The following is a 144,179-nucleotide window of genomic DNA, read 5'->3' as shown; positions in this document are numbered from 1 at the left end:
GCAAGAGAAGGCAAAAAATATTTTAGGAAAAGTTGGACTAAATTTATTAAATCAATATTCCTTTAATAAACTTTGGAAACATATGCAACACTCAGCTAAGGTTAATAGAGGAAAATACTATAATGTCTAGTGAAGAACTGTTGGTTTTCCAATTTACAAGTAGTACTGTATTATCTCCAAACTCCACTCTTACCAAGACAAGAGGTCCCTCAGTACATTGGTGCATGAACTGGTCATCTTCTGAATCAACTACTGCAATACAGTCTACATGCATTTTCCCTTGAGGCTGACCCAGAAACTACAGTGTGTCCAGAACATGATGGCTAGACTGGTGGCTAGTGTGAGTGACTTTGATCATATCACTCCAGTTCTAGCTCATCTCCACTGTTACCCGTAGTGTTCCAGATCAAGTTCTTGTTTTTTATGCTCATGTATAAAGCTCTTCATGATTTGAGAGCATGCTATTTTTCAGAGCATTTCTCCACAATCATCAGCCCAATCCACCAGCTACCCCCAGGCCATGTTCCTCTGGGTAGCCACCTCAAAGGAGACCCAGAAGTCATCCATGGGAGGTCAGGCCTTCTTCTTGGTGGCATTCACTTGGCAGAACCAGCTCCTAGTGGAGCTATGCCTGGTCCCCTCCTGATTATCATTTGAGAGGGAACTTAAAATGTTGCTTTTTAGAGAGGCCTTCCACATTGACCCAGCTTGATTTTATGTTTCTTATCCTGCTATCATATAGAGAATTTGCCTTTGGCATATTGTTAAATATTTTAAATGTTTTATTATTTATTCGTCATTTACTACCTCATGATTTATTTATTGTTGTAAACTGCCCAGAATAGTGCATCACACTAATGGGGTGGTATATAAATCAAACAAATAAATAATTTCACTGGGTTCCATTTGTGCAGCCAGGACTTCAACGAGTCATGCAACCAAGTGCACAACCGGTTGTAAAACTGGAAATGCATTGAATTCTCCTGCATGCACAATCAGAAATGAGGCATCATAAACACAATGTCATTTGCACTAATGAATGATGCCATTGGATAACTGGTCACAATCCACAACTCAGTAGATACTTCTAGACTGTTCTGGCAGGAAACCTGTCTCCCCAAATTTTATCAGCAATTTTTCAGGCTGAGCAATCAGTGCTGTGCCAGTCTTTCTCAAAGCATCACTTGCAGTTCAGAAATGCAGTGCTACCAAAACATTGCAGATTTCAGGACCAGATTTTACAACAACATGAGATATGAAATATGGTATTGGGGAAAAAAAAAGAAAAGAAATCTGGATCCTTAATGGCCTTCATTTGAACATCCAAATGGTAGGAATGGACATTACATTACATGATATAATTTAACAATCACATAATTGATCCAGCAATTCTAATGTTTATTGTTAGGGAACTGTTTGAAATCCTATTGGTGTAGCTTTATGCCAGGCATGTATGATTATGTCATCAGCCTGCAGTGATAATATTTGATTTAATTGAAAGGATCCTATCCTCATTATCCTCCCTGGGATTCCTTTGTGGCCTGGGGAATTTCTTGGGTGCTTCAGGAGGTGGGGAGGGAGGCTTTAGCAGACAAACAGTGCTGCTGGTCCCACCAGTGGAATCAGCATCATCAGCAGGGTTTGTAACTTTTAAAAGCTTCTCTGCATTGCTCCAAGGCTCCCAAAGGCTTCCCCAGGTTGAAAGTGAGCCTCATAACTTGAAAGGTGGTTCTAGGAAGCTTTTAAAATTAAATTAAATATTACTGTTGTGAGCTGATGACATCATCTGACGTGTGTGGAATAGTTACATCATAGGATTTCAGCCTCTATTTGTGTCACTCAATCAGAAGATTCTGAAATATTCTATAAAGTAAATGACAAAGTCAAAGTCGTGGTAAACTTGTTACCAGTCAAGCAGAGAAGCGTCAGATTTAAGTGCAGCAAGTGGAGGAGATGAATTGCAAATACATCTTGGAAAACACATTTTCAGCGCTTTCCCACAAACATTCCAGCTCTTATGTACACAGCATTTATTCTGAAGTATAAATACATCATCTGCAGTGAAGCAAAAAGCAACACATGGTAAGGCAGGGCAGCGTCTTTCCCAATGCGATGTAATGGAATTATTTTAAACAAGTAATCTGAAATGATTATGCAGATAGAATTCTGAACATAGCTCTAGTGTGATATTTCTAGTCCTTGTGCAAATGCTGAAATGCTGGGAAAAAAATAGCTAAGCCACCTGGGAACATAAAGAGAGCATTTATTTGGTATAATTTCCTGTACAGAAACACATTCTATAGAATAATGTGCTTGCTGCTGAACAGAATGGATAGCACTACATTCCAAATTTCATTTTTAATGTCATTATTTTTGAGAAGTGTCAGCATTTCAGTTTCAGTTTTAAGGATCTGTTTTGAGGAAGCATCAGCTTGATTCTGTAGTTTAAAATGTGAGAAATGTATTTCCAGTGTCAAATATAATACAGATATGGGAACAGATTTCCTAGAGAAAAAGGAGCGTTTTTACATTTAGTAATATAAACCTGCAGTCCAGGAGTATATACACTGAAATTCTATAGGCACAACTTTTACAGGCTATGTTATAGACTGCAATGTTATGAGACTTAAATCTCTACTAGTAGACAATGTCTACTTAGAATTGGAGTGTATAGGTGAATGCAGAATGGAGATCGACTCTCCTATGAGGGCACTCATCGGATAGGTCTTTCCCCCTCTTAACTTATATAAAAATTGCCTTTAATACATTTTTAGCTAAATAATTTAGATGAATTAGAATATTATTACTGTGAGGGGATCACTGTCGACTCCCCGGACAGGTCATTTGCCTAGGCACCCAGTGATCGAGACAACTTGCGGTCCCAGGAGGTATAGTGGAAGGAGAGCTAACAGCTAACAAGAAACAGCTGGGAGAACAGGCGGAGAAGGAGGAGAGGAAGTGACTGGGGGAAATAGAGGGGGAACTAAGACCAAAGTCAGGGCCAGTGATCAAGAAGCATGGGGAACTACCTCTGGGGTGTGTGCAGACAATGGTGGCACTAACTCAAAAGGCAAGTATATCTGAGAGGAAGCTGCTGAGGAACTGGAGCTGTGGGTAATGTGGAGTATCAGCTGGAAGAAGACCCCTGAAAATGTGTGCTTGTGGTGAAGAGGGGGTAGGGACAAGGTGTACTGCCTATATTTGCTCCATCATTGTCCACACCCCAGCCAGTGCCTACCTGCCTTCTAAGAAGGCTGACTGGCCTAACAACCCTGACCTTGATGCAGTACCAGCATCAGGAATGACAGAAAGAGAGACAACAACAGCTTCAGGAACAGTCAGGGAGATCTTACAGCTATTGTCCAGTCATCTATACCAACCATCTATGAGAAGAGTGGGACAGAGTGCACCCCATCTGTCTGGAGTGGGTAACCAAGGGTTTTAATTCATCTAAGTGAACATAACTAGGGGGAAGACTAAAGGGACATTTTCTTATGGACTAGTGCTAGAAACTAAGCCTATCAGAGAGCTGTTTACCCTGGAGGAAGGTGGCACAACATTTGCACAGGTCAGCAGTCAATATATCTGAATCCTGTTTGCACCAGTAGTCTAGAGTCCATGGAGTTGGTTACTGGGGACACTGTGAACCCAGCCTCACCACAGGTGGCTGAGGTCCTCACAATTACCTATAATTCATAACTCATTTTCTAAGCCTGTATCTTAAACTCATGCTCATTCTATGATTAGCTTTGCCTGTGCTTTGACCTTATATTAACTGGACATGACTTTGAGGGACACATCACATCAATCCAAGGATGTGAGAAAGATGTGCAAAAATTCTTGTTCTTGCTGTTTTTTCTCTATTTTGCTATGCTAAGATTTCCACCGAGACCTTCCCTCTGAATGAGTCAGATTTCCCAGCTTCCCCTGAAAACCAGGCCCCAGTCTCTCTCATTCTTTTATTTTTCTGTCACTTTGACCCATTGTTCTGCACAGGAATTGCCAAATTTTGGTCTGTTCCATATGTTTCATGCACAATAAAGTTGGAGTTCTGTGCAGGAATTGTAATAAACCTGCACAGAGTTTCCTTTCCAGTTGAATCTTGAGCAGGAAAAAAAATGATGTTCTGCATATAAATTGTAATGATCTTGTGAAACTTGCCACTTATTCCATAAAAAAATGACCACTAAACTTCTGACAAATCCCGTGAGATTTACCAGGAAGCAGAAAACTCACAGAGAGGAATCCCTCTGCAAGCAGAAAAGACTTATTATTTCTTGGTTTCTCTCTAAGAGCAAATGGCTACAAGATTCACATCCCTAATATAATCTGCACTTATCTATACTTATCCTAAGCATGCAGCTTATGAATGATAACTCCTAGGTATGCCTCTGTAAGCATATGTCTAAAACCACAAAGCTTCTTATACTCTAGGTAAAAAAGAAGAAGAAGTGGAGTTTCAACTTTCCACATGAGAAACTAGAAAAATATCTTAACAGCAACAAACCTACTTGGTGAGAAAGGCCTGACTGAGAAGGCAGATGTGTTCACTGATTTGAGCATGGAAAGTTACTTTTACAAAGAATGAATATAATATGATGCAGAAACTATTAATACCTGAGCAATGACAGGATCATGCTACATGCATGGGTGTGATGGAACACTCACCAGTTCTATCTAATTACAGCAGAAATAAAGTGATTGGCTGGAAGAATTCAGAAAGAGAGCCAATCAAGAAGAGCCTGCAGGAGATGAAGAGAAGAAAAGTGGAAGATATCAGGGGAGAGTTAAATTATATCTTGAGGAGAGAGGTTGTATTTTAAGAGTGGGCTAGAACTTGAGAGAAATACTTTGTACTGTATCTGGGAAAGTGAAGCTGTATGTTTGAGAGCTAGCATGTAACTCAATGTAAACTTTAGCTGAACTCTGTTAATGTTTACCAGTTGTTATGTTACGATGTGAATCTTGTAGCCATTTGCTCTCAGAGAACATTTTATAGATTTCATTCTTAAAACTGCTTGGGCTCATATATTTCAGGCTGAAGGCAGGCCTATTAAAAGTAAGGGCATTTTAAATGTGATTAGCCTAGGTGAAGGCTGGTCATAATGAGCTTTATGTAGCAGAAGACCAAAAGGAAGAGGTTACAGACCTCTTTGTTTGTTCTGTTTGTTCTGTTCATAATGAAAAGAAATGCATTTATGTCTACATGTTATCTTTCAGTAAGATTCACTGGCTTTCAGGTAAAGGGCTAGAAGAGGATAACACATTACATATGAGAGTATAATGTAATGTTTCTCATTTATTGTAGGAACACAGGGCAATGGGAAGCTACCTTATACTGAGTTAATATTATGATCCATTTAGTCCAGTATTGTCAATTCTGACTTTTTTTTACCCAGCTCCACCTGTAAACACTTGCTAGCCTATGTGGTGTGTCATCCAAGCAATATCCAGACTTAACTCTGCTTAGCTTTTGCAATCATATGATGGTATGTCAGTAATTTCCAGCTGACCACAGTATTGCCTGGATGTTCTGATTGTGTTAGCCGGGCACTCATGCCTAAGAGTTTCCATATTTTCATCTATTGAATGTAGTAGAATATGTAACCCATAGAAATGTAGCTACAAAATCCAAAATGGAAATAGGAGCACAGCTATATGAAGAATATATATATTGGCATAATCTGTGCAGCATGCTGTGGATTGGACACACCTCTCGCTGCTAGAATCTGTGAAGAGAAGTTGGATATTGTTTTCCCCTGCATGCTTAACTTGTAATAGAAATCGAAGAGTTTAGTTTCCGGTGTAAGAGGAAATCAAATATGGGAATGGGAAAGTATATTATAAATATGGTATAAAAAGAAGAAGCAACTGTGTGCCTAGAGATTACAAGATTACAGGAATTGCTATTGGACAGAAGTGTAATTTGTATAGACATTTTAAAACTCAGGATGTCTCTCTCTCTAACTCTGTCTCTGTTTGAGATGAGGAGGATTTTCTTGATTCAGGCCCTGCCCACTCATCAGCTCATTCCAAATACTGTGTTTCAACGGAACTCTGTTTAGTTCATTCTAGCCTGGCACATTTACAGTAGCTATCTAGTTACATCCTTACTTGCTTCTGAGGTATGATATAAGTATTCACATGTTGGGCTATAATCTGCAGTGCTGTATAGCTACAATTGGCAGCAAACTGTATAGAACAGAATGAGAGTTCTGAGTGGAAATGCAGTCTATTGAATGGTAAACCTAGACATCAGTTATACTAAAATCCACAGCCCTAATTAGCAATTGTCCCACACTTCGCTGTTCCGTTGGTTAAGCCTGGGGTATGAGATAGGCATATATAGAGAGATGATAGGAATGGGGAGGAACACCTGAGTTTGAGCACATGACAATTAGATTAGTTCCACAACAGCCCTGCCTGTTTTGTTGCCGGTGTGCTCAGGAAGCATGCTTTTCCACAGCAAATATGCGTGTACCCTTCCAGTAGCGCATGTTTCCACTATCTAAATTGCAGACCACTGTAGTTATGGTTGATACTGAAGAATCTGGTTATAGAATCCAAATTCTAGTTTATTTGAGCAGAGTGATTTCTGTAACAGATACTTCACCAGCATGATGTACTTAAGTGTAATTGGCTTACTATTAGTGCAAAATTCATTTCTACTAGCCAGTTAAAAACCAGGATTCAACACAGATATCAATGTGAGACTAACTTGTGTGGCCTTAGTTTCCCTCTATCCATTCTTGGAAAATGTGAAAGGAAATTTCTGAAGAGAGTTAGCATCATACCATTTTTATGTGGGGTGTGGGTGTATCTTATACACTTTCAGAAAAGATGGTGATGCTAGTTTTCTTAAGTAAAAATGATACAATTTAGAATTGTTTCATTGTTATTTTTATCTACAAAACTGATTTCTGTGTTTAATGGGCTCTAATAGTTAAGATTTGTTTTGATCCAAATGTAAATGGCATATCAACACATCCTTTTGGATGTGGAAATGGTAGTTTGTAACTGACATTGTGAACTATGTTGCATACAGTTTTGAAATTTAGAGCAGTGCCTGACACATCTGTATTACTTTCATTACTGTTGAACTAGGCTCGTATTTTGGAGATAGGAATATTTCTGCCTGTGACAAAGATGCTAATGGAAAGGACTGGGGAGGATGTGCCTTAACTGGGACATGGAGGCATTCTATGGAAAACTGGGTTTACATAAACCTATTGGCTTGGATTTTACTTTCTTGGGCTCCATGATCACAGCAGATGCTGACAGCAGCCACAAAATTAAAAGATGCCTGCTTCTTGGGAGGAAAGCAATGACAAACCTAGACAGCATCTTACAAAGCAGGGACATCACCTTGCCAACAAAGATCTGGATAGTCAAAGCTATGGTTTTTCCATTGGCGTATGGAAGTGACAGCTGGATCACAAAGAAGGCTGACCACTGAAGAATTGATGCTTTTGAATTGTGGTTCTGGAGGAGGATCTTGAGAGTCCCCTGGACTGCAAGGAGAACAAACCTATCAGTTCTAAAGGAAATCAACCCTGAGTGCTCAGTGGAAGGACGGATCCTGAAGTTGAGACTCCAATACTTTGGCCATCTCATGAGAAGAGAAGACTCCTTGGAAAAGACCTTGATGTTGGGAAAGTGTGAAGGCAAGAGGAGAAGGGATTGACAGAGGATAAGATGGTTGGACAGTGTCACCGAAGCGACTAACATGAATCTGACCAAACTCTGGGAGGCAGTGGAAGACAGGAGGGCCTGACATGCTCTGGTCCATGGGCTCATGAAGAGTCAGACATGACTTAACGACTAAACAAGAACAACATTGGCTTGAATCTTATTATAAGGCACTTCTGTTCACACAAGGGAGACTAGCCTTGATCTTTACCAACTTTGCTCCCTCCATGGTTCACCTTTTCACTCCATTCCATTCTATTCCATTCCATGGAACATTCCAATTTATAAGAACAGGTTTTCAGTAGTACAAGGGACTGCAGCACTTCAAGTCATGTTTCTCTACCTCCAACACATAAATCAATAACCTGAATCTACTCTTGCTGAGGTTATACATACCTTCCTTAATACCACATTTTGTTGAGTAATGGCAAGACTAACTCATAATAGTTAGTTGAATATTTAAAACAAGACAATCCACAGAAAAGAGGGACACGGCCTCTGACCCAATTCATTTTTACTGGAGAGTATGTCTCACTGAACTCATCATGATTTACTTCTGGGTAGGTATGTATTCTGAAGCTGAGACGCGGTGGTTAAACTGCAGAAGCCTCTGTGCTGCAAGGTCAGAAGACCTGCAGTTGTAAGATCAAATCCATGCAACCGAGTGAGCTCCCATCGCTTGTCCCAGCTCCTGACAACCTAGCCATTCGAAAGCATGTAAAAATGCAAGTAGATAAATAGGTACCACCTCGGTGGGAAAATAATGGTGTTCTGTGTCTATTTGCACTGGCCACGTGACCATGGAAACTGTCTTTGGACAAAATGCTGGCTCTATGGCTTGGAAATGGGGATGGGCACTGCACCCTAGAGTCAGACACGACTGGATTAAATGTCAAGGTGAACCTTTACCTAGGTATGTATAGGACTGTGCTGTGTGGAATTGTACAAGGGTAAACATAAAGCATTCAGTACACATTTCATTCTCATTTGTTGAAATAATTGCTAGAATGTTGCTCACTCAGAAACCAAGCCTGGAAGGAATACTTTGTAAAGTTATGTAGTCTGTGAGGCTTATATAGCAGGAAAGCAGATAGATACCTGATTTATGGACTGTGGTTACTATGGTAACACAAGTGCTAAGTTCAACAAGCATCAATATTGCAGTGATATATCAGAATGCAGGCAAAACATGTGTAGTTCATGGGAAGTATTTGAGCAGGAAATTCATGACAGGCAAAGATTCAGGAACAGACAGAATATCTCAAGTATTTTTCTTTTCCTTTCTTTTCCTTTCTGCGAAGATCTCTTCTGTATGCTACGAGGTGCATCTTAATAGTGCCTCAATGGTGGATAAAAATGAAATATTATATATATTCCAAAAAGATAAAGCCCATTTCCACACTTGTTTATTTTTTTCTGTCCATATGTGGAAATATGAAGAAGAAATTGGAATACAAGGAGAGCTTACAGAGAATTGTAATCTGAAAGGAATTTAGAAATAGCAACTTCATGTACTATTTAAATACCTAAACGACTGGTTGAATAGCTTGGCAGTTTAGGTCTCTAGCCAGTGGTTTAGATACTGTTGAGAGTTCTATTCCCCAGTGGACCTCCTGTGTATAGGGCAAACCTGTGTAGTCATGGGCAAAGCTGCAAAGTCCCAGGACACACCCAGAAGAAGGGAATGGGAAACTACTACTGAGTATTCTCTATCTGAAAGACCCTGAAAAGGGTTTACATAAGCCAGAATTGACTTGATAACACATTATTATTATTATTAGCTTCATGAAAAAATTAGTTCCAGACTAATCACATCAATAACTAAATAACTAAATAACTAAACAACTAACTATAGTAAAGGTAAAGGTTCCCCTTGACAATTTTTGTCCAGTCGTGTCCGACTCTAGGGGGCGGCGCTCATCCCGCTCTTCAAGCCATAGAGCCAGCGTTTGTCTGAAGACAATCTTTCCGTGGTCACATGGCCAGTGTGATTTAGACACGGAATGCTGTTTACCTTCCCACTGAGGTGGTCCCTATTTATCTACTCGCATTTGCATGCTTTCGAACCGCTAGGTTGGCGGGAGCTGGGACAAGCAACGGGCGCTCACTCCGTTGCGTGGATTCGATCTTATGACTGCTTGTTCTTCTGACCCTGCAGCACAGGCTACTAACTAACTAACTAAATGAATAAGTGTGCCCCCCAAGATGTGTTCTGGGTGTGTGCTACCCCAAGAATTCTGGAGATTGGCTACCCTCAACCTGAGAAGCAGACACTGGTAGCTCTAGTTGTTTGAGGGCGTGAGCCGACAAGCATATAATTTGCTATTTGATTTGCTTTTGATTTGACTTAGTTTGGTTCACCCTATTTGCCAGCAACCACATGTGTTTCAAGTAAAAGAGATCCATGCTGTCCCTTTTGTAAGCCATTCCACTCCTTTTTGGCATAGCACTAGGGCAGCAGTTTATTTGGCGTAATGGAGAGTGCTCCTGATTATCATGTTCTGCAGTGTGTGGTTGCTTAATTTGGTCCCAATTAGAACTGTGGGTGGCATTCTCTTTGGTGACAACCCTGTTATGACAATAAAAAGGATGGTGGGGAAACCCTCTCTTCTATATTCTCACAGTTTTTTAAAATAGTCTCCTAAGTGATATAACACTATTTCAGATATAAGGGAGTATCCATGCTAGGCTGATATATTGCTGTAGTACTGTGTCATTTTCTAAACTGAACAAAAAAAAAATCATTAGTAGTCACTGTGTCCCATGGAATGACAACCACAGCAAAAGGCAAGGGAAGTGATAGGAGCGGGGACGTCAGTAATCAAAAGGGAGAGAAATTGGAGTAATGTGAGGCGTTGTCTGGATCCTTCTCACAAGAACAAAAATCTCTCATGTGAATGGAAGGATCACTCAAGTGTGGGATCAAATACATTGAAGATAGAAACCTTTAAAACATTACCTGGATCACTCCAAATTCTCCCATCTAATTGTACCCTAGGATTAGCAAGGAGCCTAAGGTCAAATCTTAAAACTCATAGGATTTTGCAACTGATTTCTACAGAACAACAGCATATCCAAAAAGTTGGAATAAACATAAAAATGTTAAAGGCTGAACATGAGCCAACAGTTGGATGTGACTGCAAAAATGGTCAATGCTATTTTACGATACATTAACAGAAGTTTAGTGTCCAAATCACATAATGCAGTAGCTCCCCTCTATTTGGCACTAGTTAGGTGTTGTCTTCATGGATTACTGCCTTCTCGTGGTGAAGTGGCTTGAGTAACTCAGAGAAGCTATGGGCTATGCCATGCAGGAACACCCAAGACGGACAGGACATAGTGGAGAGTTCCGACTAAACGCAATTCACCTGGAGTAGGAAATGGCAATGCCACTCCAGTATCTTTGCCAAGAACGCCCCATGATCAGAAACAAAAGGCTTAACTGATTAAAATAGTATGGCAATTGAACCAGTTACATTGGGAGGTGGTGAGTGCTCCAACACTGGAGGCATTCAAGAGAAAATTAGGCAACTGTCTGTCAGATATACTTTTATTTCGATTCTTGCATTGGGCAGGAGGTTGAATTTGATGGCTTTACAGGCCATTCGAATGGCATTGTTCTATGACTCTACAATTCTCTGAAAAGAACTAAATATACTGTATTGATGCTTGTCTAACTACTTCTATCTGCTGGTTTTCCACAGATTTTTAAATGATCACGGTTGAACAGCTGAGGCATCCTTATCTAGTAAAGAACTGTTTGCATGTTTAAAATATGGAATATAAAAGGAAAGAGGCATACCTTTTCATCAGTTATTCACACAACATAATGTACCCAATGAGTGATTATCCAGAAGCCACATGGCAGTCATGTTTGAAGTGTTCAGAAATTTTGCCTGTGTGTGTAATTAATTACCTGGCTCACAGTATGAGTTTGTTTAGGTTTGGCTGTATTATGACATGCAAAATATTTCTGCCATTGCTATTTTTATCCAGCATAGATTGAAAAGATGCCCAAGTGCCTATGGCTTCCTCTTTCTTTGTCTCTTCACTGTTAGAACATGTAATATTAGAAGTGGAACTTTCCCACCAAACCCACATCTTTACTAGAAATTACATTCTCCAGGGCTCTTTGCATATGGAGTCTGGCAGTTTCCCTGAGCCCTTGGCAACTGAGATGTCGTTATGTCAGAATTCAGAACCTACTGAAGCACTTGGAGTGGAAACCTCCTCTGTTCCTGCCAAGCTCAGTGGGAAAGGAAGAAAGGGTCAACATGTAGATATATTGATTGGAGACATTCAGTGCCTGTCACGCAAACAAAAATGTCACTGGGAGAATGACAGAGTCTGATTTCCAAAAATGTCTTCTAAAAATGCTTTTCCATCAATAGAAGTAAAGAAATTGAGTCCAAAGGTAGCAAGCTGCAAAATGGGTATAGGAGATGACATCTGCTCATTATACAAGCATGCTTCCATGAAACTTTCCATATTTTTGTGGTCATAGACTATATTATGATCCATTTATGATGGCCCCAATGAGCTATTATATCTGTGCATCCTACAGCAATAGTAAACAGATATCACAGCTGAGAGAAGTAGAATCTTTGCTCTGAAATATGAAATATCACCTCTATTTTTTTTTTTGGAAGAGGATGCCTTCTAGATCTTATTTTCAAGCAGACCACTTTTATATTTTAAAAGTGATACACTTTATTTCTCCTTCTCAAGGTTACATTCCATTCTGTAGAAGGCAAACTGTTACAGCTAAACTGGTGTACACCTAGCAACCTCTAGAGAATGGATCCCCTGCCGATTCAGAGATTAATGCTTGTTTCTAAAGAGTACAATAAAGGTGAAAGGGACTCAGAAGATGTTCCTGATTCAAAATGATACCTATATATAAAGATACGAGAACTCTTCAGCAATCCATATGAAAACATTCTCTTAGGTACATCGACAAGACATCTTGAATGGTCTCTTTGATATTTCCATTGGACTGATTGCTGGACAGAATACATGTAGTATTATGCTTCAGTGCAAATATAAGTTATAACATAATTGGTACTAAAGAAAGAAGAGGAATACTATGGGGCAATATACATATTAAACATTTTGATTATCATCACAATGTCCCTCCAGGTATTGAGGACAAATAAAGGTAAAGCTGTTTCAAGGAGTTCATGTTCAAGGAAGCAGGTCTTAACCCTTTCTCCTTCAAGTCATTTTCCATTCTTAACTGACTCCTCCCCTACTACTTTTGCCTGCATGAACTTGCAGGTATACCCCAGGCCTAATAAGCACATGGAATGGATAATAAGTAGGCTGGCATGTCATGGTCATTTTGACCAGTCCAATGGGGAAAGATAAAACAGCTGTTCCCACTGCTCTTTCTACTCATACTTCCAGTCCACAAAAGTTGATTTCCATTTACAAGAATGAAGGTTTCTCACAAATTTTTAACATCATGTGAAGTTTGTCTGTATTTAAGTCCATAGTTTTACAAGTATGTATAAGCAGAGAGGTATGAAATTTCCATGGTGAGTATGAAAATTTCTGTGATAGTCAAGAACCTCCTGCTTGGGTTTTCCTTTTGTTGAATAATTGGGGGGGGGGGAATGGAAAGTACTCAAGAGAGGAAACACTCTCCACAAGCAAAGATAGTTGAGAGAAGTGTCAGAAAGAGTGGACTGCAGCATAGTGAAGAGGCTGTAGGTAGAAAGTTATGAGGGGAAAGTATTTCCAGTGAGCTTAGAAAGAAGACAATGTAGCTTACTAGGATGCTCTGTCTCCAGACAGATCTGCTTCAGAGTTCTGATCTAACAATCAGTCAAACTCTGGTTTGAAAAATATATGTGTGTGCCTATGGGGGACAGAGGACTAATCCAGTTCTTTTTGATGCCTCAGGCAGAGGTGCTGCCTTGTGGGAATGCTCCTTGTGGCAGCAAATGATGCTGCCCCTATTCAAGTCCAGGAGCACAGTAGCCAAAGTCTTCCAAGTTATTTTGGCAGGAAATCTCATATATATTTAAAAACCCAGCAAAAAACTGCAGCCTCAGGCAGCCAGCTACCTCTGCCTCATGCAATGGAAGTCTTGCAAGAGATTGCCTTCCTTGACAATTTCTTTCTGTGATTCACTATTTCCTGTGTATTTCTAGGTCCATATGAAACTGATGTAGGCACATGTAGTGATTTTGCACTGTACATATGATTTGTGTATAGGCTTCTATTTGCTTGAATAGTATGTGGCTGGGGTTGATTGACATAAATATAGGAGGATGTCTGGCAGGAGTAGCAGTTACGGGAATTGAGAAGAGTGAATTTGTGTTTATGAGTAAAATTGCAAGCTCATTGGTCTATATGGTTCCTGGCTGAAGAGGCTGAAGAGGAACGGTTTTGTACAGTATTTAGGGGTGTGTGTGTGTGTGTGTGTGTGTGTGTGTGTGTGTGTGTGTGTGTGTGTGTGTGTGTGTAATTGCTGTTAATAAGTGCCATATGTTAGAGTCTAGGAGCATGAGAGCGGTCTCTTTGTGAAAGGTTTGTGAATAATGTTTTGATCTCTTTAGTACCAAGTTAACTCTCTCCCTACATAAGGAATAAAGCAATGATCAAAGTTATGAAGAAGAAAACTAAAGATTTAGGATCATGTGTTGTAGAAGAGTGAACTGCAGCATGGTGAAGAGGCTGTAGGTAGAAAGTTATGACAGTTATGAAACTGTCATCTGGAAAGATTTTAGTTTGTTTTTATACTTATTCACTGACCCTTTTTATTTCTTTGGATTATTTAAACTCCTTTGTTTATACATTCTACCTATTATTTTATAAACAGCAGTGCTGTGACACTATACTCAGGTATGTTGCTGGTTACTATGTTTCCCTGAAAATAAGACAGGGTCTTATATTAATTTTTGCTCAAAAAAAAGCATTAGGGCTTATTTTCATGGGATGTTTTATTTTTTTCCCATGTACAACTATCTACATTTATTCAAATACAGTCATGTCATCTTCTGGTTGCTGCACAACGGTAGAGGTTAGGGTTTCACTTAACTAGGGCTTATTTTTGGGGTAGGGCTTATATTGCGAGCATCCTGAAAAATCATACTAGGGCTTATTTTCAGGTTAGGTCTTATTTTGGGGAAAACAGGGTAGTAGTATGCTACATAGGTTATGTAGTGTCATGCCACCAAAGTAAACAGAATTTTGTTTGTATTCTTGAAGGCTTTCATGGCTGGGATCTGAAGGTAGTTGTGGGTTTTTCGGGCTCTTTGTTTTGAAGGTTGTTCTTCCTAATGTTTCACCAGTCTCTCTGGCTGGCATCTTCAGAGGACAGGAGTCAGAACTCTGTCTGTGCTCTGGTGCAGTTTTGTGGGATAGTTGAGTATTTATAACTGTGGGATCAGCTTTTGTCCTTTTCAGGAGATGGGTGATTGTGGTCATCAGTGTGTTTTTGTTGTGGGTGTATTGTTGTGGTAAGGGGGAGAGATGATCTGTCACTGTGATTGATGGGTGTCATTTTGTGTGCAGTGATCACCAGTCCTCGTGGCTGGGTAGAGCTCGTTGACCTATTGCAGGCTGTATTTTTCAGTGCTGGGAGCCAGGCTTTGTTGAGTTTTAGACTTTCTTCTTCTTTGATGAAGCTCTGCCAGTGTTTGTGGATTTCAATGGCTTCCCTGTGCAGTCTGACATAATGATTGTTGGTATTTTCCAGTACTTCTGTGTTTTGAAATAGAATTTCATGTCCATCTTGTTTTAGGGCATGTTCAGCTTCCTCTGGGGTGGTTCCCCTGCACTAATTCTCCATGCAGGAGATCTTTTGGAATCCGATTGTCAGCCATTCTCACAACATGCCCAAGTCAACATAGATGTCACTGTTTCAGTAATGTATACATGCTAAAAATTCCAGTTCATTCAACGACTACTCTATTTGGAACTTTGTCTTGCTAGGTGATACCAAAAACGCATCAGAGATAACACATATGGAACATGTTCAGCTTCCTCTCCTGCTGTGCACAAAGGGTCCAGGACTCACTGCAGTACAGGAGTATACTCAGGACGCAGCCTCTATAGACCTGGATCTTGGTATATGCTGTCAGCTTCTTATTAGGCCATACTCTCTTTGTGAGTCTAGAGAACATGGTAGCTGCTTTGCCAATGCCTTTATCCAGCTCAACATCTAGGGAGAGAGTGTCAGAGATTGTTGGACCATGGTACACAAAGTCATGAACAACCTCCAATTCTTGTGCAGAGATGGTAACAGAGGGAGGTGAGTCCACACCCTGGACCATGACTCATGTTTCCTTCAGGCTGATTGTTAATCCAAAGTCTTGGCACTAAAATGATTCATGAGTTGTTGGAGGTCTTCAGCAGAATGAGTGACAATAGCTGCATCATCGACAAAGAGGAAGTCCCACATGGATTTCAGTTGGACTTTGGTCTTTGCTCTCAATCTAAAGAGATTAAAGAGCTTTCCATCTAATCTAGTCTGGAGATAGACACCTTCCATTGCAGTTCCAAAGGCGTGCTTCAACATAACAGCAAAAAAGATCCCAAACAGGGTCGGTGTGAAGACAATGCCCTATTTCACTCAGCTTCGGATGTAAAAGGGATCTGATGTTGAGCCATCAAAAACTACGGTGCCCTTCATTTCCTCATGAAAGGACCTGATGATGTTAAGGAGTGAAGGTGTACATCCAATCTTAGAAAGTATTTTAAAAAGGCCATCCCTGCTAACCAAATGAAAGGCCTTTGTAAGATTTATGAAGGTCACAAAGAGTGGCTGTCATTGTTCCCTACATTTCTATTGGAAATGTCTGAGGGAAAATACCATGTTAGTGGTGGATCTATTGGCTTGAAGTCCACACTGGGATTCTGGATAGACTCTGTCTGCAACTACCTGGAGCCTCTTCAGCACAACATGGGCAGCAGAATAAAAGGAAATGGTGTCTGCTTGAGCTTTTGATATAGATAATGCAACATAAGGAGTCCTTCTAGTTTAAATTTAGTGCCGGGATTTGGGGGTGATGGTTGTTTCAGTAGTGGCACACGTTAATAAAGAAGATGTTTGAGCATCTTCGCACACATATGTGTAATGTGCAGTTTGGTCTTCAGAGTAGCTTTCATTTTAAGAGCAAATTAAAATGAACAATTTCATTTTAAGACAAATGTAAAATGTCAATGATTGAGAAAATAAGTGGAGTTTTATTCCTTTGCTTTCTTCCATTTCCACTTTCATTCTCAATTCCTGTGTATAGCACATCTGGGATGCAAGGTGCAACTGACCAAAAAGTTTCAGGAAACAATGAAATTTGAAAGCACTGAATCTAGCAAACAGGGAAAACAAAGAGGGAGGAATATATGAAGTGATGTGTTTGAAGCTCTATTCAGTGTACAGAGAATTTTAGTTCTTTGACCATCTTTTAAAAATTGGCAGGTTAAATTGGCAGGCATCACCTTCGGGGGGATGCATTAAAATGCATTAAAAGTCCATGCAAATAGAGCATTGTACACTTGTATAAATCTCCTATTAAAAGCAATGGAAATGTATATGCTATTTTAATTGCCTCTTTAATGGTGACACATTATCCAATCTGACCAAAATCATCAAGGTGCTATGCCTTGAATGAGGAGTAAAAATGGTGGAAATTTCATGCCATTAGAATTAAAACACCAAAGGAATATTGAGCAGGACACTATTTGAATCCGCAGTCAAAATCAGTGGGGAAAAATCCAAACCAAACTGAGTGAACCAACAGCGGAAAAAAAAAGCCAAGCAAATGTAGTTCAAATGCCTGAAAAATGAATTAAAGAAAACTTTACTGAATATAAATGAATGGAGGAAAAATCTTTTTTCCCTTTGATCTTCTCTACCTGCAGGGAATATATTTAGATATCTGTCATCCATGAACATCTTTAATCTTTAATTCACACAAGAGAATGACAAAAAACTAAAGAAGGATGTGTTGCTTGTATTTTACTCATGTTCATCTTTGGTGTTGCATGTAGGAACATTTCAGTCTAGTCAGAATCTAAAAAAAATTATGTACAGTGAGGTCACAGGGAACACAGAAGTACTGTAATAGAAAATTGGGATTTTAGAGCAATTATGCATATTTTATTGGAAAACCTAAACTGGAACCCAAAATATTCTCCTGAAATTTTCTTAATTTAATATATTTAGATTTAATATAATATATTTAATTTAATATATTTATATTTAATATAATATATTTAATTTATTTAGCATCCTAAATAGGTTAGAAACAGACATCAGCTGTTCAATAATTGCAATGAGAAGATCACAGGGCCATGTTAAATAGCCCTCCCACCCACTTGATGGATGTTCATGACATGTCCCATTGATGTCAGTGTGTCTACTCCCAGTATGGCTGGTATGGTTTTGTTGTGGTTTGGATTTTTTTTTGAAGGGGGTAGTATATATCTAATTTGCAGTGGAACATGGGTAATGAATGTTTAAAGGGTTTTTTAAAAAGGAGAAATAAGAGGGGACTAGAAGTCATTTTTCTTACAAACGGTGGACAAGACATTTCTAAGACCAGATGGGCGGGGTATACAGTAAATCAAATAATAAATAAATAAATAAATAATAAATATTTTAGATATTTTGTAGCATGAAGAAATACTATAGAAACATTTACATTGCTATCTCCTTGCTCTGTTTTTTCAGCCTCTTTAGTGCATACTGATATAGTGGATGTTCTACAAATGCTTCTTTATGTTTGTCTCCTTAATCTAAATAGCAATTTAGGAATGATAGTGAAAAATCCATTTTCTCAGAACATACTGCAAAATATGTGCTTTATTTTTCCCATTTTCTATTTATTCATCCTTTATGATTTTGGCTTCAAATTGGTTCCATCTAAAATGTTGCTTATATGCAATGCTATGATCAAGACAAACCAGATACTCACAGTATATTTGATTCCATTAAATGGCATGAAGGTTTTTTCTTTCTAAAGAAAGGTGGGAAAATGTGATATATTAAAATGAGAATTTCTTTGTTTATTGATTTTACTGCCACAACCTGTGGTGATGACTTTAGTTCAGGTAGATTTATGGAGCTAAAGATGTCTATCTATGAATACTAGTGATGATGGCTATATATTATTGTCTTCAACAAGTAAAAAGGGAAGGATAATGCCACTCTATAAAGGATTGTAAGGAATCTCCCAGGAGCTCCGAGGACCTGGCAAAAGTAGTATTTAAAGTGAAGTTGTGGGGAGGGGGCAATAAAACACACAGAGAGAGAGAGAGAGAGAGAGAGAGAGATCAGCAAAACCCAATGGTCTGAGTCTGCCAGCAGAACAGACATGACTTGTAAAATAAATTTTCCTTCCTCCTGAATCAGTATAGCCCAGTTCACTCCTTCTCTCTTCTGTCCTTGTATTCAACACATGAAGAAGACATTCTGAAGAGATATATCAATATAGCCCCTGCCCCATGTGAGCCAGAAATTGGGGTTCTGCTGTTGAGAAAAAGCCACTCAACTATCCCAGCATTCCTCAGACCTTGCTTTCACATTTTGAAAGTGATGATGGAGGGAGAAGACATAGAATGCTCCCCTCAATGCACGTGAGCTCTATTCACTTTGGTAATACTGTAACTGAATAAGGCTTGTGCATCTCCATAATCATCTCTGACATTATGTAAGGGATGAGAGGTGAAAAGGAAGTTTCTTTTCTTGACAAAAATCTGCTTGTGTGGCACTGGACATGGCTCATAGATTGTAAGTGCCTTGCCCAGCTTCATAAACCGGGAAAGATTTGCATAGTTATTCTGTTAGAAGGGGGATGAAACATCTGTTCTTTTGTTATTAAGTGCATGTGTTTTTCTTGGAGTTTTATTTACAACCTGCCATATTGTCTATAATTTGAGTGACTTTTCTGGGCTAGAGATTTATCTAGCCGTCCTGCATTAACCAATTGTTCCTTCCAGTGTCTGAAATTCAAAGAGTGCCCCACCTCTCTGCTGAGTGTTCGATCCCTCTCTTTTGTCAGTTGGTGTCAGTTTTTTGCTGTTAATCACGTCTGTTGGTTGCTAAGTATGTGTGCAGTGAAGAAAGTACACACAAGCCTGTTGTTTCAAACAACCATAAGTAAAGACATTATTTTGGTTCTTTGGACTGTCTTAGAGTGAGTTACTACGATTTTAAATGCCAGTTAATGAGAAAGGGCTGGACTCTGGGGAACTTGTACTGTAGCTATTTCCCTCTGTGAGTCTGTGTATTTTTATTGCATAGCAAAATAAGAATTTTACCAGAAATTCAAAACTCTGCAACAGTTTTGTTGGTAAATTACATGAATGGTTCTGTCTAGCCAGAATGCAAAGAATTAGTTTCTTAAATGGGTACTCTAAGAAGCTGATTATGTGTGAAAAGCTGAAGAATACAAATGTTCCTTTCAGTGTCAGTAATTCAAATGTTAACTACAAATGTGATCTTCAGAGAATGGGTGGACAACATTCAGAAATCTGACCTAATGAAATTGAATAGTACAATGCAAAATAATTTATTAAAACTGCATACTGTAAAAAATAATCTGTTGTATACAGGTACTTAATGATTTTTCAATGTTTTGAATAATTTTCCTTTCATTTATAAATTAACTTTTAATTAGATAAAAATCATAGAATCTTCGCTTTTTTCAAAAATTATTTTTAATAAACTTGTATTCCAATAGAATTTTGTTTCATTTACTGTCTCTCTGTACTCATCTATGTAAGTTAGGATATATTACAAATAGCTACATGTTTTCTTTACCTTAGTACTTGTATTTTTTTTTTTTTGTGAAAATAGAAAGCTATAAGAAGCAAGACAAGTACTGCTTGTCTTGTACTGATGACTACCATGTCTCAAACAACTAGAAAATCTGGTTTATTGATTAGAGGCACAAAAGGGCAGTGAGACCCAATTGCAGCATTGCGGGGAAGACACTCTGAAAATGTAAAAATAGACATCACCCACTTGCCACTCTGCTTTTCAAGAACAGTTTACCTGATACATTTTTTTGACATTTGAGTACTTCTCATCTTTCTGGAGAAGTATTTGCTTTTATCTCCTAAGCTATGAAATGGACCATAGATAAGGCCAGCAGCAGTTTTGATAATTACAATAGAATTCATTTGAGAAATAGCAGAAATTATTGCTGGACATATACACACACCTCTGTACAGGGGACACAAAGGTTAGAAATTCAAATGGCAATTTGTTATTAATGTCAATTAAGTCATAGTTTACACAATTACACTTAAGTGAGCATAAATCTACAATAGGATTGTGGCCCATAATTTTGGTCATATCCAAATCTGACACACAAGAAAGTATTCAGTCAGCACACACACACACACACACACACACAAAAACACTGTTTTACGTTAAAATTAATTACATTTTAAAGCCAAACAGTAGAAAATGATTTTTTGTAGCAATCACAAATTATAATTTCATGTCTACTTAAGCTGTTCAGGCTAAGTTGCAATGTTGAATTGACAGTGTCTTTTGAATCTCAAGTTATACATGATTATTGAAGAGCAGTGTTCAAAGCACTAAGCCTAGTGGGAAGATGTGCATATTATTTAGGCATCTGATGAAGTGGGTTGGAATCTGTGAAAAGAAATGGGACTTTCAGAACTATTGACTTCTACTCCCATAATTTGGCCAGAAAACCAAGGTTGAATCATGAGTTTCGGGCAAATCAAAGGTTAGGGCAGCCTTCTTTACCACCATGCTGTACCCATGCTGCCTTCTTTGATCAGTAAGAAAAACACCCTACTGTGCTGTGAGATTATCCTGTAACTCACAAAGGTGTATGAGAGGGTGAGTTCCTACACAGGCTGCCCCAATTTCAGTGTATGAAGACTGCAACTCACCCTCCAATGTACTTTGTGAGTTGCAGGAAATCTTATGGCCATATTAGGATGTGTTTCTTACTAATCAAAGAAGAAGGTGCAAGAACACCATGGAAGTAGAGGAGGCCTGGGATTTGGGAGTTTTTATTCCCATTATTCTGCCTGGGAATGGGTGAGGCTTTGGCCGAATTATGGAAGTGGAATGCCTTAATTCTGAAAGCTCCATCCCTATATATGAAAAGCTGAAGCCAATTAAAATGATAAAATCTTAGAATAATGGAAGGCCATCGTCCAACCCCCTGCCCAGTTGCAGGAATTCAAATAGAAATATATCTGACAGATTGTTGTCTAACTTTCTCTTGAATGCCTCCAAGTGCTGGAGCACTCACTACCTCCTGAGGCAACGAGTTCCATTGTCACACTGCTCTAACAATTAGGATGTTTTTCTGATATTCAACAGAAATCTGGCTTCTTGTAACTTCAGTGCATTGATACATGTCCTGTACTCTGAGAGGACTGAGGACAAATTCTGCCTCTCCTCTGTATGACAACTTGCAATCCAAATCTCTGAATGTTTTCCCCATCATTTGATGTGCATGTGACATAAGTTATTAATTAATTTAGTAGGCAGAGGGTATTTAAAAAAGGCCAAACTGGATTTCAATCTAACTTGACAATACATATGATATTGGATGAGAGATGCCTTGCCAAATAGACCACTATGAAATAATAGAAGATTACTGTGGGTTAAGAAAGAAATTAAATGAATTTACATTTAATTATGATGCAGTTTCTTTCCTCCAGTGTAAAATTCTTTTCTGGAGAAAGAATGAGGCTTCAGATAGAAAGAAATCATGCAAATTTTATTAAATAAATGATTTTGCCACAAAGAGGAAAGCCTGCAGGAAGGCTACTAGCATCTCAGTGGTTTGCCCATTACACTAATATGTGCATTATTCAAGAAGCTGAAATAAAGGACAAAATTACTTTTCATAGATGGGGCAGCAGTGCTACACATGGAGCAGGTAATTAATACAATAATTGAAGCTTGTGTTTATAAAACTTTTTTCTATTTTAGTGACCAGATTTGTCTTGCTTACAAAGGAAGAAAGAATTCTACTTCTAAATCACATATAATCCTGCCACTAAAAATATGTTTACAGCTGTGCACTTCTCTAGAACACTGGGACAAGCTTTGTGCCTTGAAGAGAGATGAGACAAATATATATAACAGCTTTCGACAATACCATCCAAAATAGCCTAACCTTAGTTCTTCATCCCTTCTTTCTTGTCTGTGCTGTCTTAATTTGGACTATAAGGGTTGATACTTTGATGGTTCATTTTTTCTATTTATGATGTTCTGTGAATACAATCATAGGGATGGTTCTCTAGAAATAATAAACAAATAATACGATTACTGTGTGTGGATAATAAGCAACAAGCCAGAGCTGGCCACTATTAGATGCCACTGATTTTAATGGGACATATTAGAACATATGGTTGAATGAATTAGTCTCTTGGAGCTGGCTGAGAGCTGGTTTGTACCACCAGACAAAGAACTTCTCTTTGATTTCATGTAGGGATTCTACTTCGCATCATTTGAGCTATCTCCTTCTGTGGGCGTCTTTTAAATATGGAACCATATGTGACTTTGACTGCAAAGATATGTAGGAAAGTAGGACGAGCAGAATGAGTATTCTATCTCAGTGATAAGGTAAATTCGAAAACACTGTCAAAAGAACTGCTAGAGTCATTTGAAAGCACTCCAGAATGAGGAAGCATCTCTCCCAATTGGTGGGCAGATTTTGGACAGAGTTGCAAATCTCTGCTTGTGTTGTCCTCAGAGGTGAGGACGAAGCATTCCAACATTTTTCGCCTTCTCTGTGACTTCTGCAAAATGTTTCCTCTTGGTTTTAAACCACATGTGCCTTGAAGAGGCATTTTTAGCAAAAAATCAAAGAATCTTTCTCTCCCTTTTAGCTCTTTTTGAGGACCGGAGAGTCAGAGTCTACAGGTTCATCCTGTGTCTTGGGTTGTTTTGACTGAAAGTTAAGCTTGTGTCAGAAAGAAAAGAAAGTAAAGGGGAGTAACATTTCTCCCTAGCCTGAGAGCTTAAAAGTCAAGAGAAGCTGAAACATGTGGTGTCTCCATGTTCCTGATTCCCTTTGCCAACCCTGTGCCACTGATGAAATCCTATTTTTAGCTGCACACTACCCTAGTTGTGACTAAAGAGTCTGTCGTAAAGGTATCGTTGGGAGCTTGTGTGCACCCAAGGCTGGGGCTTCCTATGCTGAAGTCTGCCAGTTGGCTTGTGCAACAGCGGAACAACTGTCACTCACAGGGTTAATTCAAGAAATGTGGGTGCTGGGCAGGAATTTTTAGTCTGATGAGGCTTTTAGCAAGGCCAGGGTTTTACTGTCAATCTTTACCTCTCCCACTTTTCTCCTTTTAGCCTGGCTATAACACTATGCTGTTAAAAGGTTTTTTTCTTTTTCTTTTTTCTTTATCCAGCACAATAGAAAGCAATTTTTTGCAGAGATCTTTGGCCTTGGAAGTGAGGCACGAGTCTTAACTCTAGGCAGCTGGGAAACCTCTTTAGTTTCATGGACACCCACCCATCTCAAGCCTTGAATGGTTCCACAAGTGCTTTGCTTCTCAAGGAGAATGACACTGATTTTGTGGAGATAATTTTTAAACATTTAACAGGCCTTTTATTTCATGGGTTGTGCCATCAGTTTCACAGCAGTTGCCAGTCCTATAACTTGTGTGCATCCATTTGCACAAATATGTTGGGTTCCCCCTCACACATAGTCCAGGATTTGGCATCAACAAGCATAATATCATTTGAGTTATCAGAATGACACTACTGAATAATGGCCCCAATCTTGGCAACTGGATAGGGGAGGGGTTTAAAATGAGGCAAACTAGAGGTATCTATATATTACTGGAACAGAAACTGAACAGTTCAGGAAGCCACTAGTCATACTTGGGGGCTTATTATTTGTTTATTTCACTTTTATGCTGCCTTTCTTCTGGCAAAAGGTGTCCTGACAGATCCTTGAAGCTTGCTTTGTTATTAGGAGGCAGGTTAAAATGCTGAAATTTTAGCAAAAATACTTGACAGCAGTTGGTGTAACAAAATAAGAAAGTGATAAATTAAAAGGAGATGGACAGCCACAGCTCCAGTGAAAGACAAAGCCTCTCCTAGAAACTTCACTCACTGAGGCCTAGAGGAGGCTCAGCATGACTTCTCTGAACTCTATTTATTCTCTAGCCACCCAACAGAGCAACTGTTAAATATCCAGTCATTGGAAGGGGAGATAGGCACAGTACTTCTTTGACTGGCCACATTCTAGAATTTTCCTGTAGTAGCTGCACTGAGTTTTCATTACACTTAAGATTGTGTGTATAAATGTGGAATGGGTAACTTACTCTGCTGTACAGGCATTGACTGGGTCAGTTAAAGTATCACAAGGGGCATTTTTTCTCTTCCCCTAACCACTACCATTTTCTACTTTCTTTCATTTTTCTAATGCTTTCTGCTTTATTTGTCGGTCTTTCTTCTTGCTGCAGAAATCTCTGTTCTGGAGTGGGTAGATGCCAAATATGCAGCAATCTAATTCGGGCCAGGCATTGATCAGGCATACTTATTGGGAACCCTAAGGGGACAGCTTCCACACCAATTTCCCTTGAGTTTGATTTCTGGTAAAGCAGAGGAAAGGAAGGAAGAAGCTTTGCCTATAAACTGAAGGTCCACCACATTTCTAATGGAAAGCTTCATGCCCCACCCACAACCCAGGTCACTGCCCTTTATTTTCCACTGTTTTAGGGGTTTGTTTTTCCTTCTGAACTGGAAATATATAAAAATATCCACAAGTACTTTCAGAAGCCAGAGAATAAATTGGTTCAGGCCACCTCCAAACAGCTCAGGTTAGGTCAGGCCTGATTTGTGTAGAAAATATTTGGACACAATTTGGATTGGACAGTTTTCACACACCCCTAGTAACTATTTATGTTTGAACCTCTTTTACATTTTGTTGTAAGAATGCATACTACTCTGGGATGACCAGAAACTTAAATCCTGTTGAAGCTGACTTTCTCTTTTAAGATGGCGCCGGTGGCGGGCAGGTAGCGATTTCGCCGCCGCGGCCCCGGCTTGCTTCCCCCTTTTTTCTTTCACTTTCCTACTTTTCTCAGTTATTTTTGTTTTCTATTTGTTTTACTTTATTTCCCCCCCCTCTGGATTGCCTCTCTCCCTACCTGATTTGTGGCGCTGTGTGTGTGCATGGGAGAGCTTTATGTTCCTGGCTGTTTCTGAGTTGGAGCAAACGGAGGTGCAGGAGTGGAAGGAACCAACTGAGCTCGAAACACGGGGGTTGACTGAAGGCTGCTCGGTGGAGCTCAGAGGTTCCGGCTTGATCTGGAGGGTACCTAGGCAGACAATCCTGGGGAGGAGACCGGTGGAACTAACCCGGACGGAGCGCCTGGAGCAGAGATCGCTGGAAGAACGCCGGAGCTGGGTCTACCGTGGCTGCCCGAGGGTGCCTGCGAGGAGCGCTGAAATGCTGCACCATGTTGGTCACCCGGAGGGTAATCCTTTCCCCAGATCTTCCTCCTTTCATCTGCTTTTGGTACTCTAATAACAATGCCCCCCTAACTGACTCTCAAGGGGGAGAAATGGCAGTGACTGTGTTTTCTCTAGCCCAGACTGCGATACTTCAGATGCCGCTTATGCTTTTTATTACGATCTTTGCATCCACCATTGAGATCTGTGAGCCTAGCCCCCCTACTAAGATCCACACAACAGCGCCACCATCAATATCATCAAGGCTCTTAACATCAAAAAGGACAAGACTACGTGTCAGTGAAAGACAGTCCAGAACTATATGTGGGGGATAATCACTGTGGGGTTTTTCTTAAAATAGGTTGTTTACTTTTAGTATATAATTTATTTTATAATTTGGTTTTTTGTTATTATATGATATTTGGGTTATGTATGTTTACTTTATGTAATTTATATACTGCTATTGCACTGTAGTTTATTAGTTTCTTCCCTTCCTTTCTCCTTTCCCTCTCTTTCCACTTTCTCTTTTCTTCTAATTTAATTCCCCCTTCCCTCCCTCTCTGCTTGATATGGATTGGAAGGCCTGCCCTCCCAGCGAGAGGCCCCAAAACATCTCTGTGATCACGGGTACAGGGTGTTATAGCGTTGGCACGGTCCCTACTCGTGTCAGAAGAATGATGAACAGATGTCTGACTGCTGTTCGTTGTTCTGAGACTGTGTCCAACCCCCAATATCGAGGTAGCCAGCTCAGCCAGCCTTCCACTCTATCCCTGTTGCTGTTGAACGCCAGGTCTGTGTCCAATAAGACCCAGGTAATTCACTACCTTATCCTGGAGGAGGATGCAGACCTGGCATGCGTAACCGAGACGTGGATTGGTGGAGAGGGGGGTCCTCCTCTCGCTCTCATCTGTCCGCCCGGTTATGCCATCCAGCACCAGGGTAGACTGGAGGGGTGGGGATGGGGAGTAGCCATTTTTTATAAATCCAGCTTACAGGTTACTAGGCGCTCTTCTGTGGTAAAGCTGGGTCTAGAGGCACTCCACGTGTCAATTGGGGCCAGGGATGGAATTGGGATTTTGCTGTGCTATTGCGCTCCCTGTAGTCCAGCGACTACATAGCTATGAATTAACATATGCTAAATGTACTGGTGTGCAGCCACTTCTCCACTTCTGTTCATTACCCCTGTATATGAATTCAATGCATGTCTTAGTCCTGAGATACAGTTATGAGAATTCTTATGCATTGTTATTGGGTGGTTGGTGAAAGAAATAGATCCTTAGGGTTTTAGATGACAAGAATCCAAAGTTTCATCTTATAAAAGCATACTGTACAGGATAAGATCAAATGGAAAATATCTCCTAGTAGATTATAACTAGACATGGGGGTATTTGTATTCGTATACAAATACCTTCCCACAGGTGGACATAATGAGGGCCCGGCCCCCTGTGGCTGGACTGTCCACTCACCATCCTCTGCTGCCACGGGCTCCACACTTACTTCCTATCACTCCAGAGTGCCCGGTCAATTAGTCACTCCTGGCAGGAGGCAGGATGACAAGCCTCTCTGCCAGGTCGAAGAGTAGTGCACTGACCGGCCACTCCAGAGCAATAGGAAGGGAGCATGGAGCCCATGGCAGCAGGGGATGGTGAGTGGACAGTCTAGCCCCAGGGAGCCAGACCATCATTATGACCACCTGCGGGGGTGTATTTGTGTTCATATACAAATACCCCATCTCTATAACATTTTAGATAATATTAAGTATAATATTAATTAAAGAGTCTCAATTAGACATGGGCATGAACCAGAAAACCAGTGGTTTGTGATGGTTCATGGCTACCCATGTTTTGCTTCATGGTTGAAGCAAGATGAAACACCAAGGGGAAAAACGTTTGGTACTTTTTTTTCTTTTTGGCAAAACAGGATCCCCAAACGAAACCATGAACCAGCTTGGTTTGTGTTTTTTTCTGGTTCATGGTTTGGATTGTGCCCTCTCTAGACTCAATATACTAAGCAATAGTCTTAAATAGAACATCTGTCCATTTCTGGCACTTATCTTCATTAAAATCTATACCTTTATTCTGATTGGAAGAACACATCTTGCACAACAAAACAAATCCTTCTGCATTTGTTTTCTTTGAAGAAATATATCCAGTTCATAAGTTAATCTAAAAGTCCCATTATTTATGAGAGTTTCAGCTGCATGAACATATTGCCCACCTCTCTCTTTGTGTTTAAATACATTAAGATAACTTATTTAGATTCAAGTTGAAAATATTTTGTATATAATCAGTGAGGATTTTTTTTTGTTCCTCCCGTTAAATGAGTCAGTGAAAACAAACTTTACTAACATATTGACTGCCAAAGCTGGAAAAAAGCTTGTTCTAATACAAAAAGGAATATTATGATCACTATTTCTATTCATACTTAAATATGCTCTTCACATCTTGGGGTGGGAGGGGGATGCTCAGATTTTGAATATTTCTGATGGAATACTTCATAAGTGAAGCACACTATCCCTGAGGGTATTACAACACTATTTCATTTAATTAAATTGATTAAATTAAAGCAAATGGTGGTCTAACCCAAGGGAAGAATATATTTAATTTATGAAACAGGCCACCATTCATATTGCCATAGTGCATGCATATCACATTATTTCTTAAACAGAATGTTCTGGTTTCTATAACAACTCATTTTTAATGCCAAATTCAAACTGAGTTTGAGTATCATACGTATTTCCATTATATTTTTCAGAAATGTACCTCAGATATATTCAACCAATTACCAAGAGAGAAAAAAAGTAGCAATGAACTGTGCTTTTGAAAAAAATAATGCTTCAAAAACATTAATGCTGCTTATCGTATTTCTATGAATATGTTAAAATATCTTAGCTATAAAAACCTATAAGGGTCCAAATGTGCCTTGACCTACCTGAAAAGATGAGCCTTTTAAAGGATTTATTTTTGACAGGGGAACAGTTATGAGTTTAGATTAATTCCCCTCTAAAGTTAAAACAAAGTGGGGTTTTACAGACTCCATCTTCCTGCTCATGTGACCAGTGCATTTAGTGTGCACTGACAATGCACCAATTGGCTATAAAACTGAGAGCTGTGCATTTGTCACATATAGGAGGATCTTACATACATGTTAACGTGTAGAGACAGTGCCTCTCTATGAAAAGGGAAATGTTGGCCACCTTTTCACCTTTACATATATACACTACACTTCCTTCTTGAATTGCACAGTTTTGGTTATAAATGTTTTTCCCAATAAGTAAATAAATAGATACAGTATTCAATAAACAATGTGCTGCTATTCATCTCTTAGGACGTGGCCTAAGAAAGGTCGGTTTCAAACTCACTGAAGCCCCTGTGGTTGGCGTTGCTGCAATCCCTGGTCCAATGTCAGTGGTCTGACTGCCCCCCTCTCCTGGCCTGGTGGCTCCACAGGCAGGGTGCTGGGGCATGCTGGAAAGCTGATGCTGGTTGGAGGAGGCTATATGTGTGTGTACGTCTGTGTTAATTAACAATTTGTGCATTGTAGTTACATTTTAGGGGGCATAACAGTTATATATAGATTTGGAACTCCAGCACCCCTAACCCCAGTATTGTTGAAGGAAGTAGTATGACCCCCCACCTTCTCACACATATCGAATTGGGGGCATGATACTGCTGGGCTGTTAGTCTGATCCTGTTACCCTCATTAATGATGATCCTGACTGAGCTTTCACAATTGCCATGTGACTGACTGGAGCTCAGAAACATGTTACAAATGTGCTCCTTATTCCAGATTCTCACTACAGTTCAAGCAATCTGGGACCAAACCACCTACTAGATATTGCCTCTTCCTTCTCCTCTTCCTCCCACCCCATATTTCCTTTCCTCTGCATCAAAGGCATGTAGATCTTCTTGGTTTTTGTTAGTCAACGATTTGGTCAACCATGCTCTTGATCTTCTATACTAATTCCAAACCTAATCACAGTTAAGGATAGGCATCTCTAATCATTGGCAGGTGGGGGGGGCAGTAAACCATCTTTTGAACCATCTCTGTATGCTGGGGTGCAGATACAGCCAATGCAGGCTTTTACAATTCCCCTGGCCTAACCTCTTCCAGCTATCTTTGAAATCTTTGTGCAGCACTTTGTGCTCCTTCACTTCTCTCCTCCACTAGAATGTCTGCCATGACCATATGATGGCAGTTCATTTGAGGAAGTTAGGCCAGGACTAACACAGAGAGCTAATGCTCCACATATAGCAAATGAGGGCATCAGTGTAATTCTAGAGCATGCAGAGGCCCAGCTTCTTTTTGCTCTTGGTCTCCCATGCCCTTTGTGAAGCTGACACACCTATTACCCTGACTGCTAATGTCATTGCAAGCTACAGGCTTTTTTCATGGTGACCTTAAAGTGGAGGCTTGCTGTTGGCAGCATCAGATTCTTTTCTCCCTTCTTGCATGAAAAGTGTGAGGGGAAGTTAACTAGCTACACATTAGTCATAATAAAAGCAAACAGCTGCCATGTTGAACTGTGTTGAGAAAGCTGGAGAATAACTAGAGTATGAATGAATATTTACAAAATTTGAAAGAGGCAGCTGGGACTTCAAGCTCTCCAACTACAAATGGTCCTAGATTGAAGAGGTGTTAAATATATCTCTTCAGTATTCTACTGTGTAATAAAATGTATGTGGTTTGATTGCATTCTCTCATTTACTTCAGATTCCACAGTGGTGCTTCCACTGCAACTGTGAAAGGACTGGAAGAATTCGTTTTCTTGCACCATCCATTCGGAGTACCATTTCTTTGACTACTTTTTCACCAGTACTTCCCTAATTGTAAAAACTGTGTGTACTTCTGACTAAAAAAATCTCCAAAAACATTTTTTAAAAATTAAATATAGTATGACTTTTCACACTGCTGCTTACAATAAACACGCTAGTGATGTTGTTTGTTATGTACAAACACCCACCTTAAGTAGCACTCATCATACAGCAAGAGTTTTCAAAGTATGTGAGATACATAAGGGATAGTTTTATCACTGTCGCCCCCAGTGAGTTTCCATGACTGGGCAGAAATTTGAACCATGATCTCTTAAGTCCTAATCTTTTAGCTCTGCCTACTACATCACACTGTGATGTTAGCTGCAATAACTGTACAAAAGCAAGGTGTAATGAATATACAACGTTGTTCAGAGGAAAATTCCTTCTGGTCTCTTAGAAATTTTCCATTTTTGTTCTTTTCCTTTATTGGATATTCCAAATGAAATTGCTGCTAAATAATTGCAATCCAGCCTTTTCCATGTTGCTCTCTGGTGTTTTCCAAACCTATTTCTAGCATTACAGCAATAAAAAGCAATTGATTATTCATGATTTTGAGGGCTCTTGGGCCTTTAATTAAAAGTATCCAGTTTTAATTGCTTTGTCAAGAGTCCATCATTATGACAAATTATTAATGTCATTGAAATAACTTTTGAGGCATCTTTATGCTGCTTCAGTGTCAGTTTGTAGACCAACAAAAAGAAGCTTTACAAGGTCCATTCCATAATGTTTTTATTTTCATTTTGTATTTCATCTCATAGAGAAGAAAACAATGATGATGATACCTACTAGAGTTGTCTCTTTTTGAACCACAACTCTTAGGATTTCCCAGGAAGCATACTCACCGACCATGTCGCCTAGAGCAGTGGTCCCCAACCTTGGGCCTCTAGATGTTCTTGGACTTCAACTCCCAGAAATCCTGGCCATTAGAGGTGGTGGTGAAGGCTTCTGGGAGTTGCAGTCCTAGAACATCTGGAGGCCCTAGAGAATTCTGAGAGATGTTGTCAGAAAATGCAAACATGTGTGTTCATATCTATCTGTAGGTTCAATCTTAACTAGCCAAGATGGTCGAGGTCTGGCTGAGCTGAAGAGTAAGCCAGATGATGTGCTGAATTCAGCACATGCACACAGCCTAGAGAAATTCTTAATTACTCAGAACTAGTCTGATTTTGGCCTACTTGTGTGCCTGCATAGTAGCTGAGAGAGATTTGACTCTCACATAACTCAGATCCTCCCCTTCTCTGGCTGTTTATTGGCTTTAGGGTTTGCTCATCTCAGCTAGCACAGCAGTCATTCTGGCAGATCCCATTGTGCTAGGAGATCTGAGATTAACCAACACCCAGGGTTCTACTGCCTTGGGGCCATATTTCCTGCAACAGAGGTTTCTGCCCATTCCAAACACACTACAGCCAGTGTGTCATTGTGTTTAGATTGTACTGCCTCTCAATTAAACCCATTTTCCACCTCTCCTTTTTCTTTTCAGTAGAGAAACTGATACTGTAGTTTTAAAAGAGGCCATTCAAGGGAAAAAATCAATTGAATCAGCAATGGCCACAACAAACCAGTGTTTGACTTAAACATGTTAAGAGGTTTAAATATTCATTCAAATACCAAAAGGGCAGGATATCATAGAATTTTTGTAGGGTTGGAAGGGACCTTGGAGGTCTTCTAGTCCAACCCCATGCCCAAGGCAGGAGACCTCATACCATCCCGGACAGTTCTGTCCAATTTTTTCTTGAAAACCTCCAGTGATGGGGAACCTACTACATCCGGGGGCAAGCTGCTCCACTGCTTAATGGAGCTCACAGTCAGGAAATCCCTCCTTATTTCCAAGTTGGATCTCCCTCTGATGAGTTTCCACCCATTGGTTCTTGTCCTATCCTCAGGTGCAGTGGAGAATTAATTGATGCCTTCTTCCCTGTGGCAACCCTTCAGATAGTGGAAGACTGCTATCATGTCTCCCTTCAGTCTTCTATCTGTTAAGCTAAACATACCTAGTTCTTTTAGTCGCTCTTCATAGGATTCAGCCTCCAGTCCCCTTATCATCTTTGTTGCTCCTCTCTGCACCCCTTCCATGGCCTCAGCATCTTTTTTGTATTGTGGTGACCAGAACTGGACACAGAACTCCAAGCGCGGCCTCACCAGCACTGTATCGAGTGGTACTAGCACTTCCTGTGATCTTGATGCTATCCCTCTAATGCAGCCCAGAACTGTGTTGGCTTTCTTGGCAGTTACAGCACACTGCTGACTCATCCTTAGGCAGTGGTCCACCAGGGCACCTAAATCCCTCTCACAGGTACTACTGTTGAGCCAGGTACTACCTATCGTGTGCCTGTGCATCTGCTTTCTCCTGCCTAAGTGCAGGGCCTTACTTTTCCCGTCACTGAACTTCATCTTATTGGATAGGGCCCAATGTTCAAGTCTGTCTAGATCCTTCTGAATGGTGAGTCTATCTTCCAAAGTATTAGCAAATTCCCCCAGCTTTGTATCATTAGCAAATTTGATAGGTGTTCCTTCAATCCCCTCATCCAGGTCATTTATGAAGATGTTGAAGAGCACTGGTCTTCCAGCTGAATATTACAAAGAATTGGAAAATGTATTGCTTAAACCGTATAAGAAATTCTCGGAATTTGTTGAAGAAAAGGGAGAATTGCCACCAACGTGGTCCAAAGCGATAATCTCTCTCATACATAAGGAAAATACGGAGGGTAAAGAAATCAAAAACTATAGACCAATCTCATTACTAAATATGGATTACAAAGTATATGCAATCATCTTGGCAACTAGATTGAAATGAATCTTAATACAGATAATACACCAAGACCAATTGGGCTTCCTTCCAAAAAGGCAGATGAGAAATAATATAAGGGTAATCTTAAATACTTTGGGATACTATGAAACTCACCTGGAAAAGCCAATGGTTATGCTATTCTTGGATGCAAAGAACACTTTTGATAATCTGAATTGGAATTTTATGCCACAACAATTGGAAGTGCTACAAGTTGAAGAAACATTTTTGAAATTAATTAAAGCAATCTATACCCAGCAAAAGGCAAAATAGAGAGCTGACGAAAGAAATTCAGATACAGAAAGGTAGAAGACAGGGGTTCCCATTCTTCCCATTATTATTCATTCTTACTCTAGAAATATTAATGGAGCAAATTAGAGATAAAAAGGAAATAAAAGGACTGAAAGTAAGAGGTCATACTTTTAAGCTCCAAGCTTTTGCAGATGACCTAGTTATTATATTGAAGAATCCAGTGGACTCAATTAAAGACTTGATGGAGATGCTGATGAATTTTGGTGATATGGGAGAAATGAAAATAAAACAAAATAAAACAAAAATACTTGTTAAAATATGAGAGATCAAGAATAACAAAAATCAATAGAAAGGACTAACTTCTTGAAAAGAGTCAGATACTTAGGGATTCAAATCACAAAGAAAACTAGTACATTATTTAAAGGCAATTATATGAAGTTGATTAAAGAGATACAGATTAGCTTGGAGAGATGGGACAAATTACAGCTATCGTTGATGGGAAGAATAGCAACCATCAAAATGAATTTTCTACCTAAAATTATTTATTTCAGACAATTCCTATAATATTAACACAGTCATTTTTCCAATATCTTAATAAGATAATCATGAGATTCATCTAGCAAGGTAAAAAACCAAGAATTTTAAAATCAAAGCAATACAAGATGCCAAACAAAGAACAGGTTTTGGTCTCCCAGATTGGGCATTGTATTATAGAGACTGTCTATTAGTTTGGATAAAGGAATGGATAACTTTAGATAATGAAGTTAGAAAGACATGATTTACAATTAGGATGGTGTGCTTTTGGTTCAATAAGAAGCATATGCCAAGATCCAGGTCTATAGAGTCTGATTTCAGCACACTCCTGTACAGTGGGTCTTGGACCCTTTGTGCACGGCATGAGAGGAAGCTGAACACATTCCATATGCTTTTCTCTGACACATTTTTGGTATCACCTGTCAGGACAAAGTTCCAAATAGAGTAGTCCTAGAACGAGCTGGAATTTTAAGCATGTATACATTACTAAAACAGCGACGTCTACATTGGCTTGGGCATGTTGTGAGAATGGCTGATGGTCGGATTCCAAAAGATCTCCTGTATGGAGAATTAGTGCAGGGAAATTGCCCCAGAGGGAGACCACAGCTGTGATACAAGGATATTTGCAAGCAGGATCTGTACGCCTTAGGAATGGACCTCAACAGATGGGACACCTTGATATCTGAGCGTTCAGCCTAGAGGCAGGCAGTGCATCACAGCCTCTTCCAATTTGAAGAGGCCCTTGTCCAGCAGGCCGAGGCAAAGAGGCAGTCCCAAAAGCAGCAAAATCAGGGAATTGGACTGGGAACAGATTGTATTTGTCTTCACTGTGGAAGGGATTGTCACACTCGAATTGGCCTTTTCAGCCACATGAGACACTATTTCAAGTCCTCCATACAGAGCATGTTAACATAATATCTCGAGACTGAAGGGTGCCTAATCTGGCATGCTTTTCTATGGTACAAAAGAGATAAAGAGCAGAATAGTTTCAACTCGCATATGATAAGAGGAGCCCTACTAGGGACTTGGAAAAAGACCATGCAGCAGATTTACCAAAAAACACCGGACTGGGTATCACCAATAGAGGCCTTTACACAACCTAACCTCAGGACAGAAGCAAACATTTTAAGCTAACAGGATCTATTTAAAAAGGACTGTGAGTTAAGGTCCAAAGAAGAGTTAGAAACAAAAAAACATACATCTAGACTGGTGGTCTAGAACACCAATGGAATCTAGGTATATAAAAGATAAAATAGAGGGATTTTGCACAGAACAAACGGTATTTGATAAACTTTTGCTGGCTTCAAATGATAAATTAATTAAGAAAATGTATGATTATTTGCTTGAAACTAAAATGCAAGATGAGATGGTAAAAGAATGTATGATTAGGTGGGCACAAAATATAGGACATAATATTGATATTGATCAATGGTTGCAAATATGGAAAAATAACATAAAGCTCACAAAATCGGTAAATTTTAAGGAGAACATACAGAAGATGTTTTATAGGTGGCATATGACTCTGAAAAAATTGTGAAAGATTTATGCAGAGGTGTCAAATGTCTATTGGAAGTGTGAAGCACATGAGGGAAGCTTTTATCATATGTGGTGGACTCCTAGAGTTAGTGAAACAGTATCGGATAAGCAGTACATATACCCTGTTACAAAAAATACTGCTTTGTAATGTTCCACTAATCCCAGAATTGTTTCTACTGAGCATTATACCAGATAATATAGGTAAAACAAAGAACTAGCTAGTTATATATATATATATATAGTCACATCCAGAATTCTTTATGCTAAGAACTGAAAGAAATAGGAGATATCAAAACAAGAGGAAGTCATTGAGAAAATATGGGAAGCGGCAGAAATAGATATACTATGAGAAGTGTTGAAAGACTGTCCAATACAAAAAGCAACTGAATGATGGGATTTATTATATAAATGGCTTGAGTCACCAGCTAGAGTTTGAATAACATAAAATTAAACTAAGATGTAACTTTAAGTTGAAACTTGCAAGGCAATCAAAGTGTAGAAGGGCAAAAAGTGGACTTGATATTGCAACGTGAACAAACAGATTGGATGACAGTGCATTTTATATTAAAAAATAAAAAATAAATTAAAAGAAAAAAGAAGAAGAAGAAGAGCACTGGGCCCAAGACAGGGCCTTGAGGAACCCCACTACATACTTCCCTTCACGTAGATGTGGTTCTGTTTAGGACCACACATTCAGTGCAGTTCGTAAGCCAGCTGCAAATTGATCTGGTAATTGCGCTGTCTATCCCACTTTGTTCTATCCTACACAGAAGTAGGTTGTAGTCTACCTTATCAAGTGCCTTACTGAAGTCTAAGTATATCGACTGTGTTTCCTTGGTCCACTAATTTAGTAACTTTATCAAAGAAGGCAATAAGATTTGACCTGACCTGTTCATAACAAACCCATGCTGGTTTCTAGTAATCACCTTGTTATTTTCTAGGTGCTCATAAATCTGCTGGATTAATTTTGTAGTTTCCTGGATCCACTTTCCCCCACTTTTTGAATATTGGAACCACATCACGTCTTTTCCAGTCGTCTGCCAGTTTTCCCATGCTCCAGGACCTCTCAAAGATTTCATTCAGTGATTCCGAGATCACATCTGCAAGTTCTTTTAGTACCCTGGAATGTAAACCATCTGGTCCAAGAGACTTGGACTCATTCAAAGCAGCTACGCATTATTTTACCACTTCCTAACCTACTTTGACCTGCCTCCCTTTCCTGTCTCCCACAGTGTTGCTTTTGACAGGGTGGACCAATTGGATATACCATTCTTACTGCCATGCCCATAACAGGTGAACCATGTAAGCAAAATGGATGTCAACAGACTGCCCTATGTTGTGGTTAATTCCAGCCTCACTGCTACCTTACAGCAGGAGGTCTCTCAGTGGCAGAATATTGGATTTAAGTACCAATTTATCTGTTCACTATAATAGAAACAAGGAATGTACACCACTAAAATACAATGCAACTGACTTTATCATTCCAATGGGATTTATTAAGTTTACTAATGAGTCTGTAGGACTGCTTCTGGATCCTGTGAAAGAACAATTGGATGCCATGGAAACAAGGGATCAGAAAGTGAATGTGAAAACACAAGGGACAAACCACACATTTTTATCATGGAGTAGACATTTTAAAAGTTTAACTAATGATGTGGCAACCACTTTAACATGATCCCATTATCCGTGAATGTCCCTTTGAAATATTCTTTGTTTCCTTTTTAAGTTATAAATGTTTAGAAAACAACATTCTGGTGCACTGGATAAGTGTTCCCGTAACTCTCAAGCCTTTTTTTAAAAATCAGACTACTGTTGTCAGCAACTAAGGATGCTAAAGGGATTTCTTTGTTGTCATTGTTTGTGAATTTCTTTTCTCCCTGTCAAGCGTAATAATCCTTGCAGCTCTTTTTCCAGCAATCTATAAAGAAAAGAGAAGAAATATAAAATAAAATAAAAGAAACACACATACTCAGGAGGTTTGGAAATAGTAGCAGTAGTCACAATGTTATTAATGATTTTTGGTATTGTCACTATCTGTAGCTCCCTGGGTCTCTTCTAACAACTCATTGAAGCACCTAATTAAAATGTAATTAGTAATAGTCATAGTGAGAAAAAAATACAGCCTTATGTGACTGGTTACAGAGTTTGCATAAATATGCCAAAAAAAAAAAAAAAAAAGAAGAAGAAGGAAGGATGACTTCAAAAAACCTTTGAATTTTTGTAAGCTAACATTATTTAAAAAGGAAATTTGGACAGTATAATTAAAGAAAGTATAATTAAAGAAAATACGTTTTGGTTAAATTTTGACTTTCTGTATAAGAAGTTACTTCTTATAGATGCCATAGATTTTAACAAGTACTATGGAACAGCTATGTCTTGGTTGTCATACGGAGGATGGCCTTTGTGTGTGTGTGCGTGTGCGTGTGTGGTTGTCTCTCTGTACAACCACCATCAGAAGTAAAGGCTTTTAGCAAAGTTGTTTCTCCTCTCATATAAGGGTAAGCAGCCTGCAAGGCTTGTCATGGTTGCAACAAGATACAGTGGTGCCTCGCATTACGACATTAATTCATTCCAGCGAAATTGCTGTAGAACGAAAACGTCGTAATGCGAAAATAAAAAGCCAATTGAAACGCATTGAAACTCCTGCAATTCGTTCTAATGGCCTGGAAACTCACCATCCAGTGAAGATCCTCCATAGGGTGGCTATTTTTGGTGGCTGTCTTGTGAGGAATCCATCCCAGAAAACAGCAGGGAGCCAATTTATTTACCTGGTGGCCATTTTGAAACCGCCGATCAGCTGTTGGAGAATCATCATTTTGCGAAGAATTGGTTCCCGAAGCAGGGAACCGATCATCGTAAAGCAAAAAAACCCTATTCAGACCATCGTTCTGCGATCGCAAAATCGTCATTGTAATGTGGTTTCAGCGTAATGTGGGGCAATTGTAAAGCGGGGCACAACTGTATCCCAAGGAGAGCAATGTCTCCCATCCCTGATGGAATTAGAAGCTGGGTCATTTTAAGGCCCTTTGTGGAAAGTGGTGGCTATAGGAAGCTGGTGGGATAGCTGAATAAGAGCCAAGAGCATACATTCTGGAAATACTTTTCTTTTTGCACATATCCACAGCTGCTTTGAAGCAGTGTGGAAATTCCATTGCAGGGGGCAACTCTGATATTGCTGAGAACTGGAAAAAAAAAGCAAAGTGTGCTGCTTATATACCGCCCCATAGTGCTTCAAGCACTCTCTGAGCGGTTTACAAGTTAATTATGCAGGCTACACATGGCCCCCCCCCCAGCGAGCTGGGTACTCATTTTACCAACCTCAGAAGGATAGAAAGCTGAGTCAACCTTGAGCTGGCTACCTGGGGTTGAACCCCAGGTCGTGAGCACAGTTTTGGCTGCAGTACAGCGGTTTAACTACTGCGCCACAAGGCTCCGTCTGAAATGATGATGATGATGATGATGATGATGATGATGATGATGATGATGATGATGATGATGATGATGATGGTTATTAACTGTACCACACCTTATGACAGCACCTAAACATGTGTGGCTGCAATGTCATCAACCTGTCTTCTTATAAGTGGAACTTATTTCTTGAGCCGCAATACAGAATGCAAATTACTTGCCTAACACATAATTCCCTTTCACAGGATAAGAGGTGATATCTTTGCGAATCCTTGTAAACTGGGGATGAATCGTTGTATATAGGTCAGATGTGATTTTGATTTTTTCCCCTTCTCTCTGTCCCTCCAAATGCTTCAGAGTTGACTTAAGAGAGAAATTCAAACCCTCTTTCACATAACCAGCATGACTTAGTTGTGGGATACCTGGCTTATGATTTTCCATTTGCTTTTCCAGAAAGCAAAAATAACTTTAAAAAAAACTGGATAAAGCATTAATGATGCTTGAATAATGAAGCTAAATTTTAAATGGAGTAAATTGAAGTTGTTGAGATTAAAGTTATAAATCAATTGCAAAGTATTCAGTTTAGTTCACTGATGCTTGAGAGAAAAACTGAACCAAGGCTAAGATTAATTAATTTTGGCACTTAATTATGCATCCACCTTAAGGATACTAATATTTAACATATCTCTGAATCTCACACTTGTATTCTCTGATTCTTTTCTGTCCCCCACCTCATTTCCACCCTCCTTTGACATACTAGTCCCAGTTGGTGGTGGATCCTTGATACAGACTGGGGCCATAGCAAAAACAGAAGATTGTACGCCCATGTACTGATGATCAGCTGAAAATCCCCTCTATACATATGCCCATTTATTCCTTACATATTATTTTCTTGGTGGGGGGGTGGAGAAAACAGCGTTGGAAAAATAGCAGAGGCCGGATAAAGCCCCTTGTGTTGTAGAGTTCTGAGCTAGATTGGTAGCTCTCATAGTAGTTATACCTTCAATAAAAGAACAGGAGTATCTCAAGCACAGGATTCAGAGGGGTGTTAATGTCACATTGAGTTTGCCCCATAGTTAAAGACACCTGCTCACAGAAGAACAAGCATTAAATAGAAAGACTTTCCTGGCAAGGCCCGGTTGCTGCAGCCTCTTATCAACAGTGACAGGTCAAGACTACCCAAGAGGGCTGAACCAAAAGAATAAAACGATAAATGGCCACCCTAGAGACACATCCCATAATAAATTGCAGCTTGGCTAAGAGAAAGAGGCACCTGATAGCTTCAGGACTGTCAGCACTATGCCAGTTTCAAGCCCTTATGTGCCATTAAATGAAAGAGAGAGAGAGAGAGAGAACTATCCGCATAGATTATCAGCTCCTTTCCCATTAACAGCTTTAATGAAGAAATAGGTTCAAAAATAGGATCTAAGCTGGAGGTCTCTAGCTCTTTGCACTCTGTGGAATATATGTTATCTCTGTCAGACAAGAATAGACATGATGGTTCTTTGTATTTGGTGTGTTAAGGTCATGTGAGAAGTGCCATTGGAATCAACATCTATCAGAGGGCATAAAGTAACTCTCTAAAGAGCTGAGCCTGTCAAAATGCATTAAAAAAAACCCACCCACTACACCAGTTTTGGTGCAAGTTCAAATGATGTATTCTACATACATATGCAAAATATATAACTGGTTCCTTTATTTGTTAGATTTTAAATTAAATTTAAAGCAAGAAAAGGACTATTTCTTGCACTATTGCTCACAGTAGATTGATACAGCTTAGATATAATCTGTATAAATCTTAAAATTGTCATTGATGTGACAATGAGATTCCCCCTCCCCCCCCTCACAAAATAATGATGCGGATACTGACATCGGGAGGAGTGAATGAATACTCTGCCCTGTAGCTACCATGGAAACCAGCAATGTCTTTTCCTTATGATAAGATACCAACTGATTTTGGTGGTATACTCAGCCCAGAGGCTTAATATTGGTCTTTATAAAGTAAGGAGAGGTGGTTGTATTATACTGTATATCCTCTCCTTTCTGAATGTAACCTGTTCAAATAAATTGTATGCTCTGATTGTCTTCATTAAAGAAGATGTGAGATACACCCTTAAAATTGATTTTAAATCAGTTTTCTGGATTTAAAGCTAACCCAACAGAGCAGACATGACCAGTTAAAATGACTCAACAGGAATGTTAACAAATTCACTATTGTCCTTTTGAGCTTTTCTCTCCCTGGTTAAGTCACTATGGATAGAGAAGAGTGCTCTAACAGTTCTCGACTGTTTTCTATGCTGTTGCTTTATTGCCTATAAAGAGCAGTAAAGCTGAAGAAGAGGGTCTGTGCCATATACAGGGGCTCTCTAGTTGTCAAAATCAGAGTTCCAAATTACATGGAAAACCCCCATGAATAGCAGAAGTGTTCACTTTTGAACTCATTGCTGTTTGGCTACGAGAGTGACTGTTGGAAAGAGAGCACTCCCTAACTTGAAACAGAGAAAGAATGCCTGAATAGGACTTGTGGGCTTACTACAAGTTTGAAAGCTTGTGGAAAGCCCAATCAGATCCATGTTGAGGAGTATCACTCAAAATTAGCCATCCTGTAGGCAGACACCTGCTCATTGGTTAGGTTGAATTGGAGGAACAGCAGTAGCTCCACATGGTTGAACGTGTCTGGTTTAGAGGTTTAAAGAATAGAGAAGTAAGAAGGAGGGTTAAAGTGAAGAGTGTGGGGAAAATGTGAAAAGAAAGAGATAGAGTGAGCCTTCTACCTGCAGAGAATAGGCTGGACGAGGCAGGGAAGAACCCTCACAAGAAAGCCCAGAAGTCTTTGTAAGTAGTCAAGACACTTTAATATTTAGTGGAAGGGCATTGCTTTTGTGAAGCCCCATTTTTCCAAAATCCACCTGCATTTTATTTCCTTTCTTGTTGATGTTGGGTTGTAGGACTTTGCTTTTTTCCTTCCCTCATTGAAATTCTTCTTTTTTTTGTGTGGCATATTTTTCTATGGTGTGCATTTATTTATGCATTGTACTTATTGTACACATACTGTATATTTGCACATGTTGTATATATCTTCCTGTGAGGGGGTCATTTGGAAGGACATGTCTGGCAGGCCATTGAGCCCTAGCCCAGTCCCTGGGGACAACAGTAAGTCAGAACTAGTTGGGGAAGCAGAGGCTAAGGAGACTTGGGCCACGGACTGCCAGACTCAAGGGTATGCCTTTGGAGATGGTAGAAGAGTCACCAGGAAGTACACAGTGACCACTGGAGTAGGGGGAGGAAAAGGGACAGGTAGGGATATAAAGGAGGTTTTGGAAAATATAGGGAGGTAGTTTGAAGGGAAGAAAGAGACTGAAATGCAGGAGAAAGAGTCTCTGATTTCAGAGGAGGAGAGCCCAACAGGAGGGTTCTTAAAGGAGCCTGGGGAAATGCTTGGAAGGAATTGAGGGAGGCATACCAGGATGAAGAGGAAGAGTAGGAAGAACCTGTAGCTGGGATAGTGGGACTATATTATAAAGGATAATACCTGGACAGGAGTCCTAGTGCAGCTGTGGCTACTCAAGTGGGAGGGAGAAAAGTATCAGAATCTTTGCTCTCCACCCTGCCTGCACTGCTGATGGGAAAGACAACAAAGGCCCTCACTGCAGTGAGGAACTGAGCTGGTGGACCTGATTATGATGCTCAAGAAGGAAACAACAAAATGAAAGTCAGTTCCATCTCCAGCAAGAGCCACAACATTCAGTAATGCATGCTTCTCTCCCAAGAAGTGAACTACAGACTTTCACACCCAATGGGTGTGAATTTGGGGTATGGAGGAAAGCAGAAATGAGGCAGGGCTAATTAAATCAACTAGCTCCAAGGGAAGCGAACTGCAAGAACAAGCATCTGTCAGAACTCCCTTCACAATTGAAATAAACCTGTTTTGTTTAAACTACCTGTTGTCAAGTCCATGAATCAGAGAATGAAGGAGGGGCCACCTATCAACCTGGACAGGTCAGTGGGACTGACACTTCCCTCAACCAAAATATCCGCACTTATGCTTTCCCTGAGTGAATGATTGGTTTTTTTTTTAAAAAAATAGATTGTTGTACCTGTTACATACAGCACTGATGTTACCTGTCTGTCATGGGTTTGGAGGGAAAGTTCCATCCTATGGGGAGTGGAAGGCGGGACATCAGGAGGAGGGGCTGTACTGTGTATATATAGGTGAAGCCTGTGTGGAGGAGTAGGAGAAGCAGGAGGGAGAGCTGAGAGAAGAAGCTTGTGTGGGAGTCTGTGTGTCAGACAGGGTACTACTGTGTGTCAGTCAGTACCAACCTGATAGGTTCAGGTGTCTGTATGGGAAGACAGAACTGATAGGTTCAGGGTCTGTGCTTCAAGTTAAGTGTTCTGTGTGAACCAAACTGGTGTATGTATGATTGAGACTAAGCCACGTTACTGTATCTTATTCACTTGATCATTTTATTTTCCCTGTGTGTTGTTTAAATAAACCTTATTCCTTTATTTGTTAAAAATCCATCCCTGGTCTGTGTGACTTCTTATAGGGAATGGTTGGTGGCAGCTTAGTGAAAGTGGGGCATATCCCAGTAGGTCTGGGGTTGTCACAGTACCTTACTGTATTGAATGTATTTTGGTGTTGCTTATGTTTCTTGGTTCTATATTTAGCGATCCTTTTAATTAGTGCATACTCATTTTTACCAATTTAAATACTGTCTTTTAATTGTTGTGTGCCAGCTTGGGTCTTTTAAAGAGAAAGACAGGTAATCAATCAATCAATCAATCAATCAATCAATCAATCAAGAAAGAAAGAAAGAAAGAAAGAAAGAAAGAAAGAAAGAAAGAAAGAAAGAAAGAAAGAAAGAAAGTTGCCATACCTCTGTTTGCTATAGACAGTCTGAAGACCCCATTTGCTTTCTCAGGTTTAGACATATATAAGCATTTTCTTTCACTATGAGGACTACCTGCTTGAAAGTATGAATAATTTCAAATGAATAGGAATATTTTGAAGCCTCTGCAGAAGTACAGCTATGACAATTGACTCTGAGGGAGTATAATGAGCACATAAACATTAAGATAACTTCCTTATAGCTATACATAAGAGAAGCAAAATATACCAGTAATACTTGCTTACACTGTAGAGCTGTCCAGTGGATTGTTTTACCTCTAGGGGTGCTAAGATGGTATTATGTTATGCCACTGATTTACTGTAGACTTTTATTATTTTAAGAATGGCTTGATTAGTTGCAATGTATAAATCGTAATGTAATTTTAGTTTCTATAATCAAGGCATTCAGGATGTCCATTGCAGTCTCAACTTGCATTTTCATTGGCCTCCCTTCAGATGACAATAGAGGAAAATGCAGTAATTTTCTTAAGTGTGTAAAATATGCTTTTTAAGATAGCAACAGAAGAGACTATGATCTGCCAAGTAAATCATAACAGGTACAACTGGTTGAGTAAAAGAGAGCTTCACTATAAGTGTTTTACTTCAAAAAGAAATCTGAATTAAGGATTAATGTCATCAAAAAGACAATATTGGAAGGGCAGTACAGACCACAATTCATGAATAGTTTACATGGAATTATTCTTGCTGAAATAAGAGGAACTGCTTTACAGAATTGATACAATAGAAAATTGGTAGTACAATTTTTCTGTGTATAAGACACCCAAAGTATAACCCCCCCCCTCTTCAAAATTCCTTTGTTTGAAATCTTTACTTAGCTTTGAGTATTCAGCCTCTGGACTCAGAATGCTTGGGGATTATGAGCCCCTGTTGAATCTGAGCACTGCCTAAAAGGCTCCACCTCCAATGAGGTGTGTTCCAATTGGTTTGTTCAGCATCAGCTGATCTCAGTTACATAAGCCTCATGATTGAAGGAAGCCTGTTTGCAGCGGCAAGGTATGGGCCATTTTGTTCTCTCCTCAGCTTACATCTATGTATAAGACAACCCTCAATTTTTAGTCTAAAGATTTTAGACAAACGTATTGACTTATACATTGAAAAATATGGTATTTGCTTGTCCTCTTAGTTTTGATTCTGCATAGTAAACTGTTGTTTAATCCATGATTTCGCAAATGATCTGAACTGCTTATAATGTGCACATGATCTCACAAATGGTGTATAGGTTTTCACAGAAAATATGGTTATCAAATAAATTTTCAAATTTGAATTCAAATTTTCTTGATACAAATGTACAGGTAATTTTAAAATCAATGGTAAATGAGGACACGTGGAAGAAAAAATGTTACAAAACCAAAACAGAAACAAGGAAATAAAACCAACAACCATGAGGTACTCATGGAAGTTTATGAGTAAAACAAGAGTTTGTGCAATTAGGACCAACCTAAATGACACACAAGTGTGTAGGTTTCCAGAGTATGTGACATAAAACATTGGGAGATAAGGGAAGACACAGGAAATACCAAACAGTAGGCCAGGTGTCATGCTCCTAATTTTACTGTAAAAATGAATTCAAAAATGGAGATGGCGGACTGAGAAATTCAGTGGTAGGTATACATATATTAAATTGCATTTGGACAATACATGCTGGAAGGAGCATCTCATCCTTTGAGTTAACAAGAGAGTCTGTGGCAATGGTTAAGAGAACCACTTCTCAAACAGCCCTGCCAGCTGTCAATTATGTGTGCTCCAGGATCATGCCCCCCCCAGATAGATGTGATTTTAGCATCAGAGTGATACGTTCCCATATACTTTCAGATGTGTGTAGATATGAGTCTTCCATTCTTTCTATGAGGTATTGCCCTCCCACCCGGAATAACCACACAAGACCAAGTTTGTGGGTAAATCATGGGCCACGCTTTATTTGGAATCCATTCCGTTTTCATAAACATTGCCACTCCTGGCAAAAAAGGGGGGGTCCTGCTGTAGTGCGGATTCAGGTTAGTTGTTGATCATCAAATGACCATTTAACAGCCAGCCGACTGTGCTCCAGCCTCAGTCATCCCTTTCTTCCTTAAAATGGGATCACTATCGGCCTCCATTTTCCCGGACCCCCTTTCGTGCTCTCTGTGCCGACCTTGGGTCCGGGTGCATCCCCAGCACATCCCAGCTTGCCAGCACTGAGATCGCCTGCCATTTTCCGTCATTAACCTATAATCCAAGTTTGAATACCGCTCGAATCCGCACTACCCGCCCTTGCGTGACCAAATTCAACTGCCCTTACTAAAACTAATGCAAATTAGTGCGGGATAGGTGAAAAATCCCCGCCTCCACCTGCCAATCAGGAGGCGGGTCAAAAATTCCTATCTGGCCCCCAGCAAAGGGTGACCAGCTAATCTCGCACTAGCTTATAGGGCGGGCGGGTGGGTATGCCGCTCACAAGAACAAAAGGGGAACTACCAACATGGCTGCCCCCTTAATTATGCCCTGCTCAGCCCACGCCCCTCGGCTGATCCTGTAGCCTCGTGTGGCATCCGGGAAGGTTGGCAAAGGCAACGCCTCCTGGGGGAACCCTTTGGGCCCCCTCCCGGCATTAGCAATCTTTGTTCACCCAGGATAGCCTTATGAGGAAGAAATGACAGATATATTTTACATAAGGAAGTAAGAATGATAGAAAAGCTCTGCCAGATCACTAGAAATGCCTTTCTACTGTAGCATTTTGTTACATAGTAGTACCACATGCCTATGAAAAGCTCACAGGTAGGATATGAGTGCATCCCTGTTTGTATTGCCTAGCAACAAATATTGAGGCATACTGCTCTCACTAACAGAAGTAATACATAGCCATGATGGCTAGTAGCCACTTAAAGGTTTATTCTCCATGAATTTTTTAATCAACTGGTTTCAAAACTAACCAAGTTAGCAGGTGGCTCTTGTTTCATCTTGTGAATGCCACACTCTGATTATGGACTATTACCTTTAATGTGCCTTGAATTTCTTAGCATTCAGGCCTCATTAAACACTGGCTGACATCTCCACCTGTACAGACATCTCCACCTGTAAAGAACATAAGATCACAGGATTTCTTTGGCTATTTCAGGTACATGTGACTTCATGAAGAACCAGAGGTTGGGAGTTTGATTCCCCACTATATCTCCTGTCAAACTCTGGAGCCTTGGGCAGGCTGCATGACCCCCAGACATTTTCAGAAAAAGGGAGTGGTTAACCACTTCTGTGTACTTTATACCTAGAAAATCCTTGAAGGGGTTGTCATAAGTTGGACTTGACTGGTACTACAGTTTAATATCAGCATAACTGCTGAAGAAAATCCCCCCTCCACCTTAAGCTTGTTAGATCCACTAGCAATTAACTATATATTAATCCTTTTCTATTAATTTTTCCATCTCGAAGATTTTCCTCAGAGGTATATCCACTAATACTCCCTCTCCCCTGCCCCCAAAATATAAAAGTTGGTATTTAGAAAAATACCATTCATTTCCTGTTGAAAATATCCACTTGATGAAGCAATGCAAAATGCAATGCAGAAGAAATAAGATCACTTTCATTTATTGTCTTATTTGTTTGCCATTTAATTGGTTTGCAAAGTCATTTCTCTTATGTTCTGAATTAATACAATTGAACCAGCATATTAAAGTTTTGCAAACCACATTTGCTGGCATAAATACATAATGCAGTAATTGATATTATATGTACGGAGACCCAAATGATCATGTTAATCAAATAACATAATATATTAATTTTTTTCCCCGAACAATAAAAGCTTACCTAAGTAATGATTTCTGGGGGCAAAACTTATTCTTAATTACAGAAGCTATCACTACAACAAAGAAACAATTACAAGGATGAATGCAGAATGTGTGGTTCAACTCCCCACAGTGCTTCAGTTGATACAGAAGTGAGGACCATTAATATCATCACAAACAGTGAAAGTTAATGCAACTATAATGCATAATATATTTCTGCCACCTCAGAGGAGACCAGAAAAACAACAACAGATTTTTCAACACAAATACTTTATAATACGCTGTTTACCTTATTGCGTGGAATTAGTAAAATAAATCTTTGTTATTTAATTAAAGTTCCACATGATGGATTCTGAATACCCAGCTTACAACTTCATAACCTTTACAGAGTTTCTTGTCCTAGAAAATACTTATTCATGTATTTCTCCTCTTAGAGCTGTACTTCTCTTCCTTGGACAGAGATGATAATTGCTAAATGAAAGGCCAGCCATTAAATTAGTGACAGAGAGATGATGTCACCTCTGTCAAAAATAGTGTTTCTTTCTCCTCTGCCCCATATTGTATGCCTCACAACACAGATCACACTGAAGTGTTCGCCCTAGGCATCCTTCTGCCCCCCTCCAACTATCCCATACAACATCGATTCAACCACTAGGTGACAAGGCAGTTTGTTCAAGAGACTATTGGACATTACCAGCAGGTAGGGTGGCCAGCCTGTCACCACATTGTCCTATATCACTGCCACCCTCAATGACCAGGTGAAGGATTTGGGGGGGAGGGCACCAAACTGTGGAACACCTGCTTGGCCATCCCTGAACTGGCACAAACCACTAAACCAGCAGTTCATGCCCTTCTCTACTTGAGGTAGACAGCTTTCTTTGAGGAAGCTTGCCCAGAAATATGGAATTGTTAATTCTAACATGTCAAAATATGATTAATCAATAATCACATAGTCCAGAAGTATAGGATTCTATATGTGATCATCAGGGATAAAACAAAAATAAGGGGAAATGGGAGATTTTTTCCAAAAAAAAGGGGGGGATTTTTGAAGTGAAAAGCCAGCCAGAGGATATAATAGAAAAAGCCAGCCTACTAGCTGGGTAAAGCAAGAGTTGCTCTGGTTGAATTTCTGCCCATTCACTACACTACAATGACTATAGGTTGTTGACACATACCATATTTGCCGGCGTATAAGGCGACTGGGTGTATAAGACGACCCCCCCAACATTTCAACTCAAAATGTAGAGTTTGTTATATACTTGCTGTATAAGACTACCCCCTCTTCCACATGCGTGATTCTGCTTTGGCTGCATCATGGGGAGAGTTCATTTTGCTGCTTTTGGTTCCTTTCACTGGGAGAGAGCGAGGGTTTGCTGGAAGAAGGACAGCATCGGCGCCAAGCAGCTGACTGTCAGGAACCAGCAGAGAGGTGGCAGCCATTCTGTAGAGGCGCCAGCCATTTTGAGAGGCAGCAGCCATGTGGTCATCTCAAAATGGCTGCCACCTCTCTTATGGTTCTCGACAGTCAGCTGTTCAGCACTAGAGTCAGGCTGTTCCCAGGCTACCAAGGAGGAATGAGCTAGGTCTACTTGGTCTTACTACCAGGTAAGTGACTTCACTGGGAGAGAGGGAGGGTTTGCTGGAAGTGCACCCGGCGTATGAGACGACCCACCCCCACTTGGAGGCATGTTTTTCAGGGCCTAAAAGTCATCTTGTATGCCGGCAAATGCGGTAATCCATTCCCAGCTGCTACCAAGGTCTGTTGGGTTTATTTATTTATTTATTTATTTATTTATTTATTTATTTATTTATTTATTTATTTATTTATTTATTTATTTATTTATTTATTTATTTATTTGATTTTGATTTGATTTGATTTGATTTGATTTGATTTGATTTGATTTCTATACCACCCATCCAGCCAAGGCCACTCTGGCCAATAATAAAAAAACAACTGAGTAACAAAATAGCAAATAGCAACATTAATACATAGAGGTGAAAATCAAGTATCATAAAGTGAAGTGAGGATAAAATTATAATACAATAATTACAATTAAAAGCATAGAAAAATAATAACATAGATCATGGCAGCATGATAGAAGTTATATTATTGGACACTATTGTATCAGCGCAAAGGTGTTTTTGTGTGTGTTGTGTTTGATCAGCATTATTCTTCCATTTGGAGAAAAGCAAGAAATGGAGTTCCAGTGTTGTGACCTGCATGCCTTTTTCTTGCACAAATCCTGCCAGTAGCAATACCCCATGTGTCATGTATGAAGTAGATAAGGGAGTCAGTGTTACAAGCCTAAGCAAAAACTTGAGCAGCTGCTTAACACATACTGCTATCTGCTCAGGTACTCAAAAAGAAAAAAGCAAAGCAAACAACAACAACAAAAACAAAAACAACAACAACCCCAAAAACCAAAATAAAAAAATACCCCTCCTCTGTATTTTGCCATATTATCTTGTTGGTCAGATGTTAATCAGATTTTGTTCACATTTACCTGGGTTCCCCTTTCATCTATGATTATAAATTTATAATTCCAGGCCCAAATGTAGTGCAGAAGAGCTGACTGTAAAAATAGTTTTACAGTCAGCTCTTCTAGAAGACATTTGAGCCTGGAATTTGGGCAGGTGCCCACTTAGAATCATTAGCCTGGCTTCACTGCCCCATCTTCTCTGGGTGTGGTCTCTGAATGGGCACCCACTGGAGGAGGCAGGGCTTTGAAACACCAAACACCTGTTTGGCCACTAAATAAATGAATTAAAACCACTGAACTGGTGGTCCATGCCCATCTCTAACCATAACTGATTTATTTTTATATAAAACTTTTCAAGCTCTGGATGCAAGTGTTCAAACTAAGAGGCTACTTGTTCAAATCCCAAGCTATTTCTGTCAAGAATTCACTGATTCTTCAACTTTTTACAGTGAGCCATAGGAACTCTACTATGTGAAAACAGGCACCATAATGAACACCTAGAACTGCCTGTGGCATTTTGGGAACAATGTATTTGTTAGTAATTATCAGTATTTTTTTCAAATTACATTCTAAGCTGAGTTAGTTCAGTGAAGTAATGATTGGTCCATTACATCTCGTGACAAGGCAAAAACAGACCAAAATACTCACTGAATATAATATTGTAACTTTCTATGTCACCCAGTCTTTTCTTTCCTTTCACAGAACTGTTGAAAAGAATGGTTCCTTATCTCTACAGTTTGATGAAAGTTGCAGGGAAAACTTGATCCTTTAGTCAAAACTGCTTTGAGCTTTTATCACCTGAAATTAATTCAAACTATACTCATGTAACTATAATAAAAATACAGTGGTGCCTCACATTATGAATACTCCGTTTTACGACAAAATCACTTTACGTTGAAGGTTTTGCGATCACAAAAGCAATCTCAAAACGATGTTTCCTACGGGGGAATTTCACTTTGCGATGATCGGTTCCCTGCTTCAGGAACAGATTCTTGCAAAGCGATGATTTTCGGCCAGCTGATCAACGGTTTCAAAATGGCCACAGGGTAAAAAACATGGCTCCCCGCTCTTTTCTGGGATGGATTCCTCACTGCACAGGCAGCGAAAATGGCCGCGGTATGGAGGATCTTCGCTGGACTGTGAGTTTCAAGCCCCTAGGAATGCATTAATCGGGTTTTAATGCATTTCTATGGGCTTTTTAATTTTGCATTACGACGTTTTCGTTCTACAGTGATTTCGCTGGAACGAATTAACGTCGTAATGCGAGGTACCACTGTAATTGAAACTTTTATGGATAATAAAAAGACACATTCAAAATTGAAAACCAACTTTGGAGTAAGCTAAGTCTTTTTGATCAGAAATGTAAAGTTTAGCATTACAAAACTAAAGAAAAAAAAGATTGTATATGGATTCTGTTACATACTCTGCAGACCCTAATGAATGTATAAGTCAAGAAAAGCCACACATTACAAGTATAGGCACATTTCATTTCTTGATTTTATAGGTAGTTTGTTTATAGTATACAGTACCACAAAGGTCAGACACAGCTGCCGATTACATTTTGGCAACCATTGGAACAAACTGATTTGCAAGAATTCAGTACCAAGTTTAAAAGTTCACTTTAATGTCAAGTATAGCATCAAAGAACAAAGAAAGCTAATTGAATTGTGCTTCTAATCTAACGTAATTGGGATTTGAGGGTAAACAACATATTTGTGTGTGTGTCGTTGCTTTGCTGGGAACAGTGGGCTTACCTCATTAATTAATAAAGAATCCATATGCTCTTGTTCTGTTTTTGCTTTTTATTTCAAAGGAACTGGTGGCTGAAATGTTTTGTTTAGCAACGGATAAATCTTTTTATAATGGTTTATGTCTGCCAGCAAGCAATGGAGCTGCAGCTCCTCTCATCAATTGCCTTTTTTTAAAATTACATTTTAATTTAACTGTTTCTATTTTCTGTCTTCTTAAGGAATGGCAACAGAAACCAAATGTGCTCATTTTTAGCAAAAAGCAAAACTAAAAAGAACACATCCTGATATAAGGGCATATGTTTTAAGTTCTGTCTAGAATTTAGCTAAAGAAACTCCAGCATTTCACAGTACTTTCACAGCATTTTGCTGTATATTAACATGCCAGACACTGTTAGACGAAGCCTTTATACAAAGTTTTCAACATTAATATCTAAATCTCTTCCTGGAAATTTGAATTAGCTTGTACTTAACTAATTTGTGTACCTACCTGACAATGATTTGTTTCATCTAAAAATCAATAGTTCAGTAACGTGATGCACAGCTTGTGTTTTCATTTCTGTCTTATCAGCAACTGTTTTCAAAGCTGTTAAGGTTATATATGTGGATTTAGTTTTAATGTAGGAATTTGAAAATGCATATTTTAAAGTCTCCTTTTCTCAAATGTTTTTGTAACAGCAATTGATTGTGAAGAAACAGAGAAATTGTGGGGGGGGGGAATAGAATTGATCTAAAAAAATTGGCCTTCTTCGTGAGTGCCTGGGAAAAGCTGGCTGAGAAACTGGAGGTCAGTTTCTGTCCATTAACAAGAAGGGAGTAACATCCACAGCTTCTCTCTTGTGAGAAAGACCATTGTGGCATTCAGCTCTGCTCTCACCTGTCCGTCATAGCTGGGTAGGGGAACCTCAGCCAATGAGAGGACGGAGGGTGGTGCAGAGGTGGGAGGAGCTGGGTTATATAAGGTGTGTGTGATGTGTGAAATCAGTTTGAGAGATGAGTGATTAGAGAGACTGATAGAGAGAGTGAGAAAGAGCCTGTCAGTGAGGGAAAAAGTCTGTGTGAGCTAGTGTCTTATAAACAGTGATTGACAACTTGATTTTATAACAGTGATTCACCCTTTTTATTTTTATGTAATCAATAAACATTTTTATTTGTGTGAAAGAAACACTTGTCTTTTTGATTTTAAGGATAGGTTGGTGGCAGCAGTTTTGGTGAGAAGTAGTGAGCACTCTTAGAGGCCTGGATGGGTAGAGGCTTGAGAGTGACTTGCTACAGCCATCAAGACAAAGTCCACTTCCTCCCTTGTACTACACTAATTAAAAGATTGTTTCAGCTCTGTGAAGGGATGGGGCACAAATTGCTTTATGAATATTTGAGGGAGTGCCATATCCTGATTGGCAGACTATATAGAAAGGTGTGGAATGGGACATTTAATGTATAAAATGAAGTTCAGAAATTGATTGATTGATTCAATGTACATACTTTAGTTGACATAGCTTATCTCTCAGAGATGCTAATCTCAGTTGCTGTACTCTCTCTCTCTCTCTCTCTCTCACACACACACACACACACACACACACACACACACACACACACACACACACACACACACACACACACACACACACACACACACACTTTATTTTCCTTTTCCTTTTTTACCAAAGTCTGCAAAAAGGCCTGCTCAATTACAAATAAAAAGGTTTATGGTACAACCTTACTTGTTCTCCCAGCTTTCAGACTTCTACTAGGTAATTATTTCATGTCAACATTAATGTCTGGGGCATTTCCTTTTTGATTTTTCAAATTTGCTCCCTGCTACTTTCCCAAGATAAAGGGCCTGCCATTCTATGCATTCATATGCCAGCTATTTCTTAGAACACCTGGCTACTCCTTTATTGCCAGATGGATGTGATGATGCAGAACAAGAGCACTAAAGTGTGAAATAAACACATATTTGCAGGTATTATTACTCAAGCATTTTGCTGAGTCCTCCTTAACTCGAAGAGGTGTATATCCATATCCTTGACCAATCTGTCAGCTACTGTCAGGATACATCTTGCTCGAAATAGCTTGGCTTAGCATTATACTTAACATTTACCTTGAGTGTTAAGAGAAAGTCATCATTTAGAATGGCTTTCCTCCTCCAGTATAGGAATGAACAAATCATGCATTCATCACCTATAAATGCCCTAAATTTGTTGTATTAAAATAATCAGGACTTGTCTTGGGACTTAGAAGAATTATTGCCTCTCTGTGCAAGCTTGCTCATTATGCTTTTAGTACACATTTTAAAGCAATGCATTCTGAAACTATCTCTGATTTAGTTTTCTGTTTGTTTCAGTAGATATGGGTTGCAATAGATCAAAGCAACTTGAGGTGAGACTATTTGATCTTTTGAATGTAGCTGTAGATCAGAAAATGATTTGTGCATCACAATGCTGAAATGCATGACATTATTCTGCTTACCAAGAATAATGCACAGCTATACATAACTACCTGAACTTTGCATTATTAGGGAAAACAGCTACAAGAATTTGTATTCTTTTTTGAAATTTTACCTGTTTACATTATTGTGTAAGCTTTATTTTATTTTGTCCTTTTGGTAAGCTTTTCTTACTAAAATGATTTAAAAAAAAAAAACAAAAAACCTCCCTCCCCCTCCTTTTAGCTGAATAAAAAATATCTCAATCCCAATAAAGAAAAGTCATGCTGGATTAGACCAAATCCTTGTCTTGTCCACTATTCTGGTCATACAGCAGCCATTGAGAAGTCTATGAGAAGCTTATATTAGCTCAGTGATGCTATCCTGCTTGTGTTTGCCAGCAAATATTCGGTCTGCTGGTGAGCTCTTTGGAAGCATGAGCTCCCATTATCCCATAGCTGGGATAACATGAGACAAGCTAATCTCACAAGAGCAGCTTGAGAGTATTGGGGGGAGTGTATTCAAGAAGAGCTTCTCCTACCTTCAGCCTCTTTCTTTTTGACATCCAGAGAGGAAGGACAGAGCATTGCAAACAGCATTTATTGCTGCGCCACATTTTGCGGTTGCCATCTTTTTGTGGTCACCATTTTGGATGGGGATGTATGTTGCATTGGCGCCCCCCTACGGTTTGTATTCGGCTTCAGCTCATACTTGATGGGCAAGTATGAATTAAGACAAGCTTGAAATCATATAACAAGATGGAGAACAACACTGTAATACTTGGTGTGAGTGAAAGAAACAAAACGGAGAGATATATTTTCAGTCAGATGGCTACAGCATGTTTTGCTCTGGAAACAACAAACTCAGAAGTAATGATGCACCCCTAACTGATGTAGCACAATCAGTTTGAGTTTATAAAGAAAAGTATGACAGAATAATTGGAATCAGAACTCATGTGAAACCTCTCAATGTAACTATTATGTAGAACTATGCTCCAACTACAGCTAGTGAAGAAGACGAAATTGAACAAGTGCCGTGTTTCCCTGAAAATAAGACAGGGTCTTATATTAATTTTTGCTCCAATAAATGCATTAGGGCTTATTTTCAGGGGATGTTTTATTTTTTCATGTACAACAATCTACATTTATTCAAATACAGTCATGTCGTCTTCTGGTTGCTGCATAATGGTGGACGGCAGGGTTTCACTTCACTAGGGCTTATTTTTGGGGTAGGGCTTATATTATGAGCATCCTGAAAAACCATACTAGGGCTTATTTTCAGGTTAGGTCTTATTTTGGGGAAAACAGGGTAGTAGTATGCTACATAGGTTATGTAGTGTCATGCCACCAAAGTAAACAGAGTTTTGTTTGTATTCTTGAAGGCTTTCACGGCTGGGATATGATGGTTGTTGTGGGTTTTTCGGGCTTTTTGGCCATGTTCTGAAGGTTGTTCTTCCTAATGTTTCACCAGTCTCTCTGGCCAGAATCTTCAGAGGACAGAAGTCAGAACTCTGTCTGTGCTCCGGTGCAGTTTTGTGGGATAGTTGAGTATTTATAGCTGTAGGATCAGCTTTTGTCCTTTTCAGGAGATGCCTGATTGTGGTGATCAGGTTAGGTCTTATTTTCAGGGAAACAGAGTAGTAAGGAGAAAAGTGATCATATGCAAACTGAGGATATACTGATTAAATGGGTAATGAGAATGCAAAAGGTGGAAATAGACTAGAACCAAGGACGGTCAGAGAATTTCATCTATTATTCATAAATGAAGCAGAAGAACACTTTATAGAATTCTGTGAAGCCAATAATTTGTTTATTGCAAATGCCCAACAAATGATTGTACAATGGATATTGCCAGATGGCCAATATATAAATTAAACAGATTATATTGTTGGAAGCAGAAAATGAAGAAGTCTATTCCCACTAGAAAAAAAAGACCACAAATGGACTGTGATACATAGCATGAATAGTTAACATCAGAAATTAGAAAAGAGCTGAAGAAGAGCACTTAAATATGCTGTTCAAATATAATTTAAACAGCATTCCTGAAGAACTTAAAGACCACATAAGGAATAAAAGTTTGCACTACCAAGTCAACTGAGTGTGAAATAGAAAAATGGTGAAATTAAATAATGGAAGAATACAAGAAGTCTATTCCTATAGTCAAAAGAAAAGCCTCAACGAAAGACTGATTAAACTGCTGAAATTCTTAACATTGGAAGGAAAGCAAAAGCAGAGTTTGCAGCTGAATAGTAGTTAGTAGTTTAAAAAAAAAGCAACGTTTCTAAACTTAGCTTCCTACCACATTAACCCTCCGTCACTATGCATGCTTACTTAAATAAAGTTTACCGTGTGCAATGTGGCTTACTCTGAGGAACCACAGCATCATTTGCAATGGAAAGGCCAAAAGAAGATATCATAATATAGAACACTGTTGATTTCCTTCTTTAAAATGATTTCCCATGGAATGCAATCCTTAGCAACCACTATATACAGTTCCTTACCACCACCTGGATCCATCCCAATGCCCTAAATGCTCATAGTGACTAGTCAAATAAGGAAACATACTAAACCAATGCCCACACAAGAGAAGCATAACCAAATGAGTAACCGAACACAAAGGGCAGATAAGGAAGGGGATGTGAAACTGAAGAGAACAGGTTTCTCCTGGCAACAGCCATCTTCTTATACTCATCTGGCAGATTGGAGTGAAAACTGCTGCTCAGGCCAGTTAGACTGTGGCCATGCCTCCCCAGGTTAAATGGGCCTATCAGAATATGCACCTGCTGTCATTTTCTGGGGCCCCTGGAATGCCACCAGAGAACTGGGCCACTACACTAGCCTCAATGTTGTCACCTAGTAAGACAAGTTCCTTTTCTTTTAACAGATGAGATTAACTTGCATAGAATTGCCTTGTCTCAGTTCATTCTCATAAATTAAGCTTAGTGGGGCCTCTAGGAATCCGCAGCCTACTTTTGAGGTCCTTCATGGTCTAAGAGCAGAAACTGGGTACAACATATATATATGTAATATATAAGTGATTACATATATATATGTAATAACTTTTGATTTCTTCACTGTATAACTCTGCAAGAAACAAAGTTTGTTCTTGGTGTTCATGGCCAGATTATAACTGGGATTTCAAGTTTCTAAGTGTGTGAGAGAGAGTGAGAGAGTGATATGGAGGGAGGTGTTCCCAATAGCTACCTTTCTTTACAACTAGATTCAGTTGTCATGATCACCTAGTAATAACGATAATAAGCTCTGTCCATTTCCACTTCTTAGTGAGCCTACAAGGTATGAATGTATGCCTGAGAACATAATATCAGAAAAGCTGGCACCAAATTCTATGTGCATGAAAGCAATTGTGATAAAAATCTAGGCTCATTACAGTCCGTGTTACAGGCTCTCAGAACAATGAAAGTGTTATTCAGATGTGAAAGTAAGTATGTCACTGTCTGGCATAAGGCACTTGGTGGGACAACAGTTATGCATCAAGAAAATGCATTATGAAATGAAGAAGGCAGAGAGCTTGTGTGATGAATGAATGCACCTTCCCAGATAAGAAGACTGGCCATTAGAAAGAAGGAAAGAGAAAAAGCCTTTAAAGTCACTGATTCAAATATGTACTCAAAACTGTATCAAAAGATCCACAGGTAGACAAAATATAATGGAACCATTAATGACCTTTTATTGCTGATGCGAAGAACATTCAATCATAGCCTGTACTGCTACATTCTATTTAGCCTCAGCTTTTATTTCATAAGGTTATTTTCCCTTTCCCTTCAGGTACCATGGCTCCAAAAATCATGAAGATTGAAAAAGAATGCTATCTTTGCAGTTCTTAGTCAAATGTCACAAGCTTCTTTCTTTTCTTTGCTCATGTGATATGTAACAGCATTCCTCTGGTTATACCCCAACAACAAGGTAAAAGAAGAGAAGGCTTCATGAAGTTAGCATTAGACTAGCAGGAGTGGAGGCACCATAGTGCTCTAAGGGTTCTGAGTCTGAAAGTGACAGTTGCTAAAACTGAGACGTATCCATGTTTAGGCATAGCTTATTATCCTTATTTTAAAAGTGCTAGTTTTCCTTCCCCGACTCCTGATCCACCTTGTCAAACTCTTGTAATTGAATACTGATTTGTTACTTTTAAAAATGGCAGCCCAAACTGCTTCCTCCTTCCTAGAGATACATCAAATCTTCACAAACAAAACAAAATGTCTGGAAATCCTCCACGTCACGTTTTTTGTTGAGATAGATAGTCCAAGGGATTTGGTTGTTATGGTGGTGAATTATTTTGGTGTGATGACAGCCAGAAAATGAGTTAAAATGGCATGCGTTTTGTACCAAGGAACAAGAGGGTTCTTTCTCAGTCCATTGTTGTTGTTTAGTTGTTTAGTCGTGTCCGACTCTTTGTGACCCCATGGACCAGAGCATGCCAGGCCCTCCTGTCTTCTTCTCGGTCCATATCCTCTTGTATTTCTTGGTTATCTTCAGAATCAATATTGGTATTCTGATACGGTGTCCCACAGAACATCCAAGTTATGTTGCACAAATAAATGCTGAAATCCTGTTGCTTAATGTAAGAAAATTTGTTACTTTCAGCCCATTCCCAGTCACCAAATACAAAGTTCCTGCTGTGAGTCTTAGGTGTATCTACACATGCACCAAGCCAGAATCTGAGAATGATGGTGCAGACTATTTATTTGCAAGCTACGAATAGACTGAACATTATATATTTTCTTACATTAAGCAACAGGATTTCAGCCAAATGATAACAGAGCAGTTTTGAAAAGACAAATGTGGGATTTATTTATTTATTTATTTATTTATTTATTTATTTATTTATTTATTTATTTATTTATTTATTTATTTATTTATACCCCGCCTATCTGGTCATTGCAACCACTCTAGGTGGCATACTGTCTATATATCTCTAGACAGTAGTGTCCACTTTTCTTCTGGTACTGTGCACCCTTTCTTTCTGAGAATTTAAGTCAGATCTGTTGCCTTCTCTGCTTTCTTTCCTCCTCAGCATTTCTCTTTCTTTGCTCTTCCGTATGGTTCTTTCCCTCCCCACCTCTGTTTTCTCTTTTCTATTACACTTCAGAGCCTCTCTCTTTCCCTCCCGTTTCCTCTTCCTTCCCTCTTCTGCATGGTTAATCTATCACTCCGTCTTTTCAATTCTTTTCTCTCCATAGATTTGTCTATTGTCCTGCAATTAGTTTTATGTCATCTTTAGCTCTTTCTCTTTCCTTTTTTCTCTAGCTTTCATCCTGCCTGCCTTTGTGTTTAGACTGCGCCCTTCTCTTTCCCTATCTTTATTCTCTGCTGCCTTCTTGTTCTCTCAAACCTCTCTGAAATACTGACTCTCAAACTCTCCTTTGGTGTTTCCTCCTCTTATTGGTTTGCTCTATAACTTCTGACTGCCTCCTTCTGTCCCCTCTTTTCGGTTCTGCATAGGCCATTGAAGTAGTTTGTCTTTTCTCAATTGTCCTGCCCCTCTTACCATGCTACAATTTTGGCTTCGTCTGGTTGCGGACAAGCTGAATCACAGACAACAATGGCCTTTGATGTCAGAAGTGGTCACCAATACTAGTGTACTATTTCATATTTTGGAGTGAAACTACCATATTTCTACATGAATTCCCAAGGTAGAATTCTATGAGATGTAGCAGAGAATCAGAGAATAGAATCAAGAGTGCTGGATAGCAAGGACATTCCATGATTTGGCAATGGAGACTTCTATTGGTATGTCTGCTCATCTGGGCAGAGAAGAGTGGGACATTATGGGTCAAGTGGTCTACAACCTCCGAAGCTTTGAATGCAACAAAGGTTGTTAGTGGGGAGACAGCCTAAGTCACCCTGAGTTAGGTGATCCCAGTATTCCAGGGCTTGGTTGACACAATGAGAGGCATGATGAGGGGACAGTCTAGGTGGCTTTTTCTTCCTTCCCATAAAAGGAAGAAAAGCAGTTTTTCCCCCTGACATTAAGTGGTGACCATGGCCAGTAACCTAAAGGACCTGGTCCACTACAGATTTGCTTCCTTGGGGAAGATGTTCTAGCAACCCTCTTGGATCTCTGAATTAAACAGCAGGCAATGAATATTAAACAGCAACAATGCCAGCCAGCTTTTTCTTTCAGATGCAGCAGCTGCTCATGAAGAAGGACCAGCTAGCACTGAGGAGTCACACAGTGCAGGAAGAAACCAGCAATGTTCACAACACCCCAAATGGCAGTACCATTAAGTGCATTCTAGAGGCCAAGCCCCTCACCCCTGCAATAACAGGACAGGCTTTCTGGGATACTGTCTTGAAAAGCATGGAAGGGGTTTGTCCTCCAGACACCACCCCAGGGGAAGATCATAGAAGAGGCAGAGGTGAAGGTATAGATTCAGGAGTCCTGGAAGTCAAAAGAGATTAATCACTTCTCTTACTGGACTGAGAAGCAGCTTGTTTAGGAAGGTCTGCCCAATATGGCAGTGGGATTGCTGTCTTGCCCCACCAGCTAGGGTGCCCAGTGAAACAGTGTTCTCTTAGGCAAAGGACACGGTCAGCATACACTGTTCACACTTGGAACCTGGATCTGTAGAAATACTTGTTTTCCTTAATGTCAACCTACCTTTGCTGGGCTTCTCTGAAGTCCCCTTCAAGTAAATGAGAAAGAAACACTCTGCTCGCAGCACTAGGTAAGCCATCCTTCAGTCTGCTGCATCCTCCTTCTACTTCTTTCATCATTCCAACTTCTGCTTGAAGATTGTGCTCACTCACTCAGCTGTTCTATGCCCCATGCTGCTGGCACAGTTCCCACCCACTAGAGGTGATCTGCTGCTCCATTCAGCCTGACAGTGCTGCCCAAAGTATTTGCCCACTCCCAAGTGCAACCTGTTCTCTGCTTCTGCAATGCTGCTGGCATTTCCTGCTGGCATCCCCACCATTCAGTATGCCCATTGCAGTCATTTCCTAATACTAAGGCACTGTTGGCTGTTGGTATGCAAACTTTTTGTATGATACAACCATTGGTAAGGTGTCAGAGGACACAGAGAAATCCTTTAAAAATGTTTTGCCTGTTCATGGGTTTTTTTTATAAACCACTTTGCCTACACCACATAAAAAACTACTGTTGAAAATCTACACTGATGTAAGTCACAACTGTTGTTGCTATGTGCTATCAAGTCACCTCTGACTTACTGCAACCCTATGAATGAGCAATCTCCAAACTGCCCTGTCCCCAACCACCCTGCTTTGCTCTTCTAAACTCAAACTTATGGCTTCGTTTGTGGAGTTAGTCCAATTAGGCCTAATATGAAGCAATAGAATTTATAGAAAACTTTACTCTCTAAATCCCTATTGATTTAATGGCCCCACTCTAGTGCAACCTATTATGCTAAGCAACAGGATTTCAGCCACTAATGGGTATTCTATTAACCTATTTATAAGGGGACTTTCTGTACAATATGAAACCTTTCACAAGGTGGGATACATAAATGTTAAGGTCATAGGACTATTTCTGAACCCTTCTTATTCAGCTATTAAGAGCTCCTAAATACAACTCTGAAGATCAACCTAGATTAGCTATAAAGGGTGACAAATGCAGTGACCCTGAAATCCATGCTTAATAAGCTCTATTATATCTACAAATAAAATATATGCCATGTCATCAGATTACATACAACAATACAAACAGAGGTCACTTGTAAAATGGACACTGAATAGGTTCTGTTTTCAGGTGCCAGGATATACAAGTGCTTCTCTTCACAGTCACCCAGCTTTGAACTCAAGTGCAACCAGGTCACCCTATATTCTCCTTTCCCTCCTTTTTTATGTTCTTTCAAAAATTAAAATTAAAATGACTTCACCATTCAAATAGACTCTAATAGTAGATTTACAGTATAGTGCAACATATCCTTGGCGAAGGGACCATGTCTTGAGAGCCTGTTTTAAAATAAATAAATACAGTATATCACAGAAGTGCGTACACCCCCTCACATTTCATAATTATTTTAGTATATCTTTTCATGTGACAACACTGAAGAAATGACACTTTACAATGTAAAGCAGTGAGTATACAGCTTGTATAACAGTATAAATGTGCTGTCCTCTCAAAATAACACAACACAGCCATTAATGTCTAAACCGCTGACAACAAAAGTGAGGCTCAGTCTCCAAGGGGAGGCGATCATGTTCTGCTTCAATATGTCAAGCACATGTTGGCATTCATGGTTCCCTCAATGAACTGTAGCTCCCCAGTTTTGGCAGCACTCATGCAACCCCCAGACCATGACACTCCCCCCACCATGCTTGACTGTAGGCACAACACACTTGTCTTTGTACTCCTCACCTGGTTGCACCACACACACTTGACACCATCTGAACTAAATAAGTTTATCTTGGTCTCACTGGACCACAGGATGTGGTTCCAGAAATCCATGTCCTTAGTCTGCCTGTCTGCAGCAAACCGTATGCGGGCTTTGTTGTACATCATCTTTAGAAGAGGCTTCCTTCTGGGACGACAGCTCTGGAGACCAATTTGATGCAGTGTGCAGTGTATAGTCTGAGCACTGACAGGTTGACCCCCCACCCCCACCCCTTCAGCCTCTGCAGCAATGCTGGCAGCACTCATACATCTATTCCCCAAAGCCACCCTCTGGATATGACACTGAGCATGGGCACTCAACTTCTTTGGTCGACCATGGCGAGGCCTGTTCTGAGTGGAACCTGTCCTGTTAAATCACTGTATGGTCTTGGCCACCGTGCTGCAGCTCAGTTTCAGGGTTTTGGCAATTTTCTTATAGCCTAAGCCATCTTTAGGTAGAGCAAAGAGTGGAACTTCCAGTGACCAGTCTGGGAGAGTTACAGCGATAACACCTGCTCCCCCTTCACACCTGAGACTTGTGACACTAACAGGACTCATGACACCAGGGAGGGAAAAAGGCTACTTGGGCCCAATTTGGACATTGTCACTTAGGGGTGTACTCACATTTGTTGCCAGTGGTTTAGACATTAATGGCTGTGTGTTGCATTATTTTTAGGGGACAGCACATTTACACTGTTATACAAGCAGGGACATGGTGGCGCTGCGGGCTAAACCGCAGAAGCCTGTGCTGCAGGGTCAGAAGACCAGCAGTCGTAAGATCGAATTCACGCAACAGAGTGAGTGTCCGTTGCTTGTCCCAGCTCCCGCCAGCCTAGCGGTTCGAAAGCATGCAAATGCGAGTAGATAAATAGGGACCACCTCGGTGGGAAGGTAACAGTGTTCCGTGTCTAAGTCGCACTGGCCATGTGACCACGGAAGATTGTCTTTGGACAAAACGCTGGCTCTATGGCTTGCAAACGGGGATGAGCACCACCCCCTAGAGTCGAACACGACTGGACAAAAATTGTCAAGGGGAACCTTTACCTTTACCTTACAAGCTGTATACTCACTGCTTTACATTGTAGCCAAGTTCTATTCCTTCAGTGTTTATTTATATATTTATTTGACTTGTATGCCGCTCCCACTATGCAAGAGTGTTGTCACATGAAAAGATATATAGTGGTGCCTCGACTTATGAACGTCCCTACTTACGATAATTTCGACTTACGACCAGCTCTGGTGGCAAAATTTTGCTTCAACTTGTGGCCGGAGCTTCCAGTTACGAACAGAAAAGGCAGGGGGAAAAGGCAGGAAATTCAAATTGCTAACCGTTGGTAAGCAAAGCGGCTGCTTCTTTGTAGCTCTTTCACCCCAATGGTTAGAGTGAGTAATATTGGAGGAGACTTCAAACTTCCTGGCAAGGTAAAGTGATGCTTTCTGCTTTTTAAAAATTGTTCTGGGTGGGTTTTGCAGTGTAGTTTTGGACTGTGATGAGTCTTGGGGGGGTTGTTTGCTTTTTGGTATTTTTTCCCCATTTCTGATTGGTCTTGTGGGCTTTGGTTGCTTTTTGGGTTTTTCCCCATTTCTGATTGGTCTTGCACAATCTGCTTGCTTTTTGCTTTGCTTTTTTTGCATTCCCAATGGGTCTTGCACGCTTTGCTTGCTTTTCCTTTTCCCCTCTCTTTGGCTAGAAGGGATTAATCGTGTTTCTGATGGGTCTTGCATCAGAAGTGATTTTTTTGTGATTTTTTTCTTTGGTTAAAACAGATTAATTGCATTTCAATGCATTCCTATGGGAAATGGTGCTTCAACTTATGACCATTTCGAGTTACGACCGGAGTTCCGGAACCAATTCAGTTCATAAATCCAGCCACCACTGTACTAAAATATATATGAAATGTGAGGGGGGTGTACTCACTTCTGTAATATACTGTACAGACATAACAACCCAGGACCACCAGCACTGCCTTTGACTCTACAGATCGAGTCAGTTCCTTTTCTTTTAAAATCTTGCAAACTCCAAACCTGAGATGTTCCTGAAGTGCTTCGTAGCTATGGATGCTCAGGCCAAAGAAAGTTTCTTTCAAGGCAAATTTATTCTCTCTCAAATTGATTGAGAATGGTTGAAAACATCTTGGGATAAATTTTTTAGCACAGCACTAACCCCAGCCCTCTGAAGCAAAGTATCTCTGATTAGCTCACAAATAGTTTGAGCATGGGTTATAATGATCTTCTTAGTGCTCCATAGAGGAAGTATCCAAGTTGACTTTCAGCCAAACAAACTTTCAGTTCTCTTTTTCCATCAAGCTCTTTGCTGTTTCAAGTTTATTTTCACAATAATTAAAAGTATTGATTATGTAGCATATGCAGAATTTCATCTTATTGTGCATTATATTTGTAGAAGTTATCATGATACTATTCAAAGCAAGAAGGACTTTCCAAGCATGGATTTTATAGCTCAGAATTAAATGTGTACTCCAAGTTGCTGTTTTTATGTCTCATCAAGCTGCTTCCAAATACAGTGGTGCCTCGCTTAACGAGTGCACCGTATAGCGATGTTTCCGTATAGCGATCCCTTTTTCGGGATCGCTATACGGAAACATACCCGATCGTCGCAATGGGGAAAACCCGCATTGCGAAGATCGGGTATTGCGGCGGCCATTTTGGAGCCGCCGAACAGCTGTTCGGCAGCTCCAAAATGGCCGCCGGAAGCCCGGAAATGGCTGCCGGCAGCCGTTTTCACGCCGTGCCCTCGCTTAGTGAAGGCACAAAAATGGCTGCCGGCAATTGGAATCCTCGCTGAATGGGTAAGTAAGAAAGGTATTGGAACACATTAAACTAAGTTTAATGCGTTTCAATACATTTTCCCTACCCGTTTAGCGACGATTTCGCATAGCGAGGGTTAATCTGGAATGGATTAACCTCGCTATGCGGGGCACCACTGTAATGATGATTCTGATAGGGTTTCTAAGGTACTTTGGATGTGCCTGGCTGACCTCCAGGGACTTTCCACACCTGAATGGAAACTCTGGTCTCCTAAGTCCTAGCATGGTGCTCTACTAATTACACCCTATCAGCTCTTGTAACCCATGTTACTCTTTGTTTCAGATGTCTAGTTCCCTCCCCTCCCTTCCCCCTTGTGCTTTTTGTGTCCACAAGGAACTGAAAAAATCCAGTGTGAGCTGGACTGAACGTTCATCTCCAGCAGGGATTATAATGTTTTGTTTGACTGTCCAGATAATTCCATAAAAAAAGGAATCCATGGAACCTGAACCTTATTGCAAATAATGTGGCTGCAGCACGATTGTGGAAGTGAACACACCAGAATTCCACAGTACCAAAAAGAATAACTGCGCAAAGTTCATCGCAACCTGTATACAGGTTGTAAAATGGACATTCTCCTTTATGGGCTTTTAATGTGCAGGGTATGACATGATTCACAGATGCTATGTTAAGGACAATAGGTTCCCTGAGGGAAGTTGCTTTTAAAGAGTAGCTTCTTGCCTTCCATACTTACAGCTTTTATTTTCATTCAGAAGAAGGGTTGAAGACCTTATGTTTTACTCATGAGTTAAGCAGTGTACCTTTTGGGGAAGGGCACCAAAGAACTGTGAGTACATTTTACAGGTTGCTATATTCATTGTGACAAGTCTGCATGCGTAAAAACATTTGGTTACCAGGTATTTATTTGTATAAACTCTGAAAAAAAATTATATGCATTTGATGTTTCTTCAAACTTCTTGAAATGGTTTTATGTGGAAAACGGGGGGTACCTGGACCTGACTCTTGCCATGGAAACCCAAGTGGTGTCGGTAGTTCGCACCGCCTTTTTCCACCTTTGGTGGATTGCCCGGCTGCGACCCTACCTTGACATGGGGGCGCTCACTAACTTGGTACATGCGCTTGTAATCTCAAGACTAGACCACTGTAACGCGATCTACATGGGGCTACCTTTGAGGCTGACACGGAAACTTCAGCTGGTGCAGAATACAGCGGCCAGACTCCTTACTGGAGTGAGAAAACACCAACATATTTCTCCTGTTCTGGCCAAACTGCACTGGCTTCCCATCCATTTCCACATTGACTTCAAAGTTCTAATGCTTACCTATAAGGCCCTAAACAGTTTAGGACCTCGATACTTGGCAGAGTGCCTGCTCCCACCAAGATCTACTCGGATCACCCGCATGAGTCAAGAGGTGAGGCTGAGGAGCCTGACACCGAGGAAGACCCAGAGGGAAAAGACACGAAGCTGGGCCTTCTCGGCGGTGGCTCCTCACCTTTGGAACAACCTTCCTCCGGAAATTCGCGAGGCCCCAACACTGGGTACTTTCAAATGCCAACTGAAAATGTGGATGTACATCCAGGCCTTCCCTCCTGTCAACTACTGATTTCTTTGCTTTGCTATTTATCATTTATTTATTCCTGCACTATTTGTTATTGTTGTATGCTAATGTTTTTATGTTTTTTTAATTGTTTTTGATATTCTGTAAGCTGCCCAGAGTGGTAGAATATACCAGATGGGCGGGATATAAATCGAACAAATAAAATAAATAAATAAATACCTTTATGCTACTACAAGCAGAGAACATGAAAGGTGTACTAATGTAGTCTTCCTATTTTGAATCAGGGCACAAGAATAATTCAACACAAATTTATCTAGTCTTTTTATTTCAGATTATAGTTTGCCTTGCCAAATTTCAAAATAGGAAATAATTAAAATATAAATTGAAATTGTGTATTTAAGATAGAGGAGACTGGCAAAATGGGGTGCTTCTCTTTATGTGCAAATAGACACTCTTTATTCTGCATAATTTTATTAGATCACACTTTATCCTGTGTCTGCTCTTTTTAAGTTTCAAAACAGCTTAGCACTGATTTGGTGCTGTTACAGTCAAGGACACTAATCTAATTTGTTCAGAAAAGGACTTGCTTAATAGTTTATTTTTAATGATACATGGAAAATATTTCATATGCACAGTTTCTTCCATATTGTAACTTAATTAAATCTTCAACAAAATGCACACATCATTATCCTTATTTATATATCAGATGCTAATGCACAACATACTGTAGTCTTAGTTAATAGTCTCTAAGGATGCAAACTGAAGTTTTGTGAATTATCAGAGTTTATATAAGATTCAAGAAATAGACTAAGCCATCTGGAAAAAGAACACCCTAAACTTAAGAGATTGTTCTGTGTTAAACAATCTGAAAGTTGAGCTGAATGTATGAGTCACTGAGTTGCACAAAGTCATTGAGTTCCACTTAAGTTTTGTATGTTGACCAGATGTTTTCAGAAAATGACTTGGGTCACTGTCTTCAAGCAGCTTATTATATGTGACTTTGATGGGTCATTTCAGGAGTGAGTTGTAGGTTGTACCTGCTATATCTCTTTTACTGACCATGGAGATTAATGTTCTGCCCATCCCATCCATATTACACAGAGGTCTTGGCCCCAATTCAAATAGCTGAATGGGAGTGTCATACACACTGCAGTGGTTCTGAATGCAAGTCTCAATGGAAGAGTCTCTAGACCTTATAAAACATTTCCTCTGCAACTCCAAAAAGTTAAAAAAATGAAACAGTTTCTATACATTATGAGAACTTGCTGCTGAACTCTTTGGTCTTCATGCCTGCTTAGCAGGTACAATCAGTGCCTGAGGGTGGAAATGAAAGGCTGCCCACCTGTCACACTTGGAAATTCACCAAAAATGCAAGTAATCTTACTGTGCTGGCTGTCTCTCTTGCACTGCAAAAACATGGAGATTTCACAAAAGTCACTATTCATTTTCATCTTTAGGCTATTTAAGAATGGGGCACAGGTAGAGTATCACGGAAGGAGCAACCTACCCTTTCAATAATCACAGTAGCTATGGAAACAATCATACTTTTACATTTATTATGTAGACGGAAGATTATGAGGCTGTTTTAATACCAGGGAATTAGGATTTTTAAAATAAGAGGAACAATCTTCTTGTCCATCAACAGTGTCCCCGCAAGTATATCTGTTTAAAATTCTTAGTCATCGGAAATATAAGTTACTATTGCACCAAAACAGTAGAGGATGGGCTTTGTGGCATGATTGTACCCAATCATTTATGGGAAACTTTGGTGAACAGACTACAGCTGGACCTGGAAATAAGAAGGGAGATGGCCACAGCATTTTAAGCTGTTTCTGAGTTGAGCAATATGTTTGACAGAAGGCAGGAGCCAGCTTGCAGCCTCCCTAAATTTCATCCAAGCTAAAGGTTCATAAGTAGCCTTCCGGCTGCTTTCATCTTTTCCTGAGCCAAATCTGCCATGGGAGGTCTGCCTTGGTTACCATTAGAGATGAGAGCTTTGTATTCATCACCTTGGGTAGACAAATACTAAGCTCATCACTAAGTGGCCAGTCCGATTGGATGTTCCTCCCAGTGACCCAGGCATCCACTTACTGTTTGTGGTGCAGCCTGCGCAGCCATCATCCTTTGCACCACGCGATTCATGGAAGTATCTCAGCCGGAGCTTCCCCAACTCCCTGCACTGCTGACCAATCTGGTGAGGGGGTGGGATGACAAGTCTCCCTCCTCAGCTGCTATGAGGAGCCCAGTGAGTGGACCGGGCAAGTTCTGGGGGGGCAGGAATGGACCAATGTTGTATCTTTTGTGCCAAACTTTGTATTGGTATCCCCTGAGATACATATATGAAGCTCCTGTGTCTAAGGTACACCAATTTCCAGTCTAGTATATGGGCAGCTGAAAGTTAGTGGATTATGTAGCACTATCACCCTCGTTGTATCACGTAGAGAACTGATCTGCATGTTACAATCAAAGTTATTTTCATTAAAAACCTCTGGAATTGTATGAGTTAAAACCTCAGTGTACAATATCAATGATCCAACAAATTCAGAACCTGACTGCCCCCCCCCCCAATCTGTTCATGATAAATTCTCTGTTCAGGCTCACTAAATTTCATGGTTGATTTCCATTTAACCTGACTTAGAAAGTCCTATTAAATACTCTCCTTCTAAATCATACTAAATAGATTTTTTGTGGAGTTTAGGGAAGCCACAGAGATCGTTGAGATATGAAAATGACATATTTCTTTTGACATCCACTGTTGAGTTAATGATATCATCTAGCTGTGCTGGATACTGCAAGACACTTTCCAGGTACAGAAAAGGTGAAGGTACCTGTAATGGGCAAAATAAAACTTTTAAAAAGAGAATGCTAAATTCCATGTTGGCATATTTCCTTTCTTAGTGTAATTCAAAGATCACAGAGTCTTTGATAAGCTTTTCAGTTCTCCAGAACTTTTCATCAAACAGGATATTAAACAAAGCAAATTAAAAAAAGAAGGGACTGATGTCGGGTGCATCTGCCTAAAGTCTTAAGATAAAAAGCGAAAGGAAGCTACAGACATTCAAATTAGCTTCTACCAGGACTGGAGCTGGTAGAGTTTAATTTAATGTCTGTATTTGAATGTCCTCCCACTTTCCATTTTAATACTGAACCAGATGGAGATTACATAGCTTAAATAGCTAAACCACAGGCATTCTTTCCCTTCCTCCAACTTTTTTTTTTTTGTTTAACATTTGATATGAGAAAGCTTGCATGGTGTGATGTGATCTCTGAGGTGGCCTAATAAAGACACTGTGAAAACAAGGATTTGTATTACTTCTTTCTGGATTTACTCCAGATTTTGTATCATCATAGAGTTCCAAATTATCCATGTGTCTCCTGCTGCAACCAGGCAATGTACTCTAGAATTGCCAGGCTACCTCCCCACATGCAGCTTCTGGGAGTGAAATGTGGTTTAGGAAGCTGGCAGAATTCTACACATAAAAATGTCTTCATAAAACCTGGAATTCCAAGTTTCCTGAAATCTTATTTCTGAATATGACCTAATGATAAAGCATTCTTCATTCAATGTGTTTTATTCTATTTTTGGTCAGAGCTGCAGTTTTCAGCCTAACCTCTTGCATGATCTCTGCATTCAGGAATGCTTGTTAATGGGGAAGGATTCAAATGTATGAGCCACTAGAATTCTTAATTAACTAACAGATGTGGTTATATGTCAAGGAAAATTATAGACCTGACCAGAATAAAGTGCTGTAATGAGGAGCCATAACTGTCAGATGTGTTGAAACTGAGTCAGGGTGACTCAGCAAGGATGATGTAACCCAGGCTGATGCAACCTAGAGATGATGTAATACAATGAGGTAATGTGTAATGTGATTGGTTGTATGTATATATGTAGAGCTGTACAGTTAGTAATATCTTCACCTGCTTGAAGATCACATCTGCCTGCCATGCTGCCAGATTGCTGTATATACTGATGTAAATATACTATGCTGAAGGAAATGCTGCCGGACTGCGTGTGATTTATTGCTGGACTGCCTGAACCACCATATACTCTGCTAATTCTGTGATTTCCGCTGAGAAAAAACCTGACAAGAAGGTTATGGGCCCAGTGCTACGCCCTGCGCAACCTGCGTTACGTAAAGAAAGGTGGTGAGTACCAGTGGGTACAAAGATAGAGTCCAGGAAAGGAAGAGTTCTGCTGTTTAGAGCCCAGGAGGGGAGGAAAAATGGAGGACCAGGAGAAAAGCAGCAAGATGCAACCGGTTGGGAGTCTGGGAGGTTTTCCTGTGACCAGACTAAATCAAAATAATTACCAGACGTGATCAGTGAAGGCAGATATGTTTTTGAGACGTGAAGAGCAGTGGGAGATAGTGTCAAATCCCCCTGCTGCCCTAGATGAGGAGGAAGAAAAGAAAAATGAGAAAGCATTGTCTACGATTATACTTTGCTTAGAATACAGCCAGCTGACACACGTGAGGGGACTGACTTCAGCAAAAGAATGCTGGGACACACTGAAACGTATATATGTTAGGGACACAGCAGGAACAAAAGTATCCCTAACCAGAAAGCTTTATCAAGCTAAGTTAGAACATGGGGAAAGCATGTCCCATCACTTGCAGAAAATGAAGAACTTGTTTAGTGAGTTGCAGCAAAGAAATATGGAATTTACAGAGACTCATAAAATATATATAATTTTGAGCGGTTTGCCACAAAGCTACAATAATTTAGTGATTAGTCTAGAGACTATGTCAGAGCAAGACTTGAATATCCAGTACATTACAGCAAGGCTTTTTGAGGAAGAGAGAAAGAGAGATGAAAGATTAGAAAATAAAGCAAGAAGATCCAGCCCACAGCGGAGGAAAAATGACAGTCCAGAGAGAAGGAGGCACAGCCCACAGCGAAGGAAAGCTGATTATAGAAAAGAAGAACAAGCAAGCAAGGCATTTGCAGTGAAACACTGTTTCTTCTGTAACTCGGAGAAGCATTTGAAATGGGACTGCTTAAAATCAAACAGCTGGAGAAATAAAACTGACAGAAAAGGGAGTACTTTTCTTGTGCAGGCAGAAAGAGATAAGAGGAAGGCCACAGCAAGCTGGATCCTGGATAGCGGAGTGATTAGTCATATTACTAAGAGTTTGTTTTCTTTCCTAGGTGCTTCGAAACAGAGCTCTGTTAAAATGGCAAATGGAGAATCTTCTCAGGTGGCGGGAGAAGGAAAAATTTATGTACCAGGTTTGAGAAAAGAGTTTTAAAATGTATTGTTTGTCCCCAATCTTGAATGTAGCATTCTCAGCATTTCGAGGTTAGATAAAGAAGGATATACAGTAATTTTTGAAAATAACACATGTACTATAAAGAGAGAGAGTGAGGTTTATGCCAGAGTAAGACAAGAAAATAATCTGTATGTAATGAAAGATAACAAAGTGGCTAATGTAGTAAGGAATGTGTATAAACATTTCAGAAATTGGTTGTTTTATATAGAGAAACGTTTTGACAAGCATGTGTCACAAATTCAAATGGACAGAGGGACAGAGTTCATGTCAGAAAGGTTCCAGAGTTGGTTGAAAAATGCTGGCATATTTCAAAGAAAGACAAGCCCATATTCACCCTTTCAGAATGGGGTAGCTGAACGTAGGAATGGGGTCCTACAAACAATGAAGGATGCTTTATTAGCAGATGCGAATATGAGCCACGTTTACTGGGCAGAAGCAATTCTTACTTCGTGTTACATTATTAATCAAATATATTCTTCTGTTATAATTCAAACACCATACTACATGCTCTATGGGAGGGAACCCTCCATACATCATATGAGAGTTTTTGGTTGCAGTGCATGGGTTCATATGCCAAAAGAAACAAGATGAAAAGGAAAACCTAAGGCAAAGAAAATGAGGTTCTTGGGTTACGAAAGAGGTTCAAAAGCATATCATTTTCTTGATGGTAATAAAAATGTTGTGATTTCTAGGTCAGCAAGCTTCTGTGAACATGAAAATTGGGATAAGATACATGCAAACTCACAAGTGTACATTCCATATATAGAAAGACAAAGGAGACACAAAAGTCAGGTAGAGCCTGAGGAAGAGGCAGAAGAAAGTTCCAGTAATAGAGAAACACAAGTGTACATTCCATTTTTAGAAAGAAAAAGGAGACAGGAAAGTCAGATAGAGCCAAAGCAAGAGGCTGAAGAATGTTCCAGTAGTGACAACTCAGAAGAAGAAGAGGAAGATGAGGCTTGTAGTGAGACAGAAAATGAACCCATAGTTAAAGAAGAAAGGCAGACACCTAGAAGGTCAGAAAGGGCCAATAAGGGAATCCCACCGGAGAGGTTTGGTGTGGGAGAAGTAAGGGTATGTCATAAATGATGATAAATATAAAAATTACAAAAGATACATTGGTGATTCAGGGTACACACAAATGAAAAATATGTATACAGATGGTGACAAAGGATGACACTGTGAGTCAGAAAGGAACATAGCAGATATACTTACAAAACCCCTGAGCATACAGAAGCATACGGAGATAACAGAAAGACTGGGAATACATTCTGCTCAGACTTTAAATTCTGTAATTTCCACTGAGAAAAAAACTGACATTATAGGCTATATATAAAACCTATAGGCTATATATAACGTTAGTCTTCAGACATCATGGACTCTTGACACCAACAAGCAGTACTGCATGCTAAGGAGAGCACCCACCAGGTAAAACTATGTATTTGTGTTTAATATGGCTTAAATTGACTGTTCCTGGTGGTTTAACTAAATTCCTAATCCCAATTCTTTTAAGGGCAGGCCATGCTAGCTGGGCAGCCTTCCCTGCCCCAGCTAAAGGCAAACTCTTTGAGTTTCCAAAAGGCAGAAAGAGAGAAGGAGCCAGCCCTGCCCCTGATTGTGTGTGACTATCCTCTATTTAAAGAGATGGGCCATGCATTCCAAATTTCTAACTGAAGAAGAGCTTGAGACCAACGTGCATACAGCAGCTGCTTCCATCTAAGAAGCTAATCTGGTCTTTGCACCATCAGCCATGCAAATTTGGGACATTAAAAACAGCACATAAGTTTGGAACTGTGCAGAAGAATGCCATGCCTAGCTCTTTATTTGTTATTTTGGGGTTTTAAAAAATTATTATTATTCTTAATGGTTGATTAAAGTTATCATCTGTTCCTGCATTTCTATAGGTTATAGACATTCAAAGAGTTTTGAATGGGGATTAGGCAAATTTATGGGAGGACATTAGGTCTATCAATTACAATTAACAGGTAATGAAGCAAATGAAACTTCACTTTTCAAAAGCAGTCTGAAGAACAACAGTTGCAAGATGGGGGTACATGGCTTAGTAACACTACAAGCGAGAAAGATCTTGGAATTGTTGTAGATCATAAGCTGCAGAAAAGGCAAATGCTATTTTAACCTGCATTAATGGAAATATATTCATACCTCATGAAGTACTAGTTCTGCTCTATTTGACACTGATTAGGCCTCATGTTTGAGTATTGTGTCCAAATCTGGACACCGCACTAAAAAAGATGCTGACAAACTGGAAGAAGTTCAGAGGAGGATAGCAAGGGTGATCCAGGGACTGGAAATCAGTTCCTATTAGGAAAGACTGGAAGAAGCGAGGCGGGGCTTTGTTGCGGTGCTGCCAGGAGCTCCAGAGAAGAGCTCTCTCTGGAAAAACTGGAACCGTCTGGTCCAGGATCCCTTTTTTGAAATGGGGATTGAAGGAGAGTCTAGGAGAAGTCTCTCTGAAGCAGATGGTGAGCAGCAGAAGGAGAAGAAAGAGATGCAAACCCGGACTTCTCCCCTCTGAAGAAATCACCCAGCACGGATCAGAGTGGGCGCCATATTTGGCACGGTGCCGCAAATAACCCTTTATCGGGGAGAGGAGAACAACCAATATAAGCTTAAAATATATAACAACTAAGTAAGCTGAAGCCTTTGATTTATGAAACAGCCCCATTAAGCTGAAAATAAGAATGAAAATATTTGGCTGAAAGAAGAAAAGCAGCGGTGAGCCTATCTTATCAGTCTGCCTCAAAAGCGAAACTAACTTTCCTCCCCAAGTGAACTCTTAATATAGCAGGCTGATTTCAAAGCTGAGAGAGCGAGACAGAAAAATAAATCTTATGTTTCTGGAAAAGAATCCCAAACGGTTCTAATGCCATCGGACAGGATTTAAGAGACTTGAGTTTCGTGAATGCAGTTTGGCTGGGACATATTTCTCTTTGCCTTTTCCTGGGCTCTGTGAATTGTTAATAACAGAATCTGGTTGTTTTCTGGAGAGAAAGAAGGAGCTGACGTGGTCAACTGGACTGAGGGGTTAATGGAAAGATCATAAGACGGACTTCAAGGACAACTATTGGACAGTCTGAGACTCTGTGATTGTAGTTTTATTTGCCGGACTGCGTGTGAGACTGATAAACTCTGGAGAAGAAAAAATAATTGTGCCACGGTTCTATTTGATTTTGAATTTGCTGGGTTAAAAGTTGATTTTTATATTATGATATTCGGATAAAGATTGGAGGGAGATCTAAGGGGAGGTTTATGATTAGGGGTTTGGATTGTTGATAAAATTGTGGAAATTGTTGAAGGATATATAAGGGGCGATCATTGTGGTTAAGAGCATAGTATTATTATACAAACCCTATTCATTGGTAAGCCTGAGATGGCCTCCAAAAATTTAAGACAACAAATGGAGATTTGGTCTGTTCAATTCCAAAGTTTTGGAACAGTGGTACAAGAAATAGAAAAGGAATGGCAGATTACTATGCAAAAGATAATAATAACAGGGTTTCGGCAAAGTACATGAAGGTCTTAGAAAAATAGAAGATCTGATGAAAGTGACGAAAGTGGGGACATTAGATGCCAAACAAAACTTAAATGAAGCTTCACAAACTTTAGAGCCATCTTTATTGGACATGACACCAGGTAACATAGATGGGATAGAAAATTATCCAGTGACCTATGCAGCTTCCAAAATTAAAAAGCATTATGTTAAAAATCTCAAGAAAGAAACACTGAAACAAGAGAATCTTATTGTGAAAATATGAGAAGTGACAAAAATGGATATTCTGTCAGATGGGCTGAAAGACTATTCAATTCAAAAGGAAACTGAACGATGGGATGTATTGTATAAATGGCTGCAGTTACCAGATAGTGTTGGAGTATCATAGAATTAAACTAAAATTAAATGATAAGATGAAAGCAGGAGGGTAATCAAACTGTGAAAAAGCAAAAAGTTGATCTGTTATTGTAATATGAATTGATTGGATGATGGTATACTCTGTGTTCTCCTATCCCCTAACCTTTTTCCCCCTCTTCCCTCCCCCCCCCACTTTTTGTATTCCCTACCTTGTACTTAAATAAATACTTAAATAATAATAAAAAAGGAAAGACTGGAAGAAGCAAAAGATTGAAAGAACATGTTCAGCTTTGAGAAAAGAAGACTGATGGGAGACATGATAGTTCTCTTCAAATGCTTGAAAGGTAGTCATGCAGAGGAAGGGCAGGATCTGTTCTCAAACGTTCCAAAATACCGGACATGTAAAAATCAGGTAAAGTTATAGGGAGGTAAATTTTGGTTGAATATTGGAAAAAAGTTACTAATGGTTAGAGCAGTACTACAATGGAACCAGTTACCTCAGCAGGTGGTGAGCTCTCCAGAAACAAGGAAAGAAACAGAAAGCTTTTTGTAATGCAACGTGACAAATGAGGAAAGTATGATTTAGGGATCAAAATGATTTCAAATTCATCTCAACTCTGATAATTTCATAATTCTGCAATGTAAAAAATTGTGACGGGGAGAAAAAAAATTGAAATGACCTACTATATTGTTTTTCTAGTTCTGCTTACTCTGTTTTCAAGGCTAAACAGCATCAGTGGGATTAAAACAAGGTTTACAGTCAGTTACTCAATGAAGGAGTATAATGTTTCATGTTAGCAAATCATGGTTTAGTTCTGGTTTTCTTAAAACATATAAACTGCAAAACTGAAAGGTTTGTGAGAGGTTGTTTAATTTATTTTTTAAAACATAACCTTTGTTAAATGAAAGAAACAGGAACAAAATATGTTTCAGGACTAGGTAAAATGAACAGAATGAAACAGAAGGGGCAGAATGTGGCCTTCTTAATAAAAACTGATGCCAGAAATAGTGGGATTCAATGGACAAACATCAAAACAATATTTTAGACCTCAAACCCCCCCCTCCCATATAATTCTTTCATTAACCTTTAATTGCTACAAATCACACCAGAATGGAACACAGTGGCCAGCAACTTTTGAGAAGGATGATCAACCCAAATTCAGAAGACACATGTAACTACATCACACATATGCAACAAACCACAAATCTTTCTCGGGAACAACATTCCAGTATCTATTTCCAGTACCTGTTCCAGTCCGAAAATCCATATGTTAATCAGAGTATTCTTTTGTGTGTGTGTGTTTGAGGTCGAAAATATTGTTCTGATGTTTGTCCATTGCGTCCCACTCTTTTTGGCACCGTTTTTTAATTAAGAAGTCTGCATTCAACCCCATTCTATTTCATTCTATTCTGGCTTTTACCTAGTCTTACATCTTTCCTACTATTTGACTTCTCAGTAGAGCAAACTCCCAGTCAACATTTTGGTTTCAGTTCCACACAAAGAGAATGAAAGTCCAGCTCATATTTCTCTCTGCTTTTCTCCCATTCTGCTCCAATCCTCAGCTGTTTGCTAGGAGACAGCACTCAAGTGGATCTATGAACCTGCCCATCAATCCACTTGAACACTGATTGCTCATCTTTGGAGAGGAGAGAGGGAGCATCTGATGAACTGACACTGACTTGGGAGAGGAGAGGAAAACTCCCAGCTGTGCGGCAGTGCCTTGCCTCCAATCATCAACTGCCTCAGCAGTGAGAAATGTTTCTGTCTTATGATAGTCTCTGGGAAGATTTTACATTGATATTTGATTATTATAATTTGGTGGACAAGTACAGCAAACTGGTGTAAGGAAAAAACTAAGGGATTTCACTGGCTTTTACTAAAACAACAGTGGTAAAAGAACTGACTCATGCTACCTCAGCAAAAGAGAGAGAGAGAGAGAGAGAGAGAGAGAGAGAGATTCAGATGACACACTGTAGAGCATTAATGAAGCACCAGTCACATTACTAGGCATGTTTCTGTTGCACAGTTGGGTACATGACTCAAAATGTGTCTTGCACTTCATTGCTTAGTTGCAATTTATTGCAGTAAGGTATGCTATCTAAGTTAAGCATGAGGAAATCAACAACAGGATTCCCACTAGTATCTCTATGAGGCTCTAGACAGGGAGACAAAGCACCATGTAATACAGGTGGATCCTTCACCACTGCTGTACATCATGGCCCAAAGAGAAGAAAATGGGAAATGAAGAAATGAAGAAATGGCTATGCAGATGACATTTGTGGCAACAATTCTGTTTCTTGTTCCTGTAAAAAGATGGTTTTTATCCCACAGGGCTGGAGAGGAATGATGAGGATGTTTGTTTCTCCTAGGTCTATCAAAAAGCAGAGGCTTCTAGCAAACACATTCTAGCAAACCTGTTTTTAAAAATAACCCTAAAAACCAGTTGTATTTTTAATATTTATAATTATAATGTTCTCAATAATCTATAGGCATTATTGTTCCCTAATATAGAGGATAGGTGATATGTTCTATAACATTAGAAGAACCAACTAATGCAGTGAGTTTACACAAATGTAAGTTCCTCACAACTAAAGAACCAACCTTTTTTGTTAAAACATCCTAGGTTTACTGAACTACAAATGTTCTTTCTTCTGTGGGAACTTTATAAAGATTAAATATTTACAGCAATGAACAGTGTACTGCTTAACCCACACGTCTGGTACTCAATTATCAGTCATCAAACAATGATAGATTCATAGAGTAAGCTATAAAGATGGTTAATACCACCATGAGGACTCTGTCCCAGCACTCTTTATGGTAGCTGAGATAATTAAAAATATTTCAGTGTGACATTAAAAAATATTTGGCCACTGCAGTCCTTCTATCAGAGCTAGAAACATGCTGCCTGTGCATTTTGGATGAGCAGGCAGTCTGTCTAAGGAAGATAACTTTCCTCAACAGCTCAGGCAAGAGGTTTCCACTTCAGCAAAATATCTCAAAAGTTTTCAGAAACTGCAAATAGCTGTGTGAACGTATCAACAATTGCAAAATAGGAAAGGCAGATAGCACACTCAGGTCCACTTGCTAAATCCATTTTTTTGTTAGCCTTGTCTGTCTACAAGGCTATCAGAGTGGACATCTGAGGAACATAAATTGAAATGGGCAATGGAGCAAGGCCAACCAAAAGCCAGCCAATGAAGCAGCTTTTGAATTTGAATCTTAATATAAATTCAAGATGTGATTGGGCTTCAGGAACTCAGAATCAGGGCAGAAATCCATTGCTAGCCACACTATCAATTGTTATTGTTCCAATATTCATTTTGATTCAGAAAACAAAAATAGCTTGAGTTGGGGAAGTGATGAAAATTTCAAAGAGAAATGGTTCCCCCAAGGGGACCATGAGGCCTGCTTTCATCCATTACCTGTTCTATAAGAAGAGACTTAAGTTCATACAAATTAACAAGATTTATTGATTGAACAGGTACATTGTCAACATCAGCAATTTGGGCTTTCTTTGAAGGGGTAATAACAGGGTATCTCACAAACAACTTTTTCCCTGAGTTCTCTCTCAGAAGGACTCTGGTTTCAACCATACAGTATAGCAAGTGTTAATATCACTTTGTCTCACATGGATCCCTTCTGACTGACAGTTATGAAATTCATAATGGTGGTGATCTATCTGCCACAATGAATACAAACATGAGGGCTCCCTTGTTAGCTTCTCCAGTGAGGTAAAGATTGAGGGAGTGTGTCAAATATTCTCTTTTGTAACTCTCAAGGGTTTGTTCTATCGCTATAGTCCCCTCTTTCACTAGCTTCCAGGGCCTGGTGTCTCTTCTCCCTCCTTTCCCTCTCTCCTCAATAAGATGGTTTGCAGGGAGGTTGATTGTTATGCTCTCTGTTTCTTTCACAGAACCCTCAGCTGTACCATCCACAGGTCTTCCTTAATTACCCAGGTCCACTCCTGAGGCAACTCCAGGGTTTCCTTTGACTCTTCCTCAAGAAGAAATCTCCTCCCCCTGGGTTTCTAGAGCATCTTCCCAGGTGTCCTCTTTGCCCACCCAGCCTGGAAATAATGAGACAAGACACAGGTGTTGGGTTTAAAACTTGGGCCACAACTTTGTTAACTATTTAAAGTCATATCTCCCCAAATGCAAGGGGGTCTACCGTAGTGCAATATTCTTCAAAGTCTGGATAATCCTAGATCTCTGGACTATGTACTGCATGCCTCTGAGAGATTTCAGATTGCATGCTGAAGATGTGTGCCTATTACCCTGAACAGGGATTCTGAATCCTAATGTAAAGCTGTTTAACAAATAACTAGCGGCTTCCTGATCTGGGTAAAATCACAGCCAAGCTGCCAGTACCTTAATTGGACTGGGTCCCCTTTGTAGATGTGGCTGGACCAGCTGCTGGCTTCTTTGTCCCTCCTCTATCTTTTCCTCCACCTGTTCCAGGGCAACTTTGGAAGTAGGATATGTTACTGTGATTGCTCCCACAGAATGAACAGGCATGTTGGAATTTGCAAGGCTTATGGTTGCAGAAACCTTTTTGGTTAAACTCCCAGCAAACCAGGTGGGGATGAACCCCCTGGCCCATCGAAACGTAAGGAGAATTAAGACCAGCTGACTTGAATCAAGTGCCACTTTCAAAGCGCTCACCCGACATGGGGCAAGATGGGGTCGTTAACTGGAGCCAGAGCCCCTGTTGATGAACATCCCAATGCATCTCTGGATTGATTGCAGCCCTCATCCTAAAACCTGATCATAAAGCAACCAGGCGGGGCCTGGAAAGTCCATATATGCCTGATAAATAAGATCACTGTATTGCAAGACGGGCAAATGACTGGTCTGGGTGCGCTTTTACTATATGTAAATTAAAAAGCCTGGCAGCCAGTTAGCCCAACACCTATCTGCTTTCTTCCTCTTAAATTGCTCCTTGTCTCTGTCATCTTCCTTGCTGCCTTTCTTCTCAATTTTTCTGTTTAACATCTCGAATACCTCTATGTATTTGCCTTGTCAAATTTTTTCTATAGTGGCTGGTAATAGTGGTCCCCCAAAGATAAGTACTGGTCATCACAAGGCAGTGCACCTCTTGCCACTGAATTGTACCCTGTGTTAGTAATTGCTGGGTAACTGAACTGATGAGAGAACCCTGTGAAACCAGGCTTGGAGCAAGGTGAAAGAGCCTGTGGATATGGGGATATGAAGCCAGCCATGGCTTCAAAGCCAGAAGAACCCTCCCCCCAAAGTAGCAGGCCACTCATCGGCAATTCAGCTGGGGCCAGGACCAGCCACCTCAGAGCCCAGCTACCAGGATGCCCACTTGGTCCTGGGTCAGGGACCTCTTCCACCAGCTGCTCTCTTGACCGTTCACTGGTATCAACCTCCTGTGTGCCTTCCTCCTCACTTATGATGGTTGCAGGGGCCAGGTCACCTTGAACTGAAGGTGCTGCCTGGACTCCTGGAGCTGCAGAAACTTTCTTTTACAAAACAGCAATGTGTGACATCATTATGTCACCCAATTGTCTTAATTCAGCTAATCTACATGCAGCAGTACTGGCAGCCTCCCTGGCTAATGCCCTCTTCCTTTCAGCTCACTCAATTTAGCTAAAATAGCATTAAAGTCTGGCCACTCCTCTTCGTTGGATGAAGAAAGTGCTGGAGCCACCCTGGCAGGAGTCCTCAACTTCACCTGTTGCTCACCTTTCTTGCCACCCTGCCCCTTTTTTGGAGCCATGGTGGCTAATTAGATTAAGAATAGAAGTAGTTGCCTGATAGCAACATATCAGCTATAAGTTTGGTCTGTATTAAATGATCCCTTAATTATTTCTTTAACTCTGTATTAATGAATACTTCTAGATGATTCCAATTACCCCTTTCTCCTTTTTAAAAAATAATATTAAAACCCTTAAATTGACTTAATTATTTGTCAATTTCACTCAGATTAATTTTTATTTATATATTTTATTTATTTAAACCCCCCCTCTCTCTCTATCTATCTATCTATCTGATGATGATGATGATGATGATGATGATGATGATGATGATGATATCTTTTATTATATCTTTTCTAGTAAAGTTGTTAAGTGCACTGGCAGCCTCCCCCTCCCCATAGATCACTTTGGATTTCTTGTGATTCTTAATTATCCTGAAATGCAGATAATTGAAGCAATCCATTTGATATAGGTCAACTTCCACTGTGAACGTGATACATAATGCAGTGTTTTTAGCTATAATAAAGAGCCATTCCAGAGTGAGAAATCAATCAACACAGTTATTTTTATTCCATTGGACTGTGAGAGACTTTCTCTGTAATGCTGAGTGGCATTAATTCTTGAGTCTTCCATGTTTTTCAGGTGATATTTTTCTCAACTAAAGAAATATAACATGAATCTGCATTTTAGCATGAAGAGAAAGAGAAAAAGAAATGTAGCTACTGATAATCCAATCCGAGCAGAACAGAAGGAAGAGAAAACCTTTAGTCCTCTCAGCCGGATGTTTGAAATCACTTTCCCCAATGATATGATAATAAAATTCAGCATCCAAAGATCAGGTCTTCATCTGATTAACCTGATGGAGTTATCCCATTATTATTATTATTATTATTATTATTATTATTATTATTATTATTATTATTATTATTATTATTATTATTATTATTATTATTATTATTATTATTATTATTATTATTATTATTATTATTATTATTATTATTATTATTATTATTATTATTATTATCATTATCATCATTATCATTATCATCATTATCATCATTATCATTATCATCATCATTATCATCATCATCATCATCATCATCATCATCATCATCATCATCATCATCATCATTATTATTATTATTATTATTATTATTATTATTATTATTATTATTATTATTATTATTATTATTATTAAACCACTAACAGCTACTGTGCAACCCAGCAGGGGGCAATGCACAATGTCTCCAACCTGTTGCTTGCCTGCTATTTTTTTTTTTTTTAAAATTAAACTGAAAGTCCGATGAACTGGCCAGCACATGGTGCTGCCCACAAATCAAATACTGGCTCCCTATCAAGAATATTATTTTTAAAAACAAAGCCCCCCAAAGCTACAAGAAACGAGGGTGGAGGGGGAGGGAAAGGGGATGAAAGTGAAATAACAATCACAGCTAAATTCTATCTGTAAATAAATGAATTACCTAATTAATTATACAAAGAACCAGTGAATGAATTATTACAAACAAGCACTTGAAAATATAGAACTAAAACCCCCTGTGGAAATGCAATGGAAATACTGATAATTGTAAAACAACAACCCCCCACCAGTGTCCTCCTGGAAAACCAAACTACTTATAGGGAAAGGGGGGTTGGATAGTTTTTTAAAAAAGGGAAAACCCACTTCTCCAGTTAACAAAAGCTGATGATCACTCTGAGCCAAAGAGATAGAAGCTGAGAGGTGAAAACGAAACTGTGATCTCACCAGCTACAATGTGTGGACCCTTTGCACAGAAAAGCAGCAAAGAAGGACCTAGCCTTTTTAAAGGCTCATCCCTCCTCCCCTTGAAGACTGTGTCACCTATGACACTTGCCTCTGGATGGGTAGGCAAAGCCTCCCCAAAATGGCGGCCCAGCACCATTTCAGAGAGGTCACTTTCCACTTTTATCTCCTCTTCTTCTTCACCAACCTTTAAGTTTCTTTCTCTTTCTTGAGTCTTTCACTCCAAAATTGCTCCCTTATATCCCTTATGTTGCATCAGTCTTGATCTCCTTTTCCCATTCTTTCTTCCTTTTTGGAACTGCTATCACCTCCCAGGATCTTCTCCAATTCATGGCCCACAAAGTCCATCATAGTTTCTCCCAGGTCTACTGGGAAGCAGGATGTTTTGAATTTGGTGGGTCCCAGGGAGTGACTGGATAGCCCACTGACAATTGTTCCATTGTCATCCTTATACGTAAAAATGTTCTGATGTAAGGCATTGGTCCAAATCATTGTGAGATGAAAGGAAGGGGAGCTCTGTCCTTAGAACTGAATGTCAAAGGCAAGGATTCTATTCACTGTTATTGTACCATGAATATTGATGCATATATCTGCACTCTAAACAGTTGCACAAGCAATCACACAATGGAAATTCAAGCTGGTGGTCACTTTTATACAGCTGCTTAGGAATCCAATAGCTTTATTTTTACTTATACTGACTGAAAGTATAAATGCTTGTACAACTGTGCAAGAAAAATAATTCCTTGCACAGAAATATTTATGACACCAACCATTTGTGGAGTATGAGAAGGTGATACCTACCTGAAGAGAGTTTTATAAGTGGAATTACACAAAGAATTACATATTTTGTATTTCATATATTTCCATAACAAGCCCCCTTAAGCTTCCATAAAATTAAAAAATAGAGCTGGCTGGAAGATGCTGGGAATTGTAGTTAAAAAAAATTCTGCTATTTCCAGGTTCCCCATCAGATAAAATAAAAGATAACTCCTTTTACCAACTTAGCCCATCTCTTGTTTGAATTAGAAGGAAACAGAAGCAATTCTGTGAGGAATGGGAAAATCTGTCTTCCACATTCTCCTGAATAATATTTCAGAGTTTTACAACACATTCTTTTCATCAGAAATATGAAAAAAAGTGTTTTCCCCCCAAAATGGACCAAATTATCCTCCATTTGCACTAGTCAAGTTTGTTACAGCTATTCCTTGCAAAGAGAGAACTAGAAAAAAAGTATTAAAGGCAAATTTCCTCTCATAAAAATAGTGCCCACCCTGGAATATCACTAGAAGAGCTAAACATTTGAAACGCTGGACCTGAAAGGATAAATCTCTCTTTTCTTATTTATTTATTTACCTTTCTATTAAAAAACAAACTTCAACTATTTACCATTACGAATATTAAAAAAATAGAAATGAAATTCTTAACAAAATTCAAATATTCTCTACTTTTCATTGATTCCTTAAGAAAATTACCAGTAGGCTTTGTGAAATAACACGAGGCATGAAATGCTGATTTAGAGGTTTTAATTCTGAAGAAATGTTTTGATAACACCTATCTAAACAGAAACTTTTTCTTTTTTCATTTAACAAGTCAGAGAAATAGGACAATTACAGGAAGGAAGGTGATGAATCTGTCTGAAATATTGAGTCTGAAGTGACATCTTCATATTGCTTAATGGCTGAGATAAAATTGATCATATCAGACATCATAAAAGGTGAAAATCATTGACACCAAAAATGGCTTCCTTAAAAATCTGTCATATAGCCAAATGAGAAAATTAAACCTTGTACACATTGCCAGTTAATCTGTTGAATTCATAATTCAGAGTTAATATACTTCCTCACTAAATTTTCTATGTGATGACTTCAAGATAATCAAAGTTCCTACTGGCTTATATTTTGCTTCATTGATAATTGTTCTCCTGTGTTGTCAGATTGAGTTTGAAAGATTTATCAACACCAAGAAGTGGCTGTATTAACTTGGCAATCCAGAAACCTGGGATTTGTTTAATGAATAGCTTTCAAAAGACCTGGAATACCTTTTGTCTCTCATAGTCTTTGCCAGCCATTTTATTCTTCTATTCTAAGCTAAACCAAAATAAGGTGGTTGTTAAATGAAATGGGCAAAGATGCTGCTATTGTCTCAAAAATGGAAAAGAAGAAAGTTTCAGAGATTCATTCATTAGCATCCCATTCCCCCTTCATTTCCTGACATTTCACCATTGCTCCATTTAAAGTAGCATGTTTGCTAACTTGTTACATTTTTCTACAGAGCCCATTTTGTTGTCTTCTTTCAATTCAGAAGCTTCAGTGGACAGCATGTCTGTTTCTTATGAAAGTACTGTAACACCATTCCGGGTTTGAACAGAATAGCAATTCATATAATGTTGGCTCCGCCGCTGCTTGTCACTGAGCAGGGCTCCTTTGCCCTCCCCTTGGGAATAATTAGGAACAAGGGGGAAAAGGGTTTCAAAGTGCTAAGGAGTGATAACACCACTGCCCCCATTGGACTCGGCCCTCGGGTCAAGAAAGGGGGAGATAGGGCAAACAGCCTCCCCCACACACACTAAAGGCAGTTTGGGTATTGAGTTGGATACCTGTCACTGCAATCTTCCTGGCAAAAAGTTGGTCGACTTGAGGGCCAGATTGGGGTAAATAGTGAGGCAGAAGAAGGCCACCCTAAGAGAGTTACAGGAGACAGTGGACCATTTGAATTTTGCTTGTAGGGTAGTTGCCCCAGATAGGGCTTTTTTGTGCAGACTCTGTGCAGCCATGAAGGGTCTCTGCAAACCATTCCATAGAACTAGGATTACAGCAGGCATGACACAAGATCTGAAAATGTGGCAACAATTTTTGGACAATTTTAACAGAGTTTCATTCTGGATAGCAGAATTATACCCCCAGAATGAATTCCAAGTTCAGACAGATGCTGCAGGGTCATTAGGTTTTGGCATCTATGTCCAGAGTCACTGGTGTGCAGGGACTTGGCTGGAGGAGTGGAAGAAGTCCAGCCTGACCAGGGACTTGATGTTCCTGGAGGTTTTTTCCCATTCTAGGTGCCAATTGGTTATGGGCTGAGGAATGGTAGTCAGGAATCTGGTGGAATCCTGACTACCAGGATCAGTAGTCAGATTCTGGTGTGATAACATAGTAGTGGTGCATGTCATTAATAACATGCCATCCAGATCTTAACGGGTCATGAGGCTTGTGAGGGCGCTGGTATTACGCACCTTGCAATTTAATATAGTATTTCATGCAAGGAACATTCCTGGCATATACACAATATAGCTGATGCCCTGTCCCATCAACAGATGGCACGGTTCAGGGTGATGGCTCCAGGAGCTTGCAGGTGGGCAGAAATCCTCCCACAAGAGGTATGGCAGATTGGAGGTGGGAAGCAATCCAAGCCATAGGGCTGGCTCTTGCCCAAAGGATGTGGCGGGGCTACTTCCCAGTTTGTGAAGAGTTTAGACAATTTAGAGTTCATGAACAGCTGGATTAGGTGTGGTCCATACCAGTAGATCACTTGCAGCAATTCGGTGTTTTCTTTTTCAAAGGGGCAAGGCAACTAGCTCAATTCTGGGCAAGACGTCAGTGCTGTTTTTTCAGGCTGATGCCCTTGGAGTAGCTGATTCCACAGGGGACTTTAGAATATGTAAAATGATCGAAGGATGGAATAAAGAAAGAATCAGAACACCTGATGACAGGTCCCCTTTTTCTCCAGACATACTGATTAGGTTCACTGAATTATGGGGCAGTCTTTGTAGTGACATGTATGTGGCTTCCCTTTTTCAGGCAGCAACACTTTTGACATTATTTGGAGCTTTTCGTATTAGTGAGGTTGTGACAGCTGGCAGGCAGGACACGTCTCAAATGGTGTTACAGCTTGCAGATGTCACACTGGGCAAGGATAGGTTACACTTGCATATCCGGAAATCTAAAACTGATCAGTTAGGGGAAAGAGCCTGTCTTTCACTGGGGACTTGCTCCATCTTAGAAATATTCCTGGTTTGGGCCCTTGAGGATTACCTTAAGAGAAGGGGAGAAGATCAGGGCTACTTATTTGGTCATAGTGACAGCTTTCCTCTGACAAAATACCAATTCTGGAGGATCGCTGGAGCTGCATTGGAATGAGTGGTTTTGACTGGACGGTACTTTGGAACCCACTTATTTTGCATCGTGGCAGTGTCTACTGCAGCCATGTTGGCGCATGGCCCAGAAGAGATCGGGGAGGTGGAGAGATGGTCCTCCCATATATACAAACTTTAAATGCAGGATTTGCCACAATTGTAGTGTGCCACCAGGCTCTTTCTCTCTTTCTTTCAGAAGCAGAGTGACCCAGATGGCGATCAAGGATCCTGTTGGTGAGTCACAGTTCATTCAATGGGCAGCAGATTATGTTGCCAAGACAGCATGGGGCTGAGATTTGGGACTGCAACCAGGAGCAAGCTTACAATGGCTTGGCCAGAAAGGCATGCTTTGGGCCAATTTTTCTGGCATGGCAGATGCAGCAGCAGCTGGTGTACCCCCAGATTTGTTCTTGGTTCATCTGTGGGGTATTGACTTGGCCAAGAGAAGTGGCAAGTCCCTTGTGATGGACATTCTGGCTAATGTGAGGAGCTGGAAGGCATTTTCAAGAATAGTTTGGTCCATGAATATTCCTCAGCATAGTTAGACAGCCGACTGCAATGCTAGTTGCATAAATAGAGCACATAGGAAAGTTAATAAGGAACTTTGCAGAGCAATGGTCAATGGATTAGGTTCAGTAATAGGACACCCAGAGATCTGATTGGATTGACCAGAGCTGTATAGAGGTGATGAGGTTCATTTAGCTGAGGCTGGTTTAGAGATTCTCTTGAGGGATCTTAGTAGGGGCCTGCGTGCCAAAATTTTTTGGCTGGATGGGGAGAATGGAGTCTAGCAAGCTTGCCCATTCCGTGGTGGGTTGTGTAGAAGGAAACAGAATCAGTGAGTGCCCATTGAGTTCAAGCAGTGCATAGCGGTTCTGAACTTTCGGCTATGGGTTGTGAAGTTACAGTGCTGGGAGGAAAGACCTGCTGGGGCCCTCCCTGGGCTGAAGGCTGCCAAAGGCAGGGGGCTTCCTTGCCCAGAGGGGGGGGGTTGATATTTCACCAGCTGGAGTCATGCTGTCTTAGGGACAGCATGACAATAGGACGTGGGACTCAACCAGATAGGTTGGCATGTTGATTTAATAAAGTGTGGCCCAGTTTATACCCATCATCTGCATCTCACCTCATTATTCTGGAGTTGGAAGGCAATGCACCTCATCATTTTGTCTCCAAAAGGTAATACTTAACCAACTGAAGCCTAACACAGCTACACAGCATGTGAGTTCTTAGTAAATGCTTTCTGATCTGATTCTGGAGTGTTTTGAGTTCAGGATTAAAATAACATTATTTTGGTGTCAGTCAAATTCATTGCTAAGTTACAGAACCATAATTATATTGAGCCAGTTACAGTTGACCATCTGTGCAAAGGAATGAGAAAACTCAAAGGAAAAATATTAGTGACAGAAGATTCAGAGATACCTTTGATACCATGCACTTTTAAAAGAGAAAGAATGAAAGGGTTGTGGACATCAGGAAGGAGATAATTTGGACTCCATGCCCTTATAAGCTCCTTCCAACTCAAATGTTCTGTGATTCTATAATTCCATGAAAGTTCAAGTACAGAAAAGAGGAGATATTTGAAGGACAAATGACTGGGAAATAAGGAATAATACAAAAGGAATGGAGCTGGGGTAGTGTCTAATACAGTACAGAGCAGAATTTAGAGCCCATGTAATGAGGTTAGCAGAAACTGAATACAAAAACGACCTCTTGTCCATGCCTACCTCAAGATCCTCTGAAAGTATTATGGTTGAGACAACCCTGTTGAATTTGCTGGGAAGGAGAGATAGAGGAAAACAAGTTGGAGTTACCTGCTGTAGATCACACGAAAAGTGCCTGTCTGATTTTCCACAATCTCCCTCCTCCTTCCAACCATGCTTCTTGTGAAACAGCCATTTAGCAGGCCATCCAAATCCTTGAGGGAGATTTTCTTTGAGGTCAGGCATCCTTACAAAGAACAAATATGGCTGGTGGAGAGGCATAACCCAGAACTTCAGATTCATCGCCACAGGATTCCTCTTCAAAGAAGTCTGCCATCCTTTTATCTCTTCTGTATAGGTCTTTACTATACTGTTTCCATCTTTTCTTTATTTTCTCCTCATCAGACAGTGTGCTTTCCCTGGTGCTATGTGTGTATGCATACTCTCCTGTGATTTTGCCACCTTTCTCCCCTCACATACACACATATACACAGAAAGCTCCCTGCTCTCTTTCACTGCCCTCTCTTACACACACTCTCTTTTTTCTCTTAGCTGATGCTTCTCCTTCCGCTCTTTCCTCCCACCTCCTCTATAGATGAGTGGAAAAAACCCTATTGAATCTTTCTGGTAAGAAAAAGAAGTAGCCTCTAGCCAGGAGAGAAAAAAAGCTAAAAGGGGTGGATTGATTCATTTTAGCCTTTGTGTCATGTGGGCAAAACAAATTACTTCAGTTTCACTCGTACTATAAACAGAGCAAATCCCAAGATATTTGGTGGTGTAGTCAGTCTGTAAGAGACAGACATGTGTAACAATGACAGATCAGAAAGAGATTGGTCAGAGGAGCAGGTTTGATCAAAATACAGATGAGATCTCTGTTTGACTGGTTAGTGCAACAAATGGATATACCAGAAACAGTTATGTCTCCATCATATTCTTTACATTGATAAGGAAAGGCTGAAATCCTGTTGCTGAGCATAGTAAGTCACAACTAGAGTAGGCCCATTGAATATGTGGGGGAGCTGACTCACTAAATCCCCAGTGATTCAATGAGCCTACTCTGGTTGCTATGCAACTGGATTTCAGCCAGTTATGTCTTACTTTCCACAACTGAACAATAAAATATTTTAACTGAGATTATATTTCCTGCAAAGTATTAAATATGAATACATTAGCCAATACTCTTATTTATTAATGTGTTCTACAGAGGTCACACCAGTCATAATGATTTATTCTGGTTTCAGGTTTTCCCATTTTGTTTTAGATGCCTCATTTTATTTATAATTATTAAGTAGAAATACATTGAGGGTAATGTACTCTATTATTGTTATGTATGAGTATTATCTTATGTATCTGATTTTAGTTAATAACAGTTCCATTATGTATTCCTGTACTTACTGGAAAGAGCATGAAGTGCTTGCAAATGGTAGCACATAATTTTTATCTGGGCCAATAAATGCACCATCTCTTTAAACCCTTGCCTTCTTCCCCCCTGCTCATTATACTGATTATAAAGCATATGGGGGAGTGTCTGGCATTCACATAAATTGCCATAAAATATGTCCCTCCCAATCTTGTTAGACAAAGTGCTGTCAGTCACTCATACCCACTTCCTTTGCCTTATGTTTAAACACACAGTTTCCTTTTTGGCTGAAAACAGGAGCACACAATAACATAGAACTCTTAAATGGTGGGTATATGGCAGGGAGCTACAGTAATCAAGTTCTTTTCCCATGCTTCCTGAGTATTAATTTATAAGCAGATTCCTCTGATAAATCTTCAGAGGGTTTCTTGCAAATACATCTAATAAGTGGGTACTTTCACTATGGCCCTTAGCTATGTGCAGTTATCAGGTAGCTCAAGTTTGAAGACACATCTGGTGAACTGTATGCCATGGAAGAAGGATGTGGGAAAGGCAAATGTATTTCTGTACTACAAAAGCAGAGAGTAGTTGTGTTTGTCCCAGTCCTGAGTGTTTTCAGTAAACATTATCCCACAATTTTTGAGACCAGGCTCCTGATACAGGAGGGGGAAATCAGTTCCACATCTTGGGCAATCTGAACTTTTTGACCCTTTCAGTCAGCAATATTGTTTTTCTGGTCAGTTCTGTATTTTTTGCTCTAGTGAGAGCTCAGGCTTGACTTGATTGAGCATCCACTTTTATGCCTTACCAGCTGGCTATGGTAACAGTAAGTCTCTGCTCCCGGACCACATTTCAAATGAGCTGATTTTTATCCCTATTTTTCTTCACAGTCTTTCTTTCACATTGTATGGACAATGTTTACCTTGATTTCCGTGACAATCTTTGCTTATTACCAGCTTATTATGTTTGTTTGTTTGTTTGTTTGTTTGTTTGTTTGTTTGTTTGGCTTACCACAATTAAAATACAATAAAAAGATAAAGCAATTATGTTGTTGTTGTTTCCAAAATGCAAGGGGGCATCTTTTGGAAAACATGCACACATGTCGTTAGAGCACAGAAATCAAAACATCCAGTCCCATATCTCTTGTATTTAGCAAGCTGTCAATTGTCAAAAGTCTGTCTGAATAATAACAATAAAAAGCGTCTGTGGAGAAGGGGCATCTTTCCCTCCCTTAGCAGGGAGTTCTGAAATTTTATTTTACCACCAAACAATCCTCTGATAATACTGAAATTGGTAGAATGGTGTCTTCTGTGATTTCAACGACTGAACAGGCGAGCATGATAGAATTCAGCCTTTCAGATAGCTTAAACCCATATTGTATAGGGCTTTATAGGTCATAGAAAGTCCAGCAGTATGAAATATAACTCCATCCAACTCAAGCTGCATTTCTGTTCCCTGATCTACAGTACTTTTGACTGATCAGAAGCACTTCTGTCTTGTATGGATTGAACTTCCATTTGTCCCCCTTCATCTAGTCTGTTACTGACACCAGACTAGTTTAAATCTAAAACAGCTTCCTGAAATTCATGTGGGAAATAAAGGTCAGTTTGGATGTCATCACCCTAGTGATGGGCATGAACTATCAGTTTGGTGGTTCATACTGATTCAATGGTTAGGTACCCTGCCCCCTCTGCGAGTGCCCAGTTGGAAGCAGTGCCTCAACCTCCCCGCCCCACCTCCTCCAGGCACTGCTTCTGAGTGGGCACGTACTGGAAGGGGCAGGGCACAGAACTGTGGAACTACTGTTCAGCTATCCACTGAACAGGAGATCCACAGTTCTGTGCCCTGCCCCTAAACCGCTATACCGCTGAACAGGTACGAACAGCAGTTCGTGCCCATCTCTGCTCTGGACAATCTCTTCTAAGCAGTATCATGTAAAGTTTGTATAGCATGATAAACAAAATAGATCATCAAAAGACCTCGCAAACCAATAGTTAGGATATCAGACAGGAGTCCCTCAGCACTGCCTCCTGAGTTTGCCCCTCCAGTATAGAATGGACCACTCTAAGACAATACCTCCAAGTCCCATCCCAGATAGGCAGCCCAAAAGGATACCATTTCTGGCTACAAGGTCTAGCAGAACTAATATGGACACTGTCTGCCTGTCTAATTTCTTGGTCATCCACCAGGGTGACCAGTGTTATTTCAGTTCCGTTCTCTACCTGATGGAATAATCACTGTCAATCAGAAAATTTTGGGCTGGGGAGGCCCCAAGACACTCTAGTCCCTTACCCAGGAATGGAATATTGGAGACTGGCCAGGAATTATGCAGTATTGGAGGGGGGATGTCAAAAAGACTTTTGCACCAGACTTTCAGGCACTCCAAATTCCTGCCTTTTGAAGATAGGTGTTCACCTCTGCCCTTACTGCTTAACAGGCCATTCAACTACTTTATGAGCCAGGAAAGACAAGAGCAGCATTCAAAGGAGGCTTTCTCCTCTTCAAATATTTCATCCATCTCTTCAGGCTGTACATGCTGAAATGCATCTATTATCACTAGATTATAAGAATCCAAATTTACATCCACTGGGCCTGTATAAATGGAAGCATCCAAGTCAAAATGTATTTGAATGATATCTGAAAAGTGGCATGCAAGTTGTTCACAACAGACTGTTGAATGGTCTTGTATTCTCCTTAGATTAGCCAGAATGTAATAGTCCCTTAATCATTCAAAATGGCTCTGTCGTACAGCTGAACAGATCTAATGTTTAGCCTTTACATTTCTCAAAACTGTTGGTGATTCCTGTGAACTACATGATCCCATCATCTGACTAGTAGTCTTGATAAATTTCTGAACCTCACCGTTCTAACAGTCCCCAATGAGACTCAGAATGATACTGATTTTCATGGAAGGACTGTGCACCTGCAATGGCCAATTGCAATAAGGACATATCTCAGTCATGTGGCTGGTCCTGTACCTTATTTATTAGCCACAATTAGCCACAACAAGTTGTGCAATCCTTAGGCAAACACCAACAAGATTTCAGCCATGGAACCTGTTTCTCTGAATCCATAGCACCCATCAGAATTAATCTCTTGATGTATAATATTTTAATTTGTTACATATTGATAAACAGATTTAGGATTGTGGCATTGCAATGCCCCTTTCCACTAGCAAATTTTGCAGTCTTTTCCCTTTCTGATGATGTTTACCTGTCAAGGTCTAATCTCACCATGCTGTTTCCCATTCGATTTCCAACAAGCCACTGGAGTAAAACATTAATTTAAATTTTAATAGAGTTCTGGCTTGAAGCAGTATACATTATGATCTAACTGGCCATAAAACCTAACAGGTTAGTGAAAAGTTGATGTAACATGAAGACAAATAAGTAAGACATTGTTAATGACTATTTGGCTATCGAAGGAATATAAGGAAATGCAGATAAAACCTGAAAGTTGCTGCCAAATGACAGGTTTATTGAAACCAATGTAACATATTTGTGAGCAAATGTTCTTGGACTACAATGGTATCTTCCTTATGAGAGTCATATGTTTTAATAATTCGGTCTGGGTTTTGAATAATGAGAGGAAAAAAACATAACTTTTTTTTAACCTAACAAACCCCATTCTCATTTATTTGTTGCTACAATGAACAGTGAATTTTCACCCATTGTTTCATGATTAATCTTCCAATACCTCTAGTTATTGATCAGACATCAGAGATACAGAGCTATTTAAGACACTAAAAAGATTTTTCTGTGACATGAACTCTGATTTGCAGGTCTGGAAGATTTTAATGGAAGAGGAGCTCTCATTTGCACTGCTGAAGTGTTACCTGAGTGAGAAAATAGGAAGGGGTTTTATGGAACAAGGTCTATACTGTACAATCTGTCTCTAGTTTCTTTCAGAAGGAATAATTAATATTGTGATTAATACAAATAACCATTTTATAAGTCAATGATAACATTTTTGAAAACTCACTAATGATTAATTTAAAAATTCCTTTGCTATGAAAAAAGTCTTTCCTGACTTGCAAAAACTCTATATTGTGACTTATGGGGAGGGGGGCAAATTTCCTTTCAATTTCTGTATATAGAAATTCTCCAAACTTCACGAATGTATTCATATTTGCACTGGGAAGAACCTGAGAATAAAAGAATTCTAACATAAGAGAAACAGAAACTGAGAAATCCTCCAATGGATCCTTCCAGTTTCTGAGAGGGCCAGGGTTTGAAGACTTAACTCTTAAGTTCAGCTGTCTGTATATTCCATTATATTAGTGCTAATGTAGATATTCTGTTGTGATGGACAGCATTAGCATCTACCCACTCTTGGGTTCAGTCCTCATATAGATGTGGGAAAGGGCTGAAGAACCGGTCAAGAGGTGGTTGTTGAGGTTTGGAAGGGTGAAAGTGAATGGAGAGTTGAATGGTGTGGTGTAAATGCACAGAAAGAGATTGGAAGAGGGAAAATTGTAACAGAAAGTGAATGTTTGGCCACCAACCAGCTTCATGTTGCTTGTGTTGCATTTGAGCATAAAAAATAACATTTTACTGTTTCGTGTTCTCACTGCCATCTCACTCTATATTGTCAAGGGAGCTGTTGTATTCCAATCATGCACTGAGAGAGGACCAAAAACACATCCCTGTTCTTTAGTGGAAATTATTTACTTTAACAGCCCTCATGTGGGTTCAATGGGGCACTTGAGCTCCAGGCAAATGAGTGGACACCAAAGTGATCCTTAGTAATGGCTACTTTGATTTTTTATGAGACACTCTTCACTTCAGCATGCATATGATGTATTTTACCTTGTATAAAATGACACTTTTTCCTTAAATAATTAGGCAAAACATTGAGGGTCGTTTTACACATGGAAAGCAGCCACTTTTTCCCTGCTGCAGGGCTTAGGAAGTGGGTAAAGCAGCCATGAAAGGGCTTCAGGATCAAAGGGCTGCAATCGTGCAGCCCTTTCATTGCTGCTTCACCCAAAGAGAGCCTTCCCTTCCTTTTTGCGAAGCCCTGCGGCTTTGCAAAAGGTAAGGAAAAGCGGTTGTCAAAGTGACTGACACATTTTCCTTGCCTTTTGTGAAGCCACAGGGCTTAGCAAAAAGAAAAGGAAGGGTCCCTTTGATCCCTGCTTTTCCCTTCTTTTTGCTAAGCTCTGTGGTTTAGCAAAAGGAAGAGAAAAGCAGGGATCAAATTTTCTAATTTGGGGTTCGAAAAGGGGGGGGGTCGTCTTATGCATTGGTTCGTCTTATAAAGAGAAAATTACGGTAATCACCTGTTCACCTAACAGTAGAGACAGCATTGGCTGTGGGCTTAAAACTTTTTTTAAAAAATTGATTCAGTTGTGATTGCATGATGGTGCTTTGTGGAATATTGCATCATGTACCAAAAAGGTGCAGTAATGTTGATCTGAGGACCGAATCACACCTGCCAAAAGAACCCCAGTTAAACAGATTCTTTCCATACCTCTTTTGTACCAATACATTTATTTTCATCATCACGTGGTATATATAGCCACGGGAGCAGTCACATTGTTTTTAACTTTATCTATTAATTTTTTTTAATAGATGAACCTTTATAGCAGACTACATTGTTCTTTAATTTTTTATCTATTCATCTTCTCTAGTGTTTCTTGGGGCAATCAGACCTCTCCTTGCCTTTTTATTTTTAAATTACCAAAATTGAAAGATACAGAAATACAGGGGTATGAAGCTTCTTTCCTCTTCTCTCTTTCCCTTCTCTAGTCCCAGCATATCTTTCACCTTTTGGACAGCATCAGGAGGAGCAGGTTTCAAAAAACTTACAAAGTATTGTGAAAAGTGGGGTTAGATACATGCAACACTCCTTTTTTTTAACCATTCAAAGCAGGAAATCTGAAGCACTCTTTCACCTACAAGGCATGGGGAAAGGCTGTCTCCTTCTGAGCAATATATTCATGTTGGTTTTTTGTGGCTGCGGTGCAGTACTGCCACCATGAGTGGATCCTAATTCTGATTTTTCAATATACCTTTAAAAAAGAAACAAGCGCAGTGGCCATGAAGTGGTCACAGCGCCCAGTAACCTGACCCCCTTTGCAAAGGAAATCAACAGCAATGTTCACACAGGTTTAAATGATAAGGAATTAAGTGATTCATCACCAGCACAAGATCAAACAACTCTCCTGGCAAGGGGGGGAATAAACCGGAAATAAACTGCAGGACAGGAAAATGAGTTGATCTTGGCCATGGATCATGTTCTTGGAAATTTATGAAGCAATCTAAAAAATGGCCATCTCAGTATGACCGGGGTCCTTTTGCCAGATGTGATCAGAAATTGAGTGGCGCTAACTTTTATGGGACTTCTCAGTACACATGCAAAGGACTGCAGTCTTAATGCATTTCTTATGTGCATCTTTCTTCTTACTTGGATGTCATTTCTAGCTTTCCAAGAAGCTTATACAACCCCTGTTAGTGCTAGTTCCTACTCTATATATGTGTAGTATGTTAACTGAACCATACATATTTCATTGAAGTTTAAATTATTTATGCAGTTGAAAAGATCTTAATATATCTTCCTCTTAATATAAAATATTGCAGCAGCATCAGGAATTGTAATGAGAAATATGGGGTACTCTGACTGTTTTTGTTAATTTTATTTACAGCTGACTTAATAATTGCTAATCAGTGGCCAACATTCTGTTTGTAAGTTATGCCTGTGGAAGGGTGATGACATGATCTGCAGGTGGACATTGTTGGTAATTAAAGACTTCCTGTTTTGACCTCTTGGCTCCCAGAGCTTCCATATAATAAAATGGATTTTTCATGAGTTAGACAAGCTGCAGAACAGCACGAAAAAGTCTGCCATTGAACAAAAACTCGCAGACTAAGAGACGCCACAGGCACTAATTGCCTGACATGCCTTCGCCTGTAATGGTAGGCAAACCCATCAACAGCATACTCTCCCCAGCCCTACACTACCTAAATGACACTGTTATCCACAGAGGCAAGGTTTCTTCACCATGCTGGAGGCATGGCCCTAATTTTGCATGTAATATTCATTTTTACAGTAAATGTATAAGTGGAGAGGATATAATAGAAGAAAATCACCACATTATGTTTCATTTCCTTGTTTATGAAAATGTCAGGTGAATGCTTCTTTCAATGGTGGAACAAACATATAGATCTCTTTCATTAATTAAAAAAAGGGAGCTGTCTTTTAACCAGCAATAGTATAACAAAGATTCCTGCTAATTTTGCTATAATAGCTGCAAAGTGCCACAATAATTTGTGATGTTCACATTTTGTATATCTGATATTTTATTTTAGCATAGCCCCGTGATCTCTATTTTATCTTATTGTTTGCTTTATGTTTAGATTGACCATTACATCCTACTTCTTGCACTTTGTTATGCCCATTGGCTAAAAGAAATAAAAGGGTGAAAAGATTTATAAGAAAACATAACTGTGAACATTCTGAACAGTTGTGTTCCTCTTCTAATTTTCTAGTATGGAGAAACTAAAACTTTTTTTTCTCTCTTTTGAAAAAGCTAGTTAATTATTAAATAGTACATGCTGCTAGGTTCTTTTACAGGGTATCAAACAGTGCTTTATCAAAGGATGTTTTCTAGCTTTTTCACAGTTTTTCCTCCTCCTAGAAAGACTGTTATACAAGAAGCACCATCTGTTAGTGTTTCCATAGCATTATTTTCCACCATGCTTCCATGGTGTTATAGCAAAAAAATAACATAAAATCAGAACAGTAGTTCATATCCCTGTTATATCTTTTCCTCGTCAGAGTTCAGGGTTGAATTTAGTATTTTGATTACATATAAGGGTTGCCTGGACTTCAGTATTTTGAATGTTCCACTTCACCCATTATGTTCACCCAAGAAACCCAATGATAGGCTTGATAGCTGGGCAGGAAGAGAACTAAAACAAAACTCTGGCCTTGGTTTCTGGGCTAGTTTCCAGAATTACTTACGTAAAGCCAAAATGTTGTCAACATTTTTTTTTAAAAAAACAGATTTTTAAATAAGTGTTCTAAATCTCTGGAGTATAAATATGGAAGTAGGGAGAGTGCCCTTTTCTAGGGGCTTCCACCTGTCACAATATATGATTGCCTTCCAGGTGTGGAAGATTTTGTTAATAGGATAAAAGGTGTTATCAGGAGATGGTGGCAACATTATTGGGAATGCTGCGTTTCCAATGGTCCGAATCATGTGGGGAGTGTCAACAGAGAACATTGTAACCCATATAGTAATCTGTATTTGAATTGTTGGTATAGAAGAACAAGATCCCACATTCACAAGCCAGAGATGTTTTGAAGAACTGCATCATATTTAGAAGCAATAGAGTTCCCTGTTGTATTTGTGTGTTTTTCAAAAAGTCAAAAAACTAAGCACTATCCTTTGTTATCAGAACCAGGACTTAATATATTGCTTGCATAGACATCTAATTAAAGCTTCATATATTTAGCCAGTTTGAAAGTACGCTTTGGCATATGAATTTTCATTCCAAGTAAGCATTTATTTTATTAAAGAAAATAACTTCATCCTTTGGTGTTGAGTGTTCCTGAAATAACAGCACTTCAACAACGCTGGCAAAATTTCTTACTGTGGCCTTTTATCAAAGGATGTAATCCACAAAATGGCTTCACTGCGTAGCTGCAATGTGGTGATATTTTCTATTGGCATCTGCAAAAGTTAACAATTAAGCAAGTATCATCATTCATTGAGTGAACAGTTGGCTGAGGAACTTTTTCAGTTGTGAAGGAAATAGGCAGTCTTCTCCTTCCCACTATGTACATAAAATATCACGAGGCAGTCATGTTCCAAGCAGAGAATCATATACAGATTTGTGTGACCTATCTACCACACTCTGAGAAAACTACCTGTGGCTCACAGTATAGTACATGCACAGAACAGCAACCATCTCAAGTCCTTGTAAGAATGAATGGAGATTTCATTTATTTCATTTTTGGAGGCCTTATCAAAAATGATTTTTTAAAAATCTTCATATGGAAAAAATTAAGAGCATTTTTTTCTGAAACAAACAAACAAACAAAAACCCACAATTGAACAATGAAACAACCTGAAACTGACAGATTGATCCACCTATACGTAGGGCATCAAGTTTTGAAATTCCTTCTGTATTCAAGTCTTCTTAGTGCTGAATAGAGTTGTAACTTGTTTGTTTTTTTCATTTTTCCTCAGAGACTCCTTATCATAAGCAGTTATAAGGCAGGAAAGCAAAACACATCCATCTTCATGCTAGATGTATTTACTGGACTGTCTAGTGCAAATAGGGAATAATTTAGTTCAAATTCACTTTTGATGAATTAACCAAAATTTACAAATGTCTTCATATTTTGGAGGAAAAGAACTTGTCATTTAACAAATCTGAGTGTGAGAGAAAGTGGAAACCAAAAGAGTTTCTCATCCCCAGCTGCTCTGAAAACAGAATGGGGGTGTGGGGAGATCCTGCTAGTCCTTTTGCAACAAATGATTCAGGTTCAAGTTGAAGAACATGGTGGATCTGAGGAAGAATTGACACCATACAGGTGAAAGAGCTGTGATTTTCTTCTCTGAGTACATGCATTGTTTCCACTGAAGAGGTACACTGGGATGTTATGGACTGTTTTGGATCCTGTGCATGTCCACAGATCCTATTTTAACTACTTCATATATTATTAGGAGTAATCTTTCTATGTCAGCACATGTGGTGTCACTGGATCCTTGTCATTATCTTGAAATAAATCCCACATTAAAATACCACTTATATTTGATAAGATAAGAAACATCTAGAAAGTAATTTGACCAAACTGTAATCCTTGGTAGTGGCCTCACTCCAGTACTGAAGCACAAAGTTACTGTCTCTTAGTTAGTGTGAGACAATCTTTGCTAGCAGTACTTCATTCCATTGGCTCCTTCCTTGTGCATAAAGAGAAGTCAACTGCTATCTCCAACCTGAGGAGTGGAAGGACTGTGTACCTGTAAATCATTGCACTATCATTTATTGAGTATTGCTTTCTTTTTTTCTCATTTGTTCCTAACATCTAGTGCCTGTGTCTTGCAGGAGTCCTTCAGCCTCCTGTTGCACTCTGGAAGGAAAATTATGTTATCTACTTGTATTCTCAAATTACTGAGAGTCAATAGTGCAATCTCTTTTCTCTCCTTTTAATGTTAATATAGTTCTTTCATGTCTTTTTTCTGACTGTGTACTGAAAACAGGTTCATGGGATAATCCTTTCACTCATATTAAATCCACATTCATCTTTACTGTAAAGAGAAAGAAAATAAAGGGCTTTATTTTCATATTAAGATATTTGGTTTAATTTCTTGCCAGAGAATTGAGCTCACTGAGATTTTTATTGATGGATTAGTTTTAAAAAGGACTTTTATTAGAAACTCATTCATGAACAACACATGGAGACAGCATTCCAGACACTCAGTCTTAATTTGTTTAGAAATGGGCCATTGACTGTGATAGACTGGCAATAAAAAGGATGGCTTTAGAATCTAATTATAAATATAGTGTCCTTTTACCACTTATAGTCACAGGAAAGCTCTTACACTGATTATCTTCTTGTTTGTCATCTGAGGCAATGTATTTTCTTTTTTTCTTTTTTTCTTTTTAAAGTAAAGCCAACTTCTTTCATGACTGAGTTGCTAACAGAAAGGGATATTTTCAAATAAGATTCAGCATCCACTTGTCAATGCACAAGTAGATGAACAGAACTCAACCATGACTCTGGATTCTGATATAGTGGGCAAAATCCTGTTGCATTACTTTGCAATTTAAAGTAATTAAAAGCTTCCTATCCCTCTCCTATGAGGTTCCAAGGTTTTCCTTCTGGCCCGGGGAAGACTTTGGGAGCCTCAAGAGGGGAAGTTACTTCAGGGTGTAAGTAATTAGTTACAAATAACTAGCATAATGTCCTAATTTGAGTTAGTCTCAGTTAGGATAGAAACATTTAATTAATTCCTGAAGAGTTACTCAACATGTGTTTGGTGCGTCAATTGGTGCGTCAACTCTAGTTTGTTTGTTGGTTGGTTGGTTGGATGGATGGATGGATGGATGGATGGATGGATGGATGGATGGATGGATGGATGGATGGATGGATGGATGGATGGATGGATGGATTACCCGTCTAGTGGACATACTATTCTGGGAGGTTTGCAAATTAAATACTCAGAGCCCCACATGACTCCAAGAGCAATATATCAATATCACAGTTCAATGACATTGATTTAAAATTTAAAAAAGAAAGCACAAGAAAAAAAGTAATATTAACAGCATTGAGGGATAGGTTACTAAAAGCAGCTTTGTATAGTTCTTTCTTCACTAATTTCCTAAATGTCAGGAAGGAAGGAACCTGGTGTACCTCAAATGGGAGCTGATTTCTCATTGTCACCTTTTTCCTCCCTTCCTTGACTAGCAACATAGATTGAGAGGAGCAGGTGAGCTAAGTGGCTGTTATCTCAGAGAGATGTTCTGAAAAATATCAAGGGTTTTACAGGTCATAACCAGCACCTTGCATTGAGCATGGAAACTGACAGGGAGCCAATGCAGGAGAGCCAAGACTGGATGGGGATATATGAGTGAATCTACTAGTCCCAGAAATCACAAATCACATTTTGGACCTGCTGAAGTTTCTGTACTGTTTTTAAGAGCAGACCTACATAGAGAACATTGCAATAGTCTATTTTTGAGATTACCAATGTGGGCACGAATCACTGTTGCTAGGCTTTTCTTATCCAGGTAGGGGAACAACTAGGCAACCAACCAGGCTGCACCTCTACCTGGATAAGAATGCCTTGTAAGAGTGGTGCATGCATTGGTAAAAACCAATAGAAAAACCAATTAGATTAAGGTCAGTGTTAGTAAGTAAACATAACTTATTACCTATCATTAATTCTAACCAAAATAAAGGTGGAACTGCATTACTGTACAAGTGTAGTGTAAGATGGGATAATATCACTCTTTTTGCAATATAATATAACTGTTAGTTACTTTTACCATAACAAATATATGGCCTCACTAAATGCTGGGTAGAACTGTTAAATGGTTTAAGTGCTAGTTCATCTTGTACTTTGTATTCTATTTATATGGAAAGGTAAAGACAAAATAGATTGGTGGATAGTGTCTTTTATACTAGTACTGGGCAGTTTCTAGCATTGAAAAGTTGTTTGTTAAAGTAACTATTTTAACTATTCTAGTTACTAGTCCATAACACTATACCATGCTGCCTACTACTACTTTAATTTTGATCTGGTGCTCAGTGAATATGATCACGACTTCTGTCACTCAGAAAGCCATATACTGTATAATTGGTGGCTTTTCTTTTGTTGATATCTCATACAAAATAACCCTCATTTCTGCATTAACAAGAGGATGTTGTTTGTAGGAAAGAAAGAGAGATGAGCTATAAAGTTGTCTTGCTGTAAAATCTGTTGGAATTTTTAGCAACTATTATATGCTGCCTTTAAGAAGTTTGGCTGGGAGAGATCCTTCTGGGTTCAGGTGATTGTCAATCAATCCAGCAGTAACTAATTGTTCCCTCTCTGCCTCTGATTTTGGAGACAGCCATGTCACTCAGCTTAAGAATATTTTCCTTTCCTTTTCTAGCCATTGCCCATTAATATTCAGTTAGCAAGTTAGTGTTATGCTGTTAGTCATATAGCTATGAGACAGTCAAGGCTTATTCATGTAACAAGTCATTTTTCTACAGTATGTTGGTTTTGATCTCTTCAGAACTGTGAGTAAATGGAAACATTTTAATTCATTCTCTTACTAATGTATTGGAGTGACTTTTTCACACTGTAATTGCCATTTGATGAGAAGCTAAAGGGGTGGTCTGATCTGGGGAGACTTGAATCTAATCCAACTCTGTAGGTCTCTGAATTTTCTGTTGTGTAGCTAGATGTTTTTACACTCTGCCAAGAAGATATATTAGAACAGGTCTGTAATCTTGCCTTAGGCACAAAGCATACCTATATAAAAACCAATCTTGCCTTATGCACAAAGCATGCCCATATAAAACCTATCCCTGCCTAAGATATGTTAAATGAAGACACAGGCACTCCACTACTTAATATTTAATCATTGAGGACACCTCCCCAATGCATCTAATCTGAGCAGGGCTGCTATTGAGAAAAGTTTGGAGATTATTTGTTCACAGGATCCCATAAATAAGAAGTGACTTGATCGCATACAACAACACTTCCATTAATTAATTGTTCATTATTTAGGGATCAGAATTAAACAATGGAGTCAGGTGACACTGCAACTGATACAGCTATCCCAGTTTCTTCTAAAAATCTGCCCTTCAGACTAATCTTTCTTGATGTGGTGTTACAATGTTGTTTAATTCCTGTTTGGAGTTAATCTTGTTTCTCTTTGCCTTCCCAACTCCAGAACAGACACGAGACAGGAATTATGGATTAAAATACTGGTCACACTTTATTAATCTAAATCAATGTTGCCATCCTTTGGCAAAGGGGGCCTGCTGTAGTGCAGAATCAGATTAAAGCATTGAAGTCTCCAAGGACCCCTTTAAGTAACAAATGGGTAAGTCCCTGGCCTCAAGTTCTTGCAGTTTTAAAAACAGCGAGAACCCAGCCGGCCACAATTGTACCACCCCTGGACCTCAAGCCAGCTTCTCCTTGTTGATCTGGTTGTGGCCCCAGTACATCTTTCCCCCCAAGCACTGTAATCGCATGATCTGCAGCGCTGGGAGGTCAGATGTGCTATAACTTATCTGAGTTTGCAGTGGGACTCACCAGAAAACCTGTTATATCCACACAACCCTCCACAGCATAAGGACTAACCATGATATGTCCCATGCCTGCCATTGAGCCAATCAAGCTCAACAAGCAGGCCTCCCTTGATGTCTTCCAGAAAGACATCCAAACCCAAATCGGACAGATGTACACCACAATTCCAAAAAATCTCAGGCCTATCCAAAGGGATCCTCTGGCAACCAATCATTGATCCAAGGCCACCGCAGCCAGCTCTGCAGACCGCCTGGTTAACACTCCTGCATGCTGTGTTAAGGAAGAAAAAAATCCTGGCATCTCTCCAAGCCAACTGAGTGACGATCATCGAGCACACAATCTGCATGGCTGGATATATAGCCTTCAGCCATTTTAGGTCACGTAAAGCATTCAGGACCAATGCCTTTCCACTATACCAGGCCAAATCATTGCCAGCCAGATGTATTACCAATAAAAGGCCTGCCCTGAAAAATCTACATACTCCCAGTATATTACATCAAGATATTGGAAGAGGGATTGTGCTCACCATGGTTGAGCCTTAACAGCCACCCCAGCGTAAATTAAGAACTCTGGTAGCCGGTTGGAGCATGTCCTATCTGGCTTTTTCTTCTTCTTATGCATCTCCTTGTCCTTATCACACTTCTTGTCCACATCCTTCTTTTCCACATTCTATTTAGCAACTCAAATAAATCCACATATTTGCCCTAACATATTTTTCTTGAATTGCTGGAGTGAGTTGATCACCCAATGGCATTGAGTAATCGCTGTATGGTAAAGCTCGTAGAGGCACGATATTATAACCCGTGTCAGGAACAGATAGGTATGGCCACATACCCACACCTGCTGTAGTGTTAAACTGGGCTGGTAATGCAATGTGGGGGTACGGCATATCCCATCCTCGAAACTACATGTTTTAACATGGCCATGGTGTGTTAGGTGCCCTAAAATTCTGTGTCACATGGCGCATAGACTGCAGGAGAAAATTGTCCACTGCAAACCCAGGGCCAAACAGGGATGGGTGAAAGAGTGCCCGATGCAACAGCTAACTCACCTGACAAAGTCGTCACTAGGCTTGATTCATCCCTGTCATAAAGCCACTCAGGGCTAACCGCTTGCCCTTCATTCTGCCTATCTGGGGCTATAAATGCTGACTCCGATGTTGCAGATGCAGACCATCTTTTCCCCTTCTCGGTATGCCGTGGCCATGATGTCCCAGTCGCCCTGGCTGCATCACCTCTGGGCATCACATTGGGTTGCTGCTTCACCTCAAGAACAACAAATCTAGCCATTAGATCATCAGCTATGGCTTTAGGTTTAGCCCTACAATGGCTCTTAGTGTCCCTTGCTGATTTGTGTGGCTGAGTCTTGCAGGACTGTAGAGCCTGTTTCACCAGCCTCTCGGACTCCAGTGCAGATTTTTTTTCCTGCAATTGCTGCCAGATGGGCCAGGATTCGTCGGCAGATGAAGACTGAGGCAGAGACACCTGGGGAACTGGCCTTTTCTTGGCTGGCTGTTTTCCTTTTTTTAGTGCCCTGATCCATTAAGTACTTAGCTATGACCAGTTGAGGAGACCCTGGGTGTTCCAGTGGCTCCTATCCCAATTCAACTGGTAATAGCTCTCTACTTGTCTAGAATTAGGTTATCACCTTATAAATCCCAGATGTGACCCATGGTGAAGTAAAAGCACTCCTGTCCCATATTAATAAACCTTTATTTAAATCAATTTAAGTATTATTAACTGCAGATTTTTGTCTTTAATTAAATAACACAATTCCCCAGGCAAAATAGAATAAAATTGTTCTAACCCAATCACATTTTTCATCTGCTCTAGAGAAGTGACATTTTCACGTTCTATCCATTTGTCCAAACATTGAAGCAGTTTAGTCCCTATCTGGGAACAAGATTCTTCATGCTTTTTGGTAAGGGGTCAAAATTTTCTTCTCAGGTGTTCTGCATTGATGCCAAATCTAACATATACCATCTTCCTATGTGCTTCAAAATCTCTAGCCTGCTCCAGAGGCATCTGAGAATACAGTTCTGCTAAATGTCCACTTATTTGTGATTTTAGCACTATCATCCTTTTATCATCCCTAATATCAAAGTCCCAACATGCCCTCTCAAATGAAATGAGGACAGATTCTGGGCAGTCACCTTTTCTATATTGAGGTAATTTCTACAGATCAATTTTTGAGAGATTTCCCTCAGTAGAGCTGTTGCTAGTCTATTATTGCTTTTCTGAGCAGTTAATTCTAATTGTTTCATTTGAATTTGAAATTCCATTTCTCTTTGTCTTAATTATATTTCTCTTTGTCCAGTTTCTTACTCAAATGCCATTTGTCTGGCCACAGCCTCAGCTTTTTCTCTGATTTCCACTTCCCTGAGCTCTAGCTGCTTAGCTCTCTCTTCAGCTCTGGCTTTTTCTCTCTCCTTAATCTCTAATTCCTTCAATTTAAATTCTTGTTGTAATTTCCATTTCTCCAAATCTTGGGAGCTTAAATCCTTTGTCTCTCTGAGGCACCCTCATCAATTTTCTCCTTTTCCATTGGAATTAAAGGGTCGGTCTCCATTTCCCTCCATTTCGTGAGGTAAACTCTCTGCCTCATGACTGCCCTTCTGCCTACGTTTGGGTGGCATATTTACATTTGACTAGATTAGTCTTGAGTGTACTGATTTTTAAAAGAACCTGTCTTTCTGCTTTTAATGCCAGTAACTACAGTATTTCTGTTGCTTCACTCAACAGTTCTCTCTGGCTCTTCTCTCTAGCCAACAACCTTTTGGTTACTGTGTCTAAATGTGAGCTATTCCTGCTCTCAGTCACTGAAATAATTTTATTACTCAAGCCTCTGCTTTGATTTTTCTTGTCACCTCAGATCTGCCTTGACGTCTGGCTTCTGCTTATATCCACTAATACTCCCTTAACTCTCAGAGCCTTGGACTTTAAGCTAGCCCACTGGTCTCTCAAATTCTGAGGTAAATACAAATGATTTTTTTCCTTTAGATTCATTCCCTATCTTAGTCCCCTGCAGATCTGGGATCAGAAGCCCCACCACTAAACTTTTCCACAAAAGCTCCAGCAGGTCACCAACTTCTTCACCACAGACATCTGACTAAAAGGTACCCACGACTCAAGAAAATTCACCTTTAAACTCTGGCTTTACTGGATTGTTTTGTATCCTGCCGCTGGACACAAACTAAAAACTTCTTGACATGCTGCCCCCATTTGTTCTCCTTATCAACGTACTTTACTTAGAAAAGATGAAGGTCCATTCAGTACTGACTTTTATTAGAATAGGTTTTTTTAATTACAGATGGTTTCTAGGATAATTCATAAGCATATTCCTTCAGTTTCACCAAGCATTAATATTAATCTTCTATATTAAGAATCATAGGTTACTAATCACTCCTCAGACTAATCACTCCTCAGATCCCCAAACTATACAGTGGTGTCCCGCATAGTGAGGTTAATCCATTCCGGATTAACCATCGCTATGTGGAAACATCGCTATGCGGAACAAAAAAGCCCATTTAATGCGTTCCAAATGGACCCAAAACTCACTGTTATGCAATGTTCCTCCATAGTGCACGCATTTTCGCACCCTCGGTAACATTTTGGGCGTTCCGGTGGCCATTTTGGAACTGCCGAACAGCTGATTTTAAAAAAAACGCTATGCGAAGATCAGTAAGCAAAACACTTACCGATCGTTGCAAAGCGAGTGTTTACCTATCTAGACATCGGTATGCGATCGCATTAGTGATCCCAAAAAATGGATCGCTATGCAAATTTGTTGTTAAACAGTGCGCTCGTTATGCGAGTCACCACTGTATATATATATATATATATATATATATATATATATATATATATATATATATATATATATATATATAATTCCAAAACTCTGACCCAACTCAACTTAACTGACTAACTCCTCTTTCAGGCTCCACCTTTTAAACATTTCTCTCGGCTCTGCCTCTCAACCACATTAGCATAGAACATGAATAATACATGACTTATTACCTAACAAATGGTGAATGCTACATATATAATATCTTTGGGGCTTCACTCTCAGCTCCCTACACCCCACTCATGCCGAGGCATGAGCTGTGCAAGCGGCATGGTCACACCCCCATAAAATTACCAGATCCCAATACAAGAAATAATTTGAAATTAATTAAAGCAATCCATAAAATTTAAATCAAAATAATTAAATAAATCCCCAGATAATGACAAAAATCGATAATCAAAGTGCAGGGGGGAGCTGATGCTACCCCCAGCCTCCTGAGTGTTGTTGCCTTTAGTCCTTGCCACTGACAGCAAAAAAACGCTTGAAGCAATGGGGCTCTATCCTTGCTGATGCCAGGAAAGGAAGAGGGTGTGGAGAGTGGGGAACGTTCCTTAAACAACCTAATGTTCCCCCCTCTCGCCCAACTGTTCTCATGAGACCAGGTGTCTCACATTATCCAGGGAGGGAGGCAAAGGCGAGCTGTACTGCTGAAGTTTTATATCAGCAGTGGCCCAAGCATTTGGAAATTTCTATGACAATTTCAAGTGGCATAAACTGATATCCAGAAAGAAACTGGAAATCCATTATCAATATATTAAAGTTTCTCCTCTGTCTTAATTTACTTCATTTATTTCAATAGAATCTCCTTCTAATAAAGTGGTACTTTGGATCCTTTACCTCCATTGTGAAGGACTTCATATAACAGTCCTGTAGATTGAAAGCATACCTCATGGAGTACTTCAAAGTTATTGAGCAGAAGCACTTCTGTGCTGCACATCATGATTTCTGTTCTTTCCCCTCCTGACTGTTACTCCTTACTCTGCATTAGAAGTTTCTCATAAAAATAAATTACTCCCCTGCTTTTAAAACATATACTTTGTATATCATCACAAAGTCTATGCAAGTCAGTATCTGTACAATGGAATCTGTCATCATACATCCCATATAATTGTAGTAAATACGACTACCCAAAGCAGCATCAACTACACAAAACAAAGAGATGCTACCAGTAGGCTCTGAGGAACAAACAGTACAGGTGAAGGGGGGAACAGCCCAGTGAGGACTGAGCACACCCAGAAGATACAGAATAATGACTAAGGACCTGAGAAAGATTGACAGGAAACAGGAAGGGTGGGGTGTCCAATGCAATATATCCTAAAAGATAAGATATTTTGCTGGCTGTAACCATTTCATTGTCACGTATTATCTAAGACTCCCACAAGTAAAGAACTGAGACAAAGTGCAGTATGGCAGAGGCATAGGTCAAGAACACATTTAGTGAGATAAATCAAAAAAGCAAGAGTCAGTTAAACAGCCTTCCAGACAGCTGAGGGTAAGGCAGCCATTCTCATCGCTTCTAATCTGACTTGAGGGTAACTACCTTCCCAAGCTTTGTTACATAAAATAAATGCTAGATAGTGCTTTAATTTGCACTGCTTTCTGCCCAGACAACATGTTTATGTGCACATTATGAAAGGTTAAATGGAAAACTCTAGGAGCAAAGTTGGCAGAGGCTTTTGATGCAGCAGGAGGCCAGGGACAACATTTGTTCTTCAAACACTTGAACATTTCACTAGAAACTATTTGATGTGAACTTGCCGTGTCTGGGTGGATTTTCTCTTAAGTCCTCTATACTCAAAACACACTCTCTATTGAAGAGAGATAAAGAGGAAAAACTGAGACGCAACATACTGCCACTATAATATGGATAGGATTATGCATTTGAGATATATATTTCTCAGCACTGTATTTATTATTACTTTACATGCAAATAACATGCTTTTCCCCCTGAAGATCAGCTTTATGATCCTCTCTTTTAAGATACAAATGGCATTTCCAGTGGTGTTTTTTGTCTATTAATTGTGTTTTACACATGCAAATTCACTGATTCAGACTGAAAATGAAATAGTAATCATTGCACCGAGGTTTAGGTGACATATTAAAAGAGCAGAAGGAGGCTTGTATGGTTACCAGTATCTTTTGTGTCACAGAAAAAAATCAGGTGTGTTGGTGCCAAAAGCTATTTCCAATTCACATTCTAAGTAGTCAGATGCATCATTTAAATCATAGCTACTCATTTGTTTCTCAGGCTGGACAAACCTGTTTCTTTCAGTTTCTGTCAGTCTCTCATTTTTCTAATACTAAAGTTAGTCTGGCTGAACTTTTTTGAATTTTTGTATCTTTTGTTTGGTTCACCCCCAAAAAGTCTGTTCTTATTTCTTGCACTGTGTGGGTTTTCTATGCATTTTGTTTAATCTGCATTTTTGCAAACAATTTTCTTAGCACAATGCATTTCAAAAGTCATGTTTCTTTGTAAGGAATCTTTGTATGCACTGTCTCTTTGTATGCATGTTTTTTATATGAGAAAGAACTGCCCTGCAAAATTCAGATAATTGTGCATTTTGAAGGAAAATGGGGGTTTGGCTGTTGTAGTAGTCCAAAGGTGTAAAATATGCAAGTTCTCATTAAAAGACAAAATTTAAAAAATATTTATACTTCCTATTACTGTTATTGAAACCAGAATGGAAACCCATTAGCAGTACTTAGCAAACTAAGGCCAGTTCATGCATTATTTCAGTGGGAACTTCCTTACCCACTACCTTTATCATGTTAAATCTGGTCCATACATTAACCTTCTGAAATCTAGGGATCTGAGATGAGGCTCAAGTTCTTTTCTAACTGTGGCATCCTATTATGGAATTATCTCCATAGGAAGGTTCAAATCACTTTCCGGAAGAAATTTTTAAAGAGAGAAAATATATTTCCCATTTTCACATCATTATGCATTTAACCTGGCATGTGATTTTAATATCATGTTGTGGTTTTGTCTCGTTTTTAAACTAACCCATTTTTATTCTCTTGCCTTTATACTGCTTTACCTGCTCTATATTCTTAGCTTTCACTTCTGATCTATTTGTTTGCTTCTTTCTTTATTTCTTTTGTATTTTTCATAGGAACACACTGAGACCTTCCTCACACCAAGTTGGCCTGTTGGCCCAGGGAGCTCACTATTAGCTACACTGATCACCCAGCCTTGCCTTTGGATTGTGCACAAAGACCACACCACTCCCACTCCCCTTTTTGTTGAACTGAGAAGCAGCTGCTTTCTAGGATTTCAGACTGTTGTGGGGTTTTTTTTGGGGGGGGTTGTAGCTTAGAGAAAGATGCTGAGGATTGAACTTTGTATCTCCTGCATGCAAAGCATAGCCCTTCTCAGTGCATTTCTCTGCTTTAGCTTGAAAGCTTTGGGTTGGGGGTTTACAATGTTTAAAACATATTCTGCTTTAATACTGGCATTTGTTCAATTTCCCTTGACTAGCTTTTTGTCCAGCTTGAGTTAATTGCTCTGTGAACCACTGGCATGTGGTTTCCTGAAGTCTAACCTAGGGACACACACACACACACACACACACACACACACACACACACACACACACACACACACACACACACACACACACACACACACACACATCTGTAAAGAGAACAAACAACACTGTTCCTTATGCTACTCCAAGAGACTAATGTATTGCTGTGCAGTCAACAAATTACATCAAAGTACTTTGGCATGCCATTCCCATTTTCTCATTTACTTCTTAGCACTTCTCTCTCATTAGATTTAACTTACTGCTGAGAAAGTAATGATACTGCAGTGGCATATGGCAGGCAATAGATGTAGGTTCTCCTTTGTTTCCTTCATGTTGGTGGAAATGACAAGTGCTGCACAGTGCCTTTGCGTAGAGCGAAGTCCCTCTTTCCCTTAATGTTAGTGCATGTGACCTCTTTTGTGACAATTCATTACCACCTCTGTTTCTCCTAAGCCACAAGGACTGTTGTTCTGGGTTTTTTTAAGCCTAGACAGTTTTATAGTAAAGGGGTCTCACAAGCAAGTCAAGTCGCTGATAACCACAAAGTGTCAGGAAATCTATCTGCACTTATACACTGCAGGGAATTAAGCTGCACTGAGATTTAAAATGGAATAAGGAATCCAATAAAATAGAAACTGCTTACTAGGGTAAGTTACAAATTCTGAGTTATTTGAACATAAATAATTTAAACTGCTGTAAAGAAGAGAACAGAGTAATGTCTTGCTTCCTAATTTGTGGATCTTGCTTCAGAGCCCATTTGCCCCAAACAGAGAGGAATATTCAGTTCTTCAAAAACAACAACAAAACAAAACCCTCATGTCTATGAATACTGTATGGGACATTCTGTTTCGGTATACATGATTCAAAATACCAGGAAATTATTATTATTATTATTTATTATTTATTTAATTTATATCCCGCCTATCTAGTCCAATGGACTACTCTAGTAGTAATTACTCGATATTGCTGCACAATATTGTGTCCTTGTCACCAGCAGGAAAAAAGATGCCAAGCATTACATAGCAAAGGGCAGCCTGAATGTAGATCACACCCATGGCAGCAGTCAAGATAGTTGACAGGATGTTCTCTTATGCAGTTATAATATTTAAGCATTTTCTATGTCTCCAAATGAAATCTATAGTATTGATATCTGCTAAACTTTGGCTGAATTTTGCCCAGTGCTACTAAAGAACCAAATAAATGAGAAGTGGAAAAATAGAGGAAAAGCAACATTCTTTCTCTGATAAAAAGTATTTACTTCAATATCTATTCAAATGTTTTACAGATATGGGTGATCACTGAACAAAGGAAGGCTAATTGCCTTAGAGAGAGACCTGGGTGCAATGATTACCATTTCATTTTCAGGGGACCTCTGAAAGCGGCACTGACTCCCTGCCCCACCTCTCAGATGTTCTCAGAGCCTTCCCAGGGTTTCCCCAGCACTGAAAATGGCAGGTGAAAAGGGTGCTTTTCCCCTGCCTTTTCCATGCTGGGCAAGCCCCGGGAAGCCTCTCAAAGTGGTGCTGGCTGTGGGGGGGCATCCCCGCAGCCAGTGCCGCTTTCAGAGGTTCCCCACCAGTCCTCCCAGCACCATCTGAGGACTGGCGGGGGACCTCTGAAAGCGGCACTGACTCCCTGCCTCTCTCAGCTGTTCAGAGGTGCAGCTTTCAGAGTTCCCCTGCCAGTCCTCTGATGGTGCTGGGAGGACAGGCGGGGGACCTCTGAAAGCAGCAGTGCCTGAACAGCTGAGAGGCAGGGGCGGGGAGCCAGCACTGCTTTCAGAGGTCCCTTGCCAGTCCTCTGATGGTGCTGGGAAGACTGGCGAGGGACCTCTGAAAGTGGCGCTGGTCACGGGGGGCACCCCCCCGTGGCCAGCACTGCTTTCAGAGGCTTCCCGGAGCTTGCCCAGCACAGAAAAAGGCACTGGAAAAGGACAATTTTTGAATTTTCCACCCTTTTCCTCTGCCTTTTTCCGTGCTGGGCAAGCCCCAGGAAGCCTCTGAGACCCTGTGCCGAACAGCTGAGAGGCAGGGGTGGGGAGCCAGTGCCACTTTCAGAGGCCCCCGGTCTGTTTTTTTTAACCCATAGGAATGCATTAATTAAATTTCAATGCTTTCCTATGGTAAACCGTGCCCCGCAAGACAAAAAATTTTTCCTCTTGCGAGTTGCCAAAAACTCCCAAGATGCTTTCATCTTGCGAGTTTTTCATTGTGCAAGGCATTCATCTTGTGAGGCACCACTGTATACATATACATATAGATAGATATAGATATATTATGGGGGTTGGTGAATTTTTAGATTTAAAAAATGGGAAACAGTAATCCTCCTCCAATCATAATAATGCTCCTTGTTCAGATCACAGCTGCACACACTTGAGTTTTAAAAAGAATTAATTTTTAATTACACAATACAGGCTAAATCCAAGTTTATTCCCCCATGATGGGCTAAATCTACTTGTTACTCAACACTAGGGATAATCTTAGAACTGCAGAGCTGGAAGGGCCCCTATGCCTCATAGAGTCCAGAATCTGTAAGGAAGGCATCATGGGAAATAAAACTCCCATCCTCTGCCTTAGCAGCCAGATGCCTAAACCAATCTTTGCTTCTTTTGTGCTCTCACACAACCGTAAGGAATTTTTTCCTCCTAACTTTCCAAAAAAGAGAGCTTTGAGTTGTGTTGATCAGCAAGAAAAGTGTGACCAAGAACATATATTTTGTATCAATTAAGTGGATTTGCACAAATACTGGTTTAACATAAGTAGTGCAAAATTCTAATGGCTCCTGCTTTCTTCCATTGATTTTTAAGGATTAGAAGCACTGCAGTGGTTATTTGCATCTTTTACAATAATCAGGCAGTCATTCTGTGCTTTTTGTATGTGGATTCTCTGCTTCCCAAAGAGGAAGGATAGTAGTCCTGCACAGATATGATTTATGCATATTTTGGAGGCCACAACCACCAGAACAACAACTCAGTTATCACTGCCTCCCTTTCCATGAAGTCAAGAAATTACTCAGGGCTTGAATATTTGTCAGTGTAGGCTATCATGTCAAGTTGAGACAGCCTACACTGACAAGAATGAAGCATTTGATGAGTTTTCTTTATACTCCTAGTCAAAATGAAAATTAACTCCTGAAGATTTTGTGGATCTATTCTAGCAGGACCAAAACTGACTTTTGTTATGTGCTGTCAAATCAGGACTTATAATGACCCTAATAGGGTTTTTCATGGTAAGTGAGGTATTTAAGGAATGGTTTTACCATTTCTAACCCTCAGTGAATTTCCACATCATAGTCAGGGAATCAAACCCAGTTCTCCTGAGTCCCAGTGCATTGCTCTTAAGCTCTGCATATTTCATGCACCATATTTTTCCGTGTATAAGACGCCCCCCACTTTTCTAATCCAAAATTAAGAAATCTAAGTGGGGATAAGCAAGTGTAGGGTGAAAGGGATAAAAGTGCTGCAGAGTCGCTTTGATCCCCGCTTTCCCCTCCACTTCTTTATGTTCTCTCCTCAGCTTACTTCCGTGTATAAGACGACCCTAAATTTTTAGGCTAAACATCTTAGACAAAAGTATAGTCTTCAACACGGAAAAATATGGAATTGCATAGTTTGACCTTAACATTAATGTGATCTGCCCAGCATCATAAGTGCAGAAAGTCTATTACATATTTTTCATACATTTTGTTAAATCAAAGTTTCTAGTTAATGTTAAAAATCCTGTCCCATATAAACTGAGCTCATGTACACAAACCCAAGCAGATTCATTTTGGGGTTGCAACCATTTCCCATTTGTCCTCTAGGGAAAGAAAAGAGGGGAATGAGCGATGCATATAAGCAGAAAACTAAAGATCTCCAGTCCTGTCTCATATACATACTATAATCTATCTTTCTATTGTGTCTCTGCCAACTTGATCACAACTACAGCTCATTTACCCATCTCCATGAATCTCTGAATGGTCCATTACACCAGTCTTCTAAAGCCACCCATCATCCTCTAATAATACCCTATGGTACAAAGGCTTAATTTGATATGGATTTGTTTAGTGGGCAGGCAGGCGCACCTGCAGTTTTCTTATTTGTTTCGAGGCTATTTAGAGGTTTAATCAGCTGCTCATTCTGAGTCCTTGTTTTTGGAGGGCTCTGGATGAAATCTATGCTAACAGTTCTTAACATGCATATGTATGAAGACCTCTAGGAGCATTAAGACATATTGATTTCCTCCAAGGACTTGATCCTCCTTGGAACTTTAGACATTGGAAGGCTTTCTTCTGAATATCTAACAAAGCTTTTAAATGTTTAGTGTACAGGTCATAACAAAATTGGCATTGAAACAAAGCAAAAATATTAGCTACATGGTTTGTAATGATTTAGTGATGATTAAGAAGGACCATGAGAACACTCAGTGTACTGTAATGGAAAGAGTGACAGACCATGATTCAGAAAGCCTGGGTTTAAATACCTGTTCAGCCACGGAAATTCACTAAGTGTATGGAACTGGCAAAGGCAATCCTTAAATTTCATCTCCCTTATTTTGAAAGCCGTATTAGGGTTGCAATAGGTTGGTTCTGACTTGATGGCACATAACAAGAAGACTATATAAGTTCAATACCCTACACATGAATGTGTAGGAAAATGTGTCCTGTTGTTAAAAATGATGGAGCTGAGTGCCTACGCCACTCATACTTACAAAGGGTTCTGTTCCTGTTAAGGGCAAAGACACTTATTTCCCAAACTTGCATGCACCAAGAGATGCATAAAAATTTCATAATAAAGCCCCAAATGATGAATTAAACTAATTAAAACCATCAATATACAATGCAGCATACGGCATGAGACTGAAGAAAAAAAAATGGTTGCAACTATTGTTCCACCTTAATAGCAGGCACAGTAATAAATTACCCTGGATTTCAAGGGTTACCACTAACATTCATGCTGATGCTTCCCATATTTGATTTATAAAATTTTAATGTGAAAAATATGTAAAGCTTAGCATTTAAACCTTGCATGGAGGAGCTCCAAGAGCATTGCAGGAAAGTGCTAAATCACTCATAAATGTAACATCTTGTGTGGAGGAAGGGAGGCTTGAGATCCCAGATGGCTGGAAATGTGAGTGCATGATTGATTTGTTGTAAGTGTTCCATTTGTAATGCGTCAGAGTCAAAAGTAAGGATGACTCACAAAACTTTTTCGGGGGTGTAGGATTCTTATGTAAGCAATGTTCAGTTTTATTTGTTCAATTCAGATAGATAAGGGGAAAAATCTGACTTCATATATTGTTAGTATAATAGATGTCAAGCCTGCTTCTGACTTCAAACTCAGGAGTGAGCAATACCTTTATTGGAGCACTAAAATATCCCCAGAAGTTGAGCTTTTGAATCTTCGGGACTCCCTGCCAGGCTGCATATTGCAGAGCTTGGGGGCGGGGGAAACCTCTCATGAATACCATTCATTGGGATTGCCCCTATAATACCCAAGCAGACTTCTTCCATGTCACCCAAAGCCATAACACCAAGCAGTTCACTTCTCAGCATCTTTGAGCAATCTTAGTTATAGCAAAAAAATAAAAATAAAATGAAATAAATCACTGTTCTCCCTCTGGATTCAAATCGGTACAAAAGGGAATCTCTTCCCTCCTTCTCTTTCCATGAGGGAATTTTTTTAATGCATATTGCATTATACAGTTGGTGTGCCCCTTCCATATTCTAAGGTAGATCTCTGCACACTGGCCTATTGCCTACCCACATGACACTCTTTTCTCTCACCCCAGAAGCAGATGAGGGCATTTAAGCCCAATGATGCTCCAGCCCATTGTGGGGCATCTCTAATCAAGAGGTTGGGGGTTCACCATGAATGACTCTAGACTTCTAGCAGTACCACGTGAGACAGAATGGTTAAAACTGAGGCATTAGAGTCAGGTGTGTTCATCTTCAGGAATTAACAGCCATATCAGCAGAAAAGAACTGATAGTCTGAGTGGTTATAGGGATGGAGAAATTCCTGTTGGACAGCTACTGGACAGCACCAGTAGTGGAAGCTGACATTGACAGGGGATCTTTGATAGACAATGGTGGTGACACTCAAGCTTAATCTTGTTAGAGCTCAAGGGAAAAGAGCTTTACTATTTTTGTGCCTCAAAGACCCTATAATGATTCAGTGCAAAACAAGAGATGGTGCTAGAAGATGAGCTTCCCAGATCAGAAGTTGTAGTGAAGAGCAAAACTTAAGTACCAATTGCTCTGTTGCTAATGAAGCAACTGGAATAAAGATGGCAAGACATCTAGTCACCAGTGTGGACACAGGCAAAATGAAAGCACAGTGCGACACAACACATATTCCACTTTCATGGAGTATGAAATTATGTATCAAGGTAAACACAAGAGTGTAAAGCAGATATGTAATATTTAAACATTGCAGTATATGGTGTGACTGAAATGAATTGGACTGGAAGAGGATCTTTTCAGTATGACTTGTTACATTATGTTTTACTCTGGAGATGACAAATTCAAAAGAACACGTGTCACTCTGATAGAGAGGTGAGATGTAGAAGAAATGGTTAGGGGTTCTAATTAAAAATGAGAAGACATTGAAGAGTGTAGTAACTGTAACACTGTAACACTAATTACACAAGCAAGCAAGATGATGTTTAAGGTTTTACAAAAAATTTTGCCATAGATAATGTAAAAATACTAGACTGTCACACTGGATTCAGATAAGGAAGAACTACCAGAGATAATATTGCAAATTATGATGGTTCTTGGAGTGTAGCACAGAATTTTAGAAGATAATATTTCTACCCCAACTCTTGAAGGTCCTGAGGCCTCTGTGAGATCTCTTTCATTGTTGGAAGGCATTGGAGGAAGGGGGGGGGATTTTTAATTTCTCAAAGTTGCTCTTTCTGAGATCATTTTATTTTTAGTCATTCGGTGCAAAAGAGCAACATGGCTACTTGCTTCTAAAGTTTCTCCTCTCCCTATCATTCAAGGTAATCAATCAAAAAGAAATGATAAGACTTTTGCTAAAGTGGTGCCATGCCAAGAAGCCTCTGGGTACTCATGAAAAGATAACCAAAGAAATGACCTCCTTTCTTTAAAAAGAAAGAAACAACACACTGAGACAATAAGATCCAGTTAATTATCACAACAGTGAAAGAATTAGACTGCTCATTTTCTGTTTTGGTGACTTTTAGAACTGCAACAACCACAACAAAAATGTGTTTGACTTGCCAAACATATATAATCATGGTGTCCTGGGCTACAGTAGCCAACATAAAATGTTCTCACTAGGCTGCTATCTCTAAGCAGCACCTGCAGTCCTTTCTTCTTGCAAATACTGAATGATGTAAAATATTATACAAATAAATCACAAAGTCATATTCTATAGGAATTAGTGCCTTTCATGTCCTATCATGCACGTGCACAGAGAAGAGCACTCTCATTATCTTCAGGGCAGAAAAGAAGAAATAAACGGTATTACCTACAATAAAGACACTGGCATAAAGGAAAGCTGACATCACTTAACATCTGTCAGTTATATTAGCATACCTGTATAATTCTGCTATGCAATGCAACCAAAGCATTTCATGTTTATTTGCTCATCTCAACAACCATGTTGTTTGTATTTCACCATTTCCTTCCATCTTATTGTCTTCTCATGAAGCACTGCTTTCATGCACTTTTTGCTACCCCTATTGTTTGCAGGATCGTGGATGCTCTTGTTACATTTTTTTCAGCAGCTTGCAGCCTGCCAGTTCAGGCCAGGCAGGCATCATGTGCAGAATCAATTGGATAGTGATGTGAAAATGGTCTGATTCTGCATGTAGCAGCAGCTGCACTACACAAATCACTTATTTTGAACTGACAGTTCAGGCTCAGTGTTCAAATAAGGGATTGCTTCCTAATCAATTTTTCATGCCTTATAAATGAAACCTCTGCTGTTTTCTCATTTCTCCTTCACAACTCATCTGTTCAGTTTGTTTGCTGGACATTCTCCACTGATCTACAGTCTTTTCACTTCTACCCCACATGGCTTTCCCCTAGCATGCTAGTTGGGTAGTCCTCTCTGCTGTCCTTTCCCTTCTATACCCTGCTTCCTCTCCCTAACTTGCCTGATGGCTGCTCTCCCTAACCTATGCAGTTCTCTCTATTCTGCCTTTGACTGCCATATATATCTGTTTACCGCATTGGCCACAGTGGTTGTAAACATGAATTCTAGATACCAGGAGTAGGTGGGTGTATTAGCTTATAACAGAAATAGTGAGCCATTATAAAGACAGGGGTCCTCTGTAATTTGTATATTAGCCTACTACCCCATTACCAGTGATGAAACCAGGTTCATAGACAGTTCAGTTGAATTCTGTATAACGGGTGGTTAATAAAAGCCAATCTTAATTTTGCCTGGCAGCTTTGATCTTCCACTCTCTGAAAAAAGCCACCACAAATTGTGGGCAGGGCTTCACAGTAGATATGTAATGTATATTTCAACTTACTTTGACTCATTTAGTGATTAAATATTGTTTACCACTGTTGATCTGAGGAAAAACTGCAGTTTTGAGACTTACATGCCTTAAATACATGAAGAAATCTTCAATCAGCATATTCACTTTCTGATTTCTTTCAGCATTAGTTGGCAACTGTTTGTCATTTCCTGTTGCACGTCTTGATGACTAAAGACTATTTAGAAATCAGAGAATCAGACCGCCTTGATTCTCTGATGTCTAAACAGCTCCTCGCCATCAATCGGAAATAACAATCACTGGTTCATATGGAAATAAGTCGTATTCCTGGAAGTAAGCACATAATTTGAAAAATATCCTTATTCAGTTAAAACAATTACTCCCAGAACTACAATTGCACTGCAGATTAAAAGAGGTAAAGAACATTTAATCACTAAATCAATTGATAGAAATCTTCAGGCAAGTGGCTAGGATACTGGAGAACCAACTTTCAGTGGTAGATTGCAACAGTGGATTCTGGTGGCTTAAAAAGGATATTTGTGGGGGGGCTTAAGGTGCAAAAATCTTGGGGGGCTCCATGTGGCCCTTGGGCTGTATTATTATGCCATATTTCTCCCAACAAGGGACCCAAAGTGGCTCACAACATCAACATTCACACAATTAAAAACACAGTAAGTTAAATAGTAAAGTCTGGAAATGGATTGGTAGTCAGTGCAGTTCTTGTAACAGGTGTGTTATATGATCCCTGTAGCTGGTCCCAGTCAGTAGTCCGGCTGCAGAGCTTTGCACTAGCTGAGGTTTCTGAACTGTCTTCAAAGGCAGCCCCACACAGAGTGTGTTACAGTAATCCAAACGGGATGTAACCGAGGCATGTATCACTGTAGCCAAGTCCAACATCTCAAGGAATGGGAACAGCTGATGCACCAGCTTTAGCTGTGAAAATGCACTCCTGGCCACCACTGCAACCTGGGCATCCAAGCTTAGGGATGAATCCAGGAGCACACCCAGGCTGCAGACCTGGGTTTTCAGGGGGAGTGTAACCCCATCCAGCTCAGGTAGTATCTCTATTCCCTCATCTGCCTTCTGGTTAACCAGGAGCACCTCTGTCTTGTCTGGATTACGTTTCAGTTTGTTTGCTCTCATCCAGCCCATTACTGATGCCAGGGCCAAAGTTACATCCATTGGATCTGTATCAGTTACAGCATCCAAATGAGAGTGGATCTGAGTGACTTTATCTGCAAAGTGTCTTGCAAATTCTCCACAGCAGGTTGTAGATTGGTCAACATCTTGTTCTTTTGGTGGGGCATGTACTAAGCTCCTGATCACTCAAAACAACTCAGCTGGATGACTTTGTGCAGATGCAATAGCAGCAGCAAATAACCTTTTTTTTTTTGCTGCAGCCACTGCCATGGAATAGGCCTTCAAATGGGGGATGCCCACCTTGCTCTATACGGATCTAAATTCTCATTTGTCTCATCTTCACATATGAGGGCAAGGAACCAGAAAATTATTCTCCAAAACCCACTGGAGAACAAATTATTTTGTCAAGTCTGAACTATTACTAGAGCAAAAATGAATAAATAGAAACTATTCTACCGTACACATATAATGGAAATAGAGAACTGACTTGAAAAACAATATTGCTGCAAAAAGTGGGGGGTAGATGGTAGGAAGAAAGGAAGAACTAACATGAGACAGATTGTCTCTGTGTAGGAAGCCACAATTGTTAGTTTGTAAGACCTTGGCAGAAATTACTGGAAAAGGCAATATTGCTAGGAAGGGAGGCAGTAAGAAGCAAGAACAACCTAATATGAGATGTTATTGGTTTGCAGGATGTAAGCAGAACTGTTAATGATCAGACATTTGGGAAGTTATATAGTCATCACTCACCAGAAGTGACAATGGCATATAACATCTTTGGAGATGTTTTTCCTTAATTACAGGACAGTGGTAGAGTGACAAGATGGGAGGAGTGGTTGAAACTATGACAGGATATGAGCATCAAAGTTCTGCTAATATCTAGTAAGTCCATCTCCAGCTGCAAAGCCAAAAAACCCAGTTTATTTCACATGTTAAATGAGTGAGCTTCTTAAGATTCGTTTAAAATATTTTTACATCATGACACCTAATCTGTTTGCCAGCACAAATGCCTGTTTATCCAAAAAGAAATTAAAAAGTTTGTCAATTGAGTGTTAGCTAATTGGGTGCCGAATGAGAGGATCAAAATTTCAGAATGACCCTTACCTGCAGCTGATTTCTTATTTGAAGACATGTGTCAGAATCCTGCTCTCAGAAATCTTGAGAATATTCAAGTGAAAATAACTAGAAATTTAGCAATTACTAATATCCTGTTCATTTCAGTAGGAACTACTTTATTTTTTCCAGTCTTTGCTAACTGAATTCCATAATGGGTTTCTTCTGTTCATCTTATGCATTCATTCATAGAATATGCAGTTAGGTAATCATGAGAGTGGACATGGGGGAAGAAAGTAATAAAATAATATAATATTACCTTTTGTTTCTAGAAATGCAAAAATGTAACAGTTTCATAGAAACATTTTGCAACAATAGCTTGACAATTATATATAACACAATAAATATGGATCTGAAGGTGGGCAAAATTGATTTCTAGAATTTCATCAATCCATTTCTCAACATTTCATGTGGCACAGATCATGGATTCTGACATATTTTTTTGCTTCTGGCTGCAAGCAGCAAATAACAATTAAATTCAATTCTGAGCCCAATATAATAACTATTTTTATATGCACATCTCAATATTTTAACTGTGAGATCTCATTAACACGAAAGTGTTATGGTACTATAGTCCCTCTCATATTCTATTCTGTAAGTGTTTGGCTAATGTTGTAGGAGATGATGGAGGCTAGATGAAATCATTGTGTTTATGCAGCTTATAAGTGAATACCACATTCTCCTCATCGACCTCAGTGCTTGAACTTGGTCAATTAGCTTTTCCATAAGTGCAAATTGCATACATTCGTATACTACTGAGCAAGAGTTAAACTGTTAGTTTTTGAGTTGACTTCTATAACTAGACAAGCAACAATTCTCTTCCGTCAACAAAGACAACAAGTCCAACACAGGTTTTAGTACGATTTTTTTATTTGTAACAAATTCTATTTCTTTAAATACTAACACTATGCATGTTTCTCTGTGGCATGCGCTAGCAAATATAGTAACATTGTATGAGGTTTTTTTTGACTGTAATAATAAAAAATTGGGCACTGTTTTTGGCACTGGCTGGCACTAGTGGTGGTGATCTGGCACTGATTTTTTACTATTAAAAGCTCCCGCATCTACATCTTGAGGTTTCCAAAGTCTTCCCCAGGACAAAAGAGATTCCCAGAAAGCCTTTGAACCTGAAAGGTGAGATTGGAAGTTTTTGATTCATTTAAATTGATTATTTCTTGTGTCTGGATCCTGTTTATGCAAGCATAACTGTACAAATAGGATTCTACCCCATAGAGGTAAATTAATTTTCTGTATTTTTCTGTACTGACCCTGCTCTGTTAAATGTTTTTTTTTAATTTTTATTGGTTTAACAATTCATATATACTAAATGTGAATATTCTTCACCCCACTGAAAATTCAATTAAAAAGAATAGTTTAAAAGACATACATTTTCTTTAAAAGTGCACAAAAAACTGTCTTGCAAGTACACAATGGGGCTTGCTCACCCAACTGTGGTGTAATGCCCAATGAACAAGGTAAGATTTAATTCCAAATAAACCTATATAGGATTGTAGTGTATGCCTACTTACATTTTATGATTGAAAACTGGGCCTGAAAAAACTGGCAGGTCTAAGAACACAATATTTAACAAGATGTTTGGAAGCAGAGGAGAGAATTAAAACCAAGTTCAGCTTCTCTATTGACTAAAATAAGCATAGTCAGTTTCAGGGTTCTAATTTGTCTTCTGTTTTAACAGCTCACTGTGCAATCTTGTTGACTGCATCAAAAAAAATGCAAAGGGGATTAGGGAATTAAGCATGGTGTGATTTTCCACTACTTCCCTGTTACCACTAAGTGAAGGCCTATTGTGGAAATCCTTTGACAAATAAGGAAGAATGTGCCAGAGAAAGAAGTCATTCCTTTCCCCTAAATGTCCTGTTGTGTAGTTGTGGCAATGCTATTTTTGGGAAGCACACGCTGTAATAAATCATGACATCTACCAATGACAGTTTCAAATGAATACATTTATTGGGACAGACAAGTACATCACAAAGAGCGTTATTTACTTCAGGTGCTGACATAGACTACCTGCTGCTGGATTTAAACACATTCACTCATTGTAATTGTAAATTACACTGGCATTTTTAAGCCACTTATTCTGTTCAATGATTTAAGTACAAACATGGCTAGCATAGCTTAACATTACCCACACAACAGAGAATATACAGTTAGTGCTTCAGGAAAGTGAGAGGACATCGGCAAGGCAAATCTTTTAAATCTTGGCTTTGGTGATGATATTGTTCAAGGGTGTTTTTCTTCTTGTTGTTAGTTTTACCTATGAACATTACATGACCATTATTTTCATATGTATGTGTGATTTCCATACGCATCTGAAAAAAAAGAATGTTTACTCACACTAAGAAATTTCCATATTTTAAAGGAGGTGCTTGGAAGACCCTTAATATTGGCCAAGAATGTCCATTTTAATTGGCAATCCTAAGCCTTTTAGGTTGTTGACTATTACTTATATTATTCATGCCATTATCAATCAGAACTCATTAAAGTAATTAGCAACTAGAGTAAGCCCATTTGAATCAAAGAGCTTAGAGAGGAGTTGATTCACCAAATCACCACTTATTCAGTAGCCTTACTGTAGTGCAAAATACTATCCAGAGCAATAGGATTTCAGCCACGGTGTTTCTAGAATAGGTCAATATAATTAAGTGAAGTAATTTTGATCATAATAAGGTGAGATTAATGGGAGACAAAAGCTGTGAATTGCTAAGTCTCTGGCTGCTACCTTCAGCTCTTTGTGGGACTCTCTGCCACTTAGTTACTTTATCTTACATGTGTCTTTACTCTTTCTTGTTGTGATTGTTGAACTTTTAATTCCTAGAACACCTTGTCTTATTTGTGTTCAACCTGTTCTTTTTAATGTTCTTTAATTTAATTAGATTCCTGTCAGAGAAAGTGTCAGAAGGGAGACAATTTTAAAGAAGACAATTTTAAAGAAGGCTTTAAAAATAAGCAGAAGTAGTACAATAGGACCTCCTTTCACTTAGCCAGTGTAGCATTCCCCTTTATTATGTCAATGGTTCATGTTCTGTTATGTTAATTGTTCATGCATATTCATGTTGCCGAGAGGTGGAGCCAAGATAGAGGTTATAAGAGGTGGAGTTTGAGAGGGAAAGAGTCAGAGAGGAAGAGTCAGACAGAGTCAGAGTATGAGTATGAGTAGAGTGAGAAAGCGGAGAAGGGGATAGAGTGTGGAGTTTTGGAAAATGAGAGGTAATTAGAGTTAGGAGTGTATTATCAAATAGAAGATTGTAGTTAATAACATATTTACCTAAAGAAGATATTCATGAATCACTATCAATTTCTGTAATCAATAAATTATTATTATTATTTATTTATTTAATTTATAACCCGCCTATCTGGTCAGGTCAGGACCACTCTAGGTGGCTAACAACATAAAATAATACAATGAATGTAAATAAAAGCAATTTTTACATAAATAGAGCATTAAACACAATAGAAGAAACAATAAGAAAGGGAAGAGAAGGGCATCAGGAATTATCTGATGGGAAGGTCTGCCGAAACATCCAAATTTTTAATTGATTCTTAAAAATACCCAGTGAGGGAGCCACACGAATCTCAGGAGGTAGGTTGTTCCAGAGGCGAGGAGCCACCACCGAGAAGGCCCGGTTTCTTGTCTTTTCCTTCCGGGCCTCCCTCGGTGTTAGGCCCCTCAGCCTCACCTCCTAACAAAAGTTATATTTAAATGACCTTGAAGTGTGGACCTGAATCTTCATCTCCCTGAAGTAGTGGTGATTTAGTGATCACCTGGTGGCAGCAGTGTAAAAGAGGGGATTGTTTGCCTTCGAGTGCTCTGAGTCTTGACGGTCAAGCAAGGGGGCATGAGGGGTGAACACCATGGCCAGTGATTCAGACAAGCCACAAGGCTGGTTTGGTGACTGATTCTAAAAGCATCCTTCTAGCATCAACTACAAGAGAAGTGAAAAGTCTCACCAAGGACACCTGAATACATTATGCTGCCTTGGGAAAATTCTAAAAAATGCTCTCTCCTGGGTCATCTTATGGGATGTAGCTTGGAGGGCATATGCATTTTATAGGGAAGGGACTCTGAGTATCTTGAAGGAAGGGCAAGGTGCATGGGATTTCTTATTCTTATTGCTATTATTAGTCCCAGCTTGAATTTTGAGAACAAGGAAAAGGTAATATTTATTCCAAATCCGAAAATGGTAGTGAGCCCCTTGATGCAAGGTAATAACAGTGTAAACTATACAAGGGATTTAAATTATCTTTTCAGCGTTGTGAAGGAAATGGTAATATAGTCAATAAAAGGAGGAGTGACATCTTTAGCCACTCTTAGTGCTAGCTGAGGGGAAGTGTGTGCCATCTCAATGTGAATAATTAATAGAGCTGTGTTTCCATTGAGTTCACTGCATTATCACTTGAAATATCACATTAATTGCAAATGAAAGAATCAAAATGCAAAATGAAGAACAAATAATATGGTGCTACTTCAAGCTCTGACAGAGTTCATCAAAGACTTGTTATTATTGTTGACAATCCCACCCCCTCCTTCCATTATGGGGACTGGCAGTAATTTAATGCTATCCTTTCTCTTCCTTTATATTTTTCTTTATCTTAGCAATCAATTTCCTAAATTGCTTTCTGTTCACTTGGAGACAATACTGTTTAAGGCTAAAGTGATATTAATGCTTTCCAGAAACAATTCTATTGCTTTTGCTGACCTTCAAATTATATTTAACATTTGTCTTGGACAAAGCTGTAAGATACAGTAGCTCTGGATATTACATTGCAAGATTTGTGTCATATTGTCAACCCTGACCAGTAATTAAATTAAAACAAAAAACAAAAAACCCAAGCCAAGCTTCAATTTTTATACCCCAGGATAAGTTTAGAAGCTTGTTAGCAAGTTGAATACATTGCTAACAGACAGGAAATGTTAGTGTGATCTATATGATAATGAAAAAAAAAATCTGCTTTTAAAATTTTCAGTCTAGAGGCTGTACTCTACATTACCCTTAGGTGACATGGAGTTTTGTCATATATTCCCACTGCCTAAAAGATCCAATGAAAAATATTATGAGAAAGATTTAAATATGTATTTTATCCTAAGGAAGGTGTGCACAACCTTAAGCCATTATAAGCTTCTCTCAGTAGATATCTGTTTCAGAGACTAATCCAGATTTAACCGTTTGTTACAGTTTAGATATGTGGTTGAGGAGCCAGAGTTTGGGAGTTTGATTCCCCACTGTGTTTCCTGTGAGTAAAGCCAGCTTCTGTGACCTTTGCTAAACTACACAGGCCCAGGGAGCCCCAGACAAAGTGAATAGTGAACTACTTCTGAGTATTCTATACCTGGAGAACTCTAAAATTGACTTGACAGCACATTATTATTAAGCTGGCCGAGTAGCTCAGTGGTTTAGCTATCGGGCTGAGGAGCCAGAGTTTGGGAGTTGGATTTCCCACTGTGCTTCCTGCAAGTAGATTCAGCCTGTATAGCCTAGGACAAGCTGCACAGTCCCAGGATGCCAAAAAAAAGGGAAGGGTAAACAATCTCTCTGTATTCTCCTAAAAAGGGTCACCAAAAGTTGTAAAACTGTCTGAAATACCAGTGCTCAGCATAGTAAGTCACAACTAGATTTGGCCAATTAAATCCATTTTATGCACAAAAGGACAGAATAAGGACATTATAAACCTCCATTGGGTTGTAACTGGACATGTATCAACCAAATATAAATTAGAAAAATAAGGCCTTCCCATTGGAGCCCTGACAGATATTAATATGGGCCTCCCTTTGGTATCAAGTAAAAATGTAACTGCCACCCATGCATGTGAGGTTTAATGAGCATGGTTTTGTTTTTTGGTTGATTGTGGGTTTTGTTTTGAATTTTTTAGAGTATCAAATTATTTGAATAACTTTAAATTATTTTAAGCTGATTGCTCCCTTCCATGGGAGTTTCAGATAGAAGTATATCAATATTTTCATAAAGTAAATACATTTGCAATATGCCTAATCTCACATATCGTATAGGTACGTTTGCAAAAGCACTTAGATTCATTAAAAAGAAGTAGCCTCTCTGGGGAAAAATCAATTTTAACTCAGTAATAATGAGTTGGGGCTAGCTGGATAGCTCTGTGAGTTAGGTTCGATTCAAAGCAAAGACCACAGAGGAGAGGTCCTCCATAGCTGTCCACAATCTTTTCAGCACTCACCATGTGGGAATACACACACACCCTTCACATTTAAAGAGGTCACTGAGCCCAGTATGATCTTCTATCAAGATTAGATCTTCTTGTTGTTATTTATTTATTTATTTATTTATTTATTTATTTATTTATTTATTTATTTATTTATTTATTTATTTATTTATTTGATTTTTATCCCGCCCATCTAGATCAAGGGTCTACTCTGGGCAGTTTACAAATTTAAAAACTGTAAAAACCAAAAACTAAAAACCAACAAAGCAATAAAATAATCTTGGTGTACATAAAGAGTATTATTTTAGCATTTTTTAAAAAATGGTTGAATTTCTTTTAGAGGTTGTTCTTACAGCGTTCTTACAGATCTCTAACTCACTTTTAGTACCCTTTTAAGTTTCACACTGTCTCTCACTACCAGAATCTCCCTCAGATGCCTTTATATCCAGCCCCCTCCCCTCTTGGCTCTGCCTTCCATCCTCTCATTGGCTCCTTCTCCACTGTTCAGCTGTGACGGACAAGTGAGGGCAGGGCTGTTAGCTTCAGAGGTCTTGCTTAAGGAAGACAAATGTACCTTTAAACCTATAGATAGATTAAATACAGTTTTCAACTATTTTAAGTTGACATATTCTTCCAAATGCTAGAAATTGTTCTAAGAAAAGAAATCATTCTCTTGGGCCAAGTACATATCTTCTTATTTTCTTAGAAGCAAAGGTTCCTAAATATAATTCCAACTACATTACATTAAGGAGGATTAAAAATAAATATGGCAATGCATTATTAATTTGCAAAAGTATTTACTTTTACTCAGGTGAAACTCAGTAACAAAGGCTTGAATGCTGTCCATAGCAAAGCCTCTAAATAGTGAAGATTCCAAAAACACTCAAAAGTTCTTCCCAGTTTTTTTACAAATCGCTCCTTCTCCTTCTTTGTTCTTCATGTCTTCACTTTCCCTTGAGTAATTACAGACCATTTGGTAAATGTAACAGCTGAAGATCCTGTTGGGCTTCTGCTCTATATGTAGCATAACGTTTCTGTCAAAGTAAACTTCATGGTTGTATGCCACCTCCCAGGATTCTGTGAAAGGAATGGTCTTCAGCCGTGTGCCGTGCTCATTACAGTGAAAATGAAGAAGAGCCGCTCTGTCCGATCTGACCTGAGTCACAGCCACAATGGACAGTAAATCCAGTTCGTCTGGACAGCAAATCCAGTGCGAATTATGCAGAAGATAATGGGCGCTTCAGCAAGACTTAATCCCATTCAGTAAACAGACAGACAGTATTGATAGTAGCAAATAAAATTATTGTATTATATCAATTATTGTAGCAGTATATACATACACAGCATAGTCGTTCTTTCAGTCCTTGGTCATACACGTAATAGTCCATTTACCATACCATAAATCAGAGTCCTTGGTATTTCCTGCTTGTAAATCAATCCAGCAGAGTTTCTCCTTCTCTCTCCATTTGACTCACAAAGTATGTTGAAGCTGTCAGCTTTATTGCTCCTTGTGGCCAATCGGATATCATCTCCTGTAGCATACTCCTCATGCATCTTGTTTCCACAGCTAAATCAAGTTGATCTGTCAGCTTGTTCCTAGCATAGCTGCAGTGCTTTACAACTTTTTTCTTACAAACTTGATTAACAATTCTTACATGTATTTCTAAGATCTGACAATCTCCTCCAATTGTTCATCAATGTTTAGTACATTTAAATCAATTATACATTTTATGTTGCCAATTTTTTGTACATGTGAATGTGTCTTAACATATATAAACATACATTTTTAATGTATTTGCGAAGGCTTTCATGGCCAGGATCTAATGGTTGTGGGTTTTTTGGGCTCTTTGGACATGAAATTCTATTTCAAAATACTGAAATACTGGACAACACCAGCAATCATTATGTCAGACTGCACAGGGAAGCCATTAAAATCCACAAGCACCAGCAGAACAACAAAAAAGAGGAAAGTGTGAAGCTCAACAAAACTTGGCTCCCAGCTCTCAAAAATACAGCATGCAAAAGGTCAGCGAACTCTACCCAGCCACAAGGACAGGGGATCACTACACACAAAAAACTAGCTAATGACACCCATCAACCACCAAGCATAGGAAAGAAAGATGGGAAATGTTGGATATTAAAGAAAACTTTATACAGTTTAAAACAGAGTGGTTTTGAATGGAACCAACATCTCACAACAACATTAAAGAATAATGTATTCAAACAGGGTATAGCAGATCCATGTTTATTTATGAAAGAAAATGAACAAATAATAATATATATTATATATATAATGTTTTAGATCAGCACACAACTCTCATGTTACAAAAAGTTCATAGACCATTCTAGTCAGGCAGTCTTTTGGCAAGTTGCTGAAGTGGCATATCTATGTCTTTTAAATTATGCTTTCAATTAAACTTAGCAATTTAACTGCTACCTCAGTTTGTTATGAGTTTCAACTGTGTGCTTAATTCAGACATTGAGATCTGTCCTACATGCCAAGAGATGATGATGATGATGATGATGATGATGATGATGATGATGATGATGATGATGATGATGATGATGATGATGATGATGATGATGATTCAGACAACCTTGATTCAACTCAAGGGCCACTTCATGATTCCTCACTTCACTTTGGATTGGTTTAGAAATGGACAATGCACTGTGCTTTGTTTTCTGAATAAATTCCTGAACTGAAGCACTTTCTTAATTGTAACTGTACTACTTGTATTTAACTATATTGTTGCCCTGCCTTGTACTGCCTTGTTGAGGACACAACCTAGAGATCTGAGGAAAACAACAACGAATTATCTTTGATTTCACATGATAGTTTTTAGTCTCTTTGTGCTGAATCAGTGTAAAAAGCACACTAGAACCCCAAATGATATTAAGTGGGTTAATCTCTCTCTCTCTCTCTCTCTCTCTCTCTCTCTCTCTCTCTCTCTCTCCACACACTCTCGTGTGACAGAAAATTATGAATACTTTGCTTTCTCAGTGTTGCTATCAGACACATTCTCTATTGTAGGATATTTGCTCTTTACTGACAGCTAGAAGCAGAAGGATTTTTAAAGACCGTGAGAAGAGTGGTTAATAGACACAACACAGTGGCAGCACTGAATCTGGAAAGATAAGAGTGTGAAGAGTGGCAATGCAATAATGGTCACAAAATCTGGGCCTTTCTCTGTCATCTTGAAATCCTTGACCTAATCAATTGCTATAAGCCTGAATTGTCACCAAAACAGTCTCTGTGACAAACTCTCTGGAATATAATTGACAGAGGGATGAGAAAGATTTCATTCCAATTAGCCAGCCAAATATTTTTGAAGCGTATAGTCACTGAGGTAAAAAAAAAAGACTAGTAAAAACATACATGCTTCCTGAAACCACTCATAATTTGTGATGAACTATCAAAATCCAATATATTTGGTAAATCGTTTACTATAGTAAAGTAAGTTGCAGTTAGAGTACACCCATTTGAATCAATGATAATTGTAGAGGTGCTGACTCAGCAAATTCCCACTGATTCTGTGAGCCTACTCTAGTGTGAATTACCATGCTAAATAACAAGATTTAAGATACTGAATATGAAATGATCATATTTAATTTATACTTGAAATAAATGTGGTGTTCTGAATCATTTACATCTATTCTAACACAGGGATTGGTTAAATATATGAATCTCTGTGTTGCCAGTGGCTATATCCTAGCCACTTGACATAACTACAAGTGCTAAAATATGAATTAAGATTAGAGTTTAAATATAGAGAATTCTGTAACAGGTGATGGCATTGGTACCTGTACCATATGTCACCGGAAGCTGTCTGCTCAAACTTTACCCAGTCCAGATGTACCAAGATCAGTTTTTCCATTTACATACTTAAACATTTAAATCAATATTTCAGCATGTAATGTTTTACAAGGGATAATTTCAGATTGGAGAAAGAAGCCATTCCTCAGACTGCTGTCACTAGGGATTCATGTCTTGCTTAGCATACCATTCACTTTTTTTTCAGGCACAAGCTTGAGCTGTTCTTATCAAATGTTTGTGCATTTTTCAGTTAGCCCTAAAACTCATGATGTATTCGTCTGTAGATTTGTATGTGCTTTTAAAGACACAAGTGTCACTAATCTAAGTAGAACAAACACGTCAGTTACTTTTGGACACAGTTATCCCTACAATGTGTACCTTGGCTCAACAATCTCTGACACCTTCTCTCTAGATGTTGAGCTGGATAAATGCATTGGCAAAGCAGCTACCATGTTCGCTAGACTCACAAAGAGAGTATGGCTTAATAAGAAGCTGATGGCATACACCAAGATCCAGATCTATAGAGCCTGTGTCCTGAGCACACTCCTGTACTGCAGTAAGTCCTGAGCCCTTTGTGCACAGCAGGAGAAGAAGCTGAACACCTTCCATGTCCATTATCTCCAACACATTTTTGGTATCACCTGGCAGGACAAAGTTCCAAACAGAGTAGTCCTAGAACGAGCTGGAATTTTTAGCATGTATACTTTACTGAAACAGTGATGTTTATGTTGGCTTGGGCACATCGTGAGAATGGTTGATGGTCGGATTCCAAAAGATCTTCTGTATGGAGAAATAGTGCAGGGAAAGCACCCCAGAGACAGGCTACAGCTGCAATACAAGGATATCTGTAAGCAGGATCTGATGGCCTCTGGAATGGACCTCAAGAGATGGGAAACCTTGACATTTGAGCATTCAGCCTGAAGGCAGGCAGTGCATCATGGCCTCTCCCAATTGGAAGAGACACTTGTTCAGCAGGTTGAGGCAAAGAGGCAGTCCCTAAACCAGCAAACTCAGGGAGCTGGACAAGGGGCAGATTTTATTTGTCTTCAGTGTGGAAGGGATTGTCACTCTTGAATTGGCCTTCTCAGCCACACTAGACACTGTTCCAAGACCTCTATTCAGAGCATGTTACCATAGTCTCTCGAGACTGAAGGATGCCTACAGGATCACTACCATATACACTTTCTTTAAGTGCTGCCCCATATTTATGCCTTTTTTCTATTTCCTGTAGCAGATATTTTCTAGCCTGATGGTATTGTTTGAGAACATCATGGCAACATTTGCAGAGATGTGTAACTGAAGGATAATCACACTCAAATATTTATTCAGGAACTACAAGAGCAGTGGCTCCTCGTCTTTGGAATAACCTCCCCTTAGAGATCTGCATGGACCCTTCACTGGGTATTATTAAAAGCCAACTGAAAACCTGGCTATCTTTTCTTTTTTCCTTCCATCTTCAATGACTGTTTATTGTTGTAAACTGTTGTTAAATTTTAACTGTTTTATTCTACTTCTTGTAAGCCACCCAGAGTAGTCAATGACTAGATGGGAGGGATATAGGCATAATAAATAAAATAAAATAATAAATAAAAATCCAAACTGGGTTGGCGTCTTAGCAAAGTACAACACCATATTCCATCCTGCCTCCCGTGGTCTCTAGCTGTTACAATAGTGAGGTTTAAATTATAAATAGGTTTTTAGTGAAACTGACAACCCAGAAACAGAAATATTTCATACAGGCAGGAAGAAACTTGTTGTCAGACAAATGAACTAAAAAGTTCAGAAAACAGAATTTTCAGAGATGAAAAATGTGAGCCAAAAATTGCCAGAAACATGGGGCTAGTTTATATTTACATTTGCCTCACAATAAGCTCCATTCTTCCATGATCACTGCAGATGGAGACAGCAGCCACAGAATTAAAAGATGCCTGCTTCTTGGGAGGAAAGCGATGACAAACCTTGACAGCATCTTAAAAAGCAGAGACATCACCTTGCCAACAAAAGTCTGAATAGTCAAAGCTATGGTTTTTCCTGTTGTGATGTATGGAAGTGAGAGCTGGACCATAAAGAAAGCTGACCGCCGAAGAATTGATGCCTTTGAATTGTGGTGCTGGAGGAGGCTCTTGAGAGTCCCCTGGACTGCAAGGAGAACAAACCTATCAATTCTAAAGGAAATCAACCCTGAGTGCTCACTGGAAGGACAGATCCTGAAGCTGAAGCTCCAGTACTTTGGCCATCTCATGAGAAGAGAAGACTCCTTGGAAAAGACCTTGATGTTGGGAAGGTGTGAAGGCAAGAGGAGAAGGGGATGACAGAGGATGAGATGACTGGACAGTGTCTGTGAAGCAACCAACATGAATTTGACACAACTCTGGGAGGCAGTGGAACATAGGAGGGCCTGGCGTGCTCTGGTCCATGGGGTCACGAAGAGTCGGACACGACTAAACAACTAAACAACAACAAGCTCCATTCTGAATGGAAGCATTTTAGAAATCATGGAGTAATCACATGGTATTTGGGTCAGTGTGTATATCCTCTTGGGAAAACTTTTACATTTTAAGCTTTGTCTCATGCCCACCTTCTCTGCCCTTGTGCTGGCCACTTACCCTGCTGCTGTGGTGAGGAAAGGGAGAGAAAGAGGGATACAAGCATAAATCATCATGAATCTGCATGATTTTAGCATGGGATCTGCCTCAAACACTGTCAAATCATAAGATCCATTTGTATCCACAGAATACATCACAAAAATGAAGGGCGCGTTGCTTTTCAGTGGTGCAAAAACACTAATATAAGAATGGATCTTCATGAATCCATATGATTTTAATATAGGATCATATCCAAGCCCATATCCAAATTGTAGGCAGAGATGGTGCCTATGATCAAGAGTGGTTTGGGGATGATCCTACATAAAAATCATGTGGATGCATTAGAATCTGTGCCTCAGATGTTTCTTTTTTAAAAAAAATCCAAAGACAGCTCTTTGCTCCACTAACCTTGCACCTCAAGCTTTCCAATGTGCTTCTCTTTGCTTCTCTTTGCTTCTCTTTGCTTCTCTTTCTTTCTTTCTTTCTTTCTTTCTTTCTTTCTTTCTTTCTTTCTTTCTTTCTTTCTTTCTTTCTTTCTTTCTTTCTTTCTTTCTCTTTCACACACACACACACACACACACACACACACACACACAGAGAGAGAGAGAGAGAGAGAGAAGTGACATTTAGAGGTTGCCATCAGCTGTGTAGTTTCCCAAGCAGTGATGGCTTTCCCTGTGTTCTCTCCATCCATGTTAAACTTTGTTCCACAAAAGGCTACATGGGGAGGAAAAGTGGGAATGAATAAGGCAAAGAAAGAAGAAAGGACAGGTCATGGGTTGTTCCTAGCTCCCCCCAAAATTTTGGATGGGCAGGGGAAGGAGGTGGCGGGGGAACCGCCATTGCTGCTGCCACCACTGCCTCACCTCTTCCTTTCTTTCAGGAAGCAATGGTGAAGTCTGACTTGCAGTGGACTGGCTAACAAAGAGCCTTCCTCCTTCTTTCTAGGCAGAGGAGAGAGGAGCACACACACACACACACACACACACACACACACACAAGGAGAACTAGCACAGTGACACAAACATGAGGAACAGTTTTCCGTGACAGAGTGCACATGAGTCAAATCAATTCATAAAACTGTGAATTTTAACCAAGTTAAAATAAATGGATGCTAGTGGATTAGTTAAAATAACACCCATCTGAACAGAAAAATATGAGTTTTGGAGCAGCGGGGACTGAGTTCTCTTGTATATCATCTAGATGCCTTTTTTAAAAATCAAAACCTCCTAGACCCCATTCAAATCCATTTTCTAATATAAATGTAAGCAAGTCCATAGTTATTCTTCTTAAGGTGAAAGAAGATTCTTATAGGTATCGGAAGCCAACTGGACAAACACAGGAAACCTTATTCAGCCAAATAAAAACTTTATGATTTATCCATATGGGAATTTAGAACTATTAAAGCATATGGGGCATCATAGAGGATGCAGAGCTGTAGTCAATCTGCAAACACACTGTTACTTGTTGATACTTGTACCTGCAGCACACGGCTCTAAAACATTTAGGAAAAAAAGTAGAAGAAACTGCACTACAGCCTCTGCTAATTGTGAGCTCCCAACTGTAAACTACTGGAGAATTTCACCTCCCATGGAGAAATTTGATGGAATTGTTCTCTCATTTTGTTTGTCCTAAAGTGAATCAAGGCTAATATTTATAAATTTCATTTTCCTTTCCCTTCCCTCCTTCAAACTCAACTAACATACACCCACACAGCACATTTTATTTGTGAGAAATAAACATTCACTTCAAAGATGTGCTAATAAATGATGCTGTAATGTAGACTAAGGTAGAATAGTGGGTAGTGGATGTTTGCTAGTGACAAAACCAGTCCAAATTAAATCAGTGTCCATTCCTATTCAAAATAATTTTAAATCACTGTATCCTTTCCCACATTCCCATTGAGCATGTGTATGCTATGCCTATGCATATTTAAAATAAGAAGGTCCTTCCTTTTCAGTAGTTATGCCTCAAATTTCTAAGGATAAAATTAGTATAATTAATATTATGCCTTGGAAAGTAAGATTTCATTAATGTCAATTTAGCATATTACAGCTTTATCAAAGGCTGTCACATTCCAGCTGTGCTGAACACACTGATATAAGCAGAGAATATCTCTAATTCTCTGCATTATTAATGATGTTCATGTGTTTTTCCCTAATAGAATCTTTTTTAACTTTGGCACTCATTTCCTCAGTGTATTGATGGAATTTCAAGTGACCTCTCAAGAGACATTTAGTAATAGGAGATAATTTTTATGACCATGACAAGAAAAGAGATTTTGCTTTTTTCCCCATATCTGACAGAGCTGCTCTACCAAAAATCAATTAACCATCATAGTTCATGCATATATTCAGTCAATGAATATGATAATATGTAGAGAAGGCAAAGAAAAAGTTTGAGAAGAAGCCATCTCAGGAGGTTTATTCAGATTTTTCATGCCTCTCAGAACTAGTCCTCCTCATTTGAGCAAATGTAACATAAACAGTGGAAGGGATGAAAATTTTACAACTCAGGCAACAACAGCCCTGTTGCAAGGTATACCAGACTGTGGCTTCAGATGTGGCAAAGACATGTGGAGCAGAATGTCTGCAGTTGCCAAAGTTTGTCCTGTAGAGCCTCAAATCATCTAGGCGCATAGATCTCAAAAAGTAAAGCAACATTTCAAGACACAGCATGAAAGAGCTTTTGACAGTAAACATCTGTAGAGTTTTCTGTGGCTGTGTTAGAGTTAAAATAACTTGTAATGTGTAACATAAGCTATGAGGAGGGTGATGAATAGTTAGGTGGCCTTTAAATATATTGTCCCCACCTGTCTCTCCGACTTGATCATGTAGTGATACACAAACTGTTACACTTCTTTATTCTCAGAAACCAACTGGTGATTGCTGTTTCCTTTTGTAAGAGACTAGTACTATTCATGGGGTCTCTTCTATAATGCCTTCTGGCATACCCACATGTATGTAAGCCAATTCTAGAGACTTCTGTATCCAAGTTTAATATTTTTCCTGCATGATTTCTGAATGCATTTCCTAAAATAATAAATATTAATGTCAGAATTATCTTACTGTCATGGGACAGTCTTTTCTCTGAGCCTTTTCCCAGTGGTACCTCAAGAGCCCAGTATTTGCTACTTCAAGTCCATGAAAAGTGTCCTTTGAACGTAAACCTACTGAGGCTCCAGAGAAGCGGTTGCTGCTTTCAGTAAAAGCTGCCACCATTCCCAGAAATCAAATCGCAAAATGAATGCTCCTAACATGCCTCAAAAAATACCTGGTAGTCATGGTTGAACCTTGGCTAGGTTCAGATAACTTGAATTTCTCTTAAAAGCATCCTCCAGATCAGGAGGTCTTTAAAACATTTAAAAAAAAGAAATAATAAAAAGAAAAGTAAAAACAAAATGGAAATTAAACCTGGTAAAAGTCAGAAGTAGAATGGTTGCAAGGTTATGAAAAACAGTTTCAAAACCCAAAGAACAAGCTTCTGGGAATATGAGCAAGATTGCACAAAACAAAGAAACAAATTTAATCATTGACAAAATGTTAAAAAGCAGTGAGCTCAGGCAAAATAACAGCACACTAGAAAGCAAGAAACGCTATTTTGTCATGCAGACTGAAATCCCCTCTTTCTGACTCCTCAAGCCCATGATGGCTTGGCTACTTCTAAATTCCATTTTCTAAAGCAAAGCATGCTGCTTATATACTGCCCCATAGTGCTTCAAGCACTCTCTGGGCAGTTTACAAGTTAATTATGCAGGCTACACATTGCCCCCCCCCATGCAAGTTGGGTACTCATTTTATCGACCTCAGAAGGATAGAAGGCTGAGTCAGCCTGGAGCCAGCTACCTGTGATCAAACCACAGGTCCTGAGCACAGTTTTGGCTGCAGTACAGCAGTTTAACCATTGCGCCACAAGAGCATATTGAGTTACACTTCTCAGCTACCATACAGTATAACTCATGTCCTTTCACTCTTCTCCACAGATGTTGTTCTCCATCTCCCTCCACTTTCTAAGGGAGGCAACTTAAAGTTTTCCTGAAGCCTTTGACTCTGTATTTCAAAGGCATCAAGGTGTGAAATTCAAAAACACTTATCTGGGATGATTTCTTTGAACCATTCAGGTGTCAGTTCTTTCCTTGGATGTTGGGCCTGCCCAGTTACCATATCACAGAAGATTTATTTTCTGGGCAGCCCCTTTGGAATCCCTTTGACGTGCAGGTGCCCTCTGATCTCCATTCCCACAGGAACTGTGCTAGCTAAAACCCAGTCATTTATACAAGGAATCAGAATTATACAGTATCAAGGTATCATCACATCATTTCTCGATACTTACATAGCCCAACATAACTCAAATAGCATCAGTCACAGTGGTGAATCCCTGCTTAAAGAGTCAATGCTTGTATTCCTTGTTGCATACTAGTTGCACAACTTAGCATACACTGAGGATACAAGGACTAACTTTATAATTAGTGACAGCTGCCACAACGTATGTTATTTGATTTATTCCGGTTGTACTTGAATAAAAGGATTCTGTTAATCAAACCCACATTCCCTTATAATTTTCCTTTGTTTAGTAAACTAATTCTCCTTAGCTTAATAAGTCTCACCCACTCTCCTCCTTTGCAATAACTGCAGAGAAGAACATGTTGGGTCTCAGATGTGCACACTGAAACTCCACTTGGGACTTGGATTTTTTGGCACTCCCAAGCCAACTACACCAGAGCACAGGTTGCTGTCCTCTGAAGATGCTGGCCACAGAGACTGGCGAAACGTCAGGAAGAACAACCTTCAGAACACGGCCAAAGAGCCCGAAAAACCCAGAACAACCATTAAATGACATATCTTGGGAATAACTTATCAGTTCCACATCCCCAGTGAATTTCCATGGTGAAGCAGCCTCCTATGTCCTTGTTCATCACTCTATCTACTACACCAAGTTTGGTAATTATTGTGGAAAAAATCTTAAAAATCACATGCCTACCAGCAAATTTAAAGCACTTGTGCTGGCTAAAAAACAAACAAACAAACAAACAAACAAAGGGGGGAGTCAATTCCCCACTGAAAAGAAATGATTCTTCACTGGGCCACCTCACATTGATATTTGCATTGCGTAGTTACTGCTTTAAAATTCAACTTCATCTGTGACTAATCTGATACAAATTGAGGGGTAAATGGCCAGTGTAGTTGCCCCTTGTTGTTTTCTCCCTTTCATCTGCCTGTGAGACAGAATGGAAGCCTGTTATCACTTTCCATAGTAATATTATGGTGACTGCCTGCAGGCACAGGTTCTCCTTCTTCCACTCTAGTTGTGAAATGTTTAACATGTATGAGAGAAAGAATGTAATTAGATCACCATTAATTCTGTGTCTCAAAGAAACATGCCTACAAGCAGTGTTGGCCACTGACCTTCCTTGTTGGTTTTGAATATCCTAGCTCCCTCCGGGAGTTGGCTCAGAAGATTTTGGAAGAAGGTTTTGAAGCAGGTTCTTTGAAGACATGAGAGCTCAATACTGTCTGCACTAAAGCATCTGAATAGTGTGACAAAGATGCAAAATTTGAAGAAAATCAATGAAACCATTTGAAAGATGAAAATTAAGTAGTGATGGAACACCATTAATTAGGCCCCTTCCAACTCAGTTATTCTAAGATTCTATGATTCTGCTTTTCCCCCACCATCCCTTTCCAGAAGTGTTCAGTGAAATAACCAGAAAAATATGCATTATTTCACTTTTTATGAACTTTTGAATCTGATTTGGGTGCTTTCCATGGCCAAGAGTTAACTAATATTCAAAATTCCTTAAGCATTAAAACTTCTCTGATCATATCATCAATCTTCTGCTTATTCTTCCTATAAAATCAGTCATCTAGCCTCGCAAGATATGTAGGCCTGCTAACATCCACACTGTCTCTCAGCATACCCTCATTTATCATTCTCCTTGGTGGGCAGATTGGCCTGCTTCTACACAGCAGGCAAGAGCTTCTACAGGTCTGTTTTGTTCTTCCCCTGTGCTGTACTCCTGCCCCCCTTCACTCTACCATCTGATAAGCTCCAATTTGTCTTCCAAGGAGTTTGTCTCCTTCAACACACATTATACTGCACGAATCTTTCTCCCACCTGTCCCAAAGTTGGATTTGTGTTACAATTAAACTACAGCTAAGCCTTCAAAGTATCAGTTCACTGTGACAGAAGTTACTGTTAGGTAACAGTAACAATCTCAAAAATGATAGAATTATTTCAATACGAATCCAAGGCAGAACTTTCAACATCTCAGTAATCCAAGTTTATGCACCAACCACCAATGTTGAAGAGGCTGAAATTGACCAGTTCTATGAAGACTTACAACACCTTCTAGAACTGACACCAAAGGAAGATGTTCTTGTCATTAATAGGGGACTGGGATGCTAAAGTAGGGAGTCAAGAGTTAAAAGGAACAACAAGTAAGTTTGGCCTTGGAAGCAGGACAAAGCCTAATAGAGTTTTGTAAAGAGAATAAGCTGGTCATCACAAACACTCTTTCCCAACGAGAGGCGACTCTACACATAGACATCACCAGATGGGCAATACCGAAATCAGATTGATTATATTCTCTGCAGCCAAAGATGGAGAAGCTCTACACAGATAGCAAAAATAAGACCCAGAACTGATTGTGACTCTGATCATCAGCTTCTTATAGCAAAACTCAAGCTTAAACTGAAGAAAGTAGGAAAGCCACTGGGCTAGTCAGGTATAATCTAAACCAAATCCCTTATGGATACACAGTGGAAGTGAAGAACAGATTTAAGGAACTCGATTTGGTAGACAGAGTGCCTGAAGAACTATGGATGGAGGCTTGTAAAATTGTCCAGGAGGCAGCAACAAAAACCATCCCAAAGAAAAGGAAATGCAAGAAAGCAAAGTGGCTGTCCAACGAGGCCTTAGAAATAGCAGAGAAGAGAAGGGAAACAAAATGCAAGGGAGATAGGGAAAGTTACAGAAAACTGAATGATGACTTCCCAAGAAATGACAAGGAGAGACAAGAGGGCCTTTTTAAATGAACAGTGCAAAGAAATGGAGGAAAATAATAGAAAGGGAAAACCAGAGATCTGTTTAAGAAAACTGGAGATATTAAAGGAACATTTTCTACCAAGATGGACAAGATAAAGGACAAAAATGGTAGGCACGTAACATAAGCAGAAGACATCAAGAAAAGGTGGCAAGAATACACAGAGGAATGATACCAGAAAGATCTGGATGTCCTGGAAAACCCAGATAGTGTGGTTGCTAACATTGAGCCAGACATCTTGGAGAGTGAAGTCAAGTGGGCCTTAGAAAGCATTGCTAACAACAAGGCCAGTAGAGGTGATGGCATTCCAGTTGAACTATTTAAAATCTTAGAAGATGTTGCTGTTAAGGTGCTACACTCAATATGCCAGCAAGTTTGGAAAACTCAGCAGTGGCCAGAGGATTGGAAAAGATCAGTCTACATTCCAGTCCCAAAGAAGGTCAGTGCTAAAGAATGCTGCAACTACTGTACAATTACACTCATTAAACATACAAGCAAGATTATGCTCAAAATCCTACAAGGTAGGCTTCAGCTGTATGTGGACGGAGAATTCCAGAAGTACAAGCCGGATTTTGTAGGAACAGAGACCAAATTGCTAACATGCGCTGGATTATGGAGAAAGCCTGAGAGTTCCCAAAAAATATCTACTTCTGCTTCATTGACTATGCAAAAGCCTTTGGCTGTGTGGACCACAGCAAACTATGGCAAGTCCTTAAAGAAATGGGAGTGCCTGACCACCTTATGTATCTCCTGGGTAATCTATATGTGGGACAGGAAGCAAGAGTTAGAACTGGATAAGGAACAAATGATTGGTTCGAAACTGGGAAAGGAGTACGACAAGGCTGTATGTTGTCTCCCTGCTTATTTATATAAAGAATACATCATGCAAAAGGCTGAACTGGAGGAATCCCAAAATGGAATTAAGATTGCCGGAAGAAATATCAACAACCTCTGATATGCAGATGATACCTCTCTGATTGCTAAAAGTGGGGAAGAATTAAAGAACCTCTTAATGAGGTTGAACAAGGAGAGCAACAAAAATCTGAAGCTCAACATCAAAAAAACTAAGATCATGGTCACTGGTCCCATCACCTCCTGGCAAATAGAAGGGGAAGATATGGAGGCAGTGACAGATTTTACTTTCTTGGGCTCCATGATGACTGCAGATGGTGACAGCAGCCACGAAATTGAAAGGTGCCTGCTTCTTGGGAGGAAAGCAATGACAAACCCAGACAGCATTTTTAAAAGCAGAGACATCACCTTCTGACAAAGGTCCGCATAGTCAAAACTATGGTTTTTCCAGTAGTGCTGTATGGAAGTGAGAACTGGACCTTAAAGAAGGCTGACCGCCAAAGAATTGATGCTTTTGATGTGTGGTGCTGGAGGAGACTCTTGAGAGTCTCCTGCATTGCAAGGAGACCA

The sequence above is a fragment of the Pogona vitticeps genome, chromosome 3 (genome assembly GCF_051106095.1).
Source record: "Pogona vitticeps strain Pit_001003342236 chromosome 3, PviZW2.1, whole genome shotgun sequence".
In the NCBI taxonomy this organism is placed as follows: Eukaryota; Metazoa; Chordata; class Lepidosauria; order Squamata; family Agamidae; genus Pogona; species Pogona vitticeps.
The sequence above is the reverse complement of the archived record's forward strand: the minus strand, read 5'-3'. Positions refer to the sequence as shown.